The 144,179-nt window shown below is 36.6% G+C and overlaps 2 protein-coding genes and 1 long non-coding RNA gene across 7 annotated transcripts; 1 reads left to right on the top strand and 2 right to left on the bottom strand.

Annotated features, from left to right (window-relative positions):
• Positions 1-5,322: 5,322 nt before the first annotated feature.
• On the bottom strand, positions 5,323-7,620 carry LOC147833879 (uncharacterized). The gene is made up of 2 exons (XR_015507241.1): positions 7,237-7,620; positions 5,323-7,146 (listed from the first exon to the last, which is right to left on the bottom strand). It is a non-coding gene; the product is annotated as an uncharacterized LOC147833879 (long non-coding RNA).
• Positions 7,621-25,222: 17,602 nt separating this feature from the next.
• On the bottom strand, positions 25,223-120,128 carry thoc2 (THO complex 2). 5 transcript variants are annotated; one of them, XR_015506640.1, is made up of 39 exons: positions 120,010-120,094; positions 113,024-113,079; positions 107,571-107,662; positions 106,171-106,222; positions 103,533-103,603; positions 101,894-102,015; positions 97,260-97,393; positions 92,298-92,458; positions 85,552-85,644; positions 83,607-83,762; positions 81,965-82,137; positions 81,113-81,308; positions 80,709-80,747; positions 78,725-78,855; positions 77,921-78,022; positions 75,486-75,570; positions 74,927-75,020; positions 72,557-72,637; positions 72,241-72,337; positions 65,482-65,599; positions 59,690-59,869; positions 59,339-59,503; positions 56,104-56,379; positions 53,815-53,956; positions 53,571-53,728; positions 51,858-51,986; positions 50,045-50,176; positions 48,625-48,809; positions 46,325-46,512; positions 40,852-40,954; positions 39,510-39,886; positions 38,730-38,788; positions 37,454-38,267; positions 30,112-30,240; positions 29,704-29,770; positions 29,399-29,538; positions 26,756-26,826; positions 26,572-26,617; positions 25,228-25,999 (listed from the first exon to the last, which is right to left on the bottom strand). XR_015506640.1 is itself a non-coding variant. In XM_087280268.1 (39 exons), exons 1-38 carry the CDS (start codon positions 120,072-120,074, stop codon positions 26,590-26,592), a joined length of 4,683 nt encoding a protein of 1,560 aa, XP_087136394.1. In that variant the 5' UTR covers positions 120,075-120,094; the 3' UTR covers positions 25,228-25,999; positions 26,572-26,589. The 5 variants fall into 5 exon arrangements, 2 of the variants coding, with proteins under 2 accessions (NP_001313476.1, XP_087136394.1); XM_087280268.1 differs by having other exon boundaries at positions 37,454-37,489; NM_001326547.1 differs by lacking the exons at positions 37,454-38,267; positions 80,709-80,747 and having other exon boundaries at positions 25,223-25,999; positions 120,010-120,128.
• A 424-nt stretch (positions 120,129-120,552) lies between these two features.
• magt1 (magnesium transporter 1) lies at positions 120,553-141,623 on the top strand. Its single transcript, NM_199700.1, is given in 10 exon segments — positions 120,553-120,670; positions 124,292-124,461; positions 129,609-129,726; positions 130,004-130,144; positions 130,230-130,370; positions 132,978-133,067; positions 134,230-134,293; positions 134,917-134,991; positions 135,067-135,157; positions 141,053-141,623. Coding segments are annotated over 10 exon segments (987 nt in total). The 5' UTR covers positions 120,553-120,589; the 3' UTR covers positions 141,069-141,623.
• The last annotated feature ends 2,556 nt before the right edge of the window (positions 141,624-144,179 follow it).

Genomic DNA, 144,179 nt, shown 5'->3' with positions numbered 1-144,179 from the left:
AGAATTATCCTCTGATTTTTTTTATCTTTGTAAACTCTAGATAGTTGTACATGAAAATTCCAGTAGATCAGCAGTTTCTAAAATACTAAAACCAGCTCGTCTGGCGCCAAAAACCATGCCACATTCAGAGTGATTAAAATCACATTTTTTTCCCCATTCTGATGCTCGGTTTAAACTGCAGCAGATCGTCTTGACTATCTACATGCTTAAATGCATTGAGATGCTGCCAATTGATTGGCTGATAAGAAATTTGCGTTAACAAGCAGTTGGATAGCTGTACCTATTAAAGTGTGAGTGGATATCATTCTGATCATTCAGGTATTGCAGACTCTCTTGCACTGTAAAAAAATTGTCTGTATTTTTTCCCCAGAGTTTTACAGTTTCTTCATTATACTGTGAAATACCTGTTGTTTTACGGATATTTTCAGTAATAAAAAAATTATAAAACTAAATTTACAGTTATTGCTTGTATTTTAGTATAATGTTATTTTTCTGTTTTTTTAATAAAATGTTTGTATTTTCAGAGAGCAACATGCAAATTTACGTCACTTTTTACAGATTATTTCTGTAAAAATAGGAAAACAAAAACACAGTCAAATAGTTTTTTTTGCTGTTGAGAGGTTATATATATATATATATATATATATATATATATATATATATATATATATATATATATATATGGGGGTGGGCGTTAACACGAGACTCTTACCTTGCAACAAAATATATCACCATTTATACACAAGCTATGGTGATTTCACCTTGATATTTTAGCGTGAATGTATGCTTGAACGGTGAGCTGTCTGACAAAAAAGTGCCCTTCTGAATCAAATCAGCAGGATGCCTGACTTTAACTGTAGTTCAGCAGTTTCACTTTTAACTCATAAACATTTCATTCATGCCGCCGTGACAAACTGGGGTATTAGAAGCAAATAAGGAGTAAAAACTAGAGAGAGTGATATGGAATTTAATAACGCACGCCAAATGGAAAGAAAAAAACTTGCACATTTCGCAATGTGTATGTGTGTGTGTGTGTGTGTGTGTTTGTGTGCATGCGTGGTCTTTCACGGACAGCCGCGTGTGTATATCTTGTTGGAAAATATGGCGAAAAGTCCTACATACTATCCTACATGATAGTAATAGTTTGACTGCGGGTTTACTTTAATAATGCCACTAATATATGCATACTCCATGTGTCTTAATTCCCTTTCTGTTTAGTTATGACATTAGACTATAGACTGTAAAAAATATGGATGTAGTGTCCGTGACGTCACCCTTAGGTTTCTGAAGAGCTCAAATAAAGCTTACTGTATGCGTGGTCAGCCATCGCCATCTTGAGAGTGCGTCATTTCCGGATACTCGAAAATGGGCTGAGGCGGACCTTAGGCGGAGTTGAGATGACTGTTTGCTGAAACCATAGAGACCATCCCCCAACCCGCGACATTTGAATCATTTGAACATCTCAGCGTACCAAGGTAAATTAACCTGAAACTACACAACAAAACTTGAAATAATAAATGTTGTTGATATTATTATGGCTCTCTGGGGCAAGCCGTTTTGAATTTTACTCATTATCAGGATATGCATTGTTGATATCAACAATTAAATTCTTAATATCAACATCCGGCATTCATGATATTTCTTTCGTTTGAAATAATTGAATTGTTGATATCTAATATTTATTTGTTAACATCAAAAAAAATTCTTTATATGAAATGATTAAATTAAATAATTTTTATATCAACAATTCACATTTGTATGTTCAATAAAGCACAAATGTAATTGTTGACAGTTGATATTGTTTACTGGTTGAAATATGATTAGTAATGCTAGTAAAATGTGACTTTTGGGTTTATTTACTAACACAAGAATGTATTTATTAATCATAGTTCAACATTTAGTAATGCATTTTTAACATTTGAGCTTGTTAACATTATCTAAAGTATTGTGAGTTAAACATTTATATTGGAACAAAAGTATTAGTTAATATTGATGTTATTTATTGGGATGATATTTGGTTGAAAAACAACTATTTGATAATCTGGAATTTTAAGGAGTCAAATATTTCCATAAGAAATCCCCTTAAAAGTTGTCCAAAGTTCTTAGGAATGCTATATTTACAGTAGAAAATATTCGAAACTTCTCCATGGAAAACTTATTTTACAGAGAAATATCAGTAATTTTGACCCATACAATGCATTTTGACTACTCCTGTTTGTGGTCCAGGATCACATTTTATTAATTACATTTACTAATATTTTATAATGGAACATTATTTTAAAGTGTTACCAATGTTTATTTCTTTCAGTGATCGATTGCTGATTACATCATGGCCACCTCTAAATCATCCTCATCCATGTCTGTTAGGTCACCAAAATTAAACTTTAAGTTGTAGTCCTGGTTTAAAAAGATATATTTTGAGTCGTTGCTCCATTATTCTAGTTTTTCTCACTTGTTACATTATTGTCAACAACAACAAAAAAAGGACAGCATTGATTAAAATCACTGATTTTCTTTCCATAGACACAGTGTGGATCATTGGTGACAGTTATGTCCGACAAGGTGCCCAGAGAGCGAGGGAGACTGTTGGCAACAACCTCGGGCTGCCTGGGGCATATCTCTTGGTTTGGCTGGGGTGGACTAAAGTGGAATGGACTTCCAAATTACTTCCAGGACTTGATCAAAGGAAGAGTTGTACCGGATTCATTGTGGAGGAAATGATATTGGGGAGGTCACCAGACGACTTGCTCCAGATTAAGCTCCAGCACCACGATATGAAAACTTTATTTTCATCTATAACACAGAGGTGCCAGTGGAAGGCTGGTGCTAAGCCAGTTAAACTTGACAAGGCCCGGAAATTTGTTAACAGTGTTATGGCTACATTTTTTGATAGCCTAAATGGTGCCATGATTATGCACCCTCACATTAGACATGACAGTCCTGGGCTCTTCCTAAAAGATGGAGTATTGCCTTAAAGAGTAACTGCCTTAAAGACCACATTCAAATGCAGTGAACAGCCAATAGTATCACTGCTTTTGAATTTGGGCTTTAGGGCCCATTTGATTTAAATAGCCTTGACCATTATGGCTAATGTAAAATCTTTTTTTTTTTTAATGTTTACTCTTAAGTGCCATTTGTAGCTATAACACTGTTAACCTCTGCTTTTCATATTGTTTATTTTTCCTTTTTTATTTATTAAAAATTTTTACAAATTATTGGAATATTGTTAGAGTTTTATAAATAAATTCATTTGATTGTTTAATGACAATGAGTTCTTCAATTGAGTTTTTGGGAACACTGCTTTCAGAAAAGAAATTAAATTTACTTTACATTTGGGCCATTTAATCTAAGAATAGTTTTCACATAGAGGTTTATAGATAACAGCATTAAAGAGCCCATATTATGGGTTTTTGAAAATTCCCCTCCATGTAGTGTGTAACACAGCTCTAAGTGAAGTGAAGTATCCAGCTAAGGCTTAAATCTGTTAATGTACAGTGTTTAAAACTGTTGATTCATCTATAAAAGAGTCGACTCATAGTGCTTCAAACGAGTCGCCTTGATACCGATTCATTAGGTGTTTCGCCATGACGTACGAACGAAACCAAGTTATTCACGTGCACGCGCAAACCCGGGAGATTTCAAACCTGAGGCCCCGCCCTCTGACGCAGAAACCCAGACACACACACACACACACACACACCCACCCACAAACACACACAAACATGCCGGTCGATTGAAGTCACACTGCAGATGGATATATTGAGTCTCTACCCAAAAATGAAACCTCAGCATTATAGCCAAGCAGTTGGAAACTACTGGAAACTTCTGGAAACTACATGCTACAAAGAATACTTCATCAGCATTTGTTAAAGGAAGGATCAGTAAAGAGTAACTTACTGATGGACGTCAAGATAGATTTTTCTTCCTCCATTTCTCAAGTGTAAGTACGTGCGATTAAAGTTACCTCGTTGACTCTAGCTTGCAAATGTATTTAGTTGTGATTTGTTACTTGTAACCGCGTGTACTGTATCAGGTTAACTGGCTATATTCTCTTATCACGTGCAAAGTCACGTTAAAAACGCGACGCGTGCTGCTTTGTTAACGGAGCTCCGTGGACGAGGAGTAGTGTGTGTGTCTGTGTGTGCGCGCGCACGTTGTCGTCTGGAGCAGGGTTAAGTGCGTGTGTGTGTGTGTGTGTGTGTGTGTGTGCAATATGTGTGTGTGTGTCTGTGAAAAGAGCAGAGTGAGAAGCTAGGAGATCTCCTCAACTGTTTTTGGAGTTTTTGCTCAATAAAATAGTTAGTCGTCTGAATTTTCAAGTCTATAGTCTGTATTTACATTGACCCACTGGCAGCTAAAGTCCACGCCTACACTATCAAGCGTGTATGAACTGTGATTACTTTTATATTGCTGATTAGCTGTTTGGCATTTCACTCTTTGACTGAAGGCAGTCGACCAATCGCAACAGACTGTCATTGGTCCAATCAGCGCAGATTAGCTTCGCGCTAAGGAGGGGTTTGGGAACAAATGAATCACTGGACGATTCATACAGGAGTCGCTGGGATAATTAGGTAAAAATAAATGCAGATTATAAGACCACGAAAGTGTTTTTTAACCTTGCATGCATATTAAACTGTTGTTGGAGACCCTTACAACCAAGATATGACCTTATTTCATGTATAATATGGGCTCTTTAAAGGGATTACAAGTTAAACAAAAGCCTACGCAGAGCAATATTCACCTGGGTACAGAAGTTAGAGACTCACTATGGAACCTGTTACCTGAGCACTCCACATCTGGGGATGGATACTATGATCAGCTATAGAATATCTACACACAAGCATGGGATGTCACATGAAATACCTGAGAGAAAGATGACAAGGTTAAAAGACTGGTAGAATTTATGCACAATGGCCTGTCTTGGTTAGAAGCCCACTCACCATGACAAGGTGCAGGCCTGGAGTGGGAACACATAACATGGGACAAACATATAAGACGCTACAAAACCACAGGACAAGACATGTAGGAAAAGGAGAACATTCAACCAAACAACACTGGTGAAACAATATACAATGGTAAAAAATTAGGGTGGTGATGGGAGCAACCTAACACATAAGACTTTATACCAGCCCTAACAAAACAGTAGTAAGATCACCTAAAAACCCATAAGAATACATTCTGAATAAAGAACTTTATTTAAAGCTATGTTTATAACAATACCTAAAATGAACATAACTGAATTATTACAACACTTCAATAACTCAATATCAATAATATAAAGTCAAACTAACCATGGACGTAAACTTCAAACTTAACATGAGCGAATGAGAAATTAATTTTTATTGTTGCATTTTTTGTAAATATGTGATTAAATGATTCTTGACTTGGACACTACATTACAGAAACTCTATAGAAACAGAACTCTATCTATAGAAACAGGGACCAGGGCATATGTATATGCCCTGCATATGTATTTCACATATGTATTGCATTCACATAAAAGATCAATATCACTTAGGTCACATTTATGTAGACTATAAGTTTTATTGAAAATTCCTATATGTTACAGGGCAAAAATATCTAATTAATCAGCATGTCTGCGTGGGTTAAGGAAAGCACCATGTATAAAGGATCACTCTGGCTTCACAGCATCCTAAGATTTGTTGGAGTTGTGCCCCACTCATGCAGACTCCAACTTAAAATCATCCTGGTTATCGGTGGGTTTTTAATTTTCCTTTTTATTTACTTTTTGCCATCCAATATTTAAATTGCAAACACATGTACGTCCTTACTTTAAATGGCTTCTTAATAGTAGACACTGAATGGTACTTGGTCCCCATTTATGCAGGATCCAAGTAACATTTACAAAGTTACTCAAAAAGAGGTAGTTTCAGAACCAATCACCACGTGCAAAGTCCAAAAACTACAACAACAAAAAGCCAATTGGCCACATTCTGACACACATAGAAAATAATGCTGCACACACACACACAGAAATATATACATACATGCATGCAACTACAAACAACCATACATACATCTATACACATAGACATAAACATACAAACAAGTATATATACATACATACATACACACAAACATATTTATACACATACTTTACATACACACAAACATAAAAATATATACACATACATACACAAACAAAAATATATACATCCATACACTAAAACATACCTACAAACATCCATATCTGCATAAATCCAAACACACATGATTACAAACATAGATAGAAATGACCAACCACCTTTTCATTAATCACCATAAAAATGTATTCATTTTGTAAGTTTTTTGCAGACTTACACTTTCACTTGCACTTTGCCCTCTTTAATTTTATCTGTCTCTCGTCTTGCTATATGGTTTAGTCTAACTTTGCAGTACCATGCAGCAGCCATCTTCACCAGCACAAGGACATGGTTAGATTCAACACACATATCAAACATGTGACTGTGCAGCTGAGGGAAGAGATTCTTGTCAGAACAATCTGAAAGTACCTGTGTGACAATAGCTGCTGTTGTTCCTCTTCCAGCCCGAGGCCTTCCCCCATTGGCTTTTAGAAGCAGCTGAAAGCATTTTTCTGTTGCTTGGCAAACTATAGTGATGTCTGGAGATGGTTTCTGTAAGCCACCCCTGTCCTTCAAAGTAAGGAATGGATGCACCACGTTCTCCGAAGTCAGTCCTTGTGAGCAAGGCATGCAAGTAACCTTCTCTTTCATCTTTTTCACACTATAGCCTGTGATGTAAGAGATTGCTGCTTCCTTGTACTCAGACAGAAAGTCAACATGTGGAAGGTCAGAGAGGGAGTCCTCCTCAGGCACAAGCACTTCCACAGGTTCCACATCCACCCGGCAAGCGATGTTTACAGTTGCAGTAGTTGAGTCAAGGATGGTTGTGTTGTCGCGAAGGAGACAGTTGCCTGTGCCCCTTTTCACCTGATGCCTTACAAGGAGACGTTTGTATGCTCCTCGGAACTGACTTACATTGGGGTTGTTGTTATATCCTCTTCTTGCTCTGACAGCAGAAAAAAACGATTCCAAATGGTCCTGACTGAGTTTGTAGGTCAGTAGGTATCTGCATGAGGCAGCTGGCTGCTCAACCAGGTCTTCATAGATGCCCATCACACTTCTGCTACAATAAAGCAATAAAATAAAGCAATAAAACCATAGATGGGTGTCTTTTTTTGCATGGAATACACATGTACAAGTGTGTTGTCTTTACCTTTTATTCTGAGCCCACGGAGAAGTGATTCTGTTTCTTCTAAAACAACTGTTGCTCAATGTTTAGTAGTTGGCTTGATTGGAGCTGTGTGCCCTTTGCCAAGTTAAGGACATCAAAGGCTGCATCAATTGTGCGCAGGAAATTAACTGTGGCTGCACAACCAGAGAACTGGGAATACTTCAGCTCTTGCTCACAGTACTCAAGGGCATCAGCAACACTGCTGCTGAAGACCAAGAGCTGGGCTGCAAGATTGACCTTCATTTTCTGATTACACCACTGAATATGCGCCATTCTTAGTTTGTTTCCAAGACGCAAGCCTTCCTTCTCCTGAAGTTTGTTGAGCTCCTCAATGTAACACCACCTTATCTGCTGGCCATCTGCTCTAAACAGAACCTGTACTGTTGAGAACACATTCCGAAGCAGCTTAAGCATGTGGCATGGATCCAAAAGCACATGGACTTTTTGTGTGTTTTCTTCAGGAAGATGAAAGTAAGGTCTCATATTCATGATGTCCAAGCTAGCACCAAGCTCCCTGATCATTGCTAAATTTTGGGAGGGTCCATCACATGTCAAGGTGACAATCCTAACTGATGAGAAAGTAAGCAATGGGAATCTTCCAAAAGTCATTGATTGCAACAACCATAAGGACCAGTGAATGTGTTGCCACTACATTTTCTATCTCACCACCACCGATAGCAACATAGCCATGATTTGGTCCCCATCAAACTCAGTTTGCTTATAATGTACATTTCGTCCATCATCAATGAGCAAACTATCCTTTCCAAATATTTTCTGCTCCGCAACATGAATATTTAAACCTGCGAATGAAGTAACAGTAAACCCAGGATCTGCAGAGATGCTACTATACTATTTTCGTATGGTCTGAGAATGAGGCAAAGCCAAGAGAAACTTCTCTCTCACAAAGTCAAAGGCCTTTGGAGAGTAAAAGTGCAGTGTAGTGGCAAATTGCTTCATGCTTTCACAAAACACAGACATTTTCTTCTTTTGGATTCTCTGAAAAATCTCCTGTGGAACATCAGCCAGAGTTTCAAGAAGAGAGGCATATTCAGTTGAAATTAAAAGTTTCTTCTGAACCTTGCTAATTACACATTTCAAGGAAGTAACTCTTGCCTTTAGCCTCCTTGTTTGTTGACATCTCAACCTAAGCTTTTTACGAGTTACATATAGCTTGTCCTTTAACACATGAGCTTCCCTTTTCAGTGTTTTCGGAGAATCTAAAATATAGTAGCATATTTAGTGATCACTCAGATTTTTATTTTGAACTCTGCTACCCAAAACAACACAGACATCCTCACAGACATTTGCTGTAAGAGCATTGTCATTGTGGCTGACATCTTGGGGAAGTAAAGCGTGTTCAGATGCATCCTTGAGTAACATGACATTGCTTTGTTTGTCACTACTGCCACTGTCAATATATGCAACCTTATCATAACTTTGTACAGCAGAAGTAGGGATGCCACTGACTGTATCTTTAATACTTGAATGTTACCATTTTTAGTATGAATGTACAAATTACACATTAAAATAAATATTGTAACTGTTCTTATATATATATAGGCTGTCTCATTTTTTACAGTACAGTATGAAACAAGGTTTCTGTACCCTGGAGTCAGTGGTGAAGTTGTGACTCTCAAAGTGTTCACTGCACATGCGAGAAGTCTTGTTAGGAGTCCAGTTCTGTCGTTTGATGTTGAGCATCCACTGGTCCAGTCTGGCAAAATCTCCTAGAGGAAAACTTTACACAGACAAATAGTTACTTCTTTCACAGACTACTTTACATGCAAATAATACAACTTAAAGGACAATAAATAAAAAAAATTATAAATGTGTTTTGCATCTGTTTTTCATGTAGTTGGTACCAATTTTAATTTTGTGGATATACATATTTTATTTTACATACACAATGTAACAAATAGCTTTTTAATCTGTCAAATTAATTTTCAATTGCACATTCTAAACTTGAAGTCTGTTTTTTTATATATATATCATTAGATGAAGTCAATTTGTGTATAAATATTGATGAAGGAAAAGCCACAAATTCTTAGGTTACTCTTTAAAAACACCATTGTGTTGATTCAACTGTCACAATAAGCAATATTATTGTGATATTAGTGATATCATTATTATTACGATCATTTTATGCTACTGATTATATAATGATTATATAACTGCAAAATAATGCAAAGAGATAAACACTTTAATATACTTTGCTTAGATATTAAGTAAATTATTAACAATTATAAACTGACAACATTGAGGTAAAATGTAAATGTCACTGTAAAATGGCTTTAATGGTATTTGTGAATTTGTAAATATATATTGCAATGACAAAAATGATTGAGATCATCTCCAAGTATTAAGGTGATATATTAATTATTTTGACAGGCCTATTCAAATATTTATTGCGTTTTCTTATATCAGTTTTGTGTAATACTTAACCCTTTTTTAAAAACGCGGGGCGTTGGTATTCTATACACATCAGTAATTAAAACAATTACTTCCAATATAACATATTATGTCGTAGTAATCATTAAGCTATTTATGAAATGCAGGCGCATATTACATAGTTTCAAATGTCTTCTGCTTTAAGCCTGCAGCTAACATTACTCACAATCTGAAGGAGTTAGTCCAGTAAATTTGGAAATAAATTTCAAAATTATTAATTATTTGATTTAAGACATCATTGCATGCATTTATGTATAACATTGTACTAGAATATCACTCACCGGGAAAAATGGAGCCCCGTCTTGGACGGTCTGTTAGTACAATTAACTGCACAACAAGCCATATTATTTAATAAATGGAAGAAATAAACCCCTACAAATTGAACAGACTGCATAAAACTATATACAACTAAAGCACAAACACTGCAGAAGCCATGTTCATTAGACGGAATTAGCAGACGTGATGCGACCATGCGGGCTAGCTGCAGCTGACAAACTGTCAATCATGGCTGTCATTAAAGTGACCACTCTCTTAATTATGTAAAAGAAAAAATGATTAATATAAACCAAACGGATACGTATAAAAAAACCCTCAGAGTTGTCATGAAGGTTAATACTAGCTATATGCACAAAAACCATCAATTGTACCAGGCTTTAAAAATGTTTTTATCAGCTGTAAATATGGCCAATTTACCAATGCAGTCAGAACACCCCTGGAGTTTATGGAGCCAGCCCCCGAAGGCGAGTCGATGAATTGCAGTTTCACTCTAAAAACTGTTATTGTAAGTTATTGTTAAAAAATGAATCCATTGCTTACAACGTTGCTTAGCTAACTGTTACGATCACCAGCGATCTAGCGGTTGCAGATCGCTGGAGAACACACCCACTGTTTTAACGAACTACAACGCCCAGTATGCACCTCGCACACACCAGTTCCTGATTCTCACTAATTTCACACACAGACAGAAGATGACTGTGAACTGATTTCAAGGACTAAAAACTCAGCACATACAGACACATAGATGCAGAGTCTTGTTAAACTCTTTATTGAGCATTACTATGTGTTTCTCTTGCCTTGGCATGTAGGTTTGACTACCTTATTCAAAAAAAAAAAAAAAAAACGAAGTCTGGCTCACACATGCAACAGGACATTAGCGAGGCTGTGACTACTCAAGGAATGAACAGTTCCGCCAATACTGCAGGCCGAAAGGTCTGAAAATGCAGATGGCACAGAAGCATTGGGGGAAACTAAGAACCAGAGATGACATTCACCTAGACTGCACAGGTACGTTCCTCCAGCCTACCTGGAGATTATTTGGATAACAGCAACACGGTCACATTTTGGTACTAAACAGGGTTTCTGATGTGGAGGATCCAAGTTTAAATGATTCATTACCTTTCTTGCCTCTAAATGCTGCATTTTGAAAACAAAGAACAAGGAGCTCAGTTGGCAACCGTGGTCATGTCCTCCCAGAAATCACTCACAAGATGGAAGACTTGAGGGAGGCCAATGATAAAGTACACCTTGGGCAAATCGGCACAATTTTGGTCAAAAGCACTGGGAAAGTGTGGGTCATACAATTGCCTTTGGATGGACAAAGCAAAAGCACCGACCTTCCTGTGAAAATAGCTCCAGAAATCCTAAAGCAGGCCGCTTTTGAAAAAGTAAATAGTAGGGATGTAACGGTATCAGAATTTCACGGTACGGTAATACCTCGGTATGAATGTCACGGTACGGTATTTATTGAATCATTTACAGGAAAAAACAAAACTTATGAAAATACTCCAAAAAAGTGCCAAAAGTGTCAATACATACAAATTAGCCATCTATCTGTAAGCTTTGAAACAGGAACTTCAATTTTAATAACAAAAAAATATTAAACCATGTAAAAAAAATAAAGTTTCAATTTAGTATTGTTGAAAACTCATCTCATTCAACATTTAATCACTCACTCACTTAGATAGAGATGGGTTTAAAGGAAAATTATCATATAAATATAATCTGGTAAAAGCTGGTATCTCTGGGCATTTACAATGTCCCCTGCAACAGAAAAAAAAACCCCTCTCATTTGGGACTGAGGTTTCTGGGACAGAGATATGACTTGGCCCAGGTTGACAGCAGTGGGTAACGTTGTGCATTGTCTTTCCCCCACTTGAGAGGACAAACCATGAGTAAGATAGAAGTCTCATGTCTGCATCAATCTGAACAGTGTGCTGACAACACCGCTATTCAGTACGCGCGCGACAACACAGCTGATAAGAACTCGCGCGACAACACAGCTGATAAGAACTCGCTCGACAACACAGCTGATAAGAACTCGCGCGACAACACTGCTATTCAGTACGCGCGCGGCGACAACACCCGCTTTAGAGTTTTCCAGCTCTTTTACATCCCCTCTTCTAGCAGCACACTCCATTTCCGCATTACTGGATCTGTAGCGACAACACACCGCAAGGGATGATGGTCAAGCATGGGCTGATGGGGATTGTAGTTTTCGCTACCTCCCGTTCGCTTCATTCGCCTGAGAAAATTTTCTCAGAAGACCTATAGTTTTACCGAGTCATGCAACTTCGGTAATATCGAAAAAAATTAATATTGCGGTATGACGGTATTTACAATACCGTTACATCCCTAGTAAATAGCAATGTCACTGAAAATGTCCTTCAATTTATTCCAGAACGGGAAAGAGCAGGTTGTGAAGCATGGCAATACGACTTTGACACTCTTGACAAACAAGAGATATGTGAAGTATTAGATAGCCACAGCAGTTGGAAAAGCACAACAGAGAACATTCATTAATTTTCTTGTCGGCTTAATCCCTTAATTAATCTGGGGTCGCCACAGCGAAATGAACCACCAACTCATCCAGCACGTTTTTATGCAGCGGATGCCCTTCCAGCTGCAATCCATCTCTGGGAAACATCCACAAACACTCATTCACACACACGACACACTACAGACAATTTAGCCTACCCAATTCACCTGTACCACATGTCTTTGCACTGTGGGGGAAACCGGAGCATCCGGAGGAAACCCAGACGAAATGCAGGGAGAACATGCAAACTCCACATAAAAACACCAACTGAGCCAAGGATCGAACCAGCGACCCAACGACCTTCTTGCTGTGAGGCAACAGCACTACCTTCTGTGCCACTGCTTCGCCCACAACAGAGAACAATGCTAATGAAGTTCTGCTAGAAATTGCCCACAAGAAACGGATCCAGGAGCCTGCTTATGTCATTAAGCAGTGGGCAAATGTGCCTGGCAATTCTTTCAGCCATCTTCAGGAAATCTCAAACTTGGATGATAGCTTGAAGCCCTACTGTAAGAAAAGTTATCAGGTCATTTGCTTTCCCAGAAAACATGAATATCCATCTGAAAGATTTTCAAATACATGTAACTGCTCACATTCAAGAATCTAGAGAATCTATTTGAGGGAGGGGGGGTGATGGTCATTATCATTTAAATTGCACAGACATCCTAGGCTTCCAAAAATGCCCGCAACTGCACACACCTGTGGTTGAGTCTTGAAGCTGTCAGTGTTTTTATGACAGCTTTTCTGATTTCAGGTCAGAGATGAACAAAATCTTAGAATGCAATATGGGTGTGTGGCAAGGATTTTAAAAAATCCATTTGTTTGTGAATAATTGTGAAAGAATTATTAACTAATGCATTTTCTAATATTAAATATTACAACCTTGGTAACACTTTTTACAATAAGGTTCATTAGTTAATGCATTTACTAACATGAACTAACCATGAACAACACTTGTACAGCATTTATTAATCAGAATTGAAAATTTACTAATGCATCCTTAACATCCAAACTCATGCTTGTTAACATTAGTTAATGCACTGTGAGTTAACATGAACTAACAATGAACAACTGTATTTTCAATAACTAATGTTAACTAACATGAACAAATACTGTAGTAAATGTATTGTTCATTGTTCGTTCATGTTAGTAAATGCATTAAGTAACATTAACTAATGAACCTTATGGTAAAGTGTGACCACAACCTTATTGTAAAGCATTACCATTTTGTTTAGCTTTTTGGGAGATATGTTTACCCTTCCTAAACTCCGAACTGGCCTAAGCATAAGCTAGCAAACTAATCGGCTGCTTAGGGCCCAGTGGCCACCAGTGGCCCGGCAACTAATTTTTGTTTTCGTTTTAGTTTGTTGGAGTGTTATAGATTATTGGTGGGACAAAATATCAATATGCTCTGGCGCCAAGAATCTATATCTTAATGTACAAAAGATCTGAATTAACTGCAGCCCTTTACAGCTTCTTGTAATGGCAGATCAACAATACATTAGAGACACACAGGCATTTTTAACCACTGACAGACGAGCTATTGCAATGGTGAAAATTTCAGCCATTTAGACACCTTCTTCTGTCCAAGCTGGACCAAAGTATTTGTGTGTTTCAGTCGTCAGAGTTCTTTCAAATAATAATAATAAAAATGCTATTGAATGCTTCTAGCCTTTTATTTTTATTTTTTTTTGTCAACATTAATTACAGCTCAGAATAATGTTTTGTGTCTAATTGTTTAGTTTTGTTTCAAGTAGTCATATAAAGGTGGGATTAATAGGCAGTTGTTTCTGCAGAATAATATCTAGAATTCTCTTAAAGATCCAGTAAAATTAAAATAACATTATTTAGATATTAGTAGCAGTATGTTAGACTTCAAGGATATAAGCTAGTGTGGTACAAAACAATACAAAGTTCACATTTAGAAGATATAGACATGTAAAACTTGCAGTTTGTCACTTCCGCCTAAATGAATCAATGTTTTTTTTTTTTTTTTTCACATCACCTTCGGTTTCTCATCAAATCTTCTGACCAATCAAATGCTCTCTAGTGTCTGACATGCCCTGCCCCCTTCAGAACACTTCTCATTGGCTGTTCATGTGATGTGCTTGAGCTCAACCACTCTCACTGGCAGAGCGGTGTGGAAAGAAAATTTTAAAAGTTTTTAAAGGGGAGGAGCTACTCTATGCCCCTCCCTCTCTATGTTTTAGTTGAGCTTACGTCAAACATCTAATAAAAATGCACAATTCAAAGCACTTCTTGGGACCATCAAAAACATATTTTATGATGTAAGCAACACAGCTACAGCAAATAAAATTGACATTGCGTGTTTTAAATTTAAAGTGTGCGAATAATCAAGGATTGACGATAATGTCATATTGTTTTTATAAAATAAAAATTTAATTCTGCTTAGGGCCCCCCTCAAGAAACGAGGTCTACTGCATCTAACATGAACAAATTATTGAAAAATAACAATTTATTTTGAGTATTGTTATTTCTCTTGTGAGTTGTGTAACTGCAGTTGGTCAAATTGATGAAAGTTTTAAAACAGTTAAACAGTGTCTACATTTACATGGACATTTGGTAAACTGATTATTTGCCTTAATCTGAATAAGGTTGCTTTCACGCCTGTGAATTAATTTGTTCCGAATTAGCGATTAAAATTGTTATTGTTGTTCTTTGTACGGTTCGCTTTCACACAGCAAAGTTTCTAAATGAACCAAAAGAGCTAAAACAAGTCACCTGTGAGTTAACTCTCTTTACATTGGTCCTTACAGAGTTTCATGGTTTATTTTGCAGAGTCCCGCTCAGCTGTCATGCGTCCTTATTTTAATTTATGGCGATGAGGAATAAGACATTATAAGCTGAAATCTGCACTTTCATTTTGAATGGTGATGCCAACAAACAATGCCACCAGATATAAATCAGAGGTAAGACTCTCTCATACAGAGCTCTTGGCTAGACTGCAGTTCGGCCAATTTTCCTAATGGATAAACAGCTCTCATTAAAAGTTTACTTTCACTTTCGTATTTAACACGAAATGCAAATTTACTGGTAGGAATGACATCCTGCCCTTCTCATAATTCTCTTTTCATATAGCCGTATGCCTATTACATATCCATAATACACTGTGATATAGCCGGGCTCGGATCGTTTTGCTTTCTCACTACAATCGATCCACTCCAGAGTTTGTTTTAATTGAGCCGAGACACCTAATACAGGCGATCTTGGACCTATTGATTTGGCGCGGATCCGAGGGTGATTGCTGGTTTCACATATGCCAAACGAACCGCGCTAACTGGGCAAACAAGACAGGATCCGAAACGAAAGTCTAGGTGTAAAAGCACCCTAAGACTATAATATTACTAAGATTTTTACATGACTTGCTTTTTGAATGTTCCTTTCATGTACCTGTTTTACATGTAACAGTAAATATACAACCCCAAATCAGAAAAAAAGTTCGTACAATACAGAAAAGAAAAGAAGATGATTTTTAAATTTACTTTGACTTGTATTTCATTGCAGACAATATGAATTTAATGATTTCTTGTTTTGTCTGGCCAACTTCATTTCACTTGTAAATATACATCCTTTCCTTTCATTCAGACCTGCAAAAAATTCCAAAAAAGTTGAGACAGCAGCAATTTAGGGCTAGTTACCAGGTAAACTGGTTAATAGTGATGTGATTTGAAACAGGTGATGTCAGAAGGTGAATGTAATTATGATTTGGTACAAAAGCAGGATCCAAGAAAGGTCTAGTCCTTTAAAAGACGGGCCAAGGATTGTCAGTTTGCCAACAAATATGTGGGAAAATTATTCAAATGTTTAAAATTAATGTTCCTTAAAGACACATAGGAAGACATTTGGCTATTTCACCTTCAATAGTGCATAACAATTAAAAGTTTAAAGTAATCTTGAGAAATTTCAGTGCATTCATGCCTAAGCTGAAGTACCATGATTTCCGATCTCTCAGGAGACACTGCATCAAGAATCATCATTCATCTATAAGCGATATCACCACATGGGCTCAGGATTACTTTGGCAAAGCTTTGTCAAGTTCCACAATACGTAGTTACATACACAAATGCCAGTTAAAACTGTACTGTGCAAATCAGTATTTCAAGTTTGTCACAAGCAACAAGTCCAAAAAACAGGATCTGTCAAGTTATGGGGTTTTGTCAGTGACCTTACTTCTATGATGCCACCATTAATGCTGAAAAGTACACAGAGATTTTGGAGCACAAAGTGCTGCCTTCTTTTTCAGGCATACCCATGCAAAACCACATTGTACATGCAATACAGAGTACTGGCAGCGGAGGAAGAGGATACAAGTCCTTGGCTGGCCTGTCTGCAGTCCCAGCCTGTGTTTAATAGAAAATGTGTGGTGCATTTTGAAACCCAAAATATGACAAGGAAGACCCCATACTGGTGTCCACCCTAAAACTTATTTGCAGGAAGAATAGCACAAAATTACACCTGAAACACTTCATCACTTGGTGTCTTCAGTCCTTAAACGTCAAAAGAAATGGCAATATTGTAAAGTGGTAAATGCATTACCGTTCCAAATTTTTAAAAATGGTGTTGTAAGAACTAAAATGGGCGATGCAGAAGTGCAATTGGTAGTGTTGTCGCCTGACACACGGCAATAAGTTGGCATTTCTGTGTGGAGTTTGCATGTTCTCTACGTGTACATGTGGGTTTTCTCCGGCTGCTCCGGTTTCCCCCACACGTCCAAAGACATGCGATACAGGTGAATTGGGTAAGCTAAATTGTCCGTAGTGTATGTGTGTGAATGAGTATGAATAAATGTTTCCCAGTGATGGGTTGCGGCTGGAAGAGCATACACTGCGTAAAAAAAAGTGCTGGATAAGTTGGCGGTTCTCCACATACAGCAACAAGCAGAGGACATTCTAAAATGACAAATATTTCTGCTGTTGAGCAACAATGAGCTTTTGAGTTTTTTTAGGTCAAGAATGTAGTTGTTTAGATTGCAACTATGCAGTGTATTTTTAAGGATAGTGCTTATTTTTTTTTAAATATTTTTAATTTCTAAGAGAGTGCCATGCTGAGTAGACCAAGTACGGTTGACGTTGTCTTTACAAAAGATGGCAATAGAATCGCATAATAAACCCTTAGAAGAATAAAACAACATGATTTTTTAACTACTGCTGATCAAATCATTTTTCAACTGATAAGTGATATTCTAAGTCAGCGGTTTCCAAACTGGGGTGCACAGTCTGACCACCAGGGGTGCATGAGAAAATTTTATATTGGCGGAAAATAGTAACTTTTATTATTTTATGAAAAAAAAAAATCACATTACAAATTTTAATTGACAACCTATGCATACTCATCTCGCGCTTTCACGTCTGCGTCACAAAAGCCAACTCTTTCACATTAGGCGATAAATGACCATACATTCGTAATTTTTTTCACTAAAAAAAACCATAGTTGAAGAATACCTCCTTCTAACCCTACTCCTGCTCCTTTCCCTTAGTAGGTCGGCATGGCGGCCCAGTCCTGTCTCCCCATGTTTCTTGCGGGTTGTCCTGTTTTCTTAGGCCCCGTTTACACTAGTGCGTTTTAGTTTTAAAACGGCGTTGTAGAATGAAAACGATCCGCGTCCACACTCGCGTTTTACCCAGCGTTTCTGAACTGCTCTCCGTCCACACCAAAACGCTGAAAACGCACATCACGTGACCACACACACACTCTCGGGCAAGCGCTCCAGCATTTCTACCCAGATGAGAGCTCTGCTTGTCGGACTGCTCATCACGCATCTCCCGCTGGATCTAATCTCACTATATTTGCTAAACGTGATATTTCATTCATGTTGTTGTCTTTATCTAACGACATAGGCCAATTCCCTGACTTTGATCATTGGAATCTATTAAGTTACTTGTTCACGGGTAACATGTTTTGGTTAAGCGCAAAGATAAGTTAATGATTAATCCAGGTACATTGACTGATCGCTCGTCTGTATTTCCTACAATGTATAAACTTATTGTATGTTATACTTTTATAATTATCGATTATTAAAACTGATATTCAGCAAAAGAGAGGGGATGTTTCGTATTTTCACTGAAACTGAAAGGAGGCAGTTGTTATTGGCTCCGTTTTGTTATAAATATCCAAACAGTGAAGATGACGCTCATATATGCAGCACAACGCCTCAACATTTCTGCTGTCTGTTAAGTTGCTAAAATTAAAAAGAAAATAGGCAGTTTCTTAAATCATGTTTACATTTTATTGTTGAGAAAGTGAAACAACGTAGCCAAGGTGATGTGAATGAAGTTATAAAGTACACTGTTCCCTTTGAAGATTTACCCGTGTCCTCGGTATGTTTTCCATATCAAACTGAGAAGGGGGAGACTGCAGCCTTGATAAACTTGCGAAGTCTTAACTTACAAGAAGAGGATGCGAGACTGAACTGTGTGTGGGCTACTTAATATTGAGGGAAAAGCCCCAATCAGATAGGCGAACGTTTGCAGCCCCGCCTCCGTTTTCAGATGTGTCCGTCTTTCCCCATCCACACTGAGACGGAGCAGCAGCGTTTTAGAATGAAAACGGCCTCTCCAGCGTTTTCAAAACGCTCCGTTTTCGGCGCTCGAGAACTCCGGCGTAGTGTGGACGGATGGGGTAACCGTAGCAAAACTTATGCGTTTTTAAACTAAAACGCACTAGTGTAAACGGGGCCTCAGACAGTCCAAAAGACATGCATCATAGGTTAATCTAACAATCTAAATTGACACTTCCAGCAGTATATCTGTACATGGCAATCCCTAATTTATCATAAGGGCTGAAAAAAATAAATAAAAAAACGGGGGCTGTGGTGAAATCTGATCCAACAGTTCATTTTACAGATCGCCCTCCTCACACACATTCCCGCCCCGCCCTTCACTTCCTTCCATGACTCCCCACCTTTTTTCACTTTCTTCCACAACTCCCCAACTCTTTTCACTTTTGTCTGCGACAAACTCCTCACCAATCCACGAAATCAGGTAAATGACAAATTAAAAGTGCAGTAGGTGATCTACCTACATGCCAACTGGTTAGCATAATGTGTTTGAAACACAATCCCTCCCCTGCCGCCCAAAGCCACATCTTATATCATGAACGCGCATCTTAAAGATGACAGAGACCCACTGGATCATGTCATTCACCAGTTAGAAAACTTTATAGTACTTTATACTACAATTCCAAATGAAAAACTGTATTACATATAGAACATTTTCAGTTGTGTAATTAGCAAGCAAAACTTGTCATAATGTGCAATATTTCATGCAAGCAAGGATCGCTGGTCTTTCTCTCCCACACTTTTTACTAAAGAGACTACTGTATACTTAGTGGTTGGCCAGTGGCGTGCAGGAATTACACTTATTACTAAGCAATACTTGCATGGTATTTCGGACCAAATATTCTGAGTAGCATGCTAAACAGTATAGGGAGCGCATTACAAGTTGTCATTGTTCAAAAATAAACCAATGTGAATATAAAACCAACTTCACCTCAGCAAAAGGTCCCTTTTTAAACTGAAAATAGGCACATCACTCTTTTGCTGGAAGATTTTAGTGGCTGAACAACACTTCTGCGCATCCAGCCCATTCATAACACAAACTACATAAGCTTTGCATGACTAAAAAAATTTAAAAACATAACATTACTTGTCTAAAAGAAATACTTTAGCCATGGTGTCATCCTTCCTCCAGCATGCAAAAGTACCTTTAATATTGGTTCAGAATTTGAGGAAGTTATAATTCAGCATTTGTTTTTACCGCTGTTACTCGTGTCCACGACATGCATGTGACAGATCCGCGTGAACAGAGATGCGTAGTTGTACAATTCTACATTTGTTGACCGACAGTTTGGCTACTTATCATAATTTTGGGAATTATAGGCCTATCAATTTTTAGTTGGATGTACATTTTAGTCTTATGCCTTACCCAAAATATAAAAATATATACAAATATATTTAGATAATTTACTATAATCATTACTATTGGAATGTGAAGAGACTTTTAACCAGCACAACAAAAAATGTTTCTAAAGACAATCACCTACTGCACCTTTAATCATTAGTGCGAAAAGCAATTGTTCTACCATATTCATCGATAGTTGTTTTCGTAGTTTCATTAATGCACAGTATACAAGAGATTAAATCATGATATGAAATGTCATCACTGCTGCACAACTTCAACATTATAAATATCACTCTTTACGAGGTCATACTTTACATTTTCATTAATTCAAGTCAGTTATTGTATTTACTAACATGAAATAATTATGAAAAATACTAGTACAGCATAATTAAACAGTTCAATATTCACCAATGAGCGATTCCAGTGTTATGGATGTAACATTTGCAGTAAAAAACACAAAATTTAAGTTCACAGAGAAAATATGTTATCTTTATTTGGAAATTTTCAAAAATATTTGAAATTATTAAAATAAACATATGTATAGATAGTTCCTAAAATGTTTGCATGTTTACAGTACATCGCCTTGGAATTATAAGGTTTTATCGGTGTTCTGAATGATTTTGAGATATTGAGCTTCAAAGTTTTTTTATTTCATAGTGTATTTCATGTGTAACATTTAAAAAAAATAAATAAAAAGTCTTAAAGTTAAACATCTTAAAAACATCCTATAATGTAAATAAGGTGTTATTTAATAAGATCATCAATAACTCAATAGTGAAAAAAAATGTCAGATAGAACCTCATAATTCTAGGGTAACGAGTATGCAACATGCTTTGTAGAAATTCTGTGAAGCTGTATGATCCAAAAGAAACTATGCTTTTTAAAAGGATAAGAATTGTCTTATGACATATTTAATCATTTTAATTATTAACATCTTTGCATTACATGATTATACGGTCTTTATTACAAACATGCACTGATTTAAAAATGTTTTAAGCTAGTTAAACTCATGAGGTGCAGCTGATCACAGAGAGTTGGAACAGATCTTTTAATCCCAGTTTATTTACAAATGTGGTTGTGTGGACATTTATACACTTTACTATGCATAATACTCTTCTTTCAAACAATTCACTGTGCTGGTAAAAATCACACTCCTGTCACATTGCAGTGGGCCTCAAAACCACTGGCATCTGGATACTATTTTCAGTGAGAAAAATCTGAAAGAGACTTCTGTTTACATCACTCTAATATGACACACTGTGGACACATATATTTACACACAGCTCTGTCTAAACAGGTTCCAAAAGTTGATTTTGCATAATATGTGCCCTGAGGATCTTCAACACCAACTTCAGGACCATTTCGGTAAGTTCCAGTTTTCACGACTCAAATGATTCAGGAGATCTCCATCCCACTAGAACTTTTGGCTTTTTGAAAGGATTTTCAAAGGTTTTTGAAACGGATTACAGCTCTTTTTCCCCACTGTTCTGTAACCAGCACAATGATTGAACAAATTATCACTTTGCCAAAAATCACTTCAATATCTTGGCATTGTTGATTTATCACCAATATACAGTATATACGAATTTAAATAACATGTTAAATATTTGATGTCAAATAGAAATAATTGCTGGCTTATTTGTTAATGCATAACATGGTTCAGATAAAAATCCAACTGTGACATAGAAACTCCCAAAACTGGCAGCTGTAATATTTGTTTATCGGTTTGTTAATACTATCCTGATAAATACAAAAATGTGTTCTAAATTTTATCTTATATACTTCGAGATAAATGAGCTGATCAACCTGGTTTGGTTTACAGCAGTTCCAAAGTATAAATATAGCTACAAACAGCAATTATCGGGGCCAAGCAGCCCAGCTGCCACATAATAAACAAGCACGGCAACAGGCTACAGAGCAACTGAAAAACTATACAACTTTTGACAGCATGGTCTGAGCCAAATTTTATGGAAATTGGGCTAACTATCTACAGAGAGTTTTAAACCACAGATTTTCAAACTAATTCAAGATGGTGGAAAGGAGGTTGTGTCAATAAGGGAATAAATTAAAAATCAATGTTCTTTGTTTGATCCAAAAAATTGGCAAGACCAGCCTCATGGCAATAGACATATCTATTCACATGTCATTTAACACATTTTGTATGATTTCTATTGATTACATTTAATTGTTTGTCAATTTTACCAAGAAGGTGCCACAAACTGACAAAGTTTGGTCAATGTCAGGCCTAGATTATACACTAAGTTTGGTTTCAATACTTCAAACCATTGCAGTGATTCAGCCCGTAATGTCATATGACAGCATAAATTCACATTTGCGCATATGCTAAATGACAACAGTTTTGTCTATTGACATAACTTCCACACCTTTTGGTCTACATGATCTGATTTAGTGAAAATTGGACCAACGGTCTAAAAAAGATGGTTTGAACAAAATTTAAATGGCAAATAAGACATTTGGCAGATTATGGCATTGGTATGCGTGTTGTCGGCATGACCTAATAAATAATTTTTGATACAGCCTCAGATGTAGTCTGTCATCATGCCATTACATCTGTCAGTGCAGTAAACAAATACTGATACACATATTGATACAAATTCCATAACTTTTTGTCAGCTTGGTCTGAAGATGATGCGAGTCACATTTTGTGCAATTCAACCAAACAATTTAGAAAGAGTTAGAAAAAGTAGGTTTTTGACTTAAGGCTAGATGGCGAACAGGAAGTTCAGTTAATTAAGGCCTAATTGGTATTAATATTCTCAAGACAACCCAAAAAAACATATCATGGCAAGTATAATAACAATAAGCGAGACTATTAAAAGGTTATTAGCATTTTGAGAAATATCGTTATAATGTTTGACCAAAAGGTTGTGCTGTGATGAGACTTTTTGAACACATTGGCACAGTGCCAAAAACACATAGCAACTTTTATAACAGCACCAAGTTCATAAAATATAGCAATTTTTTTACATAATTCAACACAGCCAACAGCCAAAATGGCTGACCTGGAAAAATCAGACACTATTTGACTTGTCATGTTCAGCCAGATGTAAAGAACAATTTTATACATTTTAGACAAAGGGTTGAGAAGTTATAAGCAAAAAAAGCCCTTTTTGTATCTCTGGACCACTAGGGGGCGGTGCGCCAAAACTCTGCAGCTCACTTCAGAACATGGATCACACACACCATTTAGTGTGAATACATCATTGCAACACGGAGATAACAGCTTAAGTCAATTTCCACAAGCTCTACGTTGAATTTGTTCACAAATTAATCGAAAACGGTTCATCTAATCAAGTTGAATTCCAAAACTTGTAGTCAGTATGGTCTAAAAAAAAAAAAAAAAAAAAAAAAAAAAAAAAAAAAAAAAAAAAAGCAGGAAAAATAATAACCAAAACAGTTACAATAGGTGCCTAAGCACCTTAATTGATGGGCCCCTAATAAACGGCCGCCTGTGGTCTCATGTACTAAGACTAGTTGAAATCATACTAAAACATTGAGTATGCACAAAAATTCAGATGCGTACGCCGAATGACACGCATAATTTCTTTGTTCATTCGAATGAACATGAAACTAAGCGCACGTGCTCGAGCTGAAAACCCCTCCCTGCCTCCTCCCCCTTATGAATATGCTAATGACTATACTTTGGCAAAACCCAACGAAAAAGCAATAGCAAAACCAAGAAAAAAGAGAAACTTTGAACAGAATGTGATTTGGAGGTGCTGCTTTCGGAGGCAGACCGGAGAAAAATTATTTGCAAGTTTGTCCTCTGGAATTAATAACAAAAGAAAAAAATAAAGTGGGAGAGTCAAGCTAATGCGTTTAACACAGTTGGGTCTAAACATCACACTAAATGGATTAAAAAAGAAATAGTGCGATGTAAAGCTGTAAAATTTTGTGGTGCCTATAACAGCGTGAGTGCTGTAGATTGTAGAACGCATGGCAACATGTTTTGACACGTTCGAGCATGAACTCGGTTCAAATCCAGCGTCTGATGAAGACGTTCTTTTTTATCCCCGCTACTTATCAGATTTTGCCTACTCTTCATCACGAGGAAGACAAGTAGGAATCATTAATAAGTGTGTGCATCATATTTTATTTGCACATTTATTGAATTGAAATTTTTCTGATTCACCTATACAAATTTGTCTTCAGGTGGCACATTTAAAGCAATGTGCGTGCAGTCGATAGCTCCGATTACATTGAGCAAACCGGCGATCGCTGCAAATAGCGCTTCAATGTTTGGCTGGTCAACTGCATGGTATGGAAACCTTATATACCTGCTAGACATGCGGATGAACCTGTCCCATACAACTGCCATTACACGTCTCAAAGATACTTTGTAGTGTGCAATTTAACACAACTGCCTCTAGGAGTCGCCAATGGAAATTTAACAAACACACAAGAAATAAACGTGCGCCAGGCATGAAGTTGGCATGTACCAACGCGTATTCTCACGTTCATCTCATCGTCAGTAAACGTGAGACCAAACATGAGCGTGAAACCTGATGCATCGTTGATACATGAGGCCCCTGGAGTTTTAGGAGTGGTGGAAGTAGTGGTGTACCCATAAATGACCGTGATGTGAGTACCAATACTTACATTAATTGCAATCCATGAGTGGGTAAAGGTATTCAACACATTAAATGACATGTAATTCAAATCTCAATATTCATTTTCAGACATAAAAGGTAAAAAATACCATTAGGGAGCTACTGCAAAGTTGTGTTTTTATGCAAAATGCCAAATAAATAAAAAACAACAGACTCATGATACACTAAGAAAACTAGTTTATTTAGAAAAAGCATACACTGCAGATTTTGACAGATAAAAACTCCATTAAGTAATTTGAGAAGTTATGAATTGTTTCCGTTTTATTTATGAAGAAAATCCAGCTTGCTGTTCTCTATACAAATGTTTTAAAAATGTGATTGAACACAAAAAAAAAATCAAGAGCCTTACAATTGGGGAAAAAATTAACAGGAAATGTCTTATTACATGGAACCATTTTATTTCTGTATACATAATATACAAATAGAGCATCTGTACGGCTTCAAATAACTAGTCTAAATATCACATGTGAATTAAAAAGGAAAAAAAAGAAGAGTATTCAAGGAAAACAAAAAACTTAAAAAAAAAAGAAAGAAAGAAGATAATAGATTGAGGTCATAAAAATGCAAGCATTTGGGAGAAACACCAATTAAACCTGAATCTGTTTGTGATGCAAGAAGCACATTGTGCTAAATATTTAAAGGAAACAAACTTTCAGTCAAGTACTGAAAATATCACAATAAAAATTGCAGATTAAAAGACGAGCTACAACATGTCTAGGCAAAACAACAGAAAAAGTTTAAATGCAGGCAAAACTCCAAAGCATGTGAGAGAATCCATTTTCCAGAAAGTGAAAGGAGAAGAAAATTACAATGTTGAGAAAGCTTGGGATGATCAATCTTGCATCCTGTATCAGCCCATGGCAGGGAATATTGGTAAAGAGGAACAACTGCAGCCAATGTGATTCAGGAATGCGTGAGGTCCGCAAAACCTTCTGCATTATTAAAAAAACAAACAAACATAATAAATCAATTAACCTGAATAGAACAGAAACCTCAGACAATCTTTAAGACACAATATGTAATATTATTCCATTAAAAACACTAGAACAGTGTTATATTGACTTGCATTATTCCGGCTGTTTCAAAGAATGTTCAATTCAAGAGAAATAAGGAATTTTAACTAGTGGCAATGACACGTGTTTTGTGTCGCCATGCTACTGAAACGCATCCCTGATTTTCTAGTTGAATTTTATAAAAAACAAGAAAACACCAAAGATAGCTTAACATTTCATGCATTATTATAAACTGCATCAAGCAGCATAATCCATCCCTGAAATGTATTTAGTGTGATAAAATATTGGCGCATCATGCTTGAATTTGTTTCGACAACATTCAGTCTCACTCTGCTCTACTATGACAATAAGTATTCTCATCCTAGAACTTGATTTGAGCAAGAGTTCCATACAATGCAATGACGACAACATCTTTGTTTATTGTGAATATGTGCCATCTAGTAGCAAAATATGCATACTACACAATCTCTGCTTTAACACTGAATTCTCACCTTGAGAGTCTGCATACATTATCTGTGCTTTTCTGATGATTTATGGGTGAAAAATGTCAAGGAAACAGAGTATGCTTACTCATGCATGTATGCAAAGGTGTAATAGTGATTTCTAAACAATTATAAGTAAACGGTAACTCTTCATTTCTGTACTGCTGTTGGAATCTAAAGCTTCAAAGGATATTGTTTTTTCTCCTCTTTAGTTCCAGTGCTGTCTCTCTTTTTTTCTGATTTCTCTTTGTCATGCCTGGATTCCTGTACCAAAACAAAAACAAAAGTATTTGAAAAAATGTTGAGAAAATTATTTCATACAATAATGAGGAATCTATAATTACTGCTAAAATTGTATTTAAAGTGCTGTGTTAAGGAATACTAGCATAGGTACATTTTTCAGTAGCTTCACAGTAGCTTAACTACTCTTAATACAATGTAGCTTTTCTAGTGGCCAGGAAGTAGCAGGGTAGCTTGACAACAACTACATTGCATTTAGTGAAGCTGCAATGGTCGGAAGCAGCACATCATTGTCTTTCAAGTTTACATACTACAACATAGCATTACAGCAATCTATTAGCAAATCACACATCAAGCGTTTGCATTTACTTAAAATAATTACCACTGTTATTTTGTAAATACTATTTTTCAAGTAACAGCTGTTAAAATTCTGTCCATCAAGTTTTCGAACAGTTGACAATTAACCTGAAGAAAAAAGCTTAAATAAAATGTCTTATTTTGGGGTGGCCATGGCCTAAAGATTAGAGAGTTGGACTTGCGATCTAAAGGTCTAACCCCGACCATTTCATTATTTTGTTTTGCACCAATAGTTAAGTACCAATTAATTGACTTCAAACAACCATTTATTCCTGTTTTTGATTCGTGCGAACAAGCAGCTTGAATGTAACTAGCTACTTGTCCTGATGAGTAGCCCATCAAGCTACAGTTTCAGAGTAGCTTCCACAGCAGCGCTTAAGTGTCTGTATAGTGTGCTATTTCTTAAAATGTTTTTTTCTCTGTGGTTGAACATCTTGATTGAAAAATTTTCTTGTAGTCAATTTTGCATGCAATATTCAAGTCTTTTTTTGTTGTTGTTGATTGTTTCTTTAGTAATATACAAAAATACAATCTCAAACAGCACTATGTCAACTACTATTATCAATGACTATAAATATGAATTTGTTTGTTTTAAAAAAAAACTAAGAACGGTCTATGAAATCAACTACTCATGAGCTCTGTTAGTAAATATAATGTTACAGGCATTAAGGTTGACAATAAAGCACATGTATAGCATATAACATATATAGCACTACATACACTATATTGCCGAATGGTTTAGGGCAGCCCTTCTAATACTTGAATTCAGTTGTTTCTATTATTTTCATGCCCACAGGTGTATAAAAGTGCAGAGTGCTTCTTAAACATCTTTTGAAAGAATAGGTCACTCTCAGGAGCTCATTGAATGAAAGTATGGTACAGTGATAGTAGGGCTGCACGATTATGATAGAAAACCATAATTGTCGATTCCACTAAAATTGTAATTGCAAGTAATAATGCAGATTCATTAATGTTTTAAATAGCTTAGTGTACATGTAAAGCTATTTATATATAAAATCTATCAAAATATTATCAAAATGATAATAAAAAGTTTAGTCAAATGTAACATTGAATATTACAGTATATAATAGTATATAAACTTCACTGTAAAAAAAAAAAAAAAAAAAGTGTCAAACATTTTTATGACGTTAAGTTACAACAGCTATTCAGCCAAGAGCAGGAGTGATTGTATTGCCTTTTTGTTGTTTGATTGATAATAAAAATGCAGCTAGCTGGAGTAGGATGTATTCACTTTAAGACAATTCACAGATCCAGTCCTGAGAAAGCTACAGATAACATAATTTCTTAAATGTTTACATTCTATGGCGTAACTAATTAAATACTCTTCAAGTCAAGCACATTGGCATAATATTTGGACATAGATAAGTTCTATTATTCAGAAGCCAGACTTCATTTGCATGTTGTAAATGAGAACATTTTAGTTTAAACATGGATAAATGTGTGCAATGCATGCTTCTTATTCCATGTGTGCTTGCTATGTCAAAACCCAGATAATAATGATGCGTCAATGGCTGGACATACGGCCTCAGATTGAGTTTACAAAAAGAGACTCCTCTTTTGGTTTGTGTTCAGCTCTCACTGCTCTGTTTGTGCATTTGAATGAATAGAATGCAGAGCAGAAATACTACTTGTTTACACAGTACTTCCACTTTCATGTGAAAGCACCCCTAATTTTAGTGCTGAAGGCTACATTTAAACACGCTCAGATACACAGGGGTTAGACAATGACATTGATTGTCAATCAGAGTTGCTTCCTAAGTGAGCAATTTGATTTCAGAGAAGTGTGATCGAAATGGAGTTACATTGTGTTGTTAAAGTTTTCCCTTTTTTTGGAGCAGAAAATTTACTTCTAAAGTCCCCATAAAAACACAGCTGCAAAGGGTAGGCCAACTTTATATTAAACCCTACATATTAAGATTGGGATGCCATTAGATTTTATGTGGAAGTAAAGATAGATGTCTTAAAACTGAAAGGGGGTGTTATATAAAAAGATGTGCTCTGTTGGTGTGGACAATAAACAAAAAGTTCAAGTCAGCATCAGTAGGGTTGGAAAAAATAATTACATTTTGGAATTAAAGCAAACAGAAACATTGTTTCAAAAATAATTGGTGACACTTATAAATTGGTGACACTTATAAAATAATAAACAACAATTACTTATATGTTTCATTTTTAAACGTTAAAACCATTAAACTTTTTTCAAAGAGGTGCACAAGACCTTTTTGCCTCCAGAGGTCTTCTCCAATTTGGCCAGATCACTCTTGTCCTTGCTGGTGGACTTGGAGCGTTTACTATTGTCCTTGTCATTGGAGTGTGGTGATTCAGAGGGGCTGGCACTCTTGCTGTGTTTGGATGAGCCTGTGTAAAAAGTGAGAGTGCAGCCAAGTGAGGCAGATAACAAAAAAGCCAGGACGCCACAGGAAGGGCTTTCTGATTGCCTCTGCTGCTGAGAAAAACACTTTCTGGTTCGCTAGCTCTCGTGCTCTTGGCAGCAGGCAAAACAAATTTAAAAGATAGGCTTACTCATTCCATTTTCATCTTTGCGGCGTTTGGCTTCCTGGCTCATCTCGCGATCGCTGTTCAAGTAGTCCTATAAGCGTGAAGGGAGAAAGACAGCACAACTTAAAATAGTGCTTTTTAGGCATACTAATAACTGCTGTAAAACTCTTAAAACATGAGGGAATGATATGGCATCTGGACCAATGAAAGAAATATGCTGGTGCATGAGCATGAAGGTCAAGTAATTTAAATAATGTATTTAAGTGTGAATTAAGCTTTCACAAGTGGGATTTGCAATGTTTTGCTTCAATCACAAAGCATGATTCAGCAAAAGGCTTTATTGAGAATTTGTTGGTTTAAGCCTTGTAAAATGTCCTGCTCAATAACATTTGTGATGCTTAAAAACTGCTTCCTCCAATACAGAGGACTTACTCGTTTTCGGTCCTTCCGGTCTTCTTTCTTTTCCCTCTCTTTGGAGCGGTCCCTGGATTTATCAGACTCTTTCTTCTCATCATCCTTCTCTTTGATCTTGGACAGGACTGTGGTGTGGTTAGGATGGTGCTAAAGGACAGATGCAAAGATGATAGAAGGTTAATGTCTTACAGATGGAGCACACTAGCCCTCACAGTGGCCTGCTGCCTTTCATTAGCATGCCCCATTAGAGTTGCACCTGACAATCTGACACACCGACAGGAAGTCCAAGCACTCTATTAAAAGCTCAAGGCCCCTGCTGAACTTACATATGCAATTATTTCATATGACTCACATCAGAGCTACAATGCGCCAAAAAACTGCATGTGAAAAGTGTTCAAGAATTGTGCTAGCTAGCATAAAATCAAAAAACAATCTGTCAACCATTTGGTTTTACACAACAACGCTGCTACTACCATCTATGAATGCATCAAGTTATTATTCTTTAGTAATCAGTGACTTTCAATAAAAAGTGGTATTTAATAAACATGTATAAAATGCTGCAGCTTGATAAATTAGCTTCATCCAAATGGCCTTTAGGGTTATGGGCACAAAAAAAAACACCTGATCTCTTCTAACATGATTAACTGAGCAGTATCTTAATGTAACATTTCAGTGCTCCCCAAGAATAAAACGTATATCTTCAGAAAATCTGCAAACTAGAAAAACAATAACAACATATTCTGTAGGAACTGTACAACAGAACATAATAAAGGTTTTAAAACCTTGACCTTTCCAAACCATCATCCCATGCCTAATTACAACACCACAACTATGTGAACATCACAGACCAAGTGCTATCATGGCCACAGGACAATCACACACTTTTAGAACCGTAGGCATAATTCACCAAAAAAAAAGAAAAGAAACTTACTATTTACCCTCAAGTGGTTCTAAACCTTAATTAGTTTTATTATTCTGATGAACATTAAAGCTATTGTGAAGAAAGCTGAAAACCTGTAACCAGTGATCTCCCTAGAAACAGAAAAAAAATGAAAGCCAAAGGTTACAGGTTTCCAGCTTTCTGGAAATATCTTTATTGCAGTATAACAGAATAACATCCAATATTTATCAGCGGCAGTTGTGGCTTAATGGTTAGAGAGTTGGACTTGGGATTCAAAGGTACATTTTGGCTACTTTTTTTTTTTTCTTTCAATAATATTAAGTATGAACATACTACTCCGCTCATGCTCACAGACATACATACATATACATATATTTATTCAACAGTTCTGATTCTTGAATCTCATTGGCTAAAAGCCATGTCATGTCGGCATCCATCAGTCTGTCATTGAGTGAGCAAAAATGGTTGACATTGTCCATCCATAAGATGGCAACAGAGACCACATAACTCCTTAGAGGAGGAAAGATCAGCATATTTTCAAACTACAGCTGATCAAAACTTTCTAAAATTAGTGAGTGACATTCTAAGTCAATCTCTCTCTTTTTTTATGTTGCGGTGCTCTATTTATACCATAGTAATTGCAGTAGATTGAGTGTGATGGGACTCACATATCAGAAATGTATGCAATTTTGTGTTGGCCACTCTTCGTATAACCCCAAGTTACTTTTTGGTTGGCAATCTGTTTGTTTTTAATGAGTCTCCTGTTTTTGTTACTGCAGACTAGTTACAAGAAAGAAATTGCTGCATTTGTTAGCTTTTCTCCTTATCGCAAACACAACAATAATCTGGTAGTGATTGCGTTGCTTTGGCTTTTGCAAGGTTAATTATTGTGATCTCCCTTTTGCAACCTAAAAAAACTGGCAAATGTCTCTAAAACTAGACCGATGGCCTTTTATGCTTTTCATCCTTATAATCTTAAAATGTGAGCTAAATCATGTTTTGTCATCCCCTTAGACATTACGCTAGAGAATCATTCAAAAACTAGCTCTAAAGTGACGTTGGTGAATTAGTAAACGGCTGTTCTGATGTCAGCTGCTGATGTGAAGGAATGGCGGAAGAAAGTAGTTCCCCTTACAAAAGGATATTTAGACTTGATTTGCTGTTTTATATACACGATTATGCTGTCGAGCTGTTGTAACTCATAGTAGTGCGATGTGGCTGTACATCGTCACTGGTGGGAGAGTAAGACACATGCCTCCCACCAGTGCCTATGTACAGCCTTATCTGCTACTCGTGTGATATTGCTCATATATATATATAAAAGATTCAATAATGTAGGCAAGTATGTGGTTTCAGACGAACTGTAATATTTTGCACATTTTGTATGTCTGTCAAACACACCTGATTCAGACAAACTCTAACTAAAAGTTAGATGCCATTCAAAATATTTACAAATGTAGTGGAGTAAAAAAATACAAAATGTTCAATACAAAATATTTAAAAATGTTGTGATGTACACATTAACTTTAATACTCAGTACAAAGTAACCCAAAATATACTTAAGTAAAATAACCTATTACATGTACTCTAATACTTTACATTAAGGATTCCAAACCTTTTAGGCCATATGCCACACCAAAATTGTGTAATTTCACTTGCATCTACATGTAAACCCGAACTGTAAATCATCCTCCACTGTCACTTATTTTGCCAGTGTACACTCTGAATTCTCTCAGGTTGAAAAGCCATACTTTACAACACTATATCTATTAATGCCTTGACCTCCAAATTCACCTGACTGGAACCCAACCGATACATTTTTTGTTGGGTTCTCACTACCAAACTGTAATGTACAGTAACTGGAGACCTTTTCTGTTCTGTTCTAACTGATATCGGATAAGTCATATTGTTACCACCTCAAATTAATGCCTCACTGCAAAGGTGTTCACAATGCATCGCAGCCCTTACTCAAAAATCAGCATATTGTAGTTATCGTGTGCTACCAGTAGCACACGATTACTATAATATGCTGATTTGCTGCTCAAGAAACATTTCTTACTATTAACAATGACTTTCTTCTGTATTTGTGTGTATATAATTAAGTAGTAGCATTTTTCAAGTTTATTAAAATCACTTAATACTCTGTCATTTAAATAATTGGTAATCTGGTCAAGGGCATAAGTTCTTGATATGGTACAGAAACCTATAATAAAAAGCTCTATAATTCAGTCAGAGGTGTTGGCAACAAGCCTAAATAACCTCAACAAGGAGAAGACCCTTTCTTTTCATTTAATAAACACTGTTATATACTTTGGCTTCACAATAGTATAGAAAAGGAATATGTTGCTTTTCAACAAGTTAGATAACTGCGACCGTGACAAAAGAATTAATCACAGTAAAAAAAAAAAATTTAACCAAGAACTGTACTACAAAACATTTACATTTAAACAACGGACTCCTGCTAAATAAAACTTGAAAAAAACTTATTTTTATCAGTTGCTAAATACAATTTATCATGAAAATACATTCCTTAATTTACATTCCTTAATTTACTGCAATTAATGTGGAAGAATATGTGGTCAGTAGCTATTCAGAGAGATAGAGAAAGTAAGAAAAGAATTGCATTTTCAGATGTTGACATGAGCATATTTTTTCAACTGAGCAAACTGCAAAAACACTTATCTTCCTGCCAGATGACAGGAGCTGAGCAAAAGTAGCTTGAACTGTGGAACAGAAGAGTCCAATCGGAAAGGAGCCCAGAAGAGCATAGTCAGGGGAAGAATAGAGGACATTGTTGGATTGAAATTACATTCGCAGAATATAAAATGTTGCCGCAGAGGAGGATATGCTATGCTGTTTATGGACTTTGCCATCTTCTGAGAGAAAAAGTTACTTTTTTTTACTAACCAATTAAAGTACTTTAAATATTCAAACACCTCACATATGTCAATCTAAAGAATCATTCATGACACGTGTGGAAAACAATGTTTTGCAATGACAGGATGAATACAGGAATTATCTCAAATGCTACCAAGCTGCCCATTTATCCAAAATTTCTGGGCATCCTTTAAAATGCTTAAAGTAATGCTGCATACATATACAGTATTCTTGTATTTCAAGGGCAGGTTTGGTAACTACTGTATAGCTAAACAGTGTTTCTTGAAAATTAAGGACATGAGCTGCCTATAATTGCAATATTAAAGCTAGGAGATGCAATTTTTTTTGGTTTTTGGCATTATTAAAATTTAACAACAAACAAGGATGAATTTTAATACATCCATAATGGTGTTTGTGTTTTAAGGTCATGCTTTAAAAAAAAACCAATAAAAAAAAAAAACTGCCAAATATTTTGTTAATTTTTCATGGATATGAATAGTAGATATTTAGTTAGTACAGTTCAAAGCAGGCAGGTCTAGCTGGTTTTCTGCCATCACCCTGTGGTTCTGTAAGGTTTTTATTTAAGAATAGGCCCAAGTACTCTGCAGTTGTAAAGAAGGAATAATTCAGGAGCTTTAAAACTGTGTTTGCTATAAAACAATAGAAATTCAATTCTGATTGGCTAATAGCCATGCATTATCCTGCAATTACAGCACTTGTACAGCCTCTTCACCCTTGTGCATTACTCCGCCCATGTAAGAGTACCATGCAGAGGAGTAACCTCACTAGATTCTGACAAATATTGCAGCAGTTTTACAACAATGCACTTTTGAGGCTTTTAAGGCAAGAATATGGTTGTTTAGATTAAAACTTTGAAGGTTATTTATAAGGACAGTGCCTACTTTAAAACATGTTGGCATAATTTCAGAGATTTAGCACACCGGCAGCCATCAGCCTGTCATATTGAGCAGAGCAAAGAGACTGACAGTTGACAGCTCGCATTTTCTATAAATGTAAATATCTTTAGCTGAACAAATCATTATAAAACAGGTAAGTGACATTTTTAGTTGATCTTTCTTTTGTATTGCTGTATTTATACCATAGTAATCTAGTAGTGTTTGCTTTGCTTGGCTTTTTGGGGGTTATTTCTTGTAAAAATCCCGATTGCAATAGAAATTTTGTAAAATCTCTGTAGACTAAAGGCATTTCAGACCCTTCGGCCTTACAATCTTATAATGTTAGCAAAATCACCTGTTGTGTCATCACCTTAGACATTATGCAAGAGAATTATTCAAATTTTAGTTTTAAAGTTAAGTTTGTGAATTAAAAATGAAATGAAAGTTTCTGCTGTTCTGACCAGCTGCAGATGTTAATGGCAGATGTATAGCAATAGCACACTTTAAGCAGTGCAAAATGGCTGTATACCGGCACTGCTGGGGCACTAAGGCAATCGGCCTGCAGCCTTAAGCCAATGCACTAAGCTATATTTTTACTATACTATATAACTACATATTTTTGTTTTTAATAAAATAGTCCAGAAAAATAAGAGAAAAATAATATAAGGCAAAAACAAATGTTTTTTAGCTAACCCTGAGTGTGTTTTGAAGGCCTGGAGAAGTCCTGCTGATATGCCCTGACATGTTTTTTTTTTCAGATGCTTATAAACATAAGTGGCTAGAGTCTAATAACACTGTAAACAGTACAAACTGGGCTACAATAATATGTGAGCAACATTTATATTAATGTTTAACAAAAAGTTTATGCGTGGTTAGTGAAAAAACAAAAATTTTGAAGTCACTAAATTAACTCCATGAAAAACACATAGAATATTTGATCACAAGACTTTTAAAAACTGGTACTTGTAGCCTAGAGTTTCTGCTTTAAAATTACGTGAAGATCATCTTACTTAGGGAAAAATATATGTTAATTAAAAATTTCTAAGTCACTTAAAAGCTTTATGGCTCATATGGGAGAAGAAACAGATGATGGGAGACAGAGGGAAGAGGAGGATGACAAATTAAGTTTCAAACTTTAAGTTTTTAGTTTATTGAAAATATATTTAGCTTCCACACAAAATAATTTAAGATTAACTTGTAAGTACAGTTAAACAATTATACTTTAGAAATATTTCTTATAGAAAATATAGTTATTTTCCAAATTTAAAAAAGCCTATATAGCTAAACAACACTAAATCAGGTAAGTAAGTAAGACTTAGAAAGACTTATTTAAACCAAATATAAATAAACAAAATTGTCATTATTTTGATTATTATACAATTAAATTAGAATTGATGTAATGTTTCTTTTTTTTATAAAATTGTATTTTTGAAATAGTATAAAATGTGTTTGCAACACTGTTTGAATAAAAACTGTGTCTTGTGCACTGATCCAGCATTTCTATAATGCAATAATTTCTAAATGACCCTTAGCCCGAAGTAGCCAAATGATATTGATCATGAGAATAACTAACATGATTACTTTAAATAAAAATAAAAAAATGTCCAATCTTTTATTTATATTTTTGCCTAAACAATTGCAGCCTTAGTTAGCTCTTTTCAAACGTTTAACTTGTTCAATTACGGTAAAATTGAACGGTCATTATGGGTCATAATTCATAGTTGTTCCTTAGAACGTAAATTAAACAAACTTTCTGCCCAGCACTGCTGTTTTTGTTTGTGGGTGTTTGCCAGTTCAGGAGGCTGTCATCATGATTTGTGCTGGTGGCAGGAACTGACTAGCGGACTAACGAGCACTGCCGGAAGTATTCTGCATTGGGCTCTTTCCATACAAAAAACTAAGCAAGAAAACATTTGTTTTCAGGAGTTGGCTCTTTTAAAAGTACATATTTCAAATTTTATGCAGGTATGACTCTATCAGGTCTGTGAAGCAAATATTTTTGTCAAGCATGTTGACAATAGACTCAGAAAGAGAAAGCGCTCCCTGTCTGCTTTACTAAATTTGATTAAAAAAAACTAAACATTGCTTTACTGTATTTATGAATATATACAAATAAAATTAGATAATTTACAGTTTTCAAATCTGTGTTTGTCTCATCAATACAATAAAAAAAGACAGTATTTTATAAACTGGTGTACTAAAATGCATATCCGCGTGAGCCAACCCCAAGGGTTAATGAAAAGAAGGTTTAAGATATGTATTTTCTCTAGACAAACAGAAAATGTCAGACAAATGGGCCTTTAAAAATTGATCAGAGAAGGAGATGGGCCCCGAAGTGAAAAAGGTTGAGAACCCCTGCTCTGTTTGAATGTTTAAAGTCCTATTTTAATGTTGCTAAAAATATTATGCATTAAACTGCAAAATTACACATCAAGACTGTATTCCACATCAAATTCCATGTACTCCATATCTTAATCACAGGGCCTTATTAGGACAACTTAGGAAGTGTTCAAATAAATGCAACTCATTTCAAACACATGATCATTATACAACAGTTCTAGCCATTTTTAAAAAGCTTATATTGCTGCGCTAGATAAGAAAATTGAGCATAATACGCATTTGCAATGATTGTTTGTTCTGGGTGAGCAGTTCACAATCTTCAAAAACACACAAAAAAGATCCAAACCTTTAATGTGGAGTCCTTGAAGTCGTTGAGATTGTCCTGTAGGAATGAACGGAGATTACAGATGAGCTGGAGTGGGTGTCACACAGCAGGTGAAAGGATGGGGAGGCTGGCCGTCACTCAACACATCCCCATAAAGACCTTCAAAGACTAGAACTTTCACATAGTTAGAGATGAAAAGACTATACTATGGGAGCCTGGACTATATAAACCTATGGGAGCACTGGACTCTATGAACCTACATACTCGGAGAACGTTTCTGAGCATCATTGGAAAATGTCTTAACTTGTATCTTTAGTCTAAATTAGAACATACATTCTTTAAAGTAACTAAGAAAGTTCATAAAGATGTAAAACAAGCTACACTGAGCTAGGATTCATACATAAAGGGAATTGAAGGGGGTTGTGTACACTTTGGTAAGATTTTGGCTCATAAAATGAAAAAGTGAAAAAGATTCCTGGTTACGGACAGATAGATTCCTTTGGGTAGGCCATGTATACACTATTTGCCCAGGTTGCCTTTCGCTTTATGTAGTGCTTGGTAACACTCCAATGTCTGAATACTGAAGTTGACTTCTGCTGATTGCATGGATGTCTGGGGAACTCTTCCGAAAACCCTTCCAAGGCAGAGAACAAACCAGTTGTAGTGAGGGGGAAAAATAAGCAAGCAGTGGTGGTGAAGAAGCACAATGTTGTCGGTGATCCCAGATCTCTTACGAAGCAAAACAAGGGAAACACTTTAGAAGCTCCTCCAGGTGACGCGGCCAGAGAAGGTGGTCTAACTTGCTCGGGATTTCTTCCAGGGTGAATATTCTGGTCTTCGTGTTTAGTTTGAAAAAAAAAAAAAAAAGATTTTTTTTCATACTTTGTTTTCATTAGGAAGTAATAGGATACGATTCAATTTTTTTTTTTTTTTTTTTACAAAAATAAGATTATATTTACAATCTTAAAAAGTGTAAAATATGCAAAAAGCAAAACTTGAGGCACTTGCGTTGATTATTTTACCATGTAAAACAGCAAAAAAAAAAATCATGTATTATGTGATAAAACAAGTCCTTGGAACTTTATCATAAAAAAATCCAAAAAAGTGAAAAATTCTAAAGAGTCCAAAAGATGCAGAAATCCTGCCCCACACTGCTCTCTTACAACTGCTGTGCTCCAGGGGCCTCTCTCAAACTCCAAAGGGTGATGCTGAGAGACGAGGAAGGTTTGGAAATCATGTGATCTCCAACAGTGGACAAGAGGAAAGAGGTGCACAGCTCTCCTCAGGCCATACTAACCTTAACTGCAGAGGAGTGTGATGGCGACGAGTGAGTGTCGAGCTTTCGTCTTTTTTGCTCTGCCGAGAGAATAATTCTTGTGAAGCTCTTCAAATCAAGAATATATATGTATATATACACATGTATATAAAGTAACTAAAATCTATATATTAAGGTTGCTGCAATACTTGGTAAATTATTGCACCAATTGGTACAACCCTTTTTGATTCAATATGCAAAAGTCTTGCTTTTTAACAATAAAAAAAAGTCAATTATGACCAATCATTATGTCCATCTGTCCGACTTAAAGAGCATTCAATCGGTTATGCCTTGGAATGTAAACATTTGGGAAATTGTGTTGTCAGTAACTTTCTCATGTGCCGCATCTTAAATTAAAAACATTTATTCCTGTTCGCAGTGTTTCGAAAAAAATCCCTAAAATAAAAATAAAAAATAAAAAAGAATGAAATCACTCTGCTCTTGACTGAATAGCTAGCTCAATAATGGTTAACATTTAATATACAGGGATTACACGCAGTATGCAGTGTTTTATTTGCTTAAATTTTTTACTAAAAAGTACTGCTAAGTACATAAAAAACCTGAGAAGCAATGTTAATTTAGAAAATATCTGCTGTATTGTATTCATTTTATATAGTATTTTGCCTGTAGAGTTCTTTTTCCTTTTTTACTGAGCATTTCAAACACTGAACGAAGTCACGGTGAAGTATTGCTGCATCCCTAATATTGAGACTAATTTTAGAACACAGGTAGATACTTTTCATTCAATTAAAGCAGTCTTACCCCGTTCAGACTCAACTCCTTCAGATCTGGGAACAAGGGACTTCAGGCTTCCAGCCCCAGCATTCTTCTCCAACTTGCTGCTTTCCTTTGTCTTGCTGTCACTGGACGCATCACGTTCTTTGGACCAATCTTTTTCAATGGATTTCCCGTCGATTTTGCTCTTCTCTTCCTTCTTGTCATCCTTCCTCTTGTCCTTGTCTGCCTTGGGTGTCTTCTCCTTGCTGTCGATGGGCTTCTCTTCCTTAGACCTTTCTTCCTTTTGCTTGTCTTTCGCTCCTGTCTTGGCCTCTGGAGTGCTCCCTGGGTTCTTTTCTTTTTTCTCCTTTTTCTCTTTTGTGGTCTTTTCTTTGTCCTCCTTCTCTTTGCTCCCTTTCATGCTGTGGAAAGATCAAGGATTCAATTAAATAGAATACTGTTTTTCAACTTTATTGTTTCTTGCTTGTAAATCATTTAGCAGATGCCTTAATCCATCCATTTATTATTGTATATATTATATACTAACAAAGAAAACTACTTATACAAGATATTCAAAAAAAGTCTTGATATATTAAAATCAATTAATTCTGAATTTTGACACGCTAAAATGCTAAATGCACAATTCAATCAAAATACACAAGTGATTTTTTTATATAGAACTTTAACTACAACCCAATATATGGCTTCAATTTTTTTTTCAATTAATGATTTTATTTCCAAAAATTAAATAAAAAGTTAAAGTTTTAAATTGTACAATGCCTGGATTTGAAACATTCAGTTGTCTTGTCATGCATTGGGAACAAATACATACATATGTATATATACATACACACATTTATTAATTTATATATACCCACACACACGTATACCTTGTAGTGACCTGGCCACTATTCGGCAAGAACAATGGTTCAAAAACCATCTCAATTTACAATCTCATTTTATTCACACAAATCCTAAATGAAAATTAATTGGGACCTTTCTTTCCTGGATATCCCAGCGCCCAGTATTTCTTTCAAAAAAATGTTTTACACAGCCAGATTGACAGGCCATTGTGCAATTGTGCTGTAACAGCTACGCCTTTCAGAGATTGTTCCTTTCAAGACATTTTCTCTCAACAATTGCTCAGTTTAATATAATTGTAAGTGGGTTCTTGCCTGGAACACTGTTCAATTTGATTACACAGTTCATAAGAAAGGTAGATTCTGATAAAGAATTGCTTCATTTGGAGAGTAGTTTGAATTAAGCCCCTGCTAAACTTTCTCTCCCCGGGGCTTCAACTTTTAATGACATTATATAAGAGATGAGAACAGTACATCATTCTGGCTGCCACAGCGGAGTGTGTGGAGTCGGGCCTTGGGTGCAGTACCTGTTTGGCGTGCTGCTTCCATTGCTGCTGCTCACTTTATTGGCTGTTGTGCTGTTTTTACTGGCAGTTTTTTGGGCTGCCTGTGATTTGTCCTTGGATTTCTCTGAAACAGACCAAAGCCAACATGAACATAAAACAAGGACAGACCTCAATTAAGTATAGCATGACAGAAATGATTAAAAATCAATAAAGCCAAAGCAAAACAGTTAAAGACTTATGGAATTGGTTATTGATTCAAGGAATAATCCTGCGATCACAAAAGGAAGTTTTAAAAATCCTTTGTGTGCCTGTGAGACCACATCGGCGAAATTCCACATACGGTATGCAGTATTTAGCCATTCAAGAAGGGTTGTATGTGTTTGTTTTCATGATCCACGAAGTTTGTTCCATGATTTTTACCGCAATGCTGATAGGGCCGATACAGCAAAGCTGTTGGTTTGCATCAAACATTTTTGTCGGGAGAGTATTTGAGAATTGGAAAATGGCAGACTTTGGGCTCTATTTTGACGGTCCATGCGCAGAGCGCAAAATGCAGGGCGCAAATGCTTTCAGGGCGTGTCAGAACGCATTTTTGCTAATTTACGGACGGGAAAATGCGCTTTGCGCCAAGGCGCATGGGCTAAAAGGGTTGAATTTATTTTCTTAATGAGTTGGTGTGTTTTGAGAATAAACCAATCAGAGTCTCATCTCCCATTCCCTTTAAGACCCAGCTGCATCGTGCCAAGAGCGCATTCGCTATTTACAGGACGCAAAGTAAGTCTAAGTGGAAAAAATGAGCATTTCACAAGCAAACAGTTAACAGTTGACAGTTTTTTCAACAGAAAACTGTTAAACAGAGCATCTACTGCGTAAGAATGAGAGATAATGGAACTACTTTCACATTCGCTCTTGGATAGGGAAACCTTTACGCACAGACATAAATTAGCCTATAAATAATTAATTTCGTTTGTTAAATGCAAAGATTTGTTTCAAAACTATTTCTAAATTCAGTTATAATTTCTAGCAAACGAATAAATGAACAATAATGACCAAGTGTGGTCAAAATACTGAGTTATTTCCAAATACACCTGCCATGCCCCATATGGTCTAAAACCTGACAGGTGGGCAAATCTAAGCTTGTTTCTAATAAAACAAATACAAATATGGATATATTAAATAATACTGCTGATAATAATAACATTATGCAAAAGCAAATTGTTATAAATGAACTGAAAAAGCCTCCCGAGATGAAGACATAAAAGCAGTAATTTTTCATATTTATGTAGGCTAGAAAATAATATGCTTCGTAATATTTTAATCCTTTATATTTATATCCTATGTCTATGCTCATTATATCCTATATATATCCTTAATATTTACATTTTTTCATATGTAAAGATATTTGCCTATTGCTCTCTTGTGCATATTAAGCAGTGCGTAAGCGATGCGCAACTCTCCGCCGGAGTTCAGACCGGGTTAGTTTTGGTCTAATGAAAAATCTATTATAGTGTCTCAAAATAGCGACGCGCCAACCGTACGCCTCAGAACGCCTTCCTTTTTAGACCCGAACGCCTATGGGCGCACAAATGAGCGCTAATGCATTTGCTATTTAAACAGCGTAGCGCAACGCCTCAAAACCACTCTTGCGCCAAGCTGAAACTACCAAAAGACTATTGCGCCACGTCTTGGCCACACTGCGCCGGGTGTATGATAGGGCCCTTCGTCTTTTATCAGTTAAGTTCATTTCCATTTAGACACGTTGCCTATATCTGTGCTGCTGTGTTTGCCTATGTTTAAAACCCTCTAGATTACTGGCAGGGTTAATGGTTGGAATAGACAAGAGGAAAGAGACCTGCTGCATGGCTATCCACTGTCTGCATTCAGACCTGGGTTTGAGGAGGAAAGAAGTCCTCCTCGTTTATAGTGTTATATAAACATGATTATCTTTATAACGATATCAATTGAGGTTATGTGTATATGAAATAATGAAGAGCATATATAGCAGGACATTAAATTACTTTTGTTTGTTTATTAATTTTTTTGCATTTTAACTTTGCAAAGTAAAAAAATTGTGTCTCCTCACAGTTTGTCTCATTTTGTGAGCCAACTGATGTATGAAAGTATGGAAGGCTAGCAATATACTGTGACTGTACATATGTTCTTAAATCATTCAGAGCCTATACACTTCCTAAAATATTTTTCTGCTGAACCTTCAGACATTTTTTTTGCAATTTTTTGTAATGATTTAATTATTGCAGTTCTCTAATTCTAACAAAGAGCATGTGCAACGTTGCCATGAGCTGTAAACAGAATTATAGCAAGCATCACTTTACTACATTAGCAATAAATCATTTCAGTTATGATTTGTCCATGTAAAAACTACAGAATACTGTAGCTTCAAAGGATCTTCATACTGCCAGTAGATGGAGCTACTAACTCATGTAAAAACAGGATATGGAGTATTTTTTATTTGATAAAATTATATATATATATATATATATATATATATATATATATATATATATATATATATATATATATATATATATATATATATATATATATATATATATATATAAGGATTCAGTAAATACACCGCATGAGAAAAAGGTTCATTGAAGTTAAGAATTGTCAAACACAAAAAATATTTTTAATGTGCTTACCCTTTCTTTTACCAAGCTATCAAGTGCAATTAGCCTTAAATGCATATTCATTAATCTCACTTTGCTGACTGACACAGAACTTCAGCACAAACAGACCCTCTCAAACCCATTTCAGTTCTCTTTCGTGACATTGAGCATTCAAAATCACTTCAGAACAGCCAATCTGTATTCACATACTGTCAACAGTCTCAAGTAATTTAAACACTTAGGAGGAGGTTGGCTGTTCCTACCAGCTATCTGTGAGATTTGATTATTTTACTTCTGCTTTAATCAACTTAGAATTTTATGTAAATTAATTGAGAATCAACACACATTTTTGAAGTGCAGGCATAATAAGCAGCTATTTTATTATGCTTCATTTACATATTAGCTGATTCTTTAAGGTCCTTAACTATATAAAATTAAACATGAAATACACTGTCAAAAAAAAGTTTACATCCCTAAAACAAATCTTTTAATCTTAAAATATACATAAAATATCTAACAAGATAAAAGTTAATTAGTTGTAGTGTTTAAATGAACAATTTAATAGTAATCAATAACAACAACAACACAAAGGTGTTACATATTTATATAAAACTTTTCCATTTCTCAAGGATGCCCTACAATTAAAAGCCATTGATAATATTATCTGAGGTTGTTTTACCAAACTACGACAACTAGTATGTCTCTCACTACTATAAGAGAATGTGAATGGAGCCATCTCTGCAAACCAGATCTTCCTTTGTCGTTCTGTAAATCCTAAGCTACAATCATCATTTATAATGGCTTATGAGCTTCAATACTATAGTATGATCATATATATAGCTTCAATATGTGAGCTTCAATAGTCATGTCAAAGCAGTAACTAAATTTGTATACTACCAACTCAAAAATATTGCAAGCAATAGATGCTTTGTCCCCAGTGAGGATTTAGAGAAACGTGTTCATGCTTTTATGACCAGGAGGGTGGATGACTATAATAGACTCCTCACGGGCCTTCCCAAAAAGACAGTTGAAGCTCATCCAGAACGCTGCTGCCAAGACTCTGACCAGAACTAGAAAATCAGACCACATATCACCTGTCCTCAGGTCTTTACACTGGCTTTTATTTACACTCAGGATAGACTTTAAAGAATTATTCCTTGTCTATTTATCATTAAATGGCCTAGGACCGCAATACATTACAGATATGCTGACTGAATACAAACCTAACAGATCACTTAGATCTTTAAGATCACATAAACTAGAATTTTCAAGAGTTCATTCAAAGCAGGGTGAATCAGCCTTCAGCTACTACTCTCCCGCTGCTGGTATCAGCTTCCAGAAAGGATCAGATGTGCTCCAACATTAGGCACTTTCAAATCAAAACTTAAAACACATCCGTTTAGCTGTGCCTATGCTGAGTGAGCACTGTGCTACGTTCCACAGATCGCACTAATATGCTTTCCTCTTTTTCAGTCTTTTATAACCTATTTAAACACATTTTATTCTGTTTTTATACTATTTGTCAATATTTTATTTCCTTTTTACTTGTCTATTTTATTCCTTTTTATGTAAAGCACTTTGAATTGCCACTGTGTATGAAAAATATGTTATATAAATAAACTTGCCTTGCCTATAAGGAGCACAGCCTGTTGCTCTGGTAAACATTTTCCAGCCATTTCAGAGTGCAATTTTCTCCCAAAACTCATGACACATTGTTGGTTTACTAATAAATAATAATAATAATAATAAAAACAAAAACAAATAACACTCAAGAAAGAGGGCACCCTTGCCTCCAATACCAAGTGCATACTGATTTAAGAGTAACTGCTATGTTAACCACTGATTGAATGGAAACAAATGCTATTTTCTTATCTTGAATCCCTACCAAAAGCTAGTACAAAAATAGCTTAACCTACCTGACTTATCATTGCTACATTTTTCAATAACATAAGGGAGGTTACATTTAAGAAGTATGAGAGCCTTTAGTTTTTTTTTTTGTGCCATCACTGGAAGCAATAACTATAAAAATTGATTAAAAAACGAGCAATATCACTTCTTTTTAAATACAATTTTAGTGCTTTTAATGCTACTTCTACAGAATGCTTCTGCTAAAACGTTCTCTAGAAAAATCTGATGTTAACAGATATGACTGAAATATTAACTATTTTCAAGTAGACTGTATCCTTGGACTATATTAAATGACAAATGATGAATAGTGAATGAGTTCAAAACAGCGTCTTTGAATGCACATCTAATTTCTGATATAAAAGAAAAAAGATTTGGCAAGACAAAGCTCTCCATTCACAAACCTCTGGTTATTCCCCATCTTGTTTATAGGACATGTGACAGCGTTTTCATTGAAACTATGTAGTGTTAAAACCTGTTGTTGCTTAAATTAGGAAGCATGCCAGGAGCTCTAACGATCTGCAGCCATCTCATAAAACATGTCGCATGATCTCTCAACATTAACACTTTAGTAATGGAGAACTTCAGACTCAAGTTTTTAACCCTAATAAGTCTTTTGATTCAAGTAGAAAGCAGCTGCTCTACCTGAATCAGTTTCTGGAGAGCCTGAAGCCATACGGCTTGCTTTGCTGTTGTGACTGATTCCCATTGTTCGTTGTTTCTGTGTTAATGAAAGTGTGTGAGATATTTCTGCCTAATATCCCTGCTAGTTTTACCTTAATTAACACTGTAATTGCAATTACTTCCTTGGGACGGCAATTCCCACAGCAAATGTTGTACATCACAGCCATAGTTTTGATTTTAATTAAGTGTCAAGATGTTCTCAAATGGACAAACAAGTTGAGATGCCAAATAAATCCCACAAGATTCTTAGACAATTTCAAAATGGTTAAAGTCACCTGAGTCCTCGACGACACCATCCTCAGTTTTTCCAGCACTGGCAGCGGTAGTGGTTGAAGTCTTGCCTATATTCCCAGGTCCATTTTGCAGAGTGCCGGTCGTGGTGCTGCGTACTGGTTGCTCCTTGTGGTGGAACTCATTTTCAGGCACCATATGCACTTTTCTGCCTTTCAATTGGCCTGAGTAACTGCAAGTCACACACATGGTTAAAATCAAGGCATACAGTTACATGAAGTGTATTGCTTAAAATCCACAAAAGGCAGTGTTCCATATCTTATGCCAAGTTCACACTGCGTGATTTTCAGAGTTGTCGAATCACCGTTGTTTTTACATTGCATGACTATCTGGAGAAGCATTCAGTTGTTACTGTATACACACTGCTCCAGAAACAATCACTATCAATTCTGTACGACTCAAAGACGCACAAAAAGTTATATGAAAATAACTTAAAATCACACATGAGATCAGAGTTGAGGTCAAAAATTTTGCGATGTGCTGCAGCTGCAAATTTTTCGGTTTTACTTCTGTTTATTTAATTTTAAGAATTATTACTTCTGATTTTGTGGTCTATAAACTACACTTTATACTTCTGCATTGAATGGCAAATGGTCCCTTTGCAATAGTCCTTCCTGAACTTCTCTCGGCTCTGTATTATGCTCAATCACTAGCTGTATGCAATCACTGATGTTTTTTTTCAGTCAGGACTTATTTTAGTGCATGATTTTGAATAATCAAAAGGTCAAGATATTTAGCATGTCAAATATTTCCTGGGCATCTGTAACAAGTCAGTGATTCTTTCAGATCGTGTCTTTGACTATTCACACTGCGTGACTATCTGTTGCATGAACAAGCACCTATTTGCCTCCAATTAATAAAAATTATTTGCCTCCTGTTGGTTAATGAAAAAGCAGAGCTAAAGCATGCAGTGTGGACTACGCATAAATTGCTGTATTTTAAAAAGTTTTTGGATTTTCACACAAGGATTTTTCTCTTTTTGATTGGGTCTATAAAGAAAAACAAAGAATATGGCCAATAAGTTCAATAAGATAAGGTGCAATGATAAATCCTAGTGGGGTAGGAACAAAACACATACAGGAACAGAGGATTGTTAAAAAAATAAAATAAGTAAACAACAAATAAGGTAAACATTTTAGTTTAGGTACCCATTTTTACTATTAACTTCTGGCTTATAAGATAATAGCTTTTTAGTACTTAATGCAATCCCTAATCCTACAAATTCCTAAAACTCAAATAATACTTTACTATTACTGAGCAACAAATTAGTACTTTAACTGAGTTACATGCCTTAATGGTTTGTTAATAGCAGGAATTGTACCTTAAAATAAAGTGACCAAAACAAGATCTTCATTTAGAAGGTACATCTAATCATCTTAGGTCTACAACGTCAACTTTAAGCCACAAGAACTGTTCAAACCAAGTGATAAATAAAAAAATAAAAAAATAAAATAAAAACTGATGTGACTCCTAAGGAATATTAACTCTGTAAACTTGCATTCTGGATTCGGACAGAAATAACAACAGCTTTAAAATCACCAACAACCCCTGTAAATGGTGAAAACCCCCTATGTCACCGCTGAGAAATGATTAGCATCTGAATATTATTTCAGTCTAACTGTGGTCCTATGTGGTCCTAATGGAATGACTGCATTTTGCCCACAAAACTTTCAGCACATTAAAATGAAAATGTTTGGGAAAACGAAAATAAGCCAATATCAACTTTAGCAAATTTGGGGATAATCTAACAAAAAGGACTGAACATTCAAAATAGCTGAGAAACTTTGAAACACCAATTTAATTGTATAAAACTATTATTAGAGCTGAAAATTATGATTATAATTTTTGCGAATCAATGGCATTGTTATTTTCGGTGTTGCAGGCTGAAATATTTGGGAACCCCTGAACTAGATGACTTCAAATTTTTAGAAAAAAGCCACCCTTAAAACTTCCAAAAAAATAAATACAATTAAAACATGAAAAACTACCACCATCTCTAGATCAGGGATGGGCAAAGCCAGTCCTGGATGGCCGAGCTCCTGCAAGGTTTAGCTCCAATCCTAATCAAACACACCTGCCTATGATTTACCAGCGATCTTGAATACATTGATCAGCTTGTTCAGGTGTGTTTGATTAGTGTTGGACATCATTCTGCAGGACACAACCCTCCAGGCCTAACTTCACACATCCCTGATCTAACATCCTAAATCCCAGTGAACACTCTAAACCAGTTTGGTGAAAACACTTCTAAGTGCTGAGGCCAGATGGCGCTCGGCTCAGTTACCCCATGGCTAATGCATAGAGATCAGGCCTCTTCTCCTTCTCTTCCTGGCAGATCTTGTGAACGCGACACTCCAAAGCCTGGCCTAGGTTCAGCACCTTGGGGTACCAGGGTAGGATCTTGGTAAGCACGATCAGAATGTTGCGAATGTGGGTGTACTCACCCGTTTCTAGACAGTGAACAGATGCCTGAGGGAAAAATCAGAAGTTTAAGGATGAACAAATCAATTCAAATTATTTTATAGGCAGGCTGTAAAACATCATTACAAGAGCACAAGGCATGCTCCGTGATTACTTTATAATCTAAATAAATCTATGTTTGTCATACTGATACATGCAAGACATCATTCAAAACTGTAAAGGGTTTAAATTTATTTCTGTATGATATACTCTGCCAAAAACAGAACAATGTGCCTTTGTAAATGAATCCAGTACTATATTTTTATGTTATTATTAAACTTTTTTTCACAAAGATAGGCTACACGTGCATGCTACTGTTGTTAATACTGTCATTTGATGCTAAACAATTTAATTTCAACTTTTGAGTCAAAAATAAAACATAACAAAAAATATAAATGTAAAATGTAATGTAAAACAAAGTTCTCAAACTGTAACCTGTGGCCTTCAGTTGCTCATGCATTTGTGTGTGTATATCTGATGGCCATATAGCCAACAAGTGCTCAGATCATATATATATTTTTTTTTGATGGAGAGAGAAAAAAAAATTTGGTTTCAATAACCAGATGCATTTAGACCTGTCCAGTATCGTCTGAAATGCATCCCAGAGCACCTTTTGAAGTGGTCTGAGCAATTGGATTAATATCCATCTCCAATGCATTTCAGAGGGCATTTACGCCTGCCCATATATTGACTGAATAGCTATCTGATTAGAAAAAAATATACATGAAGTGACTGGGTGTCAACAGCCTCTTTGTTCAGGAAAAAACATTTTTGATTGGAGAGATCCACCTGGCCATGATTTAAGCATATTCAAATATGCTGTCTAGAGTCTCATCTGGTTTTTGCTAAAAAATGATTTATGGGGAACTGGAATCTTATCTTACTTCCTAAACGATACAGTTTTTAAAAAATGAGATCTTGTTTGTCTTGCCAAGAGTTGTCTGTAGACACTTTGAGTACAATTTATACATAAGCATCATGAGTAGATGCTACAGTAAGAGGTCTTAGTAAATGCCTCACTTAGCTTTAATTAGGTGCATAGGAAAAAACCTAGCACACAAGCTAAAGCTAGGCTGAATAAATTTAGTTCTTTTTAATTTAGTTAAAATGTTCCTTTAACAAAAATTCCTATTATGTGAAGCTAAGAAAAGTGGGTTCTTGCACAATACAACAAGCCTCTGGTGTGAAAGTAACAAAACAATTTTGTTATATGAGTAATAAAAATCGTATAGTAAAATACTCACTTTAGTCAACTTGTAATGCCATTTGTGGACAACATGTCGAAAATTCTCATAGTCCAATTGATCTGCTTTGTTCCCTCCGTCGAAACCACTGGCTCGGAAAATAGTCAGGAACCCTGGGTAATTACCACATTCCTAGCAAAAGAACCAATAACAAATTAAAACTAGACAAACATAATACAGTATATAATATATATATATATATATATATATATATATATATATATATATAAAACATTAACGTATGTATTAGGGATGTAACGGTATTGTAAATACCGTCATACCGCAATATTAATTTTTTTCGATATTACCGAAGTCGCATGACTCGGTAAAACTATAGGTCTCCTGAGAAAATTTGCTCAGGCGAATGAAGCGAACGGGACGTAGCTGAAACTTCATTTCCCATCAGCCCCGGCGTGGCCATAATCCTTTGCGGTCTGTTGTCGCTACAGATCCAGTAATGCGGAAATGGAGTGTGCTGCTAGTAGCGGAGATGAAAAAAAGATGGAAATGATCGAACCTAAAGCGGGTGTTGTCGCCGCGCGCGTGCTGAATAGCGGTGCTGTCGCGCGCGTTCTGATCAGCTGTGTTGTGGCGCGCGTTCTGATCAGCTGTGTTGTGGCGCGCGTATTGTAAAGCGCCGAGGGGGGGTTGAGCGCGCATATTCAAGAGAGGTGTTGTCGCGCGCCTACTGAAGGGCTGGACTGGACGGAGGGTGTGTCGCGTCGCGGGGGCACTTTTGATCGTTTTGGAAGGGCATTTTCTATCCAAGACTAAAAAGGGCATGTGCACTGCACAGGTTGAGCCCTATGTGTGCACGTGCCTGCAAGTTGGGGAATACGACTAATAACAGTCATGGGGACTGCAGAAACACAGCACACTGTTCAGATTGATGCAGACATTGACTTGTACTGCAAAGAGACCTCTATCTCACTCATGATTTGTCTTCTCAAGTGGGGGAAAGACAATGCACAATGTTACCCCACTGCTGTCAACCTGGGCCAAGTCATATCTCTCTTGTTCCAGAAACCTCAGTCCCAAATGAGAGGGGTTTTTTTCTGTTGCAGGGGACATTGTAAATGCCCAGAGATACCAGCTTTTACCAGATTATAATTATATGATAATTTTCCTTTAAACCCATCTCTATCTAAGTGAGTGAGTGATTAAATGTTGAATGTGATGAGTTTTCAACAATACTAAATTGAAACTTTATTTTTTTACATGGTTTAATATTTTTTTGTTATTAAAATTGAAGTTAGTGTTTCAAAGCTTACAGATAGATGGCTAATTTGTATGTCATTGACACTTTTGGCACTTTTTTTGGAGTATTTTCAAAAGTTTTTTTTTTCCTGTAAATGATTCAATAAATACCGTACCGTGACATTCATACCGAGGTATTACCGAACCGTGAAATTCTGATACCGTTACATCCCTAGTATGTATGTATGTATGTATGTATTTTTTTTATGAATTTATATATATTTTTATTTATAACAAATTTACCAGTAAGGACCTATTTACACATACAGACCTTTCCGGAAAATTGCTGGTAATTTTCCAGAAAGGTCTGTATGTGTGAAAGGGGCTCATTTCTACACGTTTCTTAAAATCAGAATAATTTATTGTTACCAAGTTTCATTTTAAAAAGACAAAATCATTTTGTTATTTAATAAGTAATTACTGCAAATTATTTTTGATTTCGTCATTTTTTTGTTTGCAAACATCTAAAAATTCACAGTTCACAGCTACTACTAGGACAGTGTAGAGACAGCATTAACAGTTTAAACGAATCATCAATCATAAAGGCACACCATACCTTCTCATAAATGGCTCTGTCACTGTGCCATCGAGTGACAGTCTCTAACATGCAACACAAAAAACGACCATATCGGCGGGACTCATTCTCTGTGCAACTCGCTACCGTATAGATGATATCAGAGAAGACCTAGATGAATAAAGAAACAGATTTAGAGGGTTAGTAGGTTGACAATGCACACAGGGTCATGGATTTTTAATGAATATAAAATGATTATAAATACTTTGAACATTTAGATAAAAACTAAATGACAGCATCAAACTTGAATGCTAGATAATACTGTATTCTCTTTGACTGCAGTCACTGGCACAGAAACACATGGCAAGCAAGCTGTTGTTTAGCAGAATTAAGGGTGCTTTCACACCTTTGAATCGATTCAGTTGTCCCGAAACAGGGATTAAAATTGTTACATTGTTGCTCTTTGCTCTTGGTCCGGTTCGCTTTCACACTGCAAAGTTTATAAACGGACCAAAAGAACTAAAACAAGTCATGTGTGAGTAAACTTTCCTCACATAGAGTCCTGCTCAGCTGTCAGGTGTGGTAGTGATTTGGTATTGTTTGACAGGGTGCACGCGACGTGTCTGAAGAGCGAGGAAGGATAAGGTGGGAAGGGGTGAGAAGGGTGTGCAACGTATTTGAGGAACGGGAGGGAGATGCGTGATTTCCGGGACATTATCGCTCGTTTACGGGCATCCTGGAGTCTCTGTGCATTTGCGGCAGACCTCCGAAACTTCTGGGAGACTTGGGATGTCTGTTGAATGACCTCCCGCCCTACTAATAATTTTCTTCATATAGCCATATGCCTATTATAATATCCATAAAACACTGTGATATGACTGGGCACGGATCGTATCGCTTTCTCGCTACAATCGATCCACTCCAGAGTTCGTTTCAATCGAGCCAAGACCATCTCGGAGCTATTGTTTTGGCGCAGATCAGAGCGCGATTGGTGGTTTCACATATGCCAAACGAACCGCGCTAACTCTGCAAAATGAGACGGGTTCCGAAACAAAAGTCTAGGTGTGAAAGCACCCTAAGATGGCATTTTCATGAAGAGATTACACAACTGAGCATAGCTGTGATCGTCATGCACATCTTGTCAGGGAATCACAGTTGTGTGATCAATAGTAAATCTACCAAGGTCAGAGGGCACTTCAGCATGAACAATAATTACATAATTACAGAATAATCTAAAAGAAGCATTTATTTTAGATACTCCTCATTTGTAGTAATTTCACATGCAAAATTTACTACACAGCCCTAATTCATTGAGAAACAATACAGACACCTCTCATTATCTCGGTGTCCTTACTGTCCAACTAAATCAGTTTTGACTTTGTAGCTTGTCCATTTGGTTTATTTATTGCCACATCAGCAACTTATTGCCATTGGATGGCATAATCAATAGACATTAAACATTAAACAATTGACATTTTCATGTCAATATATGATAAATAACTAAAAATTCTCCCTGGGTATATATTTTAAATTTGTTGGTTTATGAAGTATGATTTTGAGAAGTAAATGCTATTCTGAAAGCATGTGCTGGAGGTTTACTACAAGCAGCTTTATAAACAAAATGCACATGAAAATCCACTCCAATTAATTGCCCAGGAAAGCCCAGACCAAACACACACACACAAACAAATATATATTTTATAGCCTGTTTGTTGAAAGTGCCTTTAATGGTCTGTCATACAACAGTAGACTCACTCTGTCATAGCAAAGTAGGGTGCAGAAGTTGGGCGTTTTCTGCTGGTGAACCAGCTCCACAAAGCGAGCGCAGTAAACAGCATCAATGGCTGAGAAGACACAACGGGGGAAGATGCAGAGCTGAAGGAACTTAGTGATGGTTTCATTCTTAGTGGATTCTGAGGAGGGAAAAAAAGGCATGAGTCCAAAAAAAAAAAAAAAAAAAAAAAAACCTGAGCACAAAAGAGATTATTCAAACACTCACTGGCGAGTAACCAATTGTCTTTCTCCAGTTTGAGACGATGCAGAACTCTCTGCACATGCTCCAACTGTTTCTTCTCCTCTTCTTGTAGCTTGTCCTGCAGAGCTGTACAGCGTTCCTTCTCCTTTTTCTTTTTATTTGGAGGCTACAATGTAGAGAACAGTTTTATGAGAAATATCTGATGGAAGAAAGACCCAAAGATTCAGCAGTGTCTCTAGCTATGTTATGGTGTTAGAAATATACAAGAAATTGAAAATATCTAAAAAAAAATTAAAAATAAAAAACAATGAGCTGAAAAATCAATCTGGAGAGTTTGATCGGCAGTTTCCACAACTGCCAATACAGAAGAGCTGATCAGATGACACAAAATGCATGAGACATTTTTTTTCATAATGCAAGCATGGCAGTTCTACAAGGTCTGTGAAATATGTCTTATGTGCTTATGCAGCAGACTGTGGCTGCATCCGAAACCACCTACTACTCAGTAGGTACTGCATTTGAATTTAAACGTACTACTCGGTCGTTAGAAAAGTACGTTCTATACAGTATGAATGTGAAAGTATGAATGGAATTCGGACGTACTACATCCGCCTTTTCATCATAGTCACGCAACCTACCTGCGTAATTTGTGTCGCTTCACTCCCATTCATGAATTCTCTCGCAGGGCATCATGGGATAGCGCAGTGTGCATGGGATGCGCACTCCAGAATTTCGCCGGAAGTAGTGAGTCATCCAGGTACTTCTCGCATACTTATTTTCGAATTCTAGGAATTCGGACATACTACTCAGCTCGCATACTGATTTTGGCGTACTATATAGTATGGAAGTATGCGGTTTCGGACGCAGCCTAAGACTTGCCCCAAATGCTCACTTGTAGCCACTAGGGCTGCACAATTCTGACTTTTTTTTCCCCTCAAATTCAAGATCAGGATTTTTTAATGATTCTTTAAATGTAAAATAAAGGTTTATACGAGTGGGCTATTATTATTGTTAATTCTCAAACATGGGTTGCAAATGGCAGTTTAAGACCCTTGATTTAAATGTGCGCGCTTTCGTTCTCACTTTCATAGCCGAGTGTGCTCATGTCATGGCTGCTGTCAATTTGAGAATAAAAACATACATGCAAATCATACTTCCCGCGCAGCTCCCAAACAATCGCTGTGTGTAACAAACCGAATGTTATTTACAATTTCATAACCATAACCCATAAACGGCTTGCAGGCTGTATTTATAGACTTTCTGCTGCTGTCTGTTCCCCTTCTCTGCCTTCTTCATTTCATAATACTTGGACTGATGGAATTACAAAGACAGCAGGCTTGCATTATAACCAGTTATTCACAGCCTATGCAGGTTCTGTTGACTAAAGTAGACATCATTGGCAGGGATGCGCATGTCCGTCCTCTCGGTAATGTAATGTGTATTTATATAGCACATTTATTGTGTATGGCCATACACCCAAAGCGCTTCATGGGATCATGGGGGGGGGTCTCTCCACACCATCACCAGTGGGAAGCATTCATCATGATGCGACAACAGCCACAGGCCAATGGCACCAGTGCGCTCACCACACACCAGCTATTCGGTGGATGGGGAAGATTGGGAGGCCATGATCGTAAAGGCTGATTGAGGGGGTTATATACGCTGCTAAGCAAGGTATATAAAACAATGTGAAAACTTGTCCGACCTCATTTACGCTTCTCTAAAACCTGAAAATATGATTGGCTGAATCATAGAAAAGCAGAATTAGAATCGTGTATAGGGTTGAATCGAGATCGCAATCTTTTTTGATGAATCATGCAGCCCTACTAGCAAGTGGAAAATAGTGTAAATGCAACAGCTTGGTCATAAATCTTTTGTACACATTAATTACTTTGTTAAATAATGTAAATATCTAGTGAAATATTAAGTACTGTCATTATGAGAGAAAAAATCTGTTATTAGAAACGAGATATAAAACTAATGTTTATTCTCCATTAAAGAAATAAGCACAAATGTCAGAGCATTTGCAAACATCCCAAGGACCACAAAATCCCTTTAGATCCCAAAGGTTTAAATCGAACTATAAGAGTCTTAAACTCAAAAGAAATCTCTCCTCATTCAATGGGTGATGTCTTTATGATTGAGTTGTTGAAGTCACTTTTTGATTAGCGTCTTAAATAGCTGTAAAGTGTATAAAGAATAGAAACCTGAAAATTGCTGTGTGGGTAGCACACCGTTTACATAATCTTTTCATGCTATTCAAGAGGACTCTTCACATGTCGTTAGTTCTATGATATATGAAAGAAATCTCACCATCTCAGTGTTATCATCAATGGATTTGATCTGCATCTTAAGCTTGTTGACTTCTCGGTCGTAGGCATTGTGTGGTACTGCCAGGTCATACATGGTGAGGGACCAGAATGTGGCGTAGAATTGTGGTCGAAGATCATCCCACACCTTTGGCAAATGAAGAGACACGACAGCCTCATGAACAGGAGCCATAACCTGCTCGCAGGCTGTGATGTACTTATGGACTTTCTGCTGCTGCCTGTTCCCCTTCTCTGCCTTTTTCAATTCATCATACTTGGACTGGTGGAAACACAAAGACAGCAGGCTTGCATTACAATTCACTCAAGCACAACAATGTCCTGATGAGTGTACAAATGCACAAAAAAACAGTTCTTAACAAAAAAGGGGTAACGTCACAGTGAGAGCAACGATATATTAGAATTGTAAGATCATTTTGTACTATAATTTTTAGTACAAACTTCTTTAATATTATGACCAAAGTGTCTGAAAATTAAGTTCATCACCGATTTAAATCATTAAAAAAATCAAAAAGACAAGTCATATTAATGATTGAGTTACTTTAAAAAAAAAAAGAATTAATAGTTTAAAACAATAGTTTAAAAGCTGGAGGTTTTCATTCATTGAGAGCTGTGTTACATATGGCATTGAACAAATTTTTCAGAAAACCATAATAGGGGCTTTTATGAATAAAACTGAAACCTAGTGGATACAGAACTGTATTATGCTATGCAGACAGGTGATTGTTAAAAACTGGAAATCCTCCAGTAGACCTCCGATCTTCAAGTGGATCTCAGTTTTAGGATAAATTGCAGCCTATGAAAAACTCTCCTATAGTTTACAAGAATTGAAATTTATTTTAATAAATGGGGAAAATTTCTAAATTGCTGCGATCCACCATGTTAGTAAACATGCAACCAGACAAAATAATAACTAAGATTAAGATATTAGCAACCCCCACCCTCCTTTTTTTCGTTTTCTTTTCCTTTTATTTTATTTCTCTCCTTTTTTTTCTTGTACGTGTTCTGGTTTGGTTTACTTTTGCAACTGATATGATGTTATTTATTTATTGTATTTATTTATGTTGTATTGTTCTGCTTTAATGCTAATGCTCTGTATTTGATATTCATCTGTATTATTTGAAAAAGAAAAAATTAATAAAATGTTCAAATCGTAAAAAAAAAAACAGGGCTTTTTTAATTCGTTTGCATAAATATGGGCTCCATAATTCTTCATTGAGAGATATTAAATTCACAGCTGCATACATTCGGCCAGCCCTCAACCCAGGGTGCTGAAATAAAACTGGAGATTAAAGATAGCTACCTTGTCTAAAATAAACCACTCCATCACTTCAGTTGAAAAGATATAACAAGGGATCTACGGAATGTTTTAAAATATTTGACAAATTAACTTATTTTGCATGTGCTTATTTCAGAGTACATCATGCTTTGAGAGCGAGATCGATCAGGCACTGAGCTGGAGAGCATCAAAGGTGAGCTCATTAATATACATAACTAGGGATGTAACAATTCACCATGAGCCAGTTCAAATATGTGAAAATAAAAAAATGGGTAAAATTGTTGACGGAATCTCTATACAGGTTTTGACGAGTAGGGGACACTGTTTACACATCAGCAAACTTGCTTTACCTGCGCATGGTTTAAGTTGTAGCAAACAATTACAAGCATGATGACACAACCATGCTGAACAGAGAATTCGAGATCACACTGTGTGTTAATGTTTCGATGGTAAAAGAGGTTGTTTTTTGTAGTTTAAAATGCTGCCTAACGATGCGTTTCCACTAGCACATTGGGATTGCAGCATTACAAGTGTTTTCAGTTCATTCATATGGAAGTTGAGCGTAAAGGTCCAAGCAGTGCATTAAGATTGAGCGGCATGGAGAAAGCTTTGAGAGCAGCCAACATAAGAATATTTGACATGCCCAAGAGCAGCAGCATTGAAGTGTTGCCTGCAGCACTGAGCACAAATTTAATGTTATAGTGGGTTAACAGCATTAGACCCCAGATTCTGGGCTGTGTCAGAGAAACACCAGCATAAAAAGTTTTTCACAGACTGAAAGAAAAAGCTGTGCTATTACCCTGTCCTTTTCTAATAAGGTTATACGTAAATGTAAAACCAGAATGCAAGATCAAAAGAATTTTATTTCTGTAGCAGGTATTCAAGAAAATATTACCCAATACAAACTTTTGTATTCCTTACATATTAAAGGTCAAGACAATATTTGCTTTTTTTATTTGATTTGTTATTAATTTGTCTGTAAATGTAAATACTAAAATACTGTTACTTAAACTTCAGAGTACAATAATTTATTCCCACATTTTTAGGTCTATTTTGAATTAGAGGGTGAATGACATGGACAATTCTTGAACTGTCCATACAGTAAAAATAAATAAATAAAAATAAATAAATAAATAAAAAAAACAATTTCACAAAAAAAGCATTTATATTTGGACTATCCTACAATTGTTTTACCTTATAGCACTAACATCTGACTGCCCCTCCATCTTTCACTAATTAATTAAAACTGACAGCAAATTTACATTTTACAAATAAGGAATTCATTAAATGCATCATTAATTAAAACTAACAGCAAAATTACATTTTACAAACAAGGAATTCATTAAATGCATCATCAAGGTACGCATGAAGTAAATGGAGACATAACAACTTTCAGGGGAGCTCAGATAAAGCCTCAAAATTATTTAAATTAAGCTCCAATTGCATCGATGAATTGGCTCTTCAGTGTTTGAACTCTCAGTAATGATTAAATCACACTGAACTGAGCTAAACTGAACTGAACTTAAACACTAAAACCTGAACCACACTGTTCCAGTTACTATGACCATTTATGTGAAGCTGCTTTGACACAATCTACATTGTAAAAGCGCTATACAAATAAAGCTGAATTGAATTGAATTGTGTGTGTGTGTGAGAATGGAAGAGTGTATGAGTGTTTCCCCAGCACTAGGGGTGCACTCTCAGTGGTGGGTTGTGGCTGGTAAACATATGCCAGATAACATCACAGTCCTCTGTGGCCACCCCTAATAATGCAGACTAAGCAAAATGAAAGCGAGTGAGAAGTTACAATACACAAGTCACTAAAAATAATAATAATAAATGATAGTAGTAACTACTACACCAAAGCGTAAATATATGTAAAAAAAAACAAAGCAAAAAAAGCAGCAAAGCACTAGGTCTTGAAACAGTTCAACTAACTCACCAGGATCTGATGGGCATACATCGGGCGAGACAGGAAAAACGCAGCATCATGTGGTGTGTGTAACTGGTTGCAGAGGACGTCAACTGAGGGTACCCTTTTAATGTAGTCTTCTGTACTGAGGTTAGATGCCAAAAAGCCACCAAACTGCACAAGAGTGTCATGACACTTTGGGGAGAAAAATAAAAGGAGAAGCATTTATTATTAAACATCTTTTCCCATCCATCCATACGCATGTATGCACACATACATGTACATACACACACACACACACACACATATATATTTATACATACACACACACACTGTATATTTTTATCATAAAAAATGGTTTCACATATTATTTAACTATACCTGATCATAAAGCTTTCCCACAAGTTTTAGATGCTTTTCTCCCCCCTCAGAGAACACCACTCCATTCCTCTGCTGGGCCATCAGTAGACACAGAGGTAATGCCAGCTCATGATCCAAAAGAGCATCCTTCAGACGCTGAGAAGATTTCTTAGTGTTTCTAATCTGTCCAAAGTAACCACCCTAGATGAATAAGAAATAGATGATGTCATGGTCAGGCCTACAGTACATCTGAGAAAACATAGAGAAAGGCTGTGAAGAAAACTACATTAATTGAATTATAAAAAAAGTACTATAGATTAGAAGGTAACAGACTGTCTTGGAAAAATGCACAAAAGCACGCACATCACTTTAAATGGGTGCTCAGCTAAACAGCAAAAAGTGGAAAAATATATATTCAAAAAGGCAGCAAGAACGAAGCTTCAAAAATGCCACTTTAATAAATTAAAAAGTCTGATAAAAGTTATGTACATGCATTTTTGAATTTATATTTTTGCACAACAGACTGTCTTGAGAAATAAATACAGGTAATTTTTTCGTTACATTCATATTTGACCTAATATTGAAATGTTTTGTGTACAGCTGTTATGGAAAAAAACAGCCATTACATAAGCACAATCTAATGTCAGAAAATATTTTCGAATTCAATTTAAAGTACTTTTTTTTTTTTTCAGACCACTACAAATGTTAGTTTATGAACTTGCAGCTCTGCACAAGACATTTCGCCAGAGAAAAAAATGGCTGAGCCCAGCTAAGCCTAGTTTCTGTGAAGGATTTGTTTTAACTTGCCCTATACGTTCACGTTCATTCGCCCAAAATCGCAGAGAAATAGGGGCTTCTGCTGGAAGTATCAGTGAAAGACTGTTTAGAAATCTCACACACACACGCAGTGAAATTGTGCACAGTTTCTGCATTTTTAAGTAGTTGGCGCCTGGAGTGTTGTAAAAAACCGCACTCACCTCCCCCGCGACAGAGTGCATATGAGGTAAATGACGTCAGTACATATTAACCGGTTATGATTATTACTGAACCGATACCGAATTGTGCATAACTGCATCCCGGTGCACCGAAGAAACAATTAATTTGACACCCCTAGAAGTAAAATACCCAGCTAAGGCTTAAATCTGAAAGTGTGCTGTGTTTAAAACTATTGATTCATCTATGATAGAGTCAACTCATCGTGTTTGAAATGAATCTTCTTAATAACGAGTCTTTAGCCATGCCAGCGTGATGTGGATACAGAACTTTAGCCCCTCCCATTTGTTGCGTGTGCAAACCTGGGAAAATTGAAACCCACCCGGCCACGCCCACAAACACAGTAGTGAAGAGGAAGAACACTGTAGCAGATGACGGTTGAATAATGAAAGTGTGACGGAAGTGTTATTTTTCCTACCCAAAGATGAAACTGTGAAGAGTCAGATGTTGAGGTTTATTTTTGCAAATACTGGAGACTTCCGGGAAAAATGGGATCTTTAAATTAACTAATAACAATTAAAAAAACTTTTAATTTACAGCGATTTACCCATCAAGGATGGCCCCTGTCCCCACTGTTGTTCGTGCTGGCACATGAGCAATCCAGAAATATCAGGTATTACAATTGAGAGGAAAGATCAATGCATTTCTTTATTAGCCAATGACATTATATTATCCATGGCAAATTTTTTAAATACTATTCCTATTAGAATTAAATTAATTGAAAACTTTGGACATGTTTTTGAATACAAAAGTAATGTCTCAAAGTCAGTATTATTATTTCTAAATGAAGAAGAAAGACGCAAGCCCATAATGAAAACTACTGATCACTACTGATGGAAAACTATTGATGACTATTTACTGATGGGTTTTACTTATTTAGGTGTTAAAAATGTTGGTTTTCTTCAAGCTAGAAGGATTATTGCATTATGCTGGAAACACATGAATGCTCCAACCCTAAAGCAGTGGAAAAAAAAAGAGATATTGGACTGGATAGACTAACTTATGTTAGAGGCAAGCAGAAGAAGCATTTGACCATCTTTGGGAACCATTTATGAATGTTATGTAAATTGTGAGTTTGTAAACATGCATTTTTTTTTTTCGCTGCATCATTATTGGATGCCTAGTTGATATTGCATTGAGGGTGCCTTCCTGTAGGATGCGTAGAACTTCCAATTACAGCGTTTATCCATTGTCAACAAATAAATCTTGATTTGAAAATGGCTGTCAAAACCATTTTAAGTGGCTTACAGAGTGTTTTTTTGATCCACAACTTTAATTCTGAAAGGTGTGTGTTAAAGCTGTTATACTTCTGTTCAAGCGTGAGAGCAAAACATTCTCCTAATTCAATGTCTGCCATCAGATAAGATGCTCAAATACAGCGTCACTGTTCCCAACCTGTCAGCTGTTATACTGTGGTCAGCAGCATGCACACACACACAATAGATCACTGCATTATAGAGCAAACCATATTACCGGCATGAAACTTAACAGATATATAACAAACCCATGTATTTTCCAAAAAAAAAAAAAAAAAATACATTAGTGATACTCTGCTGGTTGATTTGCATGTTGATTCTAATCGGGAGGCGTTTGTTTAATTTAGTTTGTATTGTGTAGTATTTACCATGTGTTTTTCTGTCGTTTCTGTAAAAAAGCTGTCCGAATGTGACCATTAATACGCATCAAGTTGCCAACCGGAAATTTTTAGCATTCTCCTTACACATACACGCAAAGCATAATGGGTATTTTGTTTATATGTGTTTATGTATTATATTTTGTCTATTGTAATATTTTAAAGACATGGTAGAAAACAATGGGATTTAATGCTGTGTTTGTTGTCCAGTGTGAGAACCACTTTATATTGTGTCTTAGTTAGAAAGCGAAGATCACAAATTCTGAACAAACAAGATTTTAGATTTTATTTTCTTTTAAAACATCTTTGCCATGATGACAACATTTCAAATGAGAAATAAGAATTGTTGTTAAAATTTGATGCCCATTTTCCACCTCTCTGAATCCTTGCTGAAGATGCAAATAGCAACATCACTGTCCACAGTGATGATGAAGCACTTTCACTTCACAGGTGAAGTAATGAGTCACGCAGGCACAGCGACCCAGTTTTAAAGGAGGTGGCACTGGAAAAGTGAATGAATCTCGGATACATCAAGCTGACTAATTGATTCACCAGCAAGCATTATTAATCAGATATTGTTATCACATTTTATTTATCGGAGTGATAAAAATTACTTCATATGACTTTACCCATGTATGCCCCCATAATTTAGCTGTCCGATGTATATTGTGCGTCCCTAATTATAAGGAGTACTATTACTATTATTATTATTATTATTATTATTATTATTACTACTAGTAATAGTACTATATAGGGATGCTCATTTCGGTTAATTTTGCTAACCGACAACCACAGCTCATTAATCCCTTATTAACGGTTAACTGGTCAGATTACTATTAATTTTACATTAAACAAATTGACGTGTCTATTTATTTTATTAAATACCGCATTTTAAAATACTGATTTTTATATGCTAGCATATTAATAATAGAACATAACAGAGCATTTTCATGCACCTGCAGTGTTTAGCACAGAGGAGCAGAATAATCTAAATAAAATTAATAAAATAAATAGGACTGCCCTAAATTATTTTCACTTCAATAATTAATTTATATTACAAAACGAAAATACTGACTGATTCTTTTTAATAACCGGCATAGGCTGTATTTTTCCCAATCATATGTTTTTTTTCTTCCGTCAAATAAAAATAGCTGATTTCCTCAAATCGCTAGCTCCACGGAACATGTGCATTTATTTAATGCCCCGCTGTTATTATTATAAATTACAAAACCTTTTTACATTTTTAATAGAAATCATTATTTTAAAGATTATGTCTTGATCAGTGGTTTCCTCTATCTCTCTCTCCCTCGCGGTTCAGTGCGCGCTGCGTGATGAAAAGACAACAACACGCGCATATGTTGACTTTTTGTAAACAGTTTTGTTGTTTAAATATGATATTGCATTAATGTGCATACATGCTTTATAAGCTGTATAATAAAAGGTAAAGCCTATTTGTTGCGTTTATGACACAGATCCAGATCAACATCAGCGCTGGTTTGGTATCAACTTGCTGTATCAGACAGTAACATTCTTCTTCCATTTTGCTTCTTTGGCAAATGTGTCTGTAGGCACGGGTTATACGTTATCGTCCCACAAGTTAAATATGTCTTGCAGTTGAACAAGGGGCCGAAAACAAGGCGCATCTCACTGCCTTTATGTTGACAAGGAAAAAAGAAGAGAAGCATGGTCCTCTTATGAAACGACTAAATCAGCTGGGTATCGATTGTGCAAAAGTGTTGCTGTCTGTGTTGTTACAATTGTAATATTTAATAATATTGTGATATTCAGGATTTGTACATTCATACAGCTCTGGATAACTTAAAACAGCGATTAGACCTTCAGAGCGGCATTAATGCGTCCTGAAGTAAAGCGAAACGGCTATAAACTCCAGCATGATAGAGTGATTATATGCAGAGCCATATACCTTTATCTCTAAATAAAGTATAACTATAGAAACTGTGTTCATCTTAACTGAAAGCTTCGTTGAGTTTGCTATCCTCACGCATCGCACACCTGTCAGTCAGTCAGTCAGCACGTAACGCCAAAGTGTTAAACAGCACTATACGGTTACAGAAAAGTTTGCGCTGTTATAATTCACTTACCTTTTAATACGTTTTGGTGCGATTATAATCCGCTATTAAAAACAACAACAATGACTGAATGTTTTGAAAGGGTAATGTAGCCGTGGATGGATGCATTTTGGTCCCCGCCATGGAAGAATGAATGTAGTGGAAACCAAGCTCTTCAAAACTTCTCTGTAGTTGTCTTGACAACACAAACTGCTGCTCTGGGATGAGTCGCGTGCAAAAGATGCCCCTCTTAACGCAAAGGCGCATTCAATCGGCCCCTTATGCAGTCAAACTAAAAATATATAAAATAATGATTTTAATCGTTTAACTGATAGCATTAATCGGTTACAAACGCACCCTTTTGCTTAACGGTTAATCGATTATTTTGAGCATCCCTAGTACTATAGCAATGATATTACTAATACTAGTAATACATTAACTTTTAATTTGTCATTCTTACCACTCAACACGATTGAATTCTACACAACGTAAGAGGTTCACTGTAAATATCAGCCAACTTTCATAATTGAAATGGGAGTGCAAACTCAGTGAACTCGATAGCGTGATGACAGCTCCATTCATTTTTGGACCACCTTTTGCCTAACAAGTTTAATGTTTGATTTTTAATGCTGCTAAATGGACCACCTGCCAATTACCCAATGCAACGTTGCATAATGCCAGATCTTCAAAATGTTATATATAGTTTTCTGAGTGTAGCTTAGATGTACAGTGCCAAGCATAGCTGATGATTGCTTAGCAATGACAAGACGCTATAAGAGTGAAGCTAACGTTTGCATTAAAATTGTTAGAGGAAGTGTGGAGCTGCAATTCTTGTCTAATGTGCAATAAGCTTTAAGAGTATCAACTGCATTTAAATAATGTAAACGTAAATCTTAATATTTCTGTTTACTTTTAAATGCAAATTATAATAAAAATACATTCATTTTCAGCATAACACAGGGGATAAATGTAATCAAGATGGGCCAGATTTGGCCCACATGCCGCCTGTTGAGTACTGCCTGATTTACTGCAACATTCACACATTAGCAGGTCTGGCTTGAGTGTGCAAAGGCACACTGTTTGCTAAACTAGGAATCCATCTCAAAAACATGGCATACCTCTGCTTTGAGTTGTTCTCCACCTGTCATGGCCTCCAACTGCTCCACAGTCATTTCATCTGTTATCTCAATTCCTGCCATCTTCTGCACCACCTCCTTCAGGATCAGCAGGTCAAAACTGGTAAAACAGAACATGCATGAATAAATGAGAATGCTGATTAAAAAAACAATGCTGGTTTTGTTGTACATAAGTGTATTATAAATATAGATATTTAGAATCTAGTAATGTCAAAACTTACCAATTGGTCAAACTCGGTAAGTATTATGATATATCATAATATAATTTATTAAGAATTATTGCTATTACTAATAACCTGTCGGGCAACTGAAAAAAAATAAATAAATCACATTTTCTGTGTTTAATCTTTTTAAACACATATTATACATGAGAGCTGACTTTTGAACTGCTATTCCTGCACAATGGAAAACAAGACTGGTTCTCTCTCATCCTCTGTTTGCATGTGGTAGTAAAACACAAAAGTCCTAGTTCGTCTGCGGAGAATCACACATTTTTAAACTCTGTTTAGTCAATGCATCTGCGAGAGCATATCCACAAAGTAGTTTACGCAGCATCAGATTTGTAGAGTATCCACTGTATCTGCACTGTTAAAGGGTCACAAACCCTAAAACATATTTCTTGAGATGACGTGTACTATGACACATGCTATGTGTTTGTGAGTGACATGCTAAAAACACTATTAGGACACCTACATTTCACTATTGAGTAAAAAAAAAAAAAAATTTCATTGTTTAGAGCAAATTAACTCTTCTTTAAGAAATTTTGAAGCAACGTCACGACCATAAGGCAATTGCAGAAAAAGTGGTGAATGGCTGCCAGTACACAGTGTCATCATTGGGTTTTCAGTGTTTGTGCATTAATTCATGAAAAAGGGCTGGTTCAATCCAATCAACACACACTATTATTTAACTTTATTATTCATTATGCATGAAAAAGTTTAGCTGACTCCGGTCTTGTTACAGTGTCATTATTCAGAGACACAGGTTATTCGTGCTCTGTTTCTTAGTGTGCCAACAACTTATGAAAATGATGTCTCCTGTGGGAGCCGTTGGCATGTCGCGGCCTAATAACACACGGGGAAAATTTGTTTGCTGTGTTTTTTTTAATCTGGAGATGGTAAAATCCGGATTTGGCAGATGAGATAAAATTTTAAAAATGTGGTTCCAGTTCAAGCTTTACTTTCTCTACAAATTTGATAATATAAATTTGCTATAATATTACTACAATAATGTGATAAACAATATAACATTTTAGCAACTAAAAATGTAATAATAACATGTAAAACTGGACCAAAGTGTAACAAGTAATACTGTACATCTAAATGTAAATGTAATCCTTTTTTTTGCATAATGTAATAGGTTATTGTATGAGAAATGTATTACATTAAAAAAAAAAACCTGTGGAAACTTATGTAATGACAGATCATATGTTAATACCAGCACATAATTAAAAAAAATAAGTTTACAATGTAATAATTCATTTTCCATATAATAAATAAAGCACTAGTGGATTGTCATTGCGCCAGCTAGACAGGTCGGGAAAAAAGCTGTGACAGCGCGCTTCTAAGGAGTTTTTTCCCCAGATCGGATTGTATTTCAATCTGTGAGTTTTTTTGCCTGTTGTATATCCTCACATGCTATCGACAGCACTTAAGCTTCTCAGTGCTATCCGTGGCTAGTGGTTTACAGAGCTGTCTTTTATATTAGTTGTTCACCGCTGATACAGGTTCACCTGCTTGCACTGTAGCCTTTTGCCTATGTCCAAAAGACAGCTTTGTCTCGATGAATTGGATCATAAGTCCACAGTGCAACTTGGGGATGCAGATTTGAAGCAAGTTACTCGATCACAGAAGCGCGGTACACCCGCGGCCGCGGGTGGCCCCCTTCCAAAGAAACCGACTACACGTAAAGATCAGTCTGAGGAAACTTCACTTTCTAAAACTGTGGCTGTTCTCTCTTTTGAGATGTTGGAGATTAAGCGCCACCATCAGTCACTTCAGCCTGTGCCTTCCTCATTAGCAGACGATTCTCAGCACGATGAGGAGAACGTAAACAAGGGAATGGAGAAAGAACCTTTTTATTCTTTGTCTTCATCCTATCATTCAGAGTTTGATGTACTTTCCACCAGTGCTTCTGACTCCTTCCCGGAGCATGCAAAAGCACAGTTTCCCCCCAGGAAGTTCAGATCGGTTTGTCAAAAACCAAGAGCTCTAGTAATGATTCAGTTCACTCCGGCTAAACCCCATCCTCAGGGGATGACACTTTAGCTGTGCTACAGATGGCAGTTGCTCACTTGGGGTTGGACAGCTCACCCAGCTAAGTCAAACGTCTTTTTCAAGTAGGCACTGGCTGGGTCTTTTTCTATGCCACCGTGTAAGGACTTTGTGGCAGAATTTTCGAATGCCCTGACGAGCACTAGAGTACCTAAACGACGGTCTAAGACTGCCTGCACTGTTGTGTCAATGGCTGATGCTGATAGTATTGTTGCTGGCCGTGCTCAGGAAATAGAAGAGCTTGTTGCTGCCCTGGTTGTTTTACCTGATGAGGCCATATGATGTAATGCCCGTTGCCCCAGGACCCAATGCAATTGCACAGACTCGTTAAAGAAAGCCTATGAGTTTACTGTATATGTAACCCAGGCAGAGAACACATTGTCAATTGCTTCTCGCCACCACCAGGACTCTGCAATCGGCGTACGTTGACCCCTCAGTCTCTCCAAACCACTCTTTTGAGAGCCGCTTTTCATGTCACACGTGAACTGGGTACGCTAACTGCCACACTTCTGTCAGCACGGCGCCAGGTGTGGCTGGCCCAAGCCAAGTTGCCATAAGAGTGTAAGAGGACTTTAAGAGACCTTCCAATCGTCCCTGGACATACCTTTGGGCTAATGTCTCTGAGCTTCTAGATAAAAGGGCGAAGTTTATCAGAAACTACTCGCCAACTTACCCAAACTCGCTGGAATATCAATGGCGCATACTCATGTTCGCCATGGTCTCGTGGTACCAGAGCAGCGTACACATCAGTGTTCCACCCCAGAGTCTCTTGGTTCACATAGGCTATGTGTTGCTGAAGACACACAAGCTTTTCGACCACATCAGCAACAAATACCTGGGGGCCCATGTAAGCGTCCCCACGCTGTCTCTAAAAGTCATACACACAAGGCATGAAAAGGTGGAGCCGGTGGTCGGACATTTTTCAAGCCCACAATTACTGTATTGGAGGCAGACTACAGTGGATCCTTGGGTTTGGACTACATTGAGCAGGGGATATACCCTGCAGTTTCGGCACCAGCCACCTAAGTTCTCAAAAATTGTTCCCATAGTAATAGAAGATGCAGTTTGTTCAGCAGCTCTCTCTCAGGAAATCTGTTGTCTGTTAGAGAAGGTAGCAATAGAAAAAGTTCACCACCTAGCTAAAAGGGAGTCCAGTTTTTGATCTGAGATGTCTCAACATGTTCCTCAAGATGCTTCCTTTCTGAATGTTGCATGCAGCCGATGTTCTCCGTTCTGTCATGAAGGGAGACTGGTTTACAAGCATCAATTTAAAGGATGCTTATTTTCACATTCCGATTGTTTATCATCAACGAAAATTTCTTCGCTTCTGCTTCAAAGACAAGGCCTACCAGTTCAAAGTTCTTCCGTTTGCCCTGTCTCTGGCCCCTCGCGTGTTCATGAGGTGCATGATTGCGGCTCTATACCCCCAATGGTTCTAGGGGTACAAATACTACCCTACTTGGACAACTGGTTGTTGTGTGCCCCTTCAAATCAACAAGCTGTCAGACACCAGTTTGCTTTATGACCATGTGCAAAGGCTGGGTCTCTCTGTAAACAGGGTAAAGAATTGCCTGGTTCCAGTGCAACAAATCACTTACATCGGAATGTTTCTGGACTGCCGTGCGATGTCAGCCACCCTGTCACAAACCAGAGTGGACAACATTCTTCAGCTCATTACTCACTTCCAGCTGGGTGTGGGTCTTCAATACAGTGTTGCTTCAACTCTTGGGTATGCTGACTGCTGCTACATCAGTGATACCACTAGGCTTGCTCCACCTCAGGCCTCTTCAGTGGTGGAACAACAGTCTGGGCTTAAATCCTGCCAGACATCGACATTGTGTGATTGTTGTCTCACATCATTGTGTTCAAGCGTTGAGACCATGGAATCGCCAGGACTTTCTAAAGTCAGTTGTGCCTCTAGAGGATGTTCCCTCTCGCCGGGAAGTAGTCACAACAGATGCTTCTCTCAGCGACAGTGGGGCAACATGGAATCACAGAGATGTGATTCCGATGGTCTCCAGTATGGTCCAAGGATCACATCAATCTCCTAGAGCTGCGTGCAGTTTTCCTGCCCCTACAATATTTTTTACCAGTTCTTCGACCAAATCCATCTTTTCTTCCCAAAGATTTGCTCCCACAGGTTATAAATCAATCAATCAGTCTAGCTGCTTTCCAGTCTGAATCTTCAGTTCAGCTGTCTTTCAGGAACAGGCATGAGTGGTTAGCAGGTGAGTGGCATTCCTCATGACTATAATGGTACAAGTCATCCACTAGTGCTTTGCACAGTCTCTGGCAGTCAAGGAGGAATGAAACAGAAAACTAGTTACGTAGGTCCCAGTGGTCCTGTGAATTTCAGATGACCTGCAGAGTTATTTTTTCATTCAGAATGCGCAAGAAAAGCTCATTGAGGAAGAGAATTGAGCTGGAGAGGCTCATATCCTCGAGGCTCCGCCTGAAGCACCATGTGACCATTTTGGTATATTATCTTGACCTGTCTAGCTGGCGCAGTGACAATCCACTAGTGCTTTGCACCAGCTCTGGCGGTCAGAAAGAATTCACAGAACCACAGTTACATAAGTAACTAGCGCTTTGTGTTCCATATTGTCGGGTCACAAATTTTCCACATACTAAATTTTTATCATTTCTTTTACCAAATCTTCTGTCTTACCCTTTCATTTTGCAGGTTAAATTCCTTGTCATTCATTTCACATGTCTTACAGGGTTATTTGGAAAGGAAATAAAAGATTTCATTATTTAAGAATTCTTTCCAATAAACATTCTTCTTAAAGCACCCCAGCAGAATATTGGCTGCACGATGCTTACTAGATAAGCATGTTGCTAAAATAGTGCATGTAGCAAGTATGATGCTAACACAATTATCATGTAGTTAGCATAATGACAAAATTACTAGCTTATTGCTATAATATATAATGTAGCAGGTACATTATAAGTACATTATGAATAGTTATCATTGTCATTGCTACCATGAGAAAGCATCAATCCCACAACGTTCTTAAGCAGATAATGATGTTGCGCCACTCACATTAAAAAGTGCATTTCTAGTTATAATTATTGCATGTATAATTAAATGTGGCACTTTTCATAGAAAGTTTATGTGATGTGACAATATTTTGGTGAGTTTATAATGTAATATGTTTCTCATAATGAAATAACTGGTATTACAATAAAAATCAATGTTAATACATTAAGAAAATTAATACATTATGAACATTTCATTACAATAATAATTTAATCATTATTACATTGTGTCGTTTTTACATTACATGCAGTTATTACATTATGAGCTGATGCAAACGTTAATACAATCCACATTTTATAAGTGCAACGCAACAGTGGCCAAATGGTCTTTGTATCATCTAATTCTTTATTTTTTCTTCTTTCTTCTGCATGCATGTTTGTGTACAAAGGTTCACATTTATAAGGTGGTGTACCTGCACTATATAATTAATAAAGCTGTGTGATTTAAAGTCCAGACCAAGAGCAACAAATGATACATTGAAGCATTTCTCTGTCATTTTTGGGTCCTTTAAACAACTCTTGATTGTTTTGGTCTAAAACAATTGAAAAAAACTAAATGCAGTCATGTGATAAAATCCATCTCACTTATTGGCCAGATGTTATTGAACGTTTTTTCCTAAACTGCATTTTGATTGATCAGAATAAATGTGCGGGAAAATGCCAATGGAGCTCCCACAAGTAAACAAACCGGCAGAAACAAAATGTTACTTTTTACTTTAGAGGGACTGCGTTGTCTGATTAAATCCCTGGTCATAGTATACTACACAGTTTGTAAACATTACTTCAGACAAACTATAAATTTCAAGAATGAGTGCATTAATGTTTTAATACATTGCAAAAGGCAAAGGCCCAAGTCACTTCAGGATAAGGGGTGAATTCATTTAGCTCAACTACGACAGTCACCACAAACGAACAACTCCAGGTTCTGTTTAAAAGCGTACCGAGACCACCTCTTCAAAGTTATCTCAGTACGCTTTTTTTGATCCACATTTGATGCGCACTCGAGTGCAATTGCTATATTCACACTTAAACGAACCGCACTAAGAGGAAAAACGAACTTAGTGTGATTCAAACAAACTAAATAAGGCAGGTGTGAAAACATCCTTAATGTGTCTGCACCAAATCTATTCTAAACTAAAGTCCCTATAGTCTCTGTTTAAAGTATTCAGGCAAAAAAAAAAATCTAAGATTCTCTTCGACTCCCCCATGCTATCTCCTGCCCCACTCGCAGCCCATGCTCTTAGCTTGTTTACAGTGGGCATGACCTGTGGCTGTTTTGAACACTGCTGATGTGAAGCTGTGCTTACTCTACTGGTTTGTACGCATGTCATCTAAAGAGAACTGTCATCCATTTGCTCTCGGACAGACATGTGTTCAAATATGTAGACCCCCCTCCACCACTTTTTACAGATTCACATGACATACATACCTCTTCCCTGCTTTAAGCTGGTTGGTTACGTACTGGAGAAGACCTGCTAACTCAATAGGATATTTCCTGAAAACTGCTCCACAAAGACTTGCAAGACCTAAGTAAAGGCAAAAGCAAAGTATACTTATAAGAACCACTCATTAGAATCCGTAAGTGAGTACATCAAAAGAGGCATGCATTTATGCTTTAAATTGGTTTCTGGACACACTCTTCAAGAAATGACATTTAACATCAGTTATGAATGCCAGACAGAGGTTCAATTTATTCAGAATCTTGGCAAATAGAAGAGACGTTTTAGATGAAGAAAGGCACTCACTCTGCAACCATGATGAAATGGTTGTGTCATCATGTTTCATCTTCTCTTTCTCTGGGTTGGCTAAAGCTTCAATAATGCAATCTGTCCACATGGTCAAGGGCTTAAGCAGTCTACATCTTGCTTTTTGAAGGTGACACGTTTGCTTTTAACAGCAGAAACTGTTCAGACTATTACTTTAGTCAGTCACTGTTTCATTGTGCGTGTAAAAATGTGGTTTGAAAAAGTGGTAGCCCCTTTACTGATTTCTTATTGTTTTGAGTCTGTTACAGTTTTAATGTATCTGATCAACAAACTAATTTAAATATTAGTCAGAGATAACACATATAAAGACATTATGCAGTTTTAAAATGAAGCCTTTTATTAAGTGAAATAAAAAGAAAACTACATTGCTCTGTTGCGCCAGTTACAACATAACTCTAGTTTATCACACCTGAGTTCACACCCGAGTTTCTTTAGCCTGATTACTGCCACACCTGTTCGCAATTAAGAAATCACTTAAATAGGAACTGCCTGAGAATGTGAAGTAGACTAAAAGATCTTCAAAGGCTAGATAGCATGCTGAGGTCCAAAGAAATCCAAAACAAATTAGAAAAGAACATAATCTATTCTCAATCTACCAGTCTGGAAAAAGGTCATTAAGCCATTTTAGGTTTGGGACTGCAGCAAAATACAGTGAGAGCCATTATCTACAATTAGCAAAAAACATGGAACAGTGGAGAACTTTCCCAGAAGTGACCAGGCGACCAAAAATTACCACAAGAATGCAGTGAAAACTAATCTAAGAGGTCACAAAAGACCCCACAACAACATTTAAAGATCTCACTTTCCTTAGTAAAAGTGAGGGTTCCTTACTGCATCATAAGAAAGAGACTGGGCAAAAGTAGCATACTCAACTCAACTCAACTCAGTTTTGCCAGAAAACATCTTGATGACTTTTGAACAAATACTATGTGGACTGATGAGACAAAAGCTGAATTTTTGAAAGATGTGTGTACCAGTATGTATTATTGCCATAAATTAATACCTCAATTCAGAACAACATCATACCAACATTAAATCAACTCAGTTGGGATAAACTAGTGGGGGTGTCAAAATCAATTGTATATTCGGTGCACCACGATGCAGATAATTCAGTAATAGGATATTGCGTAGTGATGTCATTTATCTCATATGCACTGTTGCGGTAGCTTACAATGGCGAGGGAGGTGAGCGCGAGTAATTAAAACACAGTAACTACTTAAAAACCCAGAAACTGTGCAAAATTCACTCTGTGTGTGTTTGTAGGACATTCTTGTTATTTTACAAAATAAATTGTTATTTTACAAAATATCATTTTGTTAAATACCAGTACATCTGCTTTCATTCACAGCAAACATTAAGGAAGCCCTATTTTGTTGCCTGTATTAGCCTGTTTACTATTTAAGCATAGTGCAATTATGCTTTATGTGGTATAAATTTAACTCATTAAGCTAAAGCATGCTTTTACTTCATATTTTTAAATTAAATAATCTAGTTTAAAGGTTCACGAAACACCAAAACACATTTTTTGAGCTGTTGACAGTCATATGCGTGCCCCATGCTGCTAAAAGCACTATTAGGACACATATATTTCCCTAAAAAGTGAGAATTGGTTGTTTTTGCGTTATTTCGAGCACATTCATTCTTCCTGTTTGAAACTAGGTTTTGAAGCTGCGTCACGACGATTAAATACTTCCAGCGTGTAGACAGGCGGTCTGTACCTGGGAGCACATCTTGATGACATCGTGCAGCATTAATTTATGAGTAAGACTTGGTTCAAACCAATCAGCGCGCTCTATTGTGTACGCGATGCAACTTAATTAATATGCATGATAGCTTCGAAGACTGTTTTTACCTGATACAGTGATCAGACAGCAGAGAGACGCCACGTTGTGTTGCCAAGACAAGTTAAAGAGCTTTTTGCATCTGGAAATGGTGAAATCCGGATTTGCTGCTCATCTCTTTTTAAAAATGACACTGCTCCAGTTGCTGTTGATTGTCCTGTCTCTACAGATTTGGTAAGTGTGTGTGATCAGTGTCCTTCATTTGATTATTCAGAGGGCAAAGTTAGTTTGTATCGTCAGCAGTATTCTTTGAGTTTTTAAAGACCTACCCAAGTCAAAATGATTCAGTTACTAAGTTTACAGTACGGCAATATCACTAAAATACTATGGGCTGAAAGATCCACTATAAATGCTGCTCTCCAAGTGTAAACATGTAAACACTGCTATCAAACTATTCTTGTCGTGTTGAATTTTCGCCGCATTTTGTGACAGGATAGTCTATACACACACGGCTTTCTGACGCTACCTACTACCTATATTTATATATAAAAGCCTTTTGAAAGGATACAGGCCAGTACATCATAGTTGAGAGATGTTAAGTATTTGAGAGAGTCCACCACTGGAGTTATGAGGTTGTCGTACCACTGGATCTGAGACAGAATCTTAAAGAGAGAGAGAATAAAAGGACATTCAGTAACTGGTTATTATTCATGCACCATTAAACATTGATAACAGGAGTGCTGTATTTTTTTTTATTAAATACACACATTTTATACACACATAATATATATATATATATATATATATATATATATATATATATATATATATATATATATATATATATATATATATATAATTTTTTATTATTTTTTTCCTCTCTCTCTGTTGTGATGTGTACTGTGCAGCACATTGGTCAACCTCTGGTTGTGTTAAATAGTGCTATATAAGTACAATTGACATTAACATTCATTTAGTACATTTATGTTTACGCTATTTTTGTAATCCACTACTAATTTTAAAAACCATCAATTAATTTATCAGTTATTGTCAAGTATGGTCCAACCTAGCTATGATTATTGGCCAAATCTAATTTAGGTTCATTTCTTAATCAACTAAATACTCACATAATCGAAGAGAATGGTGGGGTTGCTGTGGCTTAACTTTCCTATCTGCCTTCCAGAGGGCTTAACATTCTCCTTGGTGAGCCGCCTGTGAAAAGAAAGAAAGAAAGAAAGAAAGAAAGAAAGAAAGAAAGTGTCAAGTCTTCATATCTGAAATGGTAGAATCAAAGGGTCTTTCTGTAAACAATTAGCTTATGGCTCATATCTCAAAAACAGCGTTGTAGATTACGCCATATAAAATTCAAGCCCCTCACATTTCAATGCCCATACTGTTAAAGCTCAGTTACCTCATTAAAGATGACAATAATCAACCAAAAGAAACTAATAAAAAAACAATTCCCTTATATAAACTCAAAAGATCATATAGATGGATCCGTAGCACTGCTGAAACATATATGAAAGTATTAAAGTCTAATCAAATAATATATTTTTTTTATCAATTCAACATATAACAACTGGATGGGAATTCATGTAGCCATTGAACATTAATAACATTTTTGAAAATATAGCTGTAATACAGTTAATTTAAAAGAAACTAGTACATACAAATGTAAAAAGTGGTTTGACCAAGACTGTAAATCAAATAGACATGAGCTTTGATTATTTTCAAACCAAAAAACACTTTAGGACAAAAGAAATTGCATGTTTATGGCAAAACACCTAAAGAGATTGAGAACAAAGATGACCAGGACCAGTTCTGAAGCATGCGGAGTAACCTAAACAATACAAAACCACAAGATATAGCCATAAATGATGTTCAAATTTGTAAATAATCATGTTTGAATAATGAATCAAAAAGAAGACTAAATCTTCTAAATTACCCAATAATCCTGCAAGAACTTGGAACGTGGAAAGCTGAAATCTCTTAAATGCAAGAAAACTTGTGGCTCAGACAACATACTTGAGATGAGATATTTAAAAACAGTTCTCCTGGGTAAGCTGTTTGCCAAGTTCTTTCTTAAACTTGAACATAAAGTCCACACTAGGGGCTTAGTAACTACTAGCTAGTTTGCAACTAAATTTGTTCTTACATCTGTTGCATCACATTTACATGAAGCAAACCCTGGTTAGTAGGTTGTAAGTTCTCCATAAAGTCACGCGTAGTCAGACTGAATGACATAATAAACAATAAGAAGCATTTAAATCGATTAACTGCCTTAAAATTACTCAACTAATGTGCCTATATACAAAACTGTCCTATGAAGTTTAAATGACAAATGACATTTTTATAGTTAATGATTACATTACAATCAGTCAATATAACAGACAATAGCACATAGCAGCATGTCAGCTGGTGAATGCATGTGAAATACACACATGAAGTTATCAAAACAATAAACTTGATTTTTAAAAATATATATATTATGAAACAAACATATGAAAGAGAAAAGAGCAGGGAGAAGAACTCAGTCAAGAGGAAATTCTCGTTTTAATTGATGGATACAATTGACAGATAAAAAGAAAACAATTAACAGAAAAAAAGAAAATGAAACTTTAACAAACTGAAAACAATGCGGGATTTGGGAGAGAAAAAAAAAGCTGTGAGTAGAGGGAAATCATTCTTCAATATTATGGTGAGATCTTCAATGTAAACTAATGGCACTGTTGTCTCTTTTATACAGTTATACATGGGATAGGGGGGACTCATCCCATCTTTAAAAGTGGAGACCAAACAGATCCTAATAACTACTAAGGGACCTGAATAACCAGTAATCTGTAAAAATTAGCAGATCTACTGGAGCAGTCAGACAGTCCTGAACTACAGCGGATGGACTCAGATTTCCTTAATCTCCAAAAAAATCTGGATATTTGAAATAAGTACTGCCATGATCGGACACAAGAGGTCAACAAACAAAAAAAACTAAGATTATGAGATTTCAGAAAAAAACAAGATTCTAAAACATAAGCATATATTGACTGTAAGCAACACCAAACTTCAGCTTGTTTAACAAAATAATTATCTAGCTCCAACTGAAAATTTCACAGTAACTATTTAAACATTACTTGTGAAAACCCAGAGAGCACTGCATGTCATGAAAATTAAACTGTTCAAAATAAACTTCTCTATTTCATCTCTGTTTGCTTAAACTCGACAGTCTTGCATTTCTTTGTCTGGATATTTATAGTTAAATCTATTATACATTTACAGCAATCCAAAGTTATCCGGCTAGACATGTCATCAAAAAGTCATCACCAACATGAAAAATCTTCTCAGCCATTGTAATGTTAGTGACCAAGCAAAAAAAACTTCACTCATCTGTCAGAGAGCTTGTGAGTTTATCTTTGTTGCTGTCAAATACAGTCTTGTGTAGTAATGCCATCTTGTTCAGTAATCGCATGAACAGACAATTACAGTATGAAAGTGACGGTTTTTCCATGTGTGAGACAGCATCTATTTATAGACAGAATGGAGAGAACTCGAATATAAGTAAACATACTTCATGATGTATTTGGATCTATCCACTGTCTGAGCCTTGATCTTCACCAGGAGTGGATGATTGCTGTATGTCTCATTTTTCCATTGCCCATAGAGACGATACCTATTAACACAAAATATATATTAAAACAAACATTTAAACAGTGTTTGCAAAAGAAACCATCATAAGGCAATGTATATGTAATTAGGTCTGGGCGATATTGCAAAAAAAAATTATAATAATAATAAATAAATAAAAATAATAATAAAAATCACCACACTGTCATGTTTCATATCATTCTGTATCAATGATTATTGAATATTTTTAACAATACATTTAGGAATATTAGGATTTTTTAAATTTAACCCATTTATTTAAATTTACCAACATTACTAAGGCAAATCGTTTTAATGTTGAAAAACAAGGATATTTAAACAAAATACCTCATCTCTTTATATTAAAATAAACACAAGTGTTAAAGAGACACATTAACTTAATAAATAATGTTACAAAGTGAGTGCAATGGTAAAGGTAGATCAACATCTGTATGGTGTGAATAATAATGATACAGTAAAACCTCAAACTTTGTAAAACAAATTATGATAAATAGTGACATTGAGTTTGTTTGATATAATTTCATTAAAATGGAATCCAACGTACAAAATAATTTAAACTTGAATGAGTGCTTCATTTCCTTTAAACATTCAGCTGGAGGGACAGTTATCTTTAGAGTCCTCATTATAGTTATCTTTAATGTGAATATGCCTTTACTCTTTTTAGAACATGATATTACACCATTAGCAGTAATGAGCTGATAAACCTTACCTGTGCTGGTAAGGGAAGAATTTAAAAAAGCCCCAGAGTTCCTCAGACATGCAGGCATTGCACTCCATAAGCGAGAGTGATGGTAACAGCACCTGATCAGCAATACTGAGAAAACTGCCCAGTAGAGAGTCCTGAAACAGAGACAGAAGCATTCATCACATCTTCATAAACTGTACAATCAAATCACACACTGCAAAGCTGGAGCCCAATATAAGACCATTGTTAACTCTGCAAAATGTCTTTCTGATGTGGGATGTCTCAACTCTTTGTGTAAGAGTCACGGGTCAATTAAAATTCCAATTATTTGATAAGTGCGATCTAGCAACTTTTGCAGGTTGAATGTCTCTTTACGTTCCAATAATTATTTAAGTAAATGATCTAAGTGTAATTAAATATATTTTGATATTCTTTAAAAAAAATTTGTCTAATTAAAATATTTGAGCCGAAAATTACGACAGGTAGCCTAAACTGTCTGTAACAAATGTATATTTGTATATCTGCACTCTGTTTATGTGTTGCAATGTCACCACAGAAACCCCTCAAGTTTTATTAATTTCCGTATTTCTCCCATTGAAAAAGAACTAGTCCCTTGGCAATTAAACAAACGTAATTTCAGATATGTTCAAAACAACTTTCTCTTTCACAAATCTTTTTAAACAGAGTCGCACATAACGAAAACATTGCGTCCTCCATGACCGACTCAAAACAGTTTTGTAACACACTGCTTTAAAAGACTATTTATTTGTGAAAAAATACAATAATGTTTTATAAAAACAGAACATAAAAAGAAAAGAAGTCATTACCGGAACCAACAGTGCACTCAGTATTCTGGGAAATTTGAAAATAAGATCATGTGAATCGTTTGTCAAAAGGTTTTTGAAATTAAATGTCCAATAACCATTTAAAATTATTAAAGTTTAGTTTAAATTAAGTAAATGCATGCAAAAGTATTATGTACAATCATATTTTAAAACATTAAATCGTTAAGTATTAAAACAATCATTATAATTATTTTGTATATATTTGACTTTGTTTAAACAGTTCTATCTAATTATTTTACATACTTCTTACAATTATAATATTATAAACTAAATTAAGCTATATTTAATTAAATCATTATATGACACTGTAGAGAAAAAAAAATGCCGTAGACAGAATGAAAGTGAGCACATACACTTGGAAAGCTTGAAGGCAGCTGGCTGAAAGTGCAGTTTTAAAGTTTCTGGTGGAATAATTCATAGTGATAAAAGAATGTGTTATCTTGCAGAGGGTGAAAAAAAGTAAAAACACAGATTTAGATTAAACCTCTACTCATGTATGTGATCAGCTTGAAAGGCTGTGTGTATAAGAGGATGGAAGATTAAAACAATTCAGGTAGTCATGGCAGCAAACCTTGAACATAGTGCTGCTTCCACAGCGAAGACATTTTATCATGTGGCTGTAAGTGCGATCCACAGTGAGGAACATGGACCTTTGACCATGGCCCTCTTTGTGCAATATTTCTGCACACAGTGAGAAATCCTACACTATGCGCAATGACTAGTGAACACAGCTGGGCAGTGTGATGAATCAAGGTTTTTTTTCCCCATTCGGTCCAAAACCCCCAAAAAATTCGGCCCATAATTATCTACAGAGGAATATCTGGCTCTAGAAAACTTTTTTAATTGCAATTGTATACAATGGAAAAGTAGACAGTTATGTACACACCTTTTAATAAAACATTTACTGCCGAGTAGAAATGTGATGAAATTGGCATACAATAAAATTTCATGTGAAGCATGAAGCATATATATATATATATATATATATATATATATATATATATATATATATATATATATATATATATATATATAAAAATATAACTTTTCTTTTTCTAAAATTGAGAAAGTGGTGAAATCGGAGCCCAAAATTGCTAAATACACCACATGTATGTTTAATAAACTTTAAACTCCAATTCCACAATTTACTTTTCATAACTCACCATTTTGTCCCTGCTGTCTTGCCTGCTTTCACTTTGGTACTAAGGGAGGAAAAAACATACACTGAGATCAAATGGAGGTTAAAAGATAAAATAATACAGCCATGATTGAATGTACGTACTTAATTTACGGGTGGGAAGAAAAAAAGAAAACATAGCATCACATCGTATCGGTTCAGTAGTAGATTCATTTAATGTTGAACAGGTTACCATTTTTACTAATTAATCAAATGAATGATGAATTAATGATGAATAATTAAATTGATTAGATAGTCTGAACAATGCAAAATGTGTTTCAATCAAGATTTGATCACCCATGTCCCTTTTTGAGAGAGGAAAAACCATGTACATCATTTCCAAAACTGAATATTGAATTGCAACTACATAGTCTGAGGGTCATGCTTTACCTCTTTCATGAAACTCTTTCCCAGCCGCACCATCTTCGCAAAAAGGATGGGATCATGAGACAGGTGAGGTCCCAGGTAGCATAACATGGTGAAGACATCCCTGGATAGATCATCAAAGTTTTCGGCGGGCTGGGGTGCATGTTTGTTCTGCAGAGGTGTTATCAAACTGCCTTTGGCACCTTTTGGTACTCCAGCCCTAAAACAATAAATTTAAGAAATAAATTTTGATTATAAACATTTATATAAAGACCACAAAATCCTAAAACACGTTTTACATGTTAAGAGCAAGTACAATAGGTATTAGGGCTGGGAATTATGATTAAAATATTATGTCTCTATATATGAATAGTTCAGGTGATATATATATATATATATATATATATATATATATATATATATATATATATATATATATATATATATATATATATATATATATATATACCTCTCTCTCTCTCTCTATATATATATATATATATATATAGACAGACAGACAGACAGACAGACAGACAGATAGACAGATAGACAGATAGACAGATAGATAGATAGATAGATAGATAGATAGATAGATAGATAGATAGATAGATAGATAGATAGATAGATAATCACCTGAACTCTTCATATGTAGAGACATAGTATTTTAATCATAATTCCCAGCCCTAATACCTATTGTACTTGCTCTTAACATGTAAGATGTGTTTTAGGATTTTGTGGTCTTTAAACTGGGGTAAGAAATTAAATGTGCTTATAATTATGCACTTGGCAATGTCTTTATCCATTGCAGTAAGGACACAATTTTGCTCTACTGTTTAAGTTACAGGAAAGTTTAAGTGAAATGTCTGAATGCTGTACCTGCGGTAGAGTGGATCTATGATCAGGTGAAGCAGCTGGCACAGTGCAACAGCGATGGCCTTGTGGGAGGTGGCATAGAAAGCTGGCAATTGATCCATGATGCTCTGAGAGTGCTGCCAGTCACTGATCCTCAGTAGTGCCTCAAGCAGTCCCAACTTCTGGTTATCAGGAGGCTGACATGGGAATAAACAGATTAAAACAAAGATAACATGTCCACATATGGCACAATTACATGCTATTTTGCTTGTTTTCTCTTGACGTGAGAAGTCAAGAGTCATCTAAAGAGATAAATGACATGCACACAATATCTGTGTTGCTTACATGATTGTATTTGTATGTACAGTTGAGGTCAGAATTACAGGCCCCTCCCTTTGAAATTTTTTCCTAGATGATGTTTAACAGAGCAAGGAAATTTTCACAGCATGTCTGATGACAATTTTTTTCCTCTGGAAAAAAGTCTTATTTATTTGATTTTAGGTAGAATAAAAGCAGTTTTTAATTTTTTCTAAATCATTTTAGGGTCAAACTTTTTAGCTCCTTTCAGCTATTTTTTTCGATAGTCTACAGAACAAACCATCATGATACAATAACTTGCCTAATTACCCTAACCTGCCTAGTTAACATAATTAACCTAGTTAAGCCTTTAAATGTCACTTTAGGCTATATAGAAGTGTCTTGAAAAATATCTAGTAAAATATTATTTACTGTCATTATGGCAAAGATAAAATAAATCAGTTATTAGAAATTAGTTAGAACTATTGTGTTTAGAAATGTGTTGATCAAATGTTCTCTCAGAAAAACAGAAATTGGGGAAAAATAAACAGGTCGACTAATAATTCAAGGGGGCTAATAATTCTGACTTCAACTGTATGTCTTTATATCGATCTATTCATCTATTTTTTTTAAGGTGTGATGGATTTTCATGGTTAAATTGACTTGTATGTGCTTATTCAAGACCCATCCATTTTGACTTAATGTATTTTCTACATTTCCTCTTTTGATGCTTGATTGTGTGCATTTGTTTGTTCAGTCATTGGTTGTCGCTGTAGCTTAACTTTGGCAAAGTTTCTTACTTCTCAGTTAAATGTCTTTTGAAGGAGCAGTATCAACATATATTAAACAGACAGTCTACTAATACTCAAATGGAATATGAAAATAAAGTGTTACCCAATTGTTATATCAAGTTATTAAATATAAACGACCAAATAGGCACAATTTATAGTAAGTTATAAATAGTTATTTATATTTCCTTATGAGCAAATTTATGGTGCAACTAAATTAAAGTCAAGTGTCACAACCTTCATTTGGTAATGCCAATTACATTATAGTAAAACAATGTTCAAATCACATCATAATATCTTTAAAAGATGGCCAAAAGTTTGCTTGGCATGTCTAAATAAAATCTAAAAAGGAGGTTTTAGTTTTTTGCTGACTGATATGATAGACATTTATCTTTGTCTTAGGTTCCCCAGATTAGCTTGCTGGAATTACCAAAAGTGTCAAGATATTCTCAAAACTAGGGCTGAACAATTGATCAAATTTTCATCATGATAAAATGATTTGTGACCCACATCCAATAAATAAACATTTTGTTATGATTTTACAGAAAGTGCAACAACAAACAGTTCAGATATCGCATTACCTTCTCGTTTTTTTCTTCTTCCTTGTCCTTTTCTTTCTCCTTGTCCTCTGTCTTTTCAGAGGGTAGGACCACCATCGTGAGTTTACGGGCAATCTGCTTGGCCTCTAGGATATCTCTCTTGTGCTCTTCCACAATGCTGGAATCCAGTGGGAGAAGCTGCAAAGTTAAACATTACTTTGTATCAGTGTTGATGAGTAAGCATGATATTTATAAAAGCTGTGTTCCCAAAAAGGATAAATCTGAGTTTGAAACACCGATGCATCTTTGTTGGCATGAACAAAGGGGCGGGTGGGAGTTGGCTATTTTAAATGATCAAAACTTTTTTTAACAAAATGCTAATGGTCTAATCCGATTCAATAAATTATCTAAGCTAAACAAGAAATTGGCTAAATGAATAGTTTATTTCAACTGTTATACTCTAGGGGACTGGATATAAAATGAGCCTTTAACCCCTTGGGGTCCCCCCAAGCAGACATGAGTTTCAGCACATTACTTCATAAAACACTCTGTAATTTTTGATCATGTTGATGATTCGAACACAGATTTGAAAATTGTTACGGGTCGTTTTAATTTCTGTATATACATAATTACAACAAAACATTATTTGTTTTCGTAAAATTAGTAAATCAGACTAATTGCTATCTCGTTCTGACATGTCAACATGACTGGTAGACGTGTCTGGGGAAAAAGAAAATCTGAATCTGCAAGAATAATTGCCCCACATAGATGAGAGACATAAATGCACAACTCCTGGGATGTGCACTTTTAAATGAGTATAATATAAGTATATTTTACTTTTAGATGAGTATATTTTAAAGGGCAACTAGGGTACCCCTTTTTTTCAAATTTAATAAAAGTCTTTTGCGTCTCTAAAATGTGCATGTAAAGCTCAAAACACCCATTAAATTTTTCATTATACCTTTTACTAGATCTTGTTTTATACATCTTTCCACCAGGGGACTGTTTGTCGTACTGCGCCTTTAAGGCGAATCTTTCCCACCTACTGTTTCTGTGTGCCTGTCGGCATGCCTTAAATGTCCTCCCTCAGCTGGGTCAGACAACTGACAGCCTTAGAGGAAGGTCTCACACAGCGTTTGTGAGAAATACTACAGTAAGAACTTTACCAATCAGTATCTGTTGTGCAGTTGCATTGATGAGTGACACGCAATATAGTTACAAAGTTTGCACGCGCACACACACACACAGAGAGAGAGAGAGAGAGAGAGAGAGAGAGAGAGAGAGAGAGAGAGAGAGAGAGAGAGAGAGAGAGAGAGAGAGAGAGAGAGAGAGAGAGAGAGAGAGAGAGAGAGAGAGAGAGAGAGAGCGCTTAGTTTAGCACTGTCTTTGCACACAAATGTGTCAGGATACAGGCTACTCTCCACGGCTGTATGGATATCTGTTATGTTTATGTACAAAATAAACCCGATTTAACATCCACAAACCGGGATTGAAGCGTCTTCTTTCATAATTTTTCTGACACGCGGCTGTGCTGATGAAGTAAAGCTGAAGTAAATCACTGTACTTCATTACACACGCTCTGTTTTAAAACATTTTAAACATGTGAAACTTACTCTTAATCACATTTGATGATGATTGATGATCCTAGCGAACTGAACAGACCTTTTATTTCCGGTTGCTTTGCGCACGTCTTGTTGACATGATTATTCACATGACTACCGGGACATGCTACCTAAAGCAGTCAATCAACTCATTGGGCGGGGGGACCGCACTCCTACGTAAAAGTTGCGGTTGGTCTGAAAACCGCTCCAATTGGCCCACCGTTTTTTATGTTGTTAAATTAAAAAAAAGAACTGGGTGTCCTTTAAATCTATATAAATTAACAAGCAGAGAATTTTTTTTTTTTTTTACAACAGCTTCGAACGGTCTTTTACCTCCCAGGTTCAGTTGTAAAACTATTCGAACCAAAAATTAATCTTTCGCTCACATGAACATAGAGGTCTTCAAGAGCGATGAGGTCATGCTGAAGAAGAGCTGCAGCGATGTGATACAGAGATGATGGTGTTTCTCCATTAGGCTCCTGTGTAGAAAAATGCACACCAGATCAAAATAACATTTACAAACACACACACACAACACACACACACACACACACACACACACACACACACACACACACACACACACACACATACATACACACACATATATACATACATATACATATTCTGAGATAGTGCAAGGGCATAAGTAATATTTATGAACCGCACGGGTGTGATTTTAGTAGCCTAATATGCCCTTGGTGTTAAATTTGGACAGCATACAATACACTTAAAATGGCTTGTGCTATAGACTAAACATTGCCACAACAAGCTCTTCACTTTTGATTTGGCAATTATGTACTAGGAGCCTTTCAGAATCTCGTTCTTGCTATGATTTAGTCTACTCCTCATCATTGTGGATGATGTCAGGTGCATTAGTGTGAAGGTGGCACAATTTTGATTTCCCTCCCATACTCCATTTGCTGGTACAAATAATAGCATAGCAGTACATCTATGCATTCTTTTTTAAACTGACTGCAGCATAAACATTTGCCAGGGCGTTTTTTAGCTCAGTATTGCTTAAAATGCTGCTAATAAAGTTAGTGCAGACTCATTGTTCGAACTTCAAACAATGTTAAAAAAAAAAAAAAAACAAGATGATAGATGACATCAGACTTTCATTCCATATGTTTAGACTAAAAACCATTCAATTTGCAGAGAAAGCTATAGATAATGTCATGTTTGAAATTACACTGAAACTGAAAAATAGCCATTGTAAAAGTTTGGACACCCCTTGTGTGTGGATTTTAAAACCTGTAGTCACCTAATGCTGATTAATTACAACACAAAATTGATTTGAGTGACTCAATGAACCTTAACAATCACACACACGTGCAACCAATCATGAAAAATAATATTTAAGATGGCTGATTCCTAGTTATGCTTCTCCTTATTGTGAACCAGAAAGTAGCAACAATGGAACCTCAAAAGAGCTTCCTAATGACTTAAATTATAATTGAATTAGATAGCATTAAAATAGAACATTTATAAACATGAAGGATGCAAAAAGCTATCACAAAGTTTTAAAAAGTCTATCACCACAATCAGAATTATAGTAAGAAAATTGAAGGCCACAGGAACAATGTGGCCTTTGCAAGACCAAGCAACAGGATCCTTCACAAGACCAAGAAAAACACATAAAAGAGCATGAGTATGATTCCTGTGAGGCTCCAGGGACAGACGAGTCTTCGCTGAGGCCCAGCTTCCAGTCTCCGCCGCTGAGACTGCTGATCTGCACAAGACATTTGGCCAGCGAAGAAATTGAAATGGTCGTGCCCAACTGAGTCTGGTTTCTCTCAAGGTTTTTTTTTCCTTCACTTTCTCTAATTGGTGAAGTTTTTTCCCCTCTCCGCTGTCACCACTAGCTTGCATAGTTTAGGATCGGTAGAGCTTCGCATCGATTGATTTGCTCCTCAGTGTTTAGGCCCTCAGCAGTGATTATTAAACCACAATGAACTGAGCTGAACTGAACTTAAGCCCCGTTTACACTAATGCGTTTTCGTTTTAAAATGCATAAAATTTGCTACGGTTACGGCATCCGTCCACACTACGCTGGAGTTTTCGAGCGCCAAAAACAGAGCGTTTTGGATTCGCTGAAGAGGCCGTTTACAAAAACGGAACCATCTGAAAACGGAGGCGGGGCTGCAGACATTAGCCTCTCTGCTTGGGGGTTTTCTTTAATATTAAGTAGCCTACCCACACAGTTCTGTCTCGCATCCTCTCCTTGCAAGTTCAGACTACACAAGTTTGATATAGAAAACTAACTCACGAGGACATGTCCGGTAAATCTTCAAAGAGATCAGTGTACTTATGACCTCATTCTCATCATCCTGGCAGCTCTCACCTGGGTAGATATGCTGCAGCGCATGCCAGAGTGTGTGTGTGGTCAAGTGATGTGCGTTTCAGTTGTTTTGGTGTAGACAGAGAGCTGTTCAGAAACGCTAGGTGAAAGCGAATCGTTTTCATTTTAAAACGCCGTTTTAAAACTAATGCCGAGTTCAGACTGCATGATTTTCAAAGTAGTCATGTCACGGATGTTTTCACACTGCATGACTATCTGGGCTAGCGTTTCGTCGCTGCTTTGTTTACACTGCAAGATGGATCTGCGACAGGGACATTCACATTGCATGACTTTACTATAGGAAGAATCGCCGACAACTTCATCCAAACTACGAGGTCCTGTCAAACCTCAACTAGTTTTTCCTCCATTTCGTGGGTCCAAATAAACCAAAAAAAAAAAAAAAAAAAAAGAGTGCTTTTAACTTCTCTCCCAGCCTCCCGCTGGCCAGCAGCAAGTATACACACACGCACACACAAGTGAAAGCTGCTCTCTCATTGGCTGCAGGCGATGGCTGATTAGCATGCCAAATATCTAACAGGCATCGGCGACTCATCAGTGATTCTCTCAGATCGTTTTTTGCTATGATTCAAATTTCATTGCATCTTTTGATTAAATAAATATTATGTCAGTACTGAAATGTTGCTTTTTCCCTAGGGTATAAAATATATTCAAATTAAATTTGAAATATATTCTAATTAAATTGCTCCATGAACTGCCACCTTATCGTAATGGAGGGGTTTGAGTGCTGGGTAGGGTCTCCCAAGGCAGAAAGGTCTTAGGCGACAGGTCAAACGAAGTGCGGTTCAAAAACCCTTTGTGAGTATAAGTACATCAAGGACTGTCACCCATTATGGCGCAGCCGGGGCCCCACCCTGGAGCCAGACCTGCGGTTGGAGCTCGTATGAGAGCGCCAAGTGGCTGGGTTTTTTAGCCAGAAGGAGTGATGTGGGACCATCCTCCCATAGGCCCACCACCTGCAGGGGAAGCCGTAAGGGGCCGGTGCATTGTGGAAAGGGTGGTTGTCAAAGGTTAGGACCACGACAACCCAATCATCAGGCACAAAAACTGGCTCTTGGGACAGGGAATGTCACCTCACTGGGAGGGAAGGAGCCGAAGCTTGTGCGGGAGGTGGAAAGGTACCGACTAGAGATAGCTGGGCTCACCTCCACACACAGCTGGGGTTCAGGAACTCAACTTCTTGAGAAGAGCTGGACTTTCTTCTACTCTGGAGTTGCTCATGGTGAGAGGCGGTGGGCTGGTGAGGGCTTGCTTATAGCTCCCCAACATTGCCATCATATGCTGGAGTTTTCCTCAGTGAACGAGAGGGTTGCTTCCCTGCGTCTTTGGGTCGGGGATAGGTCGCTTACCGTGGTTTGTGTCTACGGGCCAAACATCAGTGCAGAATATTCAGCCTTCTTGGGGTCCTTGGGAAGGGTGATGGAAGGTTCTCAGACTGAGGACTCCATTGTTCTACTGGGGGACTTCAATGCCCACGTGGGTGATGACAGTGAAACCTCTAGAGGCGGGATTGACCTTCCTGATTTGAATCTTAGTGGTGTTTTGTTACTGGACTTCTGTGCTAACCATAATTTGTCCATAACATACACCATGTTCAAGCATGAGGGTGTCCATAAGTGCACATGGCACCAGGACACCCAAGGGCGGAGGTCAATGATCGACTTTGTGGTTATATCATCTAATCTCCAACCATATATCTTGGACACAAGGGTAAAGAGAGGGGCAGAGCCGTCAACTGATCACCACCTGGTGGTAAGTTGGATCCGCTGGCAAGGGGGAAAGCTGGACAGCTCTGGCCGGCCCAAGCGTATTGTGAGGGTCCTCTGGGAACGTCTAGCTGAACCTCAAGTCAGAGGGATTTTCAACTCTCACCTCTGGAAGAGCTTTGACCAGATCCTGAGGGAGGCTGGAGACTGAGTGGTCCATGTTCTCCGACTCTATTGTTAACGCGGCTGTGAGGAGCTGTGGCCGTAAGGTCTGTGGTGCCTGTCGGAGTGGCAATCCATGAGCCCGGTGGTGGACATCAGAAGCAAGGGATGCTGTCAAGCTGAAGAAGGAGTCCTACAGGGCTTGGTTGGCTTGCAGCACTCCCGAGGCAGCTGATGGGTATCAGTGGGCCAAGCGTGCGGCAGCCCGGGCGGTTGTGGAAGCACAAAGACAAATTTAAAAAAAGATAAAAATATGTAAAAAAAAAATAATAATAAATTTTAATTCGGACCTGGGAAGAGTTCAGGGAGACCATGGAAGAAGACTATCAGTCGGCCCCAAAGAGATTCTGGCAAACAGTCCGGCGCCTTAGGAGGGGAAGCTGTTGACCTAAACTGGGGGATGTGGTCGGACGGTGGAAAGAATACTTGAGGATCTCCTTAACCCCACCGACATGTCTTTCATTGAAGAAGCAGAGACTGGGGATGCAGGGGTGGACTCAGCCATCACCCAAGCTGAGGCCACTGAGGTAGTCTGCAAGCTCTGCTGTGGCAAAGCAGTGGGGGTGGATGAGATTCACCCTGTATATCTTAGGTCTCTGGATGTTGTGGGGCTGTCTTGGCTGACACATCTCAACAACATCTCATGGAATTCGGGGACAGTATCCTGGACTGGGCAACTGGGGTGGTGGTTCCCATTGTTAAGAAGGGGGGCCGAAGGGTTTGCTCCAACAATAGGGGGAAATCACACTCCTTAGCCTCCCGGGGAAAGTCTATGCCAAGGTACTGAAGTGGAGGATCCGACCAATTTCGTCTGGACCGTGGTACACTGGACCAGCTCTATACCCTCACCAGGGTGCTTAAGGGTTCATGGGAGTATGGACTTGGAAAAGGCATTCAACCGAGTCCCTCATGGCATTCTGTGAATGGTGCTTGGGAAGTATGGGGTCAGAGGCGCTCTGTTCAAACAGAGACGAGACTGCTCTTAACAGAGGAGGAGTCTGTTTTGCATTGATGGCAATAAATGTTATTCTGTTGGCTTTATCGAACATGGTGCGGCTGGGATGAGAATCAGCACCTCCAAAATCGAGGCCATGGTGCTCCACCGGAAAAGGTGGTTTGCCATCTCCAGGTTGGAGGAAAGTCCTTACCCCAGGTGGAGGAGTTTAAGTATCTTGAGGTTTTGTTTACGAGTGAGGGAAGGATGGAACGTGAGATTGACAGGTGGACCAGTGCAGCGGTAGCAGTAATGCGGTCAATGTAGCTATCAGTTGTGGTAAAGAAGGAGCTGAGCCAAAAGAAAAAAGCTTTCAATTTACCGGTCAGTCTATGTTCCTACTCTCACCTATGGTCATGAGCTTTGGGTCATGACTGAAAGGACAAGATCTCGGATACAAGCCGCCGAAATGAGTTTCCTTCAAAGGGTGGCAGGGCGCAGTCTTATGGATAGGGTGAGGAGCTCTGACACCCGGGAGGAGTTCGGAGTAGAGCAGCTGCTCCTCCACATCGAGGGAAGTCAGCAGAGGTGGCTTGGGCATCTGTTTCGGATGCCTCCTGGACACCTACCTAGGAAGGTGTTCCAGGCATGTCGCACAGGGAGAAGGCTTTGGGGAAAACCCAAGACACGCTGGAAGGACTATGTTTCTCGCCTGGCCTGGGAACGCCTTGGGATCCCCCAGGAGGAGCTGGAGGAATTGTCTGGGGAGCGGGAAGTCTGGGGTTATCTCCTAAGACAGCTGCCTCCGCGACCAGGCCCCGGAAAATCAGCAGAAAATGAATGAATGAAATTGGTGATTTGAAAGGACAGCAGGCTATGACTTGCAATTATGAAAATTATCTGGGGTGGCCAAACTTTGGCATAGGACTGTATACATATACATACATACACATACATACATACATACACACACACACGCACATATATACATGTGAAATAAAAAGTGTGTTGTCACAAAACTGTGAGAAGCAAGAAGCAAAAATTCAAGCAATGAGAACATTTTACAAAATAATATCACAATAAACACCCTTAATTTATGTTGAGTGATCAGCAAAAAAGCTAAAATAGTTCCAACAGTTTGGAACAAAAGCAATGTCACATTTTTCTTTTTATTTGTATGGAGATGAAACAGATCAGATATCCATGTCATTACATATCAAAAGACTATGCGCTATTGAGACTAGAAGCTTAACGGTGCAGTAGGTGATTGTCTTCAGAAACATTTATTGATGTGCTGGTTGAAAGTCTCTTCACAGCCAAATAGTAATGATTACAGTAAATGATCTAAATGTGTTTATATGCATTTTTGTATGTATATGTATTTTTATATGTATTATGGGTTAGGCATAAAACTAAAAAAATGTTCATCCAAGAAAGATTGATGTGACTATTTTCAGTTTCATACGGTCCTTTAGTATCGAAATTGTAGATTTATATTTAGTTTAACAACAAAACTAAATAGCGCTATTCTGCCTAGCCTGCTTTACTGAGCTGAAGCTGCTTTATTATTCACATTGGGTCAATTCTAAACGATGACAGCCTGTGACGCGCTCCTGATATTGTTTACCATTCTACTCTGAATATTCTCTCTGAAATAGCATGTAAGTGTGGCTTAGTAATAAGTAAAATTCCAGCACGCCGCCGGGCCAACCACTACATACCCTTCTAACTGGCGGTTGACATGACTAGTGTGTTGTCTGCTGTTGTGTCATGGTGGGCGCGTTCGCGATTGGAGAAAGCGTGGCTTTGAAACACAGTCCTCACCTGCCGTCCAAAGCTAATATGCTAACCGATTAGTATTTTGACAGATCACCTACTGCACCTTTAAGTCAATATGGTGTTGAATCATACCTGGTGGAATTTGAACTTGAAACCGAGCATGTGACACAGGGTCTGGTGCTCGCACATGTAGGACTTGATTAGAGGAATAAAAAACTCATCCTGGTCAGAGCGACATTCATACACCTCCAAAATGATGTCCAGCACACGGTTTGGGTCCAAATTGAAACATCCTGAAACAGAACACATTCAAGAGACCTCAAAGAGCAAAAAAATTTAAAGTCTATACCATCTGAGACAACTAAGAAAATTCAATATTTCAAAATGTCTATCCCAGGCACATATTGACCATAATTGGATCAGTTGTAGATATTTGATGAGCTCTTCTGTGATGTGTAGTTCTAATAGACAAACACACACAGCATGATATATGGTGAACACAAGACAATATAATAATACTTCAATTGTCAAAAAACTAGATGCCAGGGTAAATATTTGTAACTTAATTGGTGTAAGTTTAGTAAGCTCTCTAATATATAGGTAACCTATTTTAAGTCTCACATACAGAGCAATTTAATATAAGCTTAAAAAAAGAAAATTTCACCTTTGTCTCACTAGGACACATGGCGTATCAAACAGTCTGAGGCGTGCATATTAATGATCCCTGAGCAATAATCCAGTCTGCATTCTGGCAAGGTATCTTAAGATAACGCGACAGCTTGTCAGGTCCGGATAATGTTAGAATGTGACCTAAAGTACATGCAAATAATGAGGCTATGCCCAGTGGGTCATGCAACAGTCTCTTTTTGTGTTCTGATTGGCCTTTTGTCAAGCGGGGTTTTACATCAGAACAAGGAAACGATGGTGTCTGAGGCTCACAATATGTCCATTTCCATATACTGACCTCTTATTATTCCCAGACTTTTTATAGGGTACCTTTAAAACTCCTACCAATGAATGAAGTCTGGTTTATACTTCTGGGTCAAGTGACCGGCGTAACCCACGGCGCTTGCAACGCGCAGAGCTGTGCATTTATACTTCTGCGCACCGTCTCTGTTGGTCTGCATTAACACTTCCGAAACGCTAGTTGGCAGTGAGGTGTTAATGCTCCTCTGAGTTGAGTTTCTTCGCTGATGTTTTGCTTTTCCTAAACACTTCCTGAATGTACAAGCGGCTCAAACTCACTCATTTTGAGGCAGGAGCCGGCGGACGATCAACAACTTTAACTATGAGGTAAACACAAAAAACTTTCCATCCAGAGCTCCTTTACGGGACTCCACATTTGTAAACAATCGCTGCATCGGGCTTGGCCCATTCGCGCGGCTCTCTGTCCCCCCCAGACTTGTCAGCGATACCGAGCCGAAAAATCACAGAGCTTGCGTTACGCGTCGTTGCGACGTGTAGTTAAATTTTTTTGCACGAGGTGCACGTTAGCAACGCCGACGGCCACGGCATAGGGCTATGCGTCAACGCCGTTGCATACGCCTGCATTTGACGCAGAAGTATAAATCAGTCTTTACTCTGTTCAGTTGTCTATATTCAGGCAGATGCTTTCACAAGCACCACCCAAAAAATTATAATCAAATTGCTTATGGTATAAAAGGTATAACAGCTTCAACACTCATACTTTTGCTATGGGATATGAGCTGTTGATGGGATGTCAATTTCACTGTGACATAATAAAAAATAAAAAAAAGATTTAAATTGCAGTAACAGAAAAAAAAACATTTATTTTTCTTTCATAGACCGCTTGTAATAAAACCTGGTGTTACTATTTTATTTTTTTTACATTGAGCCTAATCTCAAAAATGTCAAAGGGATAGGTACCAAAACTTGGTACTTCATCCGTATCAGTGCTACATTATAAAAAACAGAAGTATCAATAAGCTCTGACTTTAACGGTTCTGCTATCAGTACTGGAGAATTACTGCTAAATAAACATTATTTACAGTAGCATAATTTAACTGACCAACCCTTTCTATTTTGCGATATTTGATATTCATCTGCATAGTTGTAGGCTTGCCAGGATAGACGGTGTTGACGGTGATACCGGTTTTAAGACGCAACACCGGAGACATCATTTTCCACCGTGACACTGTCCCCACATTTGTTTAGTATAAGTATTTATTTATTTTTTTTAATTAAATGGCAAATATAATTATAAATAATTGACTTAAGACAAGAGCATGCTCTATAATTAAAATCTGAACATAGCTACAATGCGTCATATTTCATTTATCACGTGAGGAGTCGAATTTAAAGAAAGAGGATGGCGGACGATTTAGTGTCAAAACGCAAAGCGCCTGTTTGGCAATATTTTGGGTTCAAACCAAATGCAAAAAGAGAACCTGAAGACGTTAGAGGCAATCAGCAAACTTTGCCTGACAAAGGTGGCAGCATCTAGAGGAAACATAACAAATTTATACACGCACAATTAACGCACATTTATGTTTAACTATGGGTGGGTCGCGGATAGATCAATGGCCATAAATATGCAACGCATACTCTCATTTTAAAAAATCACGTGACCATCATCTCACAATGTTTAATATTAAAAATCTTATTTTTTTATTAAAACGAGTGATTTAACAATGCCGCGCCATTGACAATCCAACTGCAGAGAAACAACATTGCGGCAACCGCTGTGAGCACTTTTTTCTGAAGTTCAGCTGTTCTTTTTTGCACTTGATTGTGTTTAATGTTAAAATAAATCAATAATGAATAGGCCGACAAGAGCGCATCCTGTGTGTGCATGGATATTTTATAACTGAGGCCGCTCTTTTCAAAAACCGAAAGTTGCTTCGTCTGTCTGGCAATATTTCAGCTTTTAATCGAATGAAAGGTTCATTTAGATGAGCCAATATTAAACATTGCAATAAAGTAACTGAGACGTGCGGCCACACATCGAATCTGAGGTCTGATCTCATCTCATCTCTCTCTCTGTGTTCAGACATCGAGACGCCAGACAAGTCAAGTTGCAAAACTTAGGCTGGTGCAGCTGACAGGTGGAATAGCTGAAGCCTTTGCGAAATCTGTCAAACTACAGCACTGAAATTAACAGGCCTAAATGTCTTTGAGCCAAAAAAGTCTATTTGTAGGATATCTGTAAACACCCAATTGGAGCCAATTTTATGGAGGAGTTGTGTAGCCTATTACTTATATTAATTCTAATAAAAAGAAAACCAAAATGAACAATTCATTGCATTTTTCATTTAATAAAAATATATGTAAACGAAAAAAAAAAATCAAAGGGTGGCTAGTTTTTAAATGTGTTTTAATATTAATGAAAATATGCTTAGCCTATTTAAATTTAACGGCTATATACGCCGCCAATAGACAAGCCATTTAAAACATAATATTCTACTGTGTACTGGGTTATAATGTATATTTTACAATAAAAACTACACGTAGCATGTCTCGTTGTCATTTAAAACATGTAATTCATACCACACCAGAGCTGTGGACCTACAGTCTATGCAGTGTGTAAACTTACAGGGCAGTGTTGGTCATTACTGCGCACCGAACTCCAATGTCGTCTATTATGTTACTCAATAGACAACATTAACTTGGGAGATTTTAAAAATAAAAGGTATTTTTAAAAAGGAACAACAAACAAATCTGCAACAAAAAAAAATAAAAATAAAACGTCTTGCCAGTGCTGTGTGTATTCCGCGACTGCAGCATAAGACGCCCTTTTGCAGCGCCTGTAAACTGCCGCTTGTAAGAGAGATCAAAGCTGGTATCGATATAACCAAAAAGCAAGATCATATAGTTATAAATATTTTATAACAATACTTAATCGAAATATTTATACATTTACATGTTGTTTATTGAGATTGTGTGATCTGTAGGCTGTCTGATCTTTACAGAAGCTGTAAACTGACACGTGAGCGGTGATGTTTAGCTCTGACAAGGCGCTTTTATTTAGCCTGTAGTCTTTACATTTTTTACATAATGTTCTATTTCTTAACATTTGTTTTTTATTTTTTATTTATAGTTTATATATAAAATGAGTGCTAGTTTGTTTAGTTGCGTTATGCAAGGATCATATTTCATATTCGGTTTATTCTTCAATAGCCTATAGATTCATTAATAGTGTATTTTATAAACGGATTGTTCATAAGGACTAAGCTGTTAATATATAATATAGGCGTTTATGGTTGTTATTTGTATGGTTCCAACTTCCACAGTTTTTTCAGCCTGTAGCATTGTTGTGTTTTATTCGTTATGTTAATAAAAGTTATGTGTTGTTTAATGGCAGTGATTTTTTTTGTAGTTTCCTTTTCGTCCATCCATTCAAACAATTGACGCCGAATTGGCGATTCCTGCAAAACTGAAAGTAAAAGTATTATACGAACGCGTTTATAAGCTATTTAAAAGCAGAAAGAAAAAAAAACGCCCACTCCTACGGTGATACCGGTATTACCAGTGTTGTCACATGTCGTATAACCGGTGGGGAAATTTCCTCATCGTCACAACCCTAATAGAAACTTGATTCATTTTGTCACTGAAAACCAAGGCCTCAGGTCTGACAATGTATGCTGATTTTAGATTCCACCGAAAACTTTTTTTAGTTGAAGGATCGTGTGCCTGAAGCTCATTATGTCTGTCTCAGTATTTTTTTTTTTAATAATTCCCTTTTTTTTTTTTTTTTAAATTACGATAAAATTTTTATTTTTTTAGTCCTTCAGTGTGATTTAATAAAAAAATGTCCAACAAGTCATGGAGAAAAAAAAAATCATAATTTAATATAAAATAAATAATAAATCTACTATAAGCAGTAAATGGTTGACAACATCTGTTTGGTTACTGATATTATTCCAAATATCTTCCTTTGTGTTCAGCAGAAAAAAAACAAATGTACAAGATTGAAACAACCTGAGGGTGAGTGAATGATGACAATTTTATTTTTCGAGTAAACCACCAAGTAGTAAATTTTAATAATATTAGTTTAACCACATCAGGAATCGCAAGGCATCATGTAAAGAAGAGGATTAGCACTCCATGAAGAAAGGTGATGCATTCATACTGTACCTATTAATGACTTGATGTTCTCAAGGACGATGTGACTGGTGAGATTCCCGGTCAGATCTTGGCCAAGCTCTGTGATCAGTTTAGCATAACCTTCATTCTCCTCACGCAACAAATTGAACTTTTGCTGTTTGTAACTGCAGGGAGAAGGATGGAAAGTTAAATAAGAAAATAATTTTATGCAGTCATCAACAATAATTCAAGTCTAACAAAAATAACAAGCCTATTAGTGAAAGGTTCTAGTGGGCAGTCAGCAGTGAGACAATAATGCCAGCATGAACAATTAATTTTATCATGCTTATGTTAATGAAATAATTAGTGGCATGTAAAAGAAGTGCTGATTAAATAGAGAGGGAGAAATGAGTGCTTAGTGCCATGCAATTCATTTACAGTAAAATACAGCCAGAGTCATTTTATAGATTCACCACAATTAGGGGTGAGTGGTGTAAACAAAATACAATGTAATTTTATTTCACAGTGATTTTAGATTTCACAATGCAGTTATTTAAATAAGTAGTTATTCCAGAAAAAAAAATATTATAATAAATAAATAAACAAAATAGTTCAGAAATAAAAATTACTTTAATATGTACAAACTCCTATTTATTTTCTGTTTGTATGTATGAGAAGTTCTTATTTACAAAGCCAGGTTTGAGATTTTATTCCCAATACGTGTAAGCTTTACGCAATAAATTAAAACAAGACTTGCGATTTTATGATCCCAGCTAACCAGTTTGATCTAACTAGACAAAACTAAATTTTTCCTTTCATTTTTATCAGTGTAATAGCAGCCCCTGAATAAATTTCTCATAAGGCAGGAGCTAGGAATCATATATTGTAAAGAAAAAGATTAATTGACCAGATTCTTAATTTAAAAATCTATCACTAGTGTCAGTCAATGATTGGTCGGATTGGACGAGTTTGAGCCACTTGTAAGTTGAGGTAGCATTCAAAATAAACAAAACACCAAAAAAGAAACTGGACACAGAGGAACATAAACACCTACTGCCAGCTAGCGCTTCGGAAGTGTTCTTGCAGAGCAACACAAACAGCGTGCAGAAGTATAAATGCATGGCTACGCTCAAAGCAAGAAGTGGGTCAAGCCAATCACTCGATGGAGAAGTATAAAGCAGGCTTAAGGCACACTTCTTATCATGTGGTCTAATCAGCATCTTAATATGCCACACCCATGTTTACACAGTTTTTCTGTATAAAAATTTGCAGTTTCAAGTCAGCGATCCAACAACGGTTTGAATTCAACAATAGGGTCAGTCAGAAAACCAGTCAGAATCTGGTATGCCTCACAGTGCAACAAATCTCCTTCAAAGTAGATCAGGTTGTTGATTCTGGCCTGTGGAAGGTTGATCCACTCCTCTTCACTAGCGGTGCAAAGTTGCTGGATATTGCCAGGAACTAGAACATGTTGTTGTAAAGGCCAATCTCCAGAGAATCCTAAGCATGCTCAACAGGAGTTTGTTGATTATGCTTGTCATGCAGAAAATGGGATATTTTAAGGTACCAGGAATTGTGCACAGATCCTTGATGATGTTTGTGAATTAAATGACACCACAATGGGCCTCTGGATCTCATCATTGTAACATTGAACATTCAAAATGCTATCAATAACCTGCAGCAGTGTTCTTTGTACATTATGATACTTTCATACCAGATGCGGATGAAGTGTCAAGTGCAAGTGATTTACGTATTAAGTCAATGTAAAGACACAACAATCCTGCGGCACGAATGAGATGGAGCGAATTGATCGTTGCGGGCATTTGACGAGCTTAATGTGTGATTTGAGTTAATGCTCGAGTTGAAAAAATCTGAACTTGAGTGGACATTCACACTGCATTAGCCAAGCAGGAGCTTGGTCTGGTAGGGGTGTGATTATGACGTAGTGCATGTTGTTGGTTTCCCAAGGGAAAATCTTCCTGCCAACATGGGACAACAGCTCATCAAACCAGGATCAGCTCAGTCAGAAGAACTTCTAACAGCAGGCATCATTCAGGCACAGCTTCTGGAAGAGTTTACGAACTCATCAAGCTGGGTGTACCTCTGAAGGACCCAGACATGGTGCCAAAATAAGCTACACCTTTTATCAGGCTACCTAAAGCACATAAAGCACAGCTACTCTTGATAAAATCCATGTAAGCCATTAATCTATGTGAGCCCTATTACACATGCTTGCCCATACCAAAATACACATTCACATCAGCAAACATCCACACAACACCCAAAACACTGCCTGCAACATGCCCTGTACAGAAATAATTGAGATTCATCCCTGAAGACACCTTTTCAAAGTAGCAGATGCCATTGAATCTTTGCATTTTCCCCTTGTCGGTTGCAGTCGGGTAGAGATTTCAATGAGAACAAGGAGCATGCAGATCAGCTTTACTGAGATGGTTTCTGATAATTTGTGCAGAAACTTCTTAGTTTTGAAACCAATTTCAGCTGTCAGAGTTGTTGGTATCAGATGATTTTGGAGGTGAAGATGCGGGACGTGGAGGTCATGGGCTAGTGTGGTTACAAATGGTCTGTGGTGGTAAGGCCAGTTGAATGCACTGACAATTTCTCAGAAACACCTTTGGAATTAGCTTATAGTACGGAAATTAACTTCCAATTCACTGGCAACAGCCTTGGTGGATATTTCTGCATTTAGCATGCTAACTGCATGCTCACTCAAAAATATGTGAATATGTAATCTCTTGCATTGTGCTTGTGATAAAACCACATTTTAGTGTTGCCTTTTAATGTGGTCAGGCTAAGGCACACATAATCATGTGGTTTAATCAGCATCTTGACACAGATTTTCTGTACCCACATTTGCAGTTTTAAGTCAGTGATCCAACAATGGTTTGGATCCAACTGGGGGGTGGGGGCAGTCAGAATCTGGTATGATGATTTATTGTGGCCAGCCTAAGGTACACTTATAATCATGCCGTCTAATCAGCATCTTGATATTCTACACCTGTGGAACCTGGCACGTTTGCCTCCTTGGCTAAGTTTATTTGGGCATATGTGAATCCCTCTCTTATCCAAAACAATAGATGGTCTGAATGAGGTGGCCTCGACTCGGCTGAAACGAACACTGGGGTAGTTCAGTAAATGTGCATTTCATGTCTAACACAAAAGTGAAAGCATACTGAGCTATTAAAGAGTGCTGGTAAGAAAATTAACTAAAACTACCATCTAGTATTTTTTCCCCATATTTTTATCTTGTAGTATTTTGTATTAAGCTTGTTTTGTTAATTTTTGCATTGAAACCTCGAAAGAACGATGAACAATTATCTTCATCATCTGACTGCAGTCTCGGTTCATCTGTTAAAACTATCTAGCTCATCATTCTAGCTCATAATAAATAATAAAAATGTAAATTAGTTATTACATATTCTAATTTAAAAATAACTTTTAAAATCTTTGATGTGTGAAAACGAACTGCACCAAGAACAAACCGCAACATTGTAACAATTTTGCTTCTGGAACAGAACAATTGATGCACAGACATGAAAACATCCTTATGTTGTATTTGAAATCCCCTCCAATACACTCATTCACTATTCCCTACATTAGTTCACTTTTAAAAGCAAATGAAGGGAGTGAGGGACTTTGAGCACTCAGTACACCTGAAGGAATGCAGTTTTGTTTCTACTTTGCTGCTCGATAAATCCCTCAGGATCAGATCAGATTCTGTGAGATTTATTTACCGCTTTTTAGTTTATGTTATGTATACAAACGTTACTGTAATTAAATAATATTTTATTTTGAATCTCTCATGATATGATTCAGCTTCAGATGCTACCTTGTGGTCAAATGTGGAAATCATTCTTTGTGCATTATAGGCACTGAATGCACAAAAACTGAATGTCATTAAAGAAAAATGACTGAATGTCACGACGGCGAGGCAGTGGCGCAGTAGGTAGTGCTATCGCGTCACAGCAAGAAGGTCGCTGGTTCGACCCTCGGCTCGGTTGGCGTTTCAGTGTGGAGTTTGCATGTTCTCCCTGCCTTCGCGTGGGTTTCCTCCGGGTGCTCCGGTTTCCCCCACAGTCCAAAAACATGTGGTACAGGTGAAATGGGTAGGCTAAATTGTCCGTAGTGTATGAGTGTGTGTGTGAATGTGTGTGTGGATGTTTCCCAGAGATGGGTTGCGGCTGGAAGGGCATCCGCTGTGTAAAAACTTGCTGGAAAAGTTGGCGGTTCATTCCGCTGTGGCACCCCCGGATTAATAAACGGACTAAGCCGACAAGAAAATGAAAGATTGACATGACTTTCCAGTACTGAGAGTGATCATATGCATGCATTAGCACCACTTGTTTGCTTTTTGCTTGATTGCTAGAGTCTGAAAACAAAGACAAGTGAAATCAAACTTTTAAAACCTATTAAGTGTCTTATCAAGACAACATTTTTTCTGGAACATGAAGCCTAGAGATTTTAAAGGCTCTATATAAAGCACTACAGTTTGCTGATTGTGATGCAGCCCACAATCCTTGTTGCATAGGCAGGCTGGTCACTAGTTTAAGGCAAAGAATTATATCAAGTTAGGCACCATGTTTAGATTTTAGGCTTTAAATCCACAGGGAAAAATACAACCCAATATTGTTTAATGTAGCTGTACAGCATGATATGTGACTTACAACAGTTTGGTCTTGATTTTCACAATCTTCTGATTGAACTGTTGAGCTTGTTTAATCAGCCCCAGAGACTCCAGTGTTTCGGGATCTAATCTCTCCTTTAGTACACCATCAGGAATACAGATCTTAAAACAACAAAAAATCATGCATTTAATTAGATTCTCTTCACCAAGACCACTGTAGAATGCAATGAGAATAAGAGTTATATTATATTCAACAAAACATAAGAATAACATCTTAACATCCAACATTGTAATATCCAATCTTAGTAGCTTTTTTGGTACACTTACAGTGCATCCGGAATGTATTCATAGCGCTTCACAATACCCCATAATGACAATGTGAATTTTTTTTTGAAATGGTTGCAAATTGCAAAAAAAAAAAAAAAAAAAAAAAAAAAAAAAAAAAAACAGAAAAATCACATGTACATGAATATTCACTTCCTTTGCCGTTAAGCTCTAAATTGAGCTCAGGAATTCTGTTTCCACTGATCATTCTTGAGATGTTTGAGCAGCTTAATTGGAGTTCACCTGTGGTAAATTCAGTTGATTGGTAATGATTTGAAAAGTCATACACCTGTCTATATAAGCTCCCAGGGTAACAAGTGCATGTCAAAGCACAAACCAAGCATGAAGACAAGGGAATTGTCTGTAGACCTCCAAGACAGGATTGTCTGAAGGCACAAGGCTGGGGAAGGTTACAGAAAAATTTCTGCTACTGTGAAAGTTCTAATGAGCACAGTGGCCTTCACTGTAGGGATGGAATTAGCCTGGTGATGAGCGGTGCCTGGTTTTCTCCAGACGTAATGCTATGTTTGGAGAAAAACAGGCACCGCTCATCACCAGGTTAACACCATGCCTACAGTGAAGCATGGTGGTGGCAGCATCGAGGGAACGATAAATGCAGCAATGTACAGAGACAACCTGAATCAAAACCTGCCTCAGAGTGCTTTTGACCTCAGACTGGGGTGACGGTTCATCTTCCAGCAGGACAATGACCCAAAGCACACTGCCAAAATATTATAGATAGGCTTTACAACAACTCAGTGAATGCCCTTGAGTGGCCCAGCCAGAGCCCAGACTTACATCCTATTGAATATCTTTAGAGAGATCTGAAAATGGCTGTACAACGTCGCTTCCCCTCCAACCTGATAAGGCTTGAGAGGTACTGCAAAGAGGAATGAGCAAAAATTCGAATGCCAAGCTTGTGGCATCATATTAAAAAAAAAATTGAGGTTGTAATTGCTGCCACAGATGTATCAACAAAATACTGAGCAAAGGCTTTGAATACTTATGTACATGTGATTTTTCATTTTTAATAAATTTGCAACAAATAAAAAAAAAATCTTAATTTGTTACTATGGGGTATTGTGTGTAGAAATGATGAAATAAATAAATTTAATCCATTTTGGACTAAGGCTGTAACATAGAAAATGTAAAAAAAGGGAAGTGCTATGAATAGTGAAGTGCTATGAATACTTTAAGGATGCACTGTATGTAAGATACTAATAACACTGCATGAGCCTGTACCACCACCCACACCAAAAGCACTTCCTGAACTGCAGCATTTGCTGCAGTGATGTCTTAAAGTGCATTACTGCCACACAGTGGACAAGAAAACAATCGCACATTGTTCAACTCACCAAACAGGCTCCAACCAACTGGGTAAAAAGATCCCGTTTGTGTTTCTCCTCCAAACAACCAGTCTCAATATCTGCAAAGTCAACAATTAATCATGGAGGTCAAGAGATTACTGGGTTAATTGATCAGCTCAAACATAAGTCAAACATATTTAATATAGAAAATAGTATAAAACAGTAAATATAAAACAGTTATTAAAGTCTTATGCACATCTACAGCCAGATAATTTGTACAAGTAATTTAAAAAATATGTTCGTTTAGACAGCCCAACAATTAAAATGTGTGACAAGAAAAACCAACAGATTACAGATATCCTGCATCAATAGTTGATATTAGGGATGCTCCTATTAACTGTTTTACTATTTACCGAAAGAATGTATTTTAAACCAATTAAATGATTAAAAATAAATATTTTATGTTTTATTTTCTTAAGTTTTGCTGCATAATGTTGACTTGCTTTGTTAACTTGTTGGGTGTTACATGCAAAACACAAATTGATGGTCAAACCAGCTCTGATGCTGATTGCCTCCTCCTGGATCCACGTCATACACATCACACCTTTGTTTCATTGAATAACTGATGAAAGAAACTAAGCTCCATTTTCTGAAATGTGCTCTATTTTGGAAATGGCCACAAGTCGGAGCGTCAGAATGAATAGTTCTTATAAAGGATCTATTTAGAAAACAGCCCTTATCTTTGAATCAAACAAATCTAGATTGACCTATATGATTTTTGTATAATAACAACTTCACAGCAAACCGAGACTTAAATTTTTTTTTACAAAAAATATAAACTATAAAAAAAATACATGTAAAATAATGCAATACTATTTGTAAAAATAAATAAATAAATAAATAAAATAAAGTGTAGTAGCTTAGTAGCTACAGTAGCCTATACTTAAAATAAGATGCACCTTGTTGTTGTCTCTCACTACTGTGGCTAGAGCATGCGCGCGACTGTTTTAAACTTTTTGACAGATGACACAATTTCGATAAAAAAAAAATTTATGTTTGTCATCGGCTATGGGCTACACTATTTAAGGGCATTCTACATTACAACATTGATAGAATTTGTTGTTGATAATTTTAGGCTATGTGTATTCCTTAATATTAAATTCCTTTAAAATCTTTAATACATAGGCCTATTGTCCTTTGTTGCGGTAACCAGGCTTTCAGCTAAACCTATTGATTTACTGATATTTCTGTGCCAGTTTGACAGTTTAACTAACTCAAAACACTCCCTCACCTGAACGCAAAAAAAAATAAAAGAAAATAAGTGCTAAGGTAAAATAAATAATGACTTGTATTAAAAATGTTAACGGAGCTTTGTGATAAAAAATTATGCAAAGCATTAATTAAATGCTTATTTTCCATAAATCAATCAATTTGAGGTAGCCTGCAATTTCTTTTTTGATTGAAAAAAAAAAACAGCCTATGCTGTTTTTTTTTTAAAGGATTTAGTCAGTATTTTAGTTTTGCAATCTAAATTCGTAATGTGTGTGAAAAATATTTGGGGCAGACCTATTTATTTTATTCTTTTTATTTAGTTTATTCTTTTCTTTCTATGAAAACACAGCATGTGTTTAAAGTTTTTCTACAGAAATACTATTGGACTACACAAATGTTCTGTTGTTAATTCATTAAAATTCATTCGTTAACTCGCACTTGGATTCACCTGGACATTCTTTATACGTGACAGTTAATGTGTTTTGTATGCTGTTTGCATACAGTCAATCAATATTTTAAAAGGTGCCCTATAAGAAAAATCTGTGTATCTTGGCATAGTCAGATGATGAAAGATCATATATGGAAATTGACATACCATGAGCATCAGTACCACAGTATCGTCATTCCCATGTAAATTTCAATATTCGTGACATGTTTCATATATGGACAGTTATAGACCTTCTGGATCTAAGAGTATTTTATGCAAGTAAAAAATGAGCATATAAAAAAAAAGTTTCTGGATGTTGAGAATTTATTGAAGCCATAAACCTACTATGTAGACATTGGAGAACAATTGAACTTATTAAACCAATGCAGTATATGGTACGGTTGGAAGGATTAACTGAAATGAGCACCCCTAGTTGATATATACTTGATTTGATTGCCCTTAATGCGTTTTTGGTTGGTTACAGGAGATGTAACATTAATAATAGTAATATTTGAATCCAATCCAGGGGAATCCAATTCTGCTCCTGGAGGAGAACTGTACTGAATAATTTAGCACTCCTTAACCATTTATTCAAGGTCTTACTGGGCATGCTACAAATGTCTAGACAGGTGTATTGAGGCAAAATGGAGCTTAATTCTCCATGTCAGTTGCCCTCCATAAAAGAGTTTGGACATCCCTGATTTAAATCAATGAGACTGGGTCAGAGACAAACCTTAGAGTATACAAAAAAAGTTTCATTAGAATAAGCTAGGACCCTTCATCCCTTTCAAATTCAGCAGCTAATATGTAAAAATCAATCATTTATGCAGTCCAAAAAAAAGCAGTTTAATTAACATTTTCATCCATGACTGAAACATCTCATGCATCCTGATTCTACTTCACCACAACAAAAATGAGATGGCATTTTTTTTTTATGCTTGGCCAACATCTTTTAATCAGCATGTATAAACATATCGCAATACTTACCTAATATACAGAGAACATCAGCTAAAATAGAAGGCATATCATCCCGCAGTTCCTGAAAGACAAATATTTATTTTAAAAGCACATTCCACAAACTGCTGACTAACGATCAATTGTTTATTTATTTATTTATTTATTTTTTTGGATTTAGTCACAAATTATATAAGTATTTGCCCCTTACTGATGTTATATTTGTGCATGTTTGTCACACTTTATTGTTTTAGATCAAACTCACGGCAGAATTAAATGTGCACCTCAACTCTGCTGTTTCCACCAAAACTGTTTGTAGGGAGATTCATAAGGTCAATATACATATCCAGGCTGCCATAGCCAAACCTTTGATGACCCATGCAATGCCAAATGTCGGATTCAATGGTGCCAGCAGCAAAAATCAAGTGTTGACAATGAGAAACATGTATTGCTCTCTGATGAGTCCACCTTCACTGTCCCACATCCAAGGGAGTTACGATATGGAGAAACCTCAAAAAAAGCAGCGCACCAAAACTGTTGCATGTTCAGATTGAAGCATGGGGGTGGATCAGGGAGGTTTTGGGCTGCAATATCATGACATTCCCTAGGCCCAATACTTGCGCTAGATGGCCGCATAACTGCCAAGGACTACTGAACCATTCTGGATGACCATGTGCACCCAATGGTTCAAACATTATATCCAGAAGGCGGTATATATTTGTATGTGTGTGTATATGTGTGCATATTCGGTTGCTGAAAGGTTGATTAAATATTGTTTTACGTATAATCATGCAATTCTCTTGTTGAAGTATCCAAATTTTCTCTTAACAAATTAAATACCTGTGATGTCAACAGTTAGAATCTTAAATGGGGCTAGTTTTGGTAACCTTATAACCTCTATATATAGCTCCCTGTTAAGCATAGGATTTTAAAATCATAATGCTAAATTCCAATGCTCTGCATGAGCTTCTTCTTTTATCACATCCCACCTATACCAGAAATTTACAATTGTTTCAGTGGTCTTTTAGCTGTTCCCAAGACTTATTTTTGATCCACAGTTGACAGTGCTTTCTGCTCCATTGTGCTCCAAAACTTCTCTCCCAGCTGAAATTCTCTCCCAGCTGACATAAGCAATGAAAGTTCTTAAGATATTTTTAATTACAATTTTCACAACCTTCTAAGGTTTGCTTTTATTTATTTAGTTAGTTTTCTACAGTATTTTCATTTTTATTTTAACTTTTGTATTTACAATTTATTTTCTGTGTTATTGCCTTTGAAGATACATCAAAAATAATTATAGTATTATAATGACTTTCATTTTTTTTTTTTCAACTTCATCATGGTTATTCAAGATATGAAACCCAAAGTCAGTGAGTCGGAAAAGTCTGAGAAAATGTGAAAAGGAACTTGAATGCCATGATATCAGCACTCACCATAACATCAGCCAGGAGACTAGCAGCCACATCCACCTTCAGACTGCCCTGGATAGCATGCCAACAAAGCTCGTAAAAGGCTGTCTGCAGATCTACAAGGAAAATCACACACAAAGCATATTAAGTAACAGGTAACAACTTAATGTCATTTTCTACAGAAAAAAAGGGAAAACTTAAACTATATAAAAAACTGTTTTGCACAAGAAACAATAAGAAAAAAATTAATTTACAAAAAAGAACACCACAAGACCAGTGTGAAGGAGAAAAAAAAAGTTATGTCCTGTGATATACATCCTTCTACATGTCATTTAAACCTATTAGTTGAAATGAATTGTAAAGTTTTAGTTTCTTTGTTTGTTTGGTTTCGTAAAATTACATTTAATGCAGAACGCAATCCTTAATCATCATTTTTGGCCTTGTGTCTTAGTTTGCAACAAAATATAAATTCATCAATGCATGTATTTTCATACATATTTATTGTTTCTTCAGGTTTGAGCGAGTTAAATTTAAGAATTTAAGACCATTTTGACAAAGTTTAAACTCATAAAGGACTATAGGCTAAGGAATTAATTTTTAAACTGGAAAAGATTAATTACCCTATCAAAAAATAAATATTACAATTTATTACATTTAATAATACAATTATAATTTAATATTTAAAAAATATTTTAGATATTTCTTAGCAAAATATTTTAAATACCATATAAAAACAAACAAGCTCTAGTTGTACACAAACTTCAGTCAAAAGGCATTTTTTAAGGGCGTACTCGCACTACAGTTGCTATGAAGCTGCCGTTTAGGCTGAAGTGGCACCCTTTTTGTTATCTTGTTCCCCTATCTGTAAAACCTAAAATGTCTTATTTCTACTTTCTGTTTTTGAAAATAAAGAAAATGTTGTCCAAAAGACAAACTTTTGATTTTATAAATAAATATTCATTTAAAAACGTTTACAATAATGTAGGCTATTATTTTACTATCAGAGATGTGCAGATTAGCTCACTGAATCTGAACTATCTTTGCACACTTCCCCGGGCACGATAGTCTGATGTGTCAGCTTCTGATCATTTACCTCATTCCAGGATGGGACATAAATGGGACCCATTTACGTATTTTTATTTATTATTAAGTCTTGGCTAACCACTGGAGATCAAAGCTCTTTCTCTGAACTGTTACACCCGAACTGCTTGTTTTAAATCTTTTCGTAAATCAGGTTATGGTGGATGCTTGATCTCTTTGCTCGAAGACACTTTTTCTTGCCATGAAATTACAACAAATGACTATCAGTGTTTTGAGTTGCAGTTGTTTACTTTGGAGTTGAACATTACACTCTTGGTTGCCTTGATATACCGCCCTCCAAAGCATAACACAAACTTTCTAAAGCGAGTTTGCAGACTTTCAGGGGGATGTCTCATTGAAATATGACAAACTCTTGATTCTTGGGGATTTTAATGTCCATGTATGTTGTACAGGTGATACATTAGCAAAAGAATCTATTACTCTGCTCAATGCAGCTGGGACATACACTTGATTTTGTGCTATCATATCGGTTTGCACTAAAGGATCTTGAGGTTCTTGACAATGGAATCTCTGATCATAAAGCTGTTGTTTTCTGTTCCATCTGCTTTTAATGTGCCTAAAATTACAAAGCCTTTGCGTAAATCTCGCTTTATCACTTCCACCACTACCGAATACTTTTCTTTAGCTTTTTGTGATGCTTTTAAATCAGTGGATGTCAGTCAATGTGACTTGAGAGCAGCTGAGCTCCTGTCCAAGTTTAATTCCACGTGTGGATGTTTTAGATTCAGTTGCTCCTTAGACTTCTTAAACCCAAACCAAAATCAGTGCCCTGGATTGAAGACAATATATGCTTCTTAAGTCAGATTTGCAGGAGAGCGGATTGTCAGTGTAAGAAGGCTCCAAATTTCCTTTGAAATACTAAAAGATTCACTGTTTAAATTTCAAAAGGAAATGAGATTAGCAAAATCAAGGTATTTTGTGGCAATTATTGACACAAATTACCATAGACCAAAAACTCTTTTTACTATTTTTAATAATGTTGTAAATCTGACTGTTTGTGTGCTCCCAGATTGGTAAAAACAAGGTGTGATTAGTTTCTCAGATTTTTGATCTGCACAAAAACTTTGCGTACGGCAGGTTTCACGCTCCCGTTTGGATTTACTAACGATGAAATGAACGTGGGAATGTGCGCAGGTCCACACCAATTTCATGCCTAGCGTACGCACATTTTTTTGTGTGTCTGTGTTTTATTTTCATTGGCGATTCCTAGAGGCAGTTGTGTTAAATTGCACTCTACAAAGTGTCTTTGAGCCTTGCAATGGCAGCTGTATGAGACGGGTTCATCTGCATGTCTAGCAGGTATGCCATACCATGGAAACCACGCTGGATTCGAAGTGAGTTTATGCTTGAACGCGTCTAAACATGATGCCATGCGTTTTACGAGCTACGCCACTGACACAGTTAAACACTCTACAAAATTTTACACCTATACATCGCACTACTTCTTTTTTAATCCACTCAGTGTGATGTTCAGACCCAACTGTGTTAACCGCATGAGCAAAACTCTCCCACTCTATTTTTTTCTTTAGCAGCATCTCCAATTCAAATTCTGTTCAAAGTTTCTCTTTTTGCTTCTTTTTGCCATTGCTTTTTCGTTGGGTTTTGCCAAAGTACAGTAATTAGCATATTCATACGGGGGAGGTGGCCGGATGGGGTTTTGCGCTCGTGCACGTGCACTCAGTTTCACGTTCATTCGGATGTACAAAGAGAATATGCACGTTATTCGGCGTATGCAGTGTTTCATACATCTGAATTTTTTACTGCGTATGCATATTTTCAGCTTTGTGCGTACGCAATGTTTTAGTAAGATTTCAACGCAAGTCTTCGTACATGAGCCCCCTGAGGTTTTAAAACTTGCCACTGTAAATCCTCTGCTGAAGCAACCTAACTTGGATCTATCCGTTTTAGCCAATTATAGACCCAATTTAAATCTGTCTTTAATCACAAAGATCTTAGAAAAGTAGTATTGCAGCAGCTGCAAAGATTTTTAGATGATCACAATTTTTGAGGTCTTTCAATTGTCTTTCAGTCAGGTTTCAAAAAGTATCATTCAACCGAGACCGCACTTGTTAAGGTTTTAAATGATGTTATGCTTACTGGTGATGCTGTGGAATGTGCTGTACTTGCGCTGTTAGATCTGAGTGCTGCATTTCTCCTTATATATGCTTCCTCTGGGCTCTGTCTTTTGAAAACATGGTCTGTCTTTTCACTGTTATGCTGATGAAATCCAAATCTACCTGCCTTTAAAACCAAGTTCAAGAGGGCTAGAGACCCTTATGCTATGCTTGTCGGATGAACTTTCTAGATTTTAATGAGTAAGAGTGAAATTATTTTGTTCGGCCCGTCAAACTCTTCCAGAGCCCCAATAGCTCATCTAGATAAACTAAATGTTTCTAAAAAATATGGGTGTTATTCTGAATGATGGCTTGAGCTTTGACAAACAGATGAATGCAGTGGTCAAATCCTGCTTCTTTCAGCTTCGATTTTTAAAAACAGTCAAATATATTTTATCCAGAAAAAGTTTTGAAAAAATAATCCATGGTTTTATTACCACTAGATTGGACTATTGTAACTTATTATACTTTGGGGTTAGTCAGAATACCTTTGCCCGGTTACAATTAGTTAAAATTGCTGCTGCATGGTTTTTAACAGGTACCAAAAAACATGACCACATTACACCAGTTTTACACTCTAGTCACTCTTAAAATGCTTCTCTTGGTTTTTAAATCTTTAAATGACCTGGCACTTTCTTATCTGTCAGACATGTTAATTGAGCATCAGCCTGGTATGCTCTTTGGTCATCTAACCAGAGACTGTTATGCATCCCTAAGTCAAGGCTGAAATGCAGAGGTAACAGTGCTTTCGAAGGAGCTGGTCCCAAGTTTTGGAATGCTCTGCACCTCTGTATCAGATATGTTTCATCCCTGTCTGTTTTTAAATCTAGGTTGAAAACTTACCTCTTTGATTTGGCATTTTATCAGTGAAAACTGTCTATTTTAGCTATATTTATATATATATATATATATATATATATATAGGGTTTTTTAAATTCTCCGTTTTGATTTGTACTGTGCATGAGAGCATGTACTTTTCAGAGGCAAGGCGGACCTGCCAGTTTTAAGCAAGCTGTGAGACACGGACCCACGTCATGCAGTAGCCGTTCATGAAAGCTCGTATGTGTTTGTTTCCATGATCCACGGGGTTTGTTGCATGTTTTTTCCCTGCAATCTTGTCAGGGCCGATCATACAGCAAAGCTGTGTGTGTGCTGCAAGCATTTTTGTCGGGAGAGCAGTATGAGAATTGAAGAATGGCGGACGTTGACTTTTATCAGGAGTTAATTCACATTTAGACACATCGCTGTGCTGCTGTGTTTGCCTAAATCCTCCAGATTACCAACAGGGCTAATGGTTAAAATAGGCAGGTCAGGAGACCTGCTGCACTGAGTCTGCATTCAGATCTATAATTTAGACCCAGGGATCAAGGGAGAATCCTCATTTCTAGTGTTTATATGAACACACTTATCTTTATAATGATATAAATTGTGGTTATGTGTATTTGAAATTACGAATAACAAATGTAGCAGGGCATTAAATTACTGTTTATTTCTTTGCATTTTAACTTTGTGAACTATAAACTCATGCGTCTCCTCGCGGTTTGGGTCTCATTTTGTGAGCTGTCAACAACAGTCGTTCACTCCCCTTCTCCCCTGCTGGCCACGCCCACTCCAGCCCTATGCATGCGGAGCTCCACGCCCATTAATCATGCATCTTTTGAAAGAATTCTAAAGTAGACTTTAACCGAAAGTGGGGGGTGTCATGGCCCTTTAAATAGTGCTATATAAATAAAAAATTAACATTGACATTGAGTGTGTCGTTTACTGATAAAATTTTAAAAAAAAAAAGTTTTTAGCAGTTACAAAAATACATTTCTGAACGCCAACTCGATGCTGCTTGCAACTATCCTGTTATAATGTTATGATCAAACCTCTGAAATCTGAGCATAACGTCTACTACATTTTTTAACATTTCTGTTACAAATTAGGTAACATTTTTATGTCCTGGAAGTGGCAAATATCTTTGGTTGTACATTTAATTTGATTAAACCATTTAAGAATTAAAATATTTCAACTGCTAAAATGTTAAAGGAATATGTTTTTTTTTTTTTTTTTAACTGTTCATACAAACGCTTAATGCACTTTTTTTAAAATCACTATAGTTTTTTATAACAATGCAATTAATCCCAGCACATACATACATACATACATACGTACGTGCATGCAAACATACATACATAGATGCATAGACAGACCTATTCATCTTACAGACAGACAGACAGAAATCATAGTTAAAAAAGGCCCAACGTAATCAGAACTTACCTTTAACCAACTCATGACCACTTGATTTCCCTGCAAGGTCTTGAAAAAACTGTAAACTAGACAGAAAAAGCATGCAAATTAATGATTTAAAACTGCTTAATGTCAACTGTATGGTTAACACAATATATTGTTTTTTATATTTATTTTATTCAATTACTATAGCAATTTCTTACTTGAACTTACTTAAGTATACTTCTTTACCAGGCAAAATTAGAACTGCTGATTTCTTTTATATCTTTGTTTTCTTGCATTTCTCAAATTGTCGCTATTTTTAATGGCAACAAATTTAAACAACAACAACAAAAAAAAAAACTATGAGGCGCCACATACATTGCATCCGTAAAGTATTCATAGCGCTTCACTTTTGCCACCTTTTTTATGTTACAGTATTAATCCAAAAAGGATTAAATTTATTTCTTCCAAAATTCAACACAGAATACCCAAAATTGACAATGTGAAAAAAAAATTGTAAAAATTGTAAAAAAATTTTAATTGTTGCAAATTTATATAAAAAAAAAACAAATGAAAAAACAAAAAAAATCACATGTACATAAGTATTCAGAGCCTTTGCCGTGAAGCTCTAAATTGAGCTCAGGTACATTCTGTTTCAACTGATTATTATGAAGACGTTTCAGCAGCTTAATTGGAGTTCAAATGTGGTAAACTCAGTTGATTGGACATGATTTAAAAAGGCTGCATTGTGCATGTCAAAGCACAAACAGGCATACAGGCATGAAGACAAAGGAATTGTCTGTAGACCTCAGACAGGATTGTCTCAACGCACAAGGCTGGGGAAGGTTACAGAAAAATTTCTGTTGCTCTGAAAGTTCCAATGAGCACAGTGGCCTCCATCATTCTTAAGTGGAAGATGTTTGGAACCACCAGGACTCTTCCTAGAGCTGGCCGGCCATCCAAGTTGAGTGATCAGGGAGAAGGGCGTTAGTCAGGAAGGTGATCAATAACCCGATGGTCACTCTGTCTGAGCTCCAGCATTTTTCTGTGAAGAGAGACCCTTACGGAAGGACAACGATCTGTGCAGTAATCCACCAGGCCTGTATGGTAAAAGTGGCCAGACGGAAGCCACTCCCTGCCTGGAATTTGCCAAAAGGCATCTGAAGGACTCCCAGACCATAAGAAACAAAATTTTCTGGGCTGAGGAGACTAAAATTGAACTCTGAGTGAACGCCAGGCGTTACATTTGGAGAAAACCAGGCAACTCTCATCGCCAGGATAATACCATCTCACAGTGAAGCATGGTGGTGGGCAGCATCGTGCTGTGGGGATGTTTTTCAGCAGCAAAAACTGGAAGACTAGTCAGGATAGAGGGAAAGTTGAATGCAGCAATGTACAGAGACATACTTAATGAAAACCTGCTTCAGAGTGCCTGCTTCAGACTGGGGCGACGGTTCATCTTCCAGGAGGACAATGACCCAAAATATCAATGGAGTGGCTTCACAACAACTCAGTGAATGTGAATGGCACTATGAATATTTTCTGGATGCAATGTAGAATTTAAAACGCATACACTTATCAATGCATACATAAAACATGTGCACGTACACATATACTATTAAATGTAAGGTTAAGTTTTGGTAGAATGTTATTAATTCTGGGCCATGTTCACACTGGTATTCAGGTTTGTTTTGAATGATCTAATCCAGGGGTGTCAAACTCAATCCCTGGAGGGCCAAAGCCCTGCAGAGTTTAGTTCCAACCCTGCTCCAACACACCTGTAGGTTTCAAACAAGCCTGAAGGACTCAATTAGTTTGATCAGGTGTGTTTAATTAGGTTTAGAACTAAACTGTGCAGAGCTGCGGCCCTTTTGGAACAGAGTTTGACATCTGTGATCTAATCAAAAACGGGCCAAGGAGACACATAACTAATGCAGTTTATAAGAAACAAACAGTTGTCAATTCAGGTGTTAAGGCTGATTTTATACTTCTATGTCAGATGTTTGCTCCGGTGCAGCCTACGCGTGGTCGCATAGCTCTCACCGACACTGATACGCAATGAACACGCCACAATGAAGAAATGAACCATGGGTTACGCCTGTCACTCGAAGCAGAAGTATAAACCAGGCTTTATGGTAGCCCAAGTTGCTTTGATATAGCCTTCAGCTCATCTACATTTCAGGGTCTGTGTTAGGGCTGCTCCATTATGGGATAAATCATAATCACGATTATTTTGGTCATAATTGTAATCACGATTATTCAAAAAGATTATCAATTGAAGTCAAAATTATTTGCCCTCCTGTGAATCTTTTTATATAATTCCAAAATGATGTTTAACAGTTTTATTTTGGCTAGAATTAAAAGCAGGTTCAAATATTTTAAAACCTATTTTAATAACTCAATATTATTAGCTCATTTAAGCAAAATATATATATATATATATTTGATTGTCTGCAGAAGAAACTACTGTTATACAATGACTTGCCTAATTACACTAATTAAGCCTTTGAATGTCACTTTATGATGAATACTTGTATCTAGAAAAATATATTGTAAAATATAATGCACTGTCATCATACCAAACATAAAAGAAATCAGTTATTAGAATTGAGTTATTAAATCTGTTATGTTTAAACTGAGCTTTAAGCATCTTCACTATAAGAAAAAAAACTTTAGCTACAAAAGTCCTACAATCAAGAGCAGTGAGGGATTTTCTCCTTTTGTTGTTTGATTCATAATAAAAACAGAGGGCGGCAGGAATACTGCGCGTTGTCACTTTAAGAATAGTGCGGCTCTGATATAGATTCTTTTTCACATGTCTTTTGATTCTCTCATTTCTTAGTTACACAAATGACGGTTAATATGAATAATCACTAAACATCGCGCTCTGACACAAATGTGCAAGTATTTGACCATTAAACCACTCACATTAAGATTGGCACTAGATGTGTGTGCTTTGCTCGTCTCCGAGCCTGTCTGAGGCTAAAGCCTGGTTTATACTTCTGCGTCAAGTGACCGGCGTAACCATCGGCGCATGCAACGCCCTTAGCTGTGCATTTATACTTCTGCTCGCTGTCTCTGTTGGTCTGCATTACACTACCGAAACACTAGTTGGCAGTGAAGTGTTAATGTTCCTCTGTGTTGAGTTTCTTCGCTGCTGTTTTGCTTTTCCTGAACACTTCCTGGATGTACAAGTGGCTCAAACTCGCTCTTTTTGAGGCAGGAACCGGCGGACGAGCAACAACTTTAACTATGAGGTAAACACAAAACAAAACTTTCCATCCGGAGCTCCTTCACGGGACTCCACATTTGTAAACAATCGCTCAGTTGGGCTCATGCCCAGCTCGCGTCACTCGCGCTGCTCTCAGTCCCGCCCAGACTCGTCAGCGCTACCAAGCCGACCAATCACAGAGCTTGCGCTACGCGTCGTTTCGACGTGTAGTTACATTTTTTGAGAGGTGCACGTCAGTGACGCCGACGGCCAGGACGAAGGGCTATGCGTCAACGCTGTAGCATACGCGTGCATTTGACGCAGAAGTATAAATCAGTCTTAGGCGCGGCGCACACACACCAGCATGTGCTCTTTCGCGCTTTAAAAAATATGAATGATTCGAATGTACATCAATGAATAATGAGCATCCAGTGCTGCAAACGTTACATTACAGTACATGCTTTTAGTCATTTTCATGTGGAACTGAGCTTTGCAATGCAACATATGTGTACAACTGGAAAGGGGGCAGTATATAATGGAATAATAGTTTATCATGATTAATGGTTTTTCATAATCGTTAGAAGCCAAAATCGAAATCGAAACCGAATTTTCGATTAATTGCACAGCCCTAGTTTGTGTTTCCTCATCTTTTTATTGACAAAAGCCCATAGACTTTCAATGGGGTTTAATTCAGGCAAATACAGTTATTTCATGCCTGTTAAACCAGTTACAGGTAGTTCTGGCTTTGTGGGCAGGTGCCAAATCCTAGTGGAAAATAAAATCATCATCTCCAAAAAGCTTGTTGGCAGCAGGAAGTGTTCTAAAATATCCTGGTAGACAGCGGTGTTGACTGTGGACTTGATAAAATACAATGGTCCCACACTAGCTCCTCAAGCCATCACTGACTATGAAAACTTCCCACTGGACTTTAAGCAGCTTGACTTTTGTGCCTCTCTGGTCTTCTTCCAGACTGTGGGACCTTGATTTCCAAATGAAATACAAAATTTGCTTTCATTTGATGAGAGAATTTGGGACCACTAGGCAGCAGACCAGGGGTCCGTTCTTCATACTTCGCTTAAATGATTTAAGATTATTTGGCAGATAACTGATCTCTAGCAAATTTGGTTCTTCAAACAAGTTTGCGAATCAGATTAAAATGTCTGGATGAACTCATCTGAAATCATTGGGTGTGTTGTGAAGGACAGATCTATTGATTCTTAAAATCATGATGAGCAATGCAAGGACTGGCTGATGGCACAGCAGTGTAAAGAAAACATCTGGTTAATATTGAATATGCCAAGTGTATACAACTACTACTGCAAAAAAATATCAGAATTTGATACATACTATCAGTATTTCCTTTGCTTGAAAATAACCAATCTAATCCCGTTTATATGAAATCAGCTGCTGCTCCCAAGCAGGTCTGAGCTACTAGAACTGTTGCTATGACAACATCACTCAGATGAGTTTTGAAGAACGAAACGATCCTGGATTACGTCAAATCATCAATAACCAAATCCAGCTAATTGAGTAATCCACATGTGAAGAATGGAACCCAGTACTTTTTCTCCTTAGCCCAGCATGCAGACATTTGTTGTTCAGGAGTAGCTTGACACATAGAATTCTACAGCTGTAGCATGTCATCAAGATGTCTATGAGGTGGTTCTTGATGTACTGACACCAGCCAACATTTTCCCTTCTTCTTAACACTATTAATTTATTTAGACACTCCACTCTGTGAGCATCCAGCTTCTTCTGCAACTGCCTTTTCAGACTATTCCTCCTTTTGGAGGGGGTCTTCTGCACAACCGTCAAGTCTCCATCATGATTCTGAAGCCTGTTAAGCCAGACAATTTCAAGGCTGAGGAAACCTTTGCAGGTGTTTTGCATTAATTAGCTGACAAGATTGGAACACAGGGAGCCTACAGTATGTTTACATGGACACCAATAATCCAATTTAAATCCAAATTTAATGCAATGAGTTTATCGTGTGAACAGCGATTTTTGAATACCTTAACCCAACTAAAGTCATAATCAAGCTAAACAGAAATCGAATTAAGACATGGGTCACATTATTGAAGTGCAGTACAAACATGCAAGCACCTTAATCAAACAATTACCGTCATGTAGGATTTACACCGCATTTTGCGACAGGATATTCCATATACACACGGCCATTTGACACTATTCTCTTTGTTTCCAAAAGTAATTTATTTTTACTTTTTTATAAGAAAAAAAGTCGGTTTCAGGCAATGTGTGTTTTAATTTCAGTTGTTCAACATTGATGTTCAATAAATAATCATAAATAGAAGATAATGTGCGTTTCCTTTGATTATTTTAAACTCAAGTAATGCACCCTTCATTCAAAATTCTCTAACTTGCAACATGTGAGCATATTTACTGTACAAAACCTCTCAGTGAAAAACAAACAAATTAAAAAAAAAAAAAAAAAAAGAACAGTTCAACAATCGAGTAAAAATGTTCAGTTAATCGGGATTTGAATTTTAGGCCAAATCGCCCAGCCATAGACAGTGCTAGAATTTTGATTAAAAAAAAATAAAAATAAATAAATATATAAAAAAAAAATCTAAATAAATAAATTTCAGTTTTGATGCTTACTCAACCTTAAATTTAGGTTGCCCAATTAATCAACCTTAAATAGATATCACCTTGCTATATTTAATTCATATTAGGGTATGTGTGTTGTTAAAGGTTAACGCATATTTAAAAGTTCAAAACTCAATACGAAAACAATGTTGCATGCTAACATGATGCTTTTTTACCCTGAATGATATAGAATTGCTAATAAACATAATCAGCTTAAATATGCCTATGTTTATCGAGCTTCTGATGTTGGTGTTTCCAGATGAACTTGAATTGAATCATTGCCCGTCTGTTAGTGCGCAAGACCGTGTCTGCTTGGAGAATGGTATTTAAATCTAGTTGTGTCACAGTTATGGCAATATTACATTTGATTACAAAGTTTGTTTTAGTTTCTTCTAGTTAATGTGTCCGATAGCGTATACATTCTCTGTCAGGCACAAGTAAATATAAACTGGGTACCGCTCAAATCCAAGTAAACAACCTAACTTCACACGATCCCTCACTAGATATTGATAATGCATACAAAGTAAACTTGCTATGTTTTGAGGCGGTCATTACACTTTACTGCAAGATCAATCACCCTCAAAAATTCCGTCAATTTATTAAGCACACACGGTCGTGCAGGAATTTAGTAGATTTGCGGGTTATGCTCCTCGTAAATAGGTCTTGGCAGATAACTAGGTTTCGAGAGACAACCATTACTTCGTAACGGATTTTAAAAAGTGAGGCTGAAGTCTTAATCACATCTACATCTAGCCCTTCCACGAGGTTTACAAAACCTCGCTGCATCGCGTATTACCCACTTTTAAGTCTGCTCAGCATGAAAATGAGCTTGTTTAGTTGCGCGACACATGCAACGCACACATGCTAATGCTAACCCAGCTAAGTATTAGCTCACTGGTGATACATTCACGGAAAATTACTTAAGTACCCGATATGTCCAAACCATCCCTGTACAGAAAACACATACGTTATATTTATCAGCTTACACTACATTAAGTTGTGTTGTTGTTTTTATTTCGTTGTTTGTTTGTTTTTGGCTTATTTTAGAGAACTTTAAATAACAAAAATATTTAACGCACATTAGCCGTGGCCATTCACAATGAAGAGAATATGATTTATGACTTCAACAATAACCCGTGTTCATTCCACCTGAATAAAAGGTAAATGTATTTATTACAATCCACACTTCCTATTTGATTAATAAACTCATACTCACAACTCATTTCTGCCGGATTTGTCCCAGTTTTTTAACCAGTCAAACGGGAGGATCAGCGCCGCCATCTTCCTCCACACTCTCAGATGAAGCAGCCGTAGCGCGCGCCGGATGTTTAGCACACACAGTTGAGCGCGTCAAAGCAGTATTTAATAATGGAGTATTTGAACTGTTTTAGTTCCTTAATTTCATTATTATATCGTTTAATATATCAAATTATTTCTCTTTCAGTGTATAGAACTAAAATCCTAATGTATGTTTATTTATTTAGAGAAAGGGGATAATACATCTTTTAGAGACAATTCCTGCGCGTTTAAGTTCTGCTTTATTCTAGCATCTTAAACTGGGCTTTGATGTGTTTTTGTAATTAGTTTTTTTATTGTACAGTAATTTTTATTTGCAAGCCTTATTTGTATATAAATTCTCAACAAAGGATTTTAAATGATATATGTTGGCGAAACCTTTATACTGAAAATAATGAAGAAGCTGTCGTTGCTTTGGACTTTTCTTTTGTAATGTTAATGTCCTGGGCGCTTCCCTTTCCGCATCGCAACTGTCGTGGCCACAGTGGTAGCCTACAAAAATGTTGCATAAACTATTAATAGTTGTTTTCCTCGTTGTTTGTCTACATGACATGCGATTAAATGGGCAGAAAAAGAAGGAAGTAAGTGTATTTGCAAATGCTTTTATTATTATTTTTTTTTTAACAATCGAGATCACTGGGTACTCAATTGATCTTATGACTAACGTAACGTTAGCTTCGCTCTTTTTCAAAAGCACATTGAAGTCAAAAAGGCATAATTGTTCCCATTTAAGAACAATTCAAGACGTGTGTAAATTACTAAAAAAATAGTTACTGATCAGTGTTTGTCGGATGTCGGATAAAGTGACACAAGTGGCCCTGTATGCAAATTGCACTGAACTTCCTGCTGTAACATTACGCCAAACCTATCATCTAAGTAATCTGTGGCGTTCGTCTTGGTATGCTTATGACATAGACCATAAATATGATAGTTGAGCCATATTGCTTGCTTTATCACAAACATTATAATTTTTTTGGAACAATTCCCTTTTCGTTAATGATTCATTGCTCCTTTAAAGTGGTGGTTCAGGGTGTATTTTTAAGGCTTGATTGTGTTTATGGGGTGCAAAGCAATGTGTGCTCATGCTTCGTTTGTAACAAAAAAATCTGGTTATTTTTTCATTTATCTTACTTTGATTATGTACTGCTACTCAGCTAGCATGAAATTGACTATAATATTTCCTAGTTCCTCCGAAGGCCCGCCCTCAAAAGGCTATGACTGGTCAGCTAACACGATGTGCTGTGATTTGTGGATTGGCTCCACCTCACCAGGAAGTGTCACGCCTTTACTAGCACGTAATTTGCCTTTGCTGTGTAAACATTAGAGCTGCGTCCCAATGGAACACTATGCAATATGCACATATGCACGTACACACTCAACAGCACAGTATATGTATGTAGTGTCGTTCCAAATGGAACACTTATGTTTTTTACTAAGTGGAAATCCAAACCGTTTCCCTGATGACGTTTCACGGTTGCCAAATTAGTGAAATAAACGACCAAAGTACCAAGTAATACCTGCCATGAGTATAACCTGATTCACCATTGGGAAGCGCTATCCGCTTGTTAAGTGGTGACGTGTTTGTGACATATGTAATACTGTTTCCGGGTCCAGGCCGGCATTTATTTGAGTGGAGAAATCATTTGTTTATGATCACGTTTTATTCCTATCACACATTAAAGTTAATTTTGTATAAAATCATAGTGTACACAACAATCTCTGGGCTTGCTGCATAACAAATACCAACATTTTCACAATTTATAAAAAAATTAATCACTTTCTAGCCATCGGATATTAGGCATGGACATATATACTACTATCGTGATTTTCGAAAGCCTTAAATCGCTTTGCAAACGTTTATTATTACCATTTCATTAGTCTCCCCATTCAGTTGAATAGAGCACTTGGACCCGGAAGCCGCTTTGCGTGACGTCACACTTAACAAGTGGATAATCATTCTAATAGGAGAATTTTGCTTTCACAATCCTAAATAAATAAAGTTAGCCCACTTGATAGCTCTGCCCCTTCTGCTACTATTCACCATCAGGAGGTGCTAAAATCACTCCCGTAGGAGAATTTGCTTTCTCAATCCGAAATGAATAAAGCAATCCAACATGTGCTGCCGATAGCTCCGCCCCTACCGCTACGTAAGCAAAGCTGTGGTTGTTGAGTGTGTGAAGTGTCCAACATTCCACACTTCATATTACTGGTTGAATTGGTGCATCATCCGGGTATTTACTTATGCACTATTCTCCGCCATTTAGTAGTGTAAAAAGTGCATTTTATTTACCGAGATGATGCACTTATTTAACTGTTAAAACGATGTGTGGAATGATGGACACTTCTAATTTACTTCTCACTTTTACTAATTTGACAGATCATATGTCATCAGGGAAACAGTTTGAATTTCCGCATAGTAAAAAAAAAACATTAGTGTGACATTGGGGTGACACTACATACATATACTATGCTGTTTAGTGTGTTAATGCATAGTGTATATAGTGTGCCATTTGGGACACAGCTACTGTTAACGTATCAGTTTGAGCTTAAATCAGACAGAAAATGACACAGCTGAACCTCATGCCTGCTTTGTGTAATAAAATATTACTAGTGTATTTTATATATATATAAATATTTAGATTATAAGCATGTGTAAGTAATATGAAATCGTCACATGTCTTTTTGTTCATTATTTGAGATGTTGAACGCACAGAAAGTGGTCACAAAAACATTGCATGCGCTGCTGAAGATTGTGGGTGTATACAGCAGTTTGACGGATAATTATTAATTTGTAACTTGTTAACGGTGTTGAACAGCGTCTCCCATTGTTTACATTCTTGCTACAACATATCCTTAACTCTAGAAATTTTGTAATTTGATCAATTTTAACAAGTAAATATACTTACAGGTTGTGGCTCACAATCCACAGCTTCTACTTTTATGGTTGAAACGGTTACTTCTTTGTGGAGTTTTTAGCCGAATCCATCACTGAACTGAGATTCTGGAAGCTTTCATTGTCAAATGCTAAAGCTTTATCTTTTTTATAATTCTCTGGAACATACAATTAAATTTTAAGCACATCTTTTTGTGTCATGTCCTTTGGATGCCCAAATACAGAAACTAAAGAAACTGTGGAAATAGCAGCTTTTGAACTGCATTTTAGTTTTCTCTGCTGTAGCATTGCAGCGCCTCTGGCCATGCCCCTTTGCTGCGCAGGGTGTTTGCACATAACTGCACATAACCTGAAGGGTTTATGACTTCATTAACCTAGATGTGCTTTTTTGTAATCCCCAAATTTTGTTCATTGTAGGCTTTGCCTTTGAGCTAATTCTGTAAAAGCCAATGTCTCCCTTTGCATTAAACTTTGAGCTTTTATTCAGAGATGTTGTTTATGTTCACACAGCTTCATTACACATGAACTAAAGTTTTAAAATATGATATTGTAGTACAGGGGTTCCCAAACTTTTCAGCCCGCGACCCCCAAAATAACAATGCCACTGACTCGCGACCCCCAATATCCTCTGAGGTGGTTATAAATACAGAAACCTTGCATGCAATGACGCAGACACACCAATTAAATTTGTGTCAGTGCTTTAAATGTGCCAGAAAGTATAACCTGATGTTATAAAATCAAAATGCATCTGACGCTATTGCTGCCTTTAATATAATGCAATTACCCCAGGGGTCGCAATCCAATGGAACTAGTGACTATAAGCTACTATAGTAACTATATAGTATATAGTAACTATAAACGACTATTTTTATTTTCAGTATAGTTATGGATAAAATATGTTAATTCTTATGGTTTAATAAAAATAAATAGATTTTTGGAAATCACCAGGCAACCCCCCTTCATTGCCCCGCGACCCCTCGGGGGGTCCCGACCCCCACTTTGAGAACCACTGTTGTAGTAGACTACCCCTTTAATTTAATAGAAATAACAAAATATGCATTAAACTACTTTCTGGTTATATCAAAAAAAAAAAAAACTTAAAGTACTAAAACTAGCCCTAACACTGCCAAATTAACAAGAAAGCATTACTGCATGTAAGATTAGTTACCGTTCCTTATGCACAAATGTTGTTGCATAAATATATGTTTATGTTGGTTTGCATATATGGGGGAAATTATGAATAATGAACCTGTGATGAATGTAAAATAAAAGCATTATCAAGCATATTAAGTGATTAATGTATTTTCAGACCCTGCTTTCAGAAAAGGTCAGTCAGATGATGGAGTGGGTCAGTAAGCGTGCAGTGGTCCGGCTGAATGGAGAAAAATTCAAGAGATTGGTTCGAGCTCATCCACGAAACTATTCTGTCATCGTCATGTTCACAGCTCTTCAGCCACAGAGACAGTGTGGAGTCTGCAGGTAAGTGTATGGACAAAGAACATATAACTTTTTTTTCTCCTGTAATGTAGCAGTGTTAATGTGAACTGAATAATGTTTTTGGTGACTGAAACACGTTAGAAACACTAAAGCCGGGTTCAGACTTGAGAAGTTTAAAAATCCTAGCTGATAATGAAATCTGGTTGCAGCACACACATGAGGAGAACCAGCTGTGATTTTTGTATTTATTTATTTTTTATTTAATTTTTTTTACCTTAAGTCTTAAATGTGCGCACAAGATATAAAAACCACAGCACACGATACAATTTATCATTAAGATTATCAGGCAAACTAAAGCCATTCAAGATTACCCAACGCCTTTTTACTTAAAGATGAAGACCCCACTCAATGTTTGTGCTGCACAACTCCCCTTACTGTAAAACACATTTTACTGGACTGTCCTGCTTTTTGTGCTTCCAGGAGACTTTTATAAGAAATAAGAAACTCTCTTAAGGACATTTTTAGCAAAGTGACACCAGAATGTTTTTTTGAATTCTTATCATGTATTAACACTAAAAATCTTGACTTGTGTATTCATTTGTTTGTTGTTCTTAAATGTTTATTTATTATTGAAATGTTCTTGCCATGAAAATAGTCTTGGTTGCTGACAAGGCAATAAATAAAAAATACATCACATTACATTACCACTGGAGCACATCACCTTTATCTAGAATTATTATTTATTATTATATTAATATTAGACCAATTTGATCAAGGATACGTCTTGGGATAGTTCACACAAATCTGAACTTATCCCTTGAAAAGTCATAGCACTACTGGTAGTTGTCACGAAAACCCTTCTGCTTTAAAGCTTTGCCCAGGCTGGTTGATTGACACTCCTTATTTGCATTTGATTTATCATTTGAGATGTTAGTTTGACCATTTGGTTTTTAGTTTATTGATTATCATTCATACTGAGTTGGTCATAAAATTAAATATCAAATACATTTGATTTCTTATTTGAGAATGCATTCTGATTTATTATTTGACAGTTTGAACATTTGATCTATCCTATGGGTAGTTGTTTTGAGAGTTCGATTTATTATTTGATATTTTTAGGCATTTAAATATTTATTTTGTTTGGAAAAAAACGTCCATCTCTGGGAATCTCTGGGCTTCATGATTTGTTGGGTTCATTATATATTTGGCTGTTTATTCAGTAAAGACTTCTTCTGTACAAGTTACTAACCTGCCACAAATAGTGGGTTTGTTCAAAATAAGTTTAGGGAGGTTGCAGAAACATATGCGTTTGGTTTAGGGGCCACGAGGTATAAAAGGTTGGGCACCACTGGCTTGAGAGCTACATTATCATATTGTGATGCTAATTTGTTGCCTGAGTCAAATGAGCCCACCCTTATGTCTGTATGACACTGCTATGTAATGTTACTAATGTGTGACATTTATAATGCAAGTCAATGCGATCAATGTATTTCAATGGACCACCCCAATGTTAAGTTAATGAGACCACTTTCAGGGTTCAACGCTAAGGATTTTTTCTGATTTTTACTTGCCCTGCCTAAATTTTCACTGGCCCCACCAAATAAAAAAAGAAGTTAATAGCTATTTGACTGTGCGTGCGTGCGTGCGTGCGTGCGTGCGTGCGTGCGTGCGTGCGTTTGTGTGTGTGTGTGTGTGTGTGTGTGTGTGTGTGTGTGTGTGTGTGTGTGTGTGTGTGTGTGTGTGTGTATGTGTGTGTATGTGTGTGTGTGTATATATATATATATATATATATATATATATATATATATATATATATATATATATATATATACACACAGTTGATTTCAGAATTATTAGTTCCCCTAAATTATTAGCACCCCTGTTTATTAGCACCCCTGTATATTCTGTTAAACATCATTTAGAAAATATTTTAAAAAGGAAAAAAAAAGGGGGCTAATAACTCTGTATATATATTTACAGTAATTTTAAAAATGTTTTTTAAGGAAAATTATTCAGTTCATCAAGACTACATTTATTAAATGTAAATAAAAAAATGTTTAATTGTTAAATATTTATCAAAATTTTAAATAACTGCTTTGTTATTGTATGTAGTTTCAAATAAAACCATTACTCTAGACATTATTGATTTGATTACTATTACCATTAATAAATATAATAATGATTAATATTAGTGATTTCTGAAGGATCATGTGACTGGAGTAATGAAGCTGAAATTTCATCTTTAAAATCACTGGAATAAATGAATAAATCAAATGATAAACTACTTTTGAACAGTTATTTTATAGTGCAACCTTTCACAATTTGTATTTATGATGAAACAATTGCAGCCTTGGTGAGCAGAAGAAGCTTAGTTTAACATATTTAGCAATCATACCTACCCCAAACTTTTGACCAGTTGTGTATAGAATATTTTATAAGTGAAAATGTGCACTTTAATTTTAACAACCCATAGACATCGTCACCACATACAAATTGAGATCAGACTTTCTCATACAGAGCCTCATTTCAATTGTCAGGTTTTGTAGATATCTATCTATTGAATTAATCAATCTATTAAAGAAACGTTGACTATAATTCTGTATTTTAGGCTTAAATTATAGAGAGACATAGCAGATGAACCGAGACTGCATAGATCGCGAAGCAGAACAATGTGGATTTTCTTTCGAGCTGTCAGTGCAGAAATGAACAAAACAACTGGCCTAACACAACATATTGTAAGATTAAAACATGGAAAAAATGATCAGATATTAACTTTGGTAAATTTTCCTAACGGATAAACTGAGATCAGGCTGGATAAACAGCTCTCGGTAATATTTCAGCATGCTTTCACTTTCGCATTTACCGGTAAGAATGACATCTCGCCCTGCTCATCATTCTCTCTTCATATAGCCGTATATATGGCTATTACACGATCATAATACACTGTGATACTGGACTGATTGATTTGGCGCGGATGCGAGCGCAACTGCTGGATACATGCCAAAAAAAACGCGCTAACGGGGGAAACGAGACAGATTCCGAAACAAACGTCTATGTGTAAAAGCACCGTAAGATTGCATTTGCACACAATTGACAGACAGTCGCAGCACGCAGCTCTGGCTCGATCTGGCAGGCAAAAAGGCAGCACTGGCCCGATCGGGCCAGTAACATTCTGTACACTGGCCCGAGTGTCTCGCACGCTGGCCCCGGGCCACCGGGCAGTCCTTATTGTCGAGCCCTGACTTTGGGACGTCCTAGCATCCCAGGGGTAAAGCCTATACTCCCTTGTGGGGTATGTTCTCGCTCTGGCTGAAACCCCCTACAGATGTCGTCAATCCCATATTTCACTCAGGTCACAGTGGGCCTTGCTAACATAGATAGGAAAAGTTAAATTTCTTAAAGGTTTAGGAAACCGGGGAATAAAGAAGGGCTTTGGTCAGTTGGCTCACCAGCTCAAGATGTTAAAAAGTCAGATACAAAGTGTAAGGGGATAAATAGTAAGTAATTTAAGTAATTTCTACGAAAGGCTATTTATAATTTCATATAATATGTAACCACAGTTTGTTACATCATCACAAGGATAATTGTGTTTATATAAACACTATAAATGAGGAGGATTTCCCTCCTCCTGAATCCCTGGGTCTGAATGCAGATACAGTGGATATCAGTACAGCAGGTCTCTTGCCCTATTTATTTTAACCATTAACCATAATGGTAATCTGGAGCATTTTAAACCTGGGTGTATACAGCAGCACGGATATAGGCGATATGTCTATAAAGTAACTCAACTGACAAAAAAAAGTCCGCCATTTTCCAATTCTTGTACAGATCTCCTCACAAAAATGCTTGGTGCACACAAACAGCTTTGCTGTATCGGCCTTAAGAGCATTGCAGGGAAAACCATGCAACAAACCCTGTGGACCATGAAAACAAACACATACGACCCTTCATCAACGGCTAAATACTGCATGCCATGTGCTGTCTCACAGCCTGGCGGGTCTGTGATCTGTCACCGGAATGCACCATAGACAGAATGCACGTGCAGTCATAAATAATTAAGAAGCAGGGTCTTCTCATAGGATAAAAAACAAGAAATCATCCGGAAGCTGGTTCACATAGGAGGCTCTACATAAGCAAAAGACATTGTTCATTCTGAAATGTGGGAGTGGGTTAGTGAGTTGGGGTGGTTGTATGGGGATGTTTTTTGTCTGATGGATGAATATAGTCTGGATACCCATTCATTTTTCTATGGTGGTCACTTTTAACCAGAAACACCAAAGGTGTAACAAGGTTAATTAAAAAACTCAAAATTCAACGAAAAAGGTGATCAACACTTTTATATGTCCAAGTGCATAGTGTGGAGATATCATAAGACCTTGAGACAATTAGATGTAAAACACCATGTTTATGAGTGTTTTAAGTTCCTGTCGTCCAAACACTATCATAACTATAGAATTTGAACATTTTTCTTATTCTAAAACAACTTTAAAAGTAAAATGAGCTAATTTTGCTTGCTGCTGCTGCTTGCATAGCTTTTTAATCAAATCTATGCTATAATTGCTATTTTAGTCTGTGTATGAAAATTATATTTTAGTAAAAGTGACTACAAGATAGTTTGTGTGGAAATCCAAAGCATAAACAGAAAAAAAATTGAAAAAAAAAAACATTTAATGACCCATGTTTGGAGTAAAAATGTTTTCTATCTTGTCGATTGAGTTCTATCTATAAAACAACATTTTGTTTCAACTTAACTGTTTCAGAAGTTACATTTTCAATAAAGAATCAATATTGTAGAATGATTTATAAATAACTTAAATTTCATTTAATCAACAGATGCCATTTACTCATTTCACTTGCACCAAAATAGAGTAACTAAAAATATATATTGGGAATGGGAGCATTTGTTGTTTTTTTTTTCTTCTAATCTGTGGCAGATAAAGGGGAGCATTAGGAATGCAGAATGTGATAATATTTGAGCATTTTCAGTTGTTGTTGAATAAAGCCGCTATGATTCCTCATAACTGAAACCTTAGGGCTTGTACACACACATGGAATGTTTTTATTTGGACTCATCGTCAGCATTTTTGAAAATGTTTTTTGGCTTTCACTATCAATAAGCAGAGTGAATGCACAAAATCACCCCCTGATGTTGTGTGCGTGTATGCGTTTGTGTGTGTCTTTTTCTTCAGACAGGCGGATGAAGAGTACCAGATCCTTGCAAACTCTTGGCGGTATTCGAGTGCATTTACTAACAGGATTTTCTTTGCAATGGTGGATTTTGATGAAGGTTCAGATGTTTTCCAGATGGTAAACTTTCATAATTTATTTTACTTTTGAACTCCAATTAATTTCTTACAGTGAAAATAAAACAACATTTGCATTATTTTGTCACTAATATAACCACGGAAAAATGTGTCTATATATATATATATATATATATATATATATATATATATATATATATATATATATATATATATATATATATATATATACATACACACACAGAGAGAGAGAGAGAGAGATTATTTGTTATAGTAATATCAGTACTGAATACTCTTCTATCTGTTTATGTCCTCTACAGCTCAACATGAATTCTGCTCCAACATTCATCAACTTTCCAGCAAAAGGCAAACCTAAGCGTGCAGATACATATGAACTACAGGTTCGGGGCTTTGCAGCCGAGCAGTTGGCTCGATGGGTGGCTGACCGAACAGATGTTCATGTAAGTCTAGCTGCACATACAGCTTTATAATTTTTCAAATTTAATGGTCACATCTGTGTCTAATATGCTGTTTCATGTCATACAGATTCGGGTGATCAGGCCTCCTAACTATGCTGGACCACTGATGCTGGGTTTGCTGCTGGCTTTTATCGGCAGTCTGGCTTACTTGCGCCGCAATAACCTGGAGTTCCTATTTAATAAGAATGTCTGGGCTTTTTCTGCACTGGTAAGCTTTTGATTATTTATGGAAATATAGGATTGTTATAGTGCTCTGACAATTTATTTTAGTATTAAGAAAATTCTACATAATACAAAAGATGTTTGGAAACATTAGGTGTTACAGTCCCTGGGCAGGGAAGTGGGGTTGCACACCTAACTGAGGATTTGGTTCAAACAAACACTCAAAGAGAAGTGTACTCAAAGTAACAACCATGAACAAGAGTTGTTGTACAGATAATGTGATTTATTACAGGTGGTGATTTGTGAAACAGTGAGTGAGATATTTACAATCAACAACCAAAACAAAACATAAATTAGAAAGACTTGCTATATATATATTGCTTGGTATATATTGTACATGTTTGCTGTTTTGTGTTTTATTCTTTCTTTCTTTTTTTTTTATGCAGTGCCTAACCAGGGACGAGGGCTGCAAATTAGCTTTATACTATATGCCCTATGTACGCAACATTGGTTGTCTTTGTATAACAATGCCAAATGTATTGTCCCTGTAAAATAACAAGCAAATTAAAATAAAAATCAGCAAAGCTTTACATATCAGTCAAAATACTGTAGCAAAATTGATTCAAAAATTTAAGAAAGATGGAAGATGCATCCATCTTATAGAGATGTCGAGGCCGTCTACTGAAGGTAACATCTCGACAGGTGCGTCTTCTGATGAGAAGGGTTGAAGAAAATCGCCATGTAAGTTCACTGCAGTTAGCTAAAGCAGTAGAAAGACAAACTGGACACCATACGGCACACACTGCAGAGAAATGGCATGCATGAGTATCATCCACGAAGAAAGCCTTGCCTAAACCCCCTGCACAAAAGCACTCCTAGAATTTCCTAGGGCCCATGCTGAAAAACATAAAGACTACTGGGACTCTATACTCTGGATAATAAGACAAAGATCAGTGTTTTTGGAAAAAAATGGTTTTAAAACTGTATGGCGTCTTAACGGTGAGGATAAGAAAAATGTATGGTGCCTACAGTGAAACATGGTGGTGGCAGTGTCCTTATGTGGGGATACATGAGTGCCGCTGTTGTTAGGGAGCTGCAATTCATTGATGGTATCATGAACTAAACAATGCACTGCTCTATACTGAAGGAAAAGATGCCGCCATCACTCTGTGCACTTTTCCAACACAACAATGATCCAAAAACACATCTAAAGCTACTGTTGCATTTCTGAAGAAGAACGGGGTGAAGGTGATTAAATGGCCAAGTATGTCTCCTGATCCTGAACCCAATTGAACACCTGTAGGGATTTCTGAAGCAACAAGTTGAGCATCCCTCTACATCCAGCATCCCTGCTGTAAAAGAGGTTATTGAAGAATTGAAAAAAGAGATGTTGCAGTATGTTGCCAACTTGTTCATTCCATGCCTAGAAAACTTGGTGCTGTCCTTAAAAATCACCGGGCTCATACAAAATACTAGCTGTAGTAGTATTTGTTGCAGGGTGTATTAATTTTTGCTTTAACCAATTTAAGCAAAACTAAAGCTTTTGTGATCTAAGTTTGATTATTAACCCTAATTTCACGCGATGGAGTTAAATAAGTGTTCAATAAAACTCAGCCTTTTGAAAAGTTTAGAAATTGTTCTTTTGTTCTTTTAGCTACTGATTAAATTTGTGTACATATATATGGTTTCCGCTATCTTCATTCTTCCATGGCGGGGCGCCACAGCAAAATTCATTTTCGCCACGACAATATTACAGCATCTTAATCAAAACCTTCTGTTGTTGTTTTTTTTAACAGTGGGTTATAATCGCACCAAACGTTTTAAAAGCTAAGTGAATTATAATAGAGCAAACTTTTATGTAATCGTAGTTGTGCTGTGCATTATTTGTTTAACCCATTTGTTTAACTGACTGTCTGACAGGGCTGCACTATGCGTGAGGCCAGCAAACATAGCTTTCAGTTAAGATGAACAGTTTCCATAACTATATGGTATAGATAAGGGTCTATGGTTCTGCATACAATGACTTTGTCTTGCTGAAATTTATGGCTGTTTCACTTTACTTCAGGACGCATCAATGCTGTTCTGCAGGTCTATTGGAGACATTCATAAATGTTCCTAGGAAATCTAATAAATGTTGGACACATACTCATTACATAAATGCACTAAATAGCACTTCCGCAGTGTTTATTTAAGAGCCCACAGGAAAATTTGTGTTTGAGCATATTTGAGGAGGTGTGCAAGAAGTTTTGTCCATGAACAGAGGAAATCAGCGCTCAAGCTAAGAGATTTGCATGCTCGTTTTACATGAATGCAATCCTGACTTGTAATACTGCATCACAACATTTGACATTGAAATAACGCAATAGGTAGTTGGAAGATCTGTGTAAAGGACCTGCCGTTACAGCTGAAACCATCTAGAAGCTTGTGTGTGTGTTTGTAATTGCATTTTATGTGATATTTTTACTAATGTTTTCTCTCTCTCTCTCTCTCTCTCTCTCTCTCTCTCTCTCTCTCTCTCTCTCTCTCTCTCTCTCTCTCTCTCTCTCTCTCTCTCTCTCTCTCTCTCTCTCTCTCTCTCTCTCTCTCTCTCTCTCTCTCTCTCTCTCTCTCTCTCTCTCTCTCTCTCTCTCTCTCTCTCTCTATATATATACAGTGTTTTGTTTTGATCATGACATCAGGTCAAATGTGGAACCACATAAGAGGACCTCCATATGCACACAAGAACCCCAACACCGGCCAAGTGGTTAGTTATTTCCTTTACCTCACAAAGTTTTTGTATTTTTGTTTGTTTAATTCTTTTGTCCATATATTTTTAAAAGTCAATTGAACAACATGACATTTGTTGAGTATTTCACTGCAATCATATATATCAAATTAGAAGAAAGTATTACGTACCATGTGTAAAAAATATCAAATTATGATTTATATAATTTGATTTATCTAATATTTCTATTATTAGATTTGATTAGATTTTCTTAACAGTTGCTGATGTCACCTGTGGCCTACTGTACATGCAGATGTATAGTTATCGATTTGACCATATTCGGTACAGGATGGTTTTAGCCATTTTGGTTTACTTTGGGTTGTAATCTCAGCTGTAGTTCGATGTTGTTTTGCAGTATCCCTGCCTCTCATGTAGCTGGTGTTAGAATGTTCTAAGATTATTAAAATCGTATTGAATCTTCTGTCCATTCCATATCAGTTATAAAACAAAAGATAGAAAAGTAAAGATAAAGTTTTTTTTATTTGCTCACAAAAAACTCAAAATGGGATTTTGGCTATTTTTCATCAGAGTAGAAAACAGTTAAACAACTTCAAAATTCATTATACACATGTTGGCAGTGCTGAAACACCCATTTTCCTTTCATTGGTCAACCAAATCTGAGCTTGTGACATAGCCCTCAAAATAAGAGCCCCCTGCGGACCAACACCCTTTAACACCTTTTAATTTTTATTTAATCATATAAAATAAGTTTACATATTCTGTCATTTGAGCAGTTAGCAAGCTTACTTTCATTGCATATGCATAAATTAAATAAAAACGTAAATTAGCAGTATTATTAGACATTTGTCATTAAAATAAGGTCATAGTTTACTGCCAAACATATATATATATATATATATATATATATATATATATATATATATATATATATATATATACTCGTCTTCCTTCCTTTTTTGTTCCCGGCTGATCACATGCCTGAGGAGCTTTAGTGGACTAAGGAATAAATCATATGCATTATCGTTGAGTCATAAATCAAATTATCATATTACCATACTGGCTCATGGTACATAATAATTTCTTCTCATATTGTAACACATTTTTTTTGTTTAAAGTTTTAAAGTTTAAAGTTTAAATCAAATGAAAATTCACAGTAAAATATCTTCTTCCCCCTTTTCAGAGTTACATCCATGGCAGCAGCCAGGCCCAGTTTGTGGCAGAGACTCACATTGTTCTTCTCTTCAGTATCCTTAGCCACTGAGCTAAATTAAATTCTGACCAATCACAATGTCCTGAGTTGAAACATTTTTGTTATATTGGTATTTTTGTATCTTTAATTATTTTTGTGGTAAATAAACCTTTCTTCTTCTTCTTCTTCTTCTTCTTCTTCTTCTTCTTCTTCTTCTTCTTCTTCTTCTTCTTCTTCTTCTTCTTCTTCTTCTTCTTCTTCTTCTTCTTCTTCTTCTTCTTCTTCTTCTTCTTCTTATTATTATTATTATTATTATTATTATTATTATGAATGTTGAAAATGAATGTTTCAGATTTTATATATATATATATATATATATACATACATACATACATACATACATACACACACACACACACACACACACTCACTCACACAGCATTATGAATAATGTGCATGTAACTATAACTAATTATGACTTTTATGATAAGTAATGTGCCCAACACTGCTTGCATCTACATATTTTAAACAATTGCTTTTTTGATAATTGAAGTGTTTCTTTTGTCCTCATTTACAAGTCGCTTTTCTACAGTATAAAAGTGTCTGTATCATAAAAAAATTGGATGCAAAGTTTCCGATTGACTTTTTATGTCAATGTGTTCCTGAACATTAATTCAGATGCAGCAGTGACCATAGGAATGGTGCTGCTTCATGAGGCTGCTACCTCTGGCCTGGACATTGTAAAAAGGAAAAGTATGCTAACATACAACTTGTGCTGTTAACACCCAAGTTGAAACAGTCTTAAAAATGTTTTGTTTTCTCTTCTAGTTATGTGTGTAGCAGGAATCGGACTGGTGGTGCTGTTTTTCAGTTGGCTGCTGTCTGTATTTAGGGCCAAATATCATGGATATCCTTATAGGTGAGATGAATCTATATTATCAACATGTTTCTGAGAGCAATGATCAAATTAAATCTAAAAGAGATTTTTTTTAAATTGGAAATGTTCATCAATTTGATATGCAGCTTTGTCCCTAATTTGCGTTAAACCAATGCATTAAACCTGATCATGTTGTACTCTGCATGATTTAAGATATTATAAAGCATCTTGACCTTCATTAAAAAACAAAATCAGATTTCTGTACTGTTGTCACAAGATTAATGTCACTGTATGAAAATGTGGTTTGTGACCAAGAATTGCTGCAGAATCATAAATACAAATCATATTATACATAATCTTGTTAGTAAATGGTTAACAAACATGAATAACATGCACGTTGAAGTCGAGGTTTCCACTTTAACACTCCAAAATTGCCATGATATTCATGTTTGTTAACTCAACTAACTGTACTAACATAATTTATCATTAAAAAAGCAAAAAGTGTATTTTTCTAACATTTATTTATTATGTTCATGCTAACTAAACATTAACTAATGTATTAACACATTGTCATGTGCTGCGGACGAGGCAAAGACAAAGGGTAGAATCCATGTGCAGTTTAATGGGAAATTATTCATGAAAACATACAAAAAGGTTAAAGAACTGGCTAAAACTCGGGTATAAAACAGGCATCCAAAATCATGATCAAAACAGGGTTGTGACGATGAGGAAATTTGCCCACCGGTTAATCGACATGTGACAACACTGGTAATACCAGTATCACCGTAGGGGTTTCCTCTCTTTTTTGTGTGTGCTTTTATAAATGAGTGCATATATTATGGGCGCTGTAGCCTACACTACATAGCACACACTGGCAAGATTAAGTGCTGATCTCCACGGGACCAATTTTAATTGTTTTGTTATTTGCGTGTTCTCCTTTCTAAAATACCTTTATTTGAAAAATCTCTCAAGTTAATTTTGGCTATATGGTAACATAATCTCAAGAGATATTGGAGTTCAATAACGTTGTACGCAGTATGACTATTGACCAACACCTCCCTGTAAGCTTGCACTCTGCATAGACTACAGCTCTGGTGTGTTATGAATTGCATGTTTTAAATGACAGCGAGATATGCTACATTTAGTTTTTATTGTAAAATACACATTATAACCCAGTACACGGTAAAATAATATGTTTGAATGGCTAGCCTATTGGCAACGTATATCTTAAATATGCCAAGCATATCTTTATTAATATTAAAACACATTACAAACTAGCCACCTTTTGATTATTTTTTTTTTCCTCAAAAATGCAATGAGTTGTTTATTTTGGTTTTCATTTTATTAGAATTAATACTATTATTAGGCGACACAACTTCCACATAACATTGGATCTGATTGCGTTTTTACAGATATCCTACAGATAGACGTTTTAGCTCAAAGACATTTATGCCTGTTAATTTCAGTGCTGTACTTAAACAGATTTCGCAAAGGCTACAGGTATTCTACCTGTCAGCTAGTATCAGACTCAGTTTTGCGACTTGACTTGTGTGGCGTCTGTATCAATGTCTGGATGACAGCGAGAGAGAGAGATGAGATCAGACCTTAGATTTGATGTGTGGCCGCACGTCTCAGTTACTTTACTGCAATTTTTTAAGTATTGGCTTATCTAAATTAACTTTTCATTCGAATAAAAGACAAAATATTGCCAGACAGACGAAGCAACTTTCGTTTTTTTAAGAGAGCGGCTTTAGTGATAAAATACGCACACACACACAGAATACACTCTTGTCGGCCTATTCATTATTGATTTTTTAACATTAAACGCATAATAATCAAGTGCAAAAAAGAACAGCTGAACTTCGGAAAAAGTGATCACTGCGGTTGCCGTGATGGTTGCTTTCCTTCTCTGCAGTTGGCTTTTTTAGTGGCGCAGCATTGCTAAGTCACTCGTTTTAATAAAAAATAAGATGTTTATTATTAAACAATGTGAGATGATGATCGCGTGATTTATAAAATGAGAGTATGCATTGCATATTTATGGCTATTGATCTTTTCTACCCACGACCCACCCATAATTAAACATCAAGTAGGTGCGTTAAAGGTGCGTGTATAAATTAGTTGTGTTTCCTCCAGATGCTGCCACCTTTGTCAAGCAAAGTTTGCAGTTTGCCTCAGTAAAGTATTCAGGTCCTCTTTTTGCATTTGGTTTGAACCCAAAATATTGCCAAACAGATGATTTTGTATTGCGTTTTGACACTAAATCGTCCGCCATTCTCTTTCTGTAAATTCGACTTCTCTCGTTCTCACGTGATAAATGAAATATGACGCATTGTAGCTATGTTCAGATTTTAATTATAGTGCATGCTCTCGTCTTAAGTAAATGATTTAGAATTATATTTTCCATTTAATTCAAGTAAATATTTAATAAAAATGGAATACTTAAACAAAACAAATGTGGGGACGGTGTCACGGTGGAAAAGTGATGTCACCGGTGTTGCGTCTTAAAATCCGTAACACCGTCTATCGTGGCAAGCCTAGATCAAAATGAGCATAGTCAAACACAAAACAGCAATCCAAAAAAATTAAGTATCAAATAAACAAACAAAACAAAGACAAAGCTCTGGTGCGCACACAACAATACAATCAAAGACTCCATCATGAAGTAAGTGTGCGGGGAAGATTTATGGTCCATGCAATCTTAGAAAATGGGTTACAGCTGTGATTGTTTGATCAGTCCAAATGGAAGCCGGTGTGTGCATAGTGGAATGTAGGGATTTGTAATTCATTACCAGTCTGTAGTTCATCAGAGATCTCCCCCAGCATAAATCATTGGCAATCATGACACACATATGCTCAGATTTAGTACTGCTGAATAAATGTGCTGTTCAATGTTAAGTCATGTTATATAATCCATGAACAAATGCCATTAGTGTATACGTAAGTAAACATTAACTAACTGCAAAGAATAAATGTAGAGTGGTGCATTAGAATATGAGTAAGTGGACATTATTATGTAATGTTAAATAATAATCATTGTATTTAATGTATCAAATAATACAAGATATGTTTAGTTAACATAAAAAAGAGTAAGTATTACTCAACAGATGTGTTGTTCACTGTTAATGTTAACTAACAATAATTAATACACTTATTGTAAAGTGTTACCGACGTAATTTACATTAATCGAGCCAGCTTTCATGCAACTGAGTCGGCGCTAAATTAAGCCTGAATTGTTTGAAAATCCAAGCTTAATTGCTTAGCTTAAGGCCAGCTCACACTGTGCTTTTTAATAATCCTGGATTATTATAGCATGTCAGACTGCACGCACATGGCTCCCATGTCACACTGTAAGTTCTCAGTTGTCATAAAATCAGACTGAACAACAATGATGACGCGCCAAACACGAAAGAAAACACCCCCAGAGTTTGAAGTCATCCACCTGTAACACTTTCACTATCCCACGTTCTGAAATGATTCCTCACAGCAAACGTAAACAATCTGTAGCAGCTAGGGATGCTCATTTCGGTTAATTTTGCTTACCGACAACCACCGCTCATTAATCGGTTATTAACGGTTAACTGGTCAGATTACTATTAATTTTATATTAAACAAATTGACGTGTCTATTTTGTGTCTGACACATTTAATATTGCATAAAATACAGATTTATTTTTATATGCTAGCATATTAATAACAGAACAATACAACAGAGCATTTTCACGCACTTGCAGTGTTTAGCACAGAAGAACAGAATAAACTAAATAAAATGAATAAAATAAATAGGACTGCCCTAAATTATTTTCAACTTAAATAATTAATTTATATTTCAAATCGAAAACACTGACTGATTATTTTTAATAACCGGCATAGGCTGTTTTTTCATATTTTTGTCTTCCGTCAAATAAAATAGCAGACTTCTTCAAATCGCTCGCTCCACGGAAAATATGCATTTATTTAATGCCCCGCTTGTATTATTATAATCACAAAACCTTTTTACATTTTTAATTGAAATCATTATTTTAAAGATTATGTCTTGACGTGGTTTCCTTTCTCTCCATCGCGGCTCAAGTGCACGCGCTGCGTGATGAAAAGACAACAACACGCGCGCATATGTGGACTTTTTGTAAACAGTTTTGTTGTTTAAATATATTGCATTAATATGCATACATGCTTTATAAGCTATAAAATAAAAGGTAAAGCCTATTTGTTGCGTTTATGATGCAGATCCAGGTCAACATCAGCGCTTTTTTTGGCATCAACACGTCTGTTTCAAGCAATATTCTTCTTCCATTTTGCTTCTTTGGCAAATGTGTCAGTAGGCACGGGTTATACTTTATCGTCCCGCTGCAAGTATGTCTTGCAGTTGAACAAGTGGCCGATCACAGCTAACGTGCTTTTTTCATTCCAAAAACGCCAGGCGCACCTCACTGCCTTTATATGTTGACAAGGAAAAAAGAAGAGAAGAAAGCGCAGTCCTCTTATGAAACGACTGAATCAGCTGGGTATCGATTGTGCAAAAGTGTTGCTGTATATGTTGATAAAATTGTAATATTTAATAATATTATGATATTCAAGATTTGTACATTCATACAGCTCTGGATAACTTAAAACAGCGATTAGACCTTCAGAGCGGCAATAATGCATCCTGAAGTAAAGCGAAACGGCTATAAACTCCAGCATGATAGAGTGATTATTTGCAGAGTCATACTTTAATTATAAATAAAGTATAACTATAGAAACTGTGTTCATCTTAACTGAAAGCTTCTGCGTGTTTGCTGACCTCACGCATCGCGCACCTGTCAGTCAGTCAGTCAGTCAGCACGTAACCCCAAAGGATTAAACAATAGCGCACAGCACTATACGGTTACAAAAAAGTTTGCGCTGTTATAATCCACTTACCTTTTAATACGTTTTGATGCGATTATAATCCGCTATTAAAAACAACAACAACAATAACTGAATGTTTTGAATGAGTATGTAGCCGTGGCGGGATGCATTTTGTTCCCCGCCATGGAAGAATGAATGTTGCGGAAACCAAGCTCTTTAAAAGTTCTCTGTAGTTGTCTTGACAACACAAACTGCTGCTCTGGGATGAGCCGCGTGCAAAAGATGCCCCTCTTAACGCAAAGGCACATTCAATCGGCCCCTTATGCAGCCAAACTAAAAATATATAAAATAATAATTTTAATTGTTTAACTGATAGCATTAATCGGTCACAAACGCACCCTTTCGGTTAACGGTTAATCGATTATTTTGAGCATCCCTAGTAGCAGCAATTTTGCACACGGCATGTCTTAATAATAAAACCTGAAAGAAAAAAACTGTTTTGACATTTCTCCAAAGTCATTTGAATTGTCGCATGAATCCCGTCATCAAATTTGGAGCTCTTATTGGTTCTTGGATTGACAATCATTGCAGCTGTTGTCACTGCAGGAAAATGTCTGAAATCTTTTGACACTGCCACAGCGTCATCGGAGGAAAAATCTGATCGCAGCAGGCACCAAGCGGCTTTCAGTGAACATGTCAAACCAATGGTCAAAGACCACAGATTTTAGCCTAGGATATCAGGAACCTTTTAGGATTTCCCAAATTTGCCTCGGATAACAGGCTGAAATCTCAGTTTGAGCAGGGCTGAAGTCAGGGATAAATTCAGCAAGGATATCTTGAAAATCCCAGCTTATTTCCGTTGCTGAGTCAATAGCCCTCTGGTTTCACAGGCTTAAACTTAACCAGGATTAGGCCCTAGTTCAATTAGGACATTTTAGTAATGTTTCTAAATATGATTATTTTTATTCATTTACTTGTTTGTTTAGTTAGCTAAGATTAATGTTAATAGAAATATAACTTTTATGTCAGCTCATTTCTAATAAAGTGTAGTAATGTAGTACATGTAAAACTGACCTCACTGACTTGAGTGTCTTTGCTTTTTCTGCAGCTTCCTGTTTGGTTGAGTGAAGGTCTTTGGAGAAACTTCATCAAATACAAATATTAAGTGCCTTAATGTTTAATATGAGTGATTGATCTGGTAAAGTTCAGCTTGACTCTGTATGTGCCTTTTTTCTGTTTTTATTTGTGTACATTACAGATTACATTGTTAAAATTTGAATAAGTTTGTCATCAAAATTTTTTATTTCTCTCCCTAAGTGGTCTGGTGTCTCCCTAAGGGTAATGTGGTGTCGGTTAACAAGTGACAAACTGAAGCAGATGCACTGTATGGCAATAGCATTACTTGTTAATGAAATGTACCGTTGGATTTGATGAAAGAAAATGCATTGATGTGGAAGATAAAAAAAAGACAAGTGAGATGTATTCAATTCTACCTCATTGATGTGCAAATCAAGTGTCCAAAGTCAAATAAAAGTTAGGATAGCTTCTAAAGTAATTCAGTATGAGATGGAAGGAAATCTCAGGTTTAATTAGTGTCTTTATTGTGGTGTTTGCTCTTGTCCTGCCTCAGGTGATTTCTCAAGATTTCTGCCATTAAAAGTGCCTTGATTTCTTCTAAACGCTTTTCCAGTTTGATATCTATTCATGCATTCCTCATTATTTTTGGCTGTATTACATTTTACTTTTGCAAACCTATCTGAACATTTGAATTGTTCATTTGAATCTGAACATTGAATTGTGTGGAAAAGTGGACATGGGAGGTGTATATGGACATATCCTTGACCCTTCGATAATGACAGAGAATGAGGCTACTCATATATCTGAGTATACAACATCTCAACTGAAACTTGATCACAGAGTGACATATCCCTCCTTTTAAAGAAAAAAAATGGCAATAGTGCTTTATCCACCTTGGCTTATCCATTGTAACTTAAATGTGTTAAGACTTCTGGTCTAATTCAATTCCATTGATTTTATATAAACGTGATGCCACATACAAAACAAACAAAGCACGTCGGCCTATGCCCCCTGCTGAAAAGACCAGCATATGTTGTGTTTGTTGCTGTATGCTGGTGCTGGGAGGCTGGTGCTATGCAGGTGGCCTGCATACCACCACCAGCATAACACCAGCATTCCAGCATCAGCATCTCATGCTGGTCACCAGCATACAGCACCAAAACACAACATATGCTGGTATGCTAGTGACCAGCATTGGATGGTGGTGCTGGTAACCAGCATACCAGCATCTCATGTTGGTATCATTAAAATCTGTGCTAGTGTAACGGAGGCCAGCTAGTAGGTGCTGTGCAGGTAAACCCCACTCCTCTGACCTCTAAAAGTGCTCTAGCGACAGATCCTGGAGGCGATGGTCTTTAGCCTCCTTGGTAGAGCACCCGATTCCCATGCGGAAGGACACCGGTTCGATGCCAGCTCGGAGCGGGTTGGGTGGCGTAGGACCGGCGGGGTTACATTGGTGCTGTGACCCTGATGGGAGTGAGGTTTAGGGAGGTGAGTGTAACGGAGGCCAGCTAGTAGGTTGGGTGGTGTAGGACCAGCGGGGTTACACTAGTTAACATTTTTTGCAAGGTAGTCCGTTCATGATGAAAATCATGAAAACACAAGCTTTCATTGACATTATGGGCTCTATTTTGACGGTCCATGCGCAAAGTGCAAAACGCAGGGCGCAAACGCTTTCAGGGCGTGTCAGGACGCGTTTTTGCTAATTTAAGGACGGGAAATCTGCCTTGCGCCAAGGCGCATGGTCTAAAAGGGTTGAGTTTATTTTCTTAATGAGTTATAGGTGTGTTTTGAGAATAAACCAATTAGAGTCTCATCTCCCATTACCTTTAAGACCCAACTGCGTCACGCCAAGAGCGCATTCTCTATTTACAGGACGCAAAGTAAGTCTAAGTGGAAAAAAATGAACATTTCACAAGCAAACAGTTGACAGTTTTTTAACAGAAAACTGTTAAACAGAGCATCTACTGCATGAGAATGAGAGATAATGGAACTACTTTCACTTTCGCTCTTGAATAGGGAAACCTTTACGCACAGACATCAATTAGTCTATAAATAGTTAATTTCGTTCGTTAAGCGCAAAGATTTGTTTCAAAACTATTTCTAAATTCAGTTCTAATTTCTAGCAAACGAATAAATGAACAATATTAACGAAGTGTGGTCAAAATACTGAGTTATTTCCGAATACACCTGCCATGCCCCATATGGTCTAAAACCTGACAGGTGGGCAAATCTAAGCTTGTTTTTAATAAAACAAATATTAATATGGATATATTAAATAATACTGCTAATAATAATAACATTATTCAAAAGCAAATTGTTATGAATGAACTGAAAAAGCCTCCTGAGATGAAGACATAAAAGCAGTGATTTTTCATATTTATGTAGGCTCGAAAATAATATATAATCCTTATATATATATTCCGTTTTGTAATATATAATCCTTTATATTTATATCCTATATCTATTCCTATTATATCCTAAATATATCCTTGATATTTAAATTTTTTCATATGTAAAGATATTTGCCTATTGCTCTCTTGTGCGTATTAAGTAGTGCGTAAGCAAGGCGCAACTCTGCGCCGGAGTTTAGACCGGGTTAGTTTTGGTCTAATGAAAAATCTATAATAGTTTCTCAAAATAGCAACACACCAGCGGTCCGCCTCGGAACACCTTCCTTTTTAGACCAGAACACCTATGGGCGCACAAATGAGCGCTAATGCATTTGCTATTTAAACAGCGTAACGCAACGCCTCAAAACGTCTCTTGCACCAAGCTGAAACTACCAAAAGACTATTGTGCCGCGTCTTGCGCCACACTGCGCCGAGTGTATGATAGGGCCCTATATGTTCATTCATTCATTCATTTTCTTTTCGGCTTAGTCCCTTTATTAATCTGGGGTCGCCACAGTGGAACAATTCGCCAACTTATCCAGCATATGTTTCATGCAGGGGATGCCCTTCCAGCTGCAACCCATCTCTGATAAACATCCATACACACTCATATACTACGGACAATTTAGCTTACACAATTCACCTGTACTGCATGTCTTTGGACTGTGGGGGAAACCAGAGCAACTGGAGGAAACCCACGCGAATGCGGGGAGAACATGCAAACTCCACACAGAAACACCAACTGACCCAGCCGAAGCTCGAGCC

Source organism: Danio rerio, chromosome 14, assembly GCF_052040795.2.
Source record: "Danio rerio strain M-AB ecotype USA chromosome 14, GRCz13ab, whole genome shotgun sequence".
Taxonomy (NCBI): Eukaryota; Metazoa; Chordata; class Actinopteri; order Cypriniformes; family Danionidae; genus Danio; species Danio rerio.
This window is presented reverse-complemented; position numbering and strand designations above follow the sequence as displayed.

What these genes read in the sequence shown, in the direction of transcription:
- thoc2 (XM_087280268.1), bottom strand. Translation starts at nt 120,074, where the DNA reads ATGGCGGCGCTGATCCTCCCGTTTGACTGGTTAAAAAACTGGGACAAA. An exon ending in AAGAAGAAAAAAACGAGAAG is followed by an intron (nt 82,138 to 83,606) that starts GTAATGCGATAT and finishes TTCCCATGTCAG; the next exon opens with CCTCCTGATAACCAGAAGTT. An exon ending in AAGACAGCAGGGACAAAATG is followed by an intron (nt 78,856 to 80,708) that starts GTGAGTTATGAA and finishes TCTCTGTTTCAG; the next exon opens with GACTCTCTACTGGGCAGTTT.